At 35.9% G+C, this 121,896-nt stretch overlaps 3 protein-coding genes and 2 long non-coding RNA genes across 10 annotated transcripts; 3 read left to right on the top strand and 2 right to left on the bottom strand.

Annotated features, from left to right (window-relative positions):
- The first annotated feature begins 15,201 nt into the window (after positions 1-15,201).
- Positions 15,202-22,008, top strand: LOC135155719 (uncharacterized). The gene is made up of 3 exons (XR_010294906.1): positions 15,202-15,380; positions 17,658-17,924; positions 18,699-22,008. It is a non-coding gene; the product is annotated as an uncharacterized LOC135155719 (long non-coding RNA).
- A 26,137-nt stretch (positions 22,009-48,145) lies between these two features.
- Positions 48,146-62,595, top strand: LOC129269449 (ATP synthase subunit d, mitochondrial-like). The gene is made up of 5 exons (XM_054906951.2): positions 48,146-48,463; positions 56,188-56,284; positions 56,458-56,529; positions 57,236-57,298; positions 61,816-62,595. The coding sequence occupies exons 1-5, from the start codon at positions 48,342-48,344 to the stop codon at positions 61,945-61,947; spliced, it is 486 nt and encodes a 161-aa protein (XP_054762926.1). The 5' UTR covers positions 48,146-48,341; the 3' UTR covers positions 61,948-62,595.
- Positions 62,596-65,760: 3,165 nt separating this feature from the next.
- LOC129270462 (uncharacterized) lies at positions 65,761-87,061 on the bottom strand. Of its 4 annotated transcripts, none has more exons than XM_064105778.1 (15): positions 86,976-87,061; positions 79,574-79,629; positions 78,992-79,212; positions 77,646-77,850; positions 77,159-77,291; positions 76,282-76,500; positions 75,259-75,454; positions 74,214-74,373; positions 72,376-72,635; positions 71,224-71,360; positions 70,221-70,430; positions 69,208-69,639; positions 68,505-68,707; positions 67,896-68,004; positions 65,761-66,929 (listed from the first exon to the last, which is right to left on the bottom strand). In XM_064105778.1, the coding sequence occupies exons 2-15, from the start codon at positions 79,579-79,581 to the stop codon at positions 66,834-66,836; spliced, it is 2,589 nt and encodes an 862-aa protein (XP_063961848.1). In that variant the 5' UTR covers positions 79,582-79,629; positions 86,976-87,061; the 3' UTR covers positions 65,761-66,833. The 4 variants fall into 4 exon arrangements, with proteins under 4 accessions (XP_063961848.1, XP_063961845.1, XP_063961846.1 ...); XM_064105775.1 differs by having other exon boundaries at positions 79,574-79,667; positions 86,976-87,057; XM_064105776.1 differs by lacking the exon at positions 86,976-87,061 and adding an exon at positions 86,185-86,209 and having other exon boundaries at positions 79,574-79,667.
- An 11,081-nt stretch (positions 87,062-98,142) lies between these two features.
- Positions 98,143-103,870, top strand: LOC135155721 (uncharacterized). Its single transcript, XM_064105779.1, has one exon. It carries the CDS (start codon positions 101,137-101,139, stop codon positions 102,088-102,090), a length of 954 nt encoding a protein of 317 aa, XP_063961849.1. The 5' UTR covers positions 98,143-101,136; the 3' UTR covers positions 102,091-103,870.
- A 318-nt stretch (positions 103,871-104,188) lies between these two features.
- On the bottom strand, positions 104,189-117,176 carry LOC129269450 (uncharacterized). Of its 3 annotated transcripts, none has more exons than XR_010294907.1 (6): positions 117,054-117,176; positions 111,969-112,139; positions 110,611-110,781; positions 109,785-109,887; positions 109,524-109,634; positions 104,189-107,305 (listed from the first exon to the last, which is right to left on the bottom strand). It is a non-coding gene; the product is annotated as an uncharacterized LOC129269450 (long non-coding RNA). The 3 variants fall into 3 exon arrangements; XR_010294910.1 differs by lacking the exon at positions 117,054-117,176 and adding an exon at positions 116,581-116,772 and having other exon boundaries at positions 111,974-112,139; XR_010294909.1 differs by lacking the exon at positions 117,054-117,176 and adding an exon at positions 116,581-116,772.
- Positions 117,177-121,896: the final 4,720 nt, after the last annotated feature.

The raw sequence follows: 121,896 nt of genomic DNA on the forward strand, positions 1-121,896 counted from the left end.
TCCTACAGGAAATGTGCACAATGTCCTTTGTAAAATAAAGGAGGAGCACACTGAATCGTCAAGACAACGATGAATTGATGAGTATTGTGGAGAAAAAAAATGAACAAAGATGCAGTTTAGATGTTAGCGTTGCTGACTTTCCATAGTTGTAGTTGATCGGATCAATGGTAAATTATTTTGTGCAAGACGAGGTCCAGGTGAATATTAACTGCACTTGGGTTGCATCGTAGATCTATATTCATACGGATGTCATGACAACCTAGAAAGCAGCGTGTGGTAACCGCTGTTATAAGATTCCCTCCTGGAATCCTAGATTCTTGACTAAATCTAATAATCTATCAAACAGATTAAAATAAAGTATGTCAGCATGTATACTTAGTAAATACAGAATGGGATATTGTCATTAATCATCCCTGAAGTCTAGGAAAACCCAGGGTGATTGGATTTGTAATGAAGTTCGTCTCAAAACGACGTGAATCTAATCAAAGACCCCTTACGCTCAGCGCTCCGTATTGAATTTATTGATCACCCTTTCCGTCTTCGCCTGGAGGAAAACTAAATTTAACTTGGGTTCCAAAATCCCCTGCATCCATTAACTGTAGCTGCATACTCCTGGAAAGCGAGTTTTCATAACATTGCCTGGTAGGTAGTTTATATTATGTTCAATCAACAATGTGGCCCCAATCGAAGTCATCAATTTTTCGTTTCCGTATAGGGTTCACTATACGGTTTATATTAGACACACTGCAATTCGGAATTGGTGTCTTTACATATTCTATTTACATAGAGAAACAAATTTATATTCGAACAAGGCTTCTCCTTCCTTGTTGCGATATCGTGGACTTTATTCAAGTTGTGTTTGTAATTTCATCTTGAATGTAGATTGGAATGTTTCAATCTTACATGTGTTGTTTAAAAGCGCATTATAATTGTTGTTAAAGGTCAAGTCCACCCCAGAAAAAAATTGGTTTTAATAAAAAGAGAAAAATCTAACAAGCATAAAACTGAAAATTTCATCAAAATCGGATGTAAAAATAAGAAAGTTATGACATTTTAAAGTTTCGCTTATTTTTCACTAAACAGTTATATGCACAACTCAGTGATATGTAAATGAGACAGTAGATGATGTCACTCAGCCACTATTTCTTTTGTGTTTTATTGTTTGAATTATACAATATTTCATTTTGTTTTTACAGATTTGACAATAAGGACCCTCTTGGTTGAACCACAAAATGTTAAAACAACAGTAATTCCACATGTTTAGGAAGGAATAAAACTTTATTTCACATGAAAATGAGGAGAAAAGTGAAATATTTCATATTTCATATAATAAAATACAAAAGAAATAGTGAGTTGGTGATGTCATCAGTCCCCTCATTTGCATACTGACCAGGATGTACATAATAACTGTTTTGTGAAATTAAGCGAAACTTTAAAATATCATAACTTTCTTATTTTACATCCGATTTTTATGAAATTTTCAGTGTTATGCTTTTTGAATTTTTCTCTTTTTATTCAAATCAACTTTTTCTTACGAGTGCACTTGTCCTTTAATTGAGTGAAAGTATGGCAATTTCGTAGTGGTTTTCATTATTCATATTAATGATCAAGATTAATGTAGTGAGGGTTGTGCTTGATCGAAAAAAAAAGAACTTCGAAGTTCAGACATGTATTAAAGTTAATCATTCATTGTTACCTAATATTTTTTACTTTCAGCTTTATGAATTTCAGGCTACCTTTATTTGTAACGGTTTTAGAGCCTGTCCTGATTTAGTTTCAGCTATTTTACCCCTTTTTTCAATTTCCTTATTTGGTTATTTTAGATTAGGCCTATTGTGATGCAAATATTCATTTCATTATATATATATTATACATTGCTTCTTTCGCTCATAAAATAATGACCGGACAGTCATGTTAAGATTGTAAATGCATTTCGTTTTGTTATATCACATCCTTTGTAATATCTTTTTTTATTTAGTCATATATATCGTTGTTCACTTGGTGATATACGTACTTTGAACATGTTAAAATGAATACCTTTTAATTCAATATTACTCAACGACCTCAGAATATATAAAGCATGGAAACTGAAATATAAAGCGACAGGGAAAGGGGGCAAAGAGGAAGAAATATGTACAGCACAATATTTCTTCCCTGAGCATAATGAAAGTATTGATATCTAAATTTAGAAGCTAATTAAGTAAATAATTATAGTAATATAGTGGGTGCGGTGTATATGATCTCGCCTAACAGGGAATGCAGTATATCGAAATGTGTATCGACCGGGAAGTAATTTGCATACATGACATTTGGAGAGGATACACCGTTCGTCTCTATAGCATCAATTATTCACAAGAGTTCAGGCTTTATGTGACGATAGTGAGATGAACATGGTGAAAGAGGGACACCCGTTTCTATACACTGCTTGTACCATATTGCATTTTTGATGACAAGCTTTTGTCTTTTTGAAACCATATAGAGATTCTCGCATGGTAATGAAGATGATCGGATGGTGTCCGCCCATGTACATTTTTATGTAGAGATTCGCAGATAATGGGAACGAGATACGATATGAGCGAAGCGATCGAGCAGCATAATATTTGACCTTTTCAACACAAAAATCTATCTATCTATATATTTTTTTTAATTTAACATAGTATTCGGAAAATAATATATTGCACGTTTTCCTTTCCTTTCTGTGTTTTCCCCTTGTTTCTTAGTCGTGAAAATGTTGGTGGGATGATAATTGTTCCAAGCCCCTCATCCCCCAGTGACCATAATGATGACGGGTGACATCAGAGACCATACATTATTTATATTTTATCTACAATGACGAAATTGGAATCACCGCACCCAAATCATTATGGTATCTAATGAGAAATGCTTTAAAGGTCAATAATCTTTTCCATTCATCTGAATAGTATACCTATCTATCAGAATGGATAGTCCATGAAAGCTTTGTTTTAGAAATCGCTTAATCATTGGAGACATATAGCATCTTTATTATGACGGGCTGATTCTTATACGACTTCAAATACGAACTACAAAGGAATAATACCCCGCCCACCTCCCGCAAACACACACAGCCGCTGACATAATTTGAAGCAAAATGATATAAAAAAAATTAATACATTTTTTTTTTGGGGGGGGGGTTATTAGTAATCATCAGGAACAACAATAGTCATAATAAAATAAACATAGAAAGAATAAATATCAAGAATAAAAAGAACCAAAAAAATTGCTTATTATAATAAGAGGGAGACATAGTATACTCAGCACGTAAACCTCTTATGTATGAAAACAAAATGGATTAGAAGATACATTGATGGATCAGCGGTACCAGCGTGTTTGCTCGCTGATGTTGTCATTTTGCACATTCGTACAATTGAATTCAACAATTGTAATAATTAGATTTCTCCTCTATATACAAAAGCTTATAAATTACATAAGTTCTTGGATAACATTTATATGATAATCATAAGCATCAATAGTGCAATATGGAAATCCTGAAATAAAGAAAATAACATTGAAACAGTTATCATTACTATCCCCCCAAAATTGATTCAGCGTGCAAAGAGTTAAAGAAATATTAAAACCCGAGTGGATCAAAAAGATTATATGCATATCCTCTTGCGATGATTTAATTCTGTAATTATTCCACTGGAATAGCTCCTAGAGATCATGACTTGTGAACAACCTTATTGTCTTTTAAACATATTAGACATTAATAGAAAAAAATGGAAATACGAAAAAGATTTTATGAATTTTATCCGCTTCATTTGATATCCAATGGTAATTTACTCAATCGAATGCGAATTGAAAATTTCTACCCACGGAACTACTTTGACCATGGTTGTTTTGTTAAGATACGACAGAGACATTTCTGTCACAATAGAGATCTGTTTCAGCAACACAGTCGAAGGTTATAGTCTATTCTAAACATTTACTCATTTATTTATCAACTAAGAAAAGAGTTTTTATTTTTAATTCATTTTAAAGGGCCACAATGGTAATGGTGGCTGTAGTCGCTGTACATGTAGGCATATATTATTATTAATTTAAAGGCATTATTCTTACACTTGCAGTCACTTATGATGATGATGATGGTGATGATGATGAGATTGTTATCCTAAAATGGATAATTGTAAATTAACATGTTAGGGAGAACTTCGGGCGCTTAACGTGAAAACAATTTCAAAACTCTTACTTGATTTACTTATTGAAAAACGACGAGGACAAATAATGCGTTTGTGGATATTTTCAAAAAGGTCAATATATTTTTCAAATGCCTAGTACAGCATCCTGGCCACACTTATCAAACATCAGCGTAACCCATAATGTGGGCGTCTTCATGCGTTTTGTGTATTATAATGCCTTACTCGCCCGTCACATTTCAGCTATGTATATATGATTCAAAATGTCAGCTACTGTCATGACTGTCATCTGTATAACTGTATAGGGATGAATGACCGGTAGGAGTGTAATTCCGGTAGGCCAATGGTCGCATTGGTGGGAGAGTGAGAGAGAGAGAAAGAAAGAAAGAAAGACAGAAGGGGAGAGACGGATTGGGGATAGATGAAGTGTGTGTGTGTATTTGAGGGAGGGTGCGGGTGTGTGAGGGTGTGTGTGTGTGTGTGCGAGAAAGAGAGACATGGGGAATAAAAGAGGGGTCGAGTGGTATAAAATCCTGGGCCTCGAAAAGGCTGTCCAAATGCAGCTTAAAGGATTTGTGTTATTATTTTTATAGCGACATGCTACTCACAAGCGATGGTTCTCAAGGCTTCCAGTAATAAAAATTTCAATATAGTTTGGGAGAACAGAAAATGCGTTGATTATATTTTTGAACACTTGCAACTTTTACGACATTTGTTATATTTAATATTAAGCCATGTAGTGAGAAAATAACTGGTCTCTCTAAATATGAAAACATCATTGTAATGCCGAATCTGTAGTCTTAAGGAAGAAATACATGTACAAAAACAATGTACAATTTGAGAAAAACAATACCAAAACGAATCACGATTATACATAATGCCTACCACCCTCAAACTTAGAGGAAGAATTGCGTTTAATGTGATAAGTGCAAGTTACAAGTGCGGGCTTTTGACTGGTTGAAAGGCAAGTTACGTTCGATTGCAACCCTTTCTGAAAAGGGTCTCTGATCTTAAGATCAGGTGAAGATATGAAACCAGTATGAAATGGGCAAAGGGTTTTTAGGAATGCGATTGCTAAAGCTTAGGACAAGGACGACAGTCGAATGTTGAAGATTATTTGAATTGTAAAAAAATCAGATTGGTAAAAATGTGTCTTTTTAGAGGAGTTTGAGAAGGGCTGTCACATGTGAACTGCAGGGCAGAGATTCACGGGAATGGCTCAGGTGAAAGATTAGTCAAATAATGATCTCGTCATGGACTGATTATCTTACAGAGACGTGAATGAACGAGTGATGAAATCTTTGTTTGATCACGTTCAGGCATTAACTTAGACACACGAACAAAGAAAGAAAGCTCATTAGAAGCAAGTCGTTTGGAATATCCGAAGCACCGCTGCTAATGTGTAATATACCTGTCACATCACATATCTTGATGGATTTTCTGTTTACATTTCCCCGCTTAATCTTCCCGGCTAAAATTCGTGTGCTTGTAATGTACCGCGATCGTGTTAGCTTTTGTTGTTGTTTTCGTATAGCATATTATACTCACATTACCAATTCATGACAATGCGTATACACGGGGTCTTGGAACCATACATAAAAACGTTGCTTCAGGGAACAGAAATGGAGAAGAGTGGGGGTATCGAGCGAGAGAGAGGGGCTTAGAACATCCCATTATGTAGCGCCAAGTGTCTAGGGATGCGTTGCTATGGCAACATGCTGGTCCATTGACGTCATTGGTTGCTAAAAAGCGAGCTCTCGCAATATTGACATTTTGGGCGATGATGGCTGTGAAGATGAAGGCTCTCCCATCGCTCATATATAAAGTTCCATGTATTGACCAGATTTTTCTTAAATGCCACAGCATACAATGTATCCATCACAACATTCTCTCCGCTTTCCCCACTCACCACACACACACACACACGCGCACACACATACTTTCCCCCTCTCTCTCCTTCCATCTCTCTCGGTCTCCCCATTGCTATAAATTTGATTTAATGATCATGTTAAACATGGAATTAAATTGATTGATCAAGACATGCTTTGTAAAACATATTGCGTATTAATAATGAAACATTCATTTACTTCGATGAAAAACTATCGATATAATGCCTAATAGAGTTGCCTAAAAACTGATTAATCGGTATGATATCCATTTTCTGGTTAATTCATTCATGGACTCACACAACCTTAACCGCACACCACCCCGGCCACATACTATAACAAACGCTGAAGAAAAGTCTAGTAACTGTATCTCCCTTAATAGTTCAGCGTCAAACACATCCGCAACATTACACACCAACACTACTTAATGCACAAAAAACATACACACACACACACTCATCCTTACCCCACACCCATCTCTCACACACTTAAGGCAAACAACACCTGTCTTACTCGCTTACATAATAATATACAAGCAATCCATCATCCCCTCCCTCCCACGCGCTGGTATACACACTCCTCACGTAAAATACAATGCACTAAAATTGGAATGCTTTTAAAAGCAAACTGGCGACACTAATTCCATTTATAGCACACATAATACACAGTATGGTGACTCAAGCATAATCCGTTGATGTAAAATGTATGTGTGTGGGGGCCGGGGTGGGGGGGGGGGGGTAAACACAGTGCCAAACCATATGCATGGATACTACTGTAGATGAACACCAAAAATTAAAACACACGCATGATGTATTTGGTAAGTGTTATACAGATTATAGGTTACCATGCTAAGTAATAGCGTTTAACCCTGGTAACATTACATTCTAAGTTAATTCGACCATGATAAATTACGTAGTGGTATATACACGACATAGGCCTATGGGACATCCCTTTGTAAGTTGTTCTCCTAAAATCTACGTTCAATCGAATGATTATTGAATTATTGAATATCGAATTCAACAACATTTTCTATGTTACTAATAGCTTTTAAATTGATTGGAGTCTATATACTTCATTATCAACGGAATATTACCTAATATATTCTAGGGGACAGACAAACAATGTAAATTCTTAAAAATATTAATAATCTCATTGTAAATATCTCCTTTAAATATTTCATACAGACAAGGTTTTTAAGAAAATGACTTTCCATCAATATCGTCAATATTAAAGATATTTTTAATCTAAGGTAGCAAGATGATCAAGTCACATGACCAAGGTGGAGGTTTAAAAACAGGAGAATAAAATCGTGGATAGTTACCAGCCTTTTGGTATGCCACCGTCAAATCTTTTTTGAAAAAAAAAACATTATCCCCAAGATTGTCTCGTGTTTGAATTGGGGTACAAATGATAAGCATGTTAGAATGGAAAGAGAATTTGTAATAATAGAAATGTGATGATAAGTAAGATAAATGTGGTGTCGGAGTAACTAGGACATTTGACAAATAATTAATGTCGTTTAGGAATAGAAAGTATCATGTCGTAAAACTATATATGCAAAGATATTTGAGCCCTTAGAGCTCTTAAAAGATTGATACCTTAATCTTCCTGACATAGATACCCATAATGATTTATTACATAGTCTGTCGATATTGTCGGTATGATAATGATGTTTTCGTGCTGTTTTGAGCTTGTTTATTGCTTTCACTGTCTAAGATTTAGCGACTTGACACGCTTACAGTTATTTTTAGATTCCCAGGGGAGAAAGTGAAAGCTTCAACCGAGGCAAATATTCTGCTTATCCATTGCCTTCTTCCACTATCTTACGATTTGTCTCTTTCTTTATTCCTTCATATTTCTTTCTTTCTTTATTTCTTTCTTTCTTTCTCTCTTTCTTTTTTTCTAATATCTCCCTATCTCTCTCATTCTATGTGTTTCTATCTACAGCATCTATCTCTCTTGTCCACACACACCCCCATACGGCACACACCATAACTCTCACCATAGAGCTATTAATAGCTCCATGCTCTCACTCACTACCGCTCTCCAATGTACACACGCACACACTCACACATAATGTACATTCACCCAAATATACATACTTTCTTATTTTAGTCTCCCTCTCCCTTCCTATTATGTAGAATTCAGTTTATTAATGTATTCGAAACAAATTTTAAAATTTTTAAAGTAAAGAAAGAAACGACGGATGGGAATAGCTATTGGGTGGTAGCTTTCGTACTAGATTCCCCCCCCCCAAAAAAAAGGTGATTGCATTAACTATATAGAACAATCGAAATGTTCGATTAATGATCGAATAATATTTCAAGGGACTTTTGTTTTCAATATTAAGTGCTTCGCATATCTCATTTCTATCGCCTGAATACAAAACTGTAAAAATATACGTTTTACCCGATGGGTAGGAATCACAGCAGTGATGATAGTTACAATGGCAACAAAGATAATTAAGTTAAAACGTTTGGATTTCCAAACGCATCCAGTTCTACTGATTATTTTAGTTTCAAGAATAAACTGCTGAAAATTTAAATGTCAACGGTTTGTTGATAGCTATAATCGCTGTCGGTCGTATACAAAAAAAAGAAAACGATTGTGATGATTAATAAAAGATTGCAGGATAGAATTTGCAGGGATTTTTCTTTCGGCGGAAAAAAGGTTAAAAGTTCAGTGTCTGCTAGTAGCAGTTCATTGAACATTTTTCATTATTATTGGCAGTGCGTACTTTTAAATATGAATCAGTAAAGATTTTTAATCATCAAACGTCAACTGATGAAACAAAATGACCGTTTATCTGTGCACGGTTTAGTAAAACATTAATCTATATATTGAAAGAGTTAGAAGCGTCATGACATTATCATGCAAAGTGACATAGATTATCGCGACCTACCAAAATATTTCATACAAACATTGCAGAAGATTGCAAATAGGATTATATGCAATCCTAGATTGATATCAGATAATGTTGAAAAAAAAATTGAAAATCGTCACATGCAACCTTGATTTACCAAAATTTGGTAGGTTCAGAATCATAGACACCAAACGATAACAGCCTTTCTTTTGACGTATAAACCAAAACACCTCGTGAGTTTTAATATTATACAATGAAAAAGTTCGTTTATCATGACCGTTAGTTTTTCTTTATGCTAAAACGGAAGAACTCTAATAGGGAGGTATGGAGAATACGAGATAGGAGAAAATGACGGTCAAATATTGGTCTTTGCTGTCCACTTAAAGTTAATCCAATAAAGACATAATCCGATAAAACATCCATATCTGACCTTCAACGCAAGCTGGTATACACCAATATGATATCTTTACAGTAAAGGTTGAATCATGGTATAACTCAATGGGTTGAGTCTAGTGTTGCATGGATACACCGCATTCACTATTTTATGGCATAATAAATGAGATCTACTCTTGATGTGGATTTAGTGAGTCCATTGAGATACCTATACCGAGTATGACGTATACGCGTGCATGTCCGAAAGCGATGGCTTTTGAACTCTGTTGAATGGCCTTGCAGTATTACAAGGTGCTTGTTGCTGGTCAAACTACGTGTTGTGTGGGGGTGTTTTTCGTGGCCTACAAAATTATTTGTACTATAGCCTCGATAGCTGAATCATAACGTTGTCAGTTTTCTTTTCCTTTTTTTTCACGCGGCTTTACATAATTTATGAGCCTGCAGTTGTGACTATCCCGTCTTTACATTAATGATGAATATAATAACTTGCAGCTGCAATGTCTATTCTTTTTCTTGGATGATATTGCCGTCGTCATCCCAACGATAGAACATTTCATATTTGATGTCACTCTTACTACTCCCCTTCGTTTATTTTCGATGTTATCAATCTCTACCCCGTCTCCCTATACCAATCTTTTTATCTTTCACCGTTCCTGCATATCCAGATGTTCGTGTATACTTCAAATCACCCGATACCCTTCCCCCCTAATATACACATTGAGTAAATTTTTAACCACCACGAGGGTAATTATGTGTCCAACCAATTTGGGGCAGTATTTTACGCAATACGGGAAGCATATTGTCCAGTAAGGTTAAAAAATAAGCAGCAATTACTTTAGAATGGGCAAAATTTTCATCACACTGGATAAATAAAAATGCCCAAAAGAAATGCCCAACGTTGGTTGGACACATAATTACCCTCATGGAGCACCTACTTTACCCAATATTTCTTTAGAGTGTTCCCTATCTTTCTCTTTCTCTCACCATCTTCTAATGACGGTATCTGAATGAATCATCAAGGAGACTAATTAATTTCAAGACAAAGACATTTCCCCACATTAATGATCGATTGCAGTCTATTTCAGTCTCTCATTTGCCTTTCGACACTACAGGTTGTGCTCTCAATAGCAGCTTTCGAGGAAATCTTATAGCTTCTCTGTTCAAGTTCACCCTCCTTGAATTATCATTATTTTTGTGAAATTAACCTTCATTTCAGTTGGTATTAATGTGAATTATTACCTATACGAAGTGTTTCTCCGTGGCAATCATTATCCATATTTTGCTTTCTCTGATTTCGCAGCGGTCAATATCGTGCCGTATTTTCTCTCTTCCGGGTTTTCCCATTGACTTTGTGTGTAAATTTAACAGCGGGCAATATTCGCGAAATCCGGTTGGAACCAGTTTGTGAAGAGACCGCAGTTGTAGCGCAGCGCGGCTCTATACAGCGCAGCGCATAGTGCGATGCATGCCATGCACATAGACCAATAAATATGTGTATGCGCAGTGTGTACCGGTATGTGACGTGAGAAAATGGCTACTTCTAAAGGCGACCGCACACCTTACGACTGGTCTGCGACCCGTTTTCAGAATAAAATGTTGTAGCATTTGATGCTAATATTGAGACATGGAATATCATACTGCGTAATGTTATAATTCATCGTACGAATACCTATGATCAAATCTGTGACTATGCTATCATCCTTCTTAGAATAAAAGAGAATTTAATATCTAGTCGTAATGACGTCATAGCAGTCTTACGATTGGCTACGATTTGAAACTAATTTGGCCTTTACTCCAAAATAAAGGCTTGCAATCTTTCAAAATGGTTGTAAGATTATTCTTTCAATTAATTTTAACATCAAATAAAATGATATGTTCCATTCACATCTTCAGAAAAATCTAAATATTGGTCACTTTGGGTTATACTGAATGTTTTCAGTTTTGTTGCTTTCTCTTCCACATGCCTCCTATATATCTCCATCTTGTAAATCCACCCGTGATGCGGCCCCATCTCCCTCTCACATAGCAACTGACCCGCGGCAATCAAGCCGTGTCTATGCCAGAGCACGTTTTTCCTTGGAGCCAAGGAGTAAACATTAGCAAGATGGCGACGATTAAAGCTCAAACCTTCTCTATGATTAGATCCGCATTCTAAATGATGTGTGGAAATCAGGTTCAAGGATGAATATGCACAGAGTACACTTCATCATCGTCTTTAAAGGTGACAAGTGCAGCTGCTTTCGCTGTTTACAGTGTTTTGTTATTATCACATCTTGTTTATTTCAGACTTGGTCGGCTGCCACACTAAAACCCTTTATCATGTTTATTAATATTATATAGGTCCTATTTATTATTCATATTTCATTGAATTTTATGTACGAATATCATTTTTTCACATCAATTCTAGCTTCTTCTTTTTTTCAAGTAAATTATTGGACCTTCTCACCATGGCGTGTATGTAAACAAAAAGAAAATCATTTTTAATGGTTTGTGCAATTCTTTACCAACTTTAGTTGATATGGCTTAAGTTTAAAATTCACAGAAGCTGGAGCTGACTTCAGCAACTGAAGACGTGGGAAGAATTTGCTTAACATGGAGTATTGTACACGTCAATTCATTTTACGATCAGTGTGTTTCTGTCTATATTGTGCGTGACTTAAAAACGAATGCAATGAAGAAATATTGCTAATGTTAGTCTAAATATAAGAAAAACTTAAACAGACACAATATTAAAATGGTCGTCATACACTCTTAAAATGTTGGGCAACATACTGCCCACACAATTGAATAACAAATTTATATTTAAATCTTGGTAGTTTTAACCAAGTTATTGTGGTATGGACAGTATGTTCCCCAACATGTTTTAAAGAGTGTATCATTTTGATTACTCAATACACACACAAGCACACAACCTTGGTTCCATTTCCTAATCTGCCGCCAAAAATGGGACAAGATTTTGCTGTCTGCTTACTTACCCACATAAAGTGCATGACCCCTGTGTAATTTACCACACACCCCCCCCCCCAAAAAAAATCAATAATTCTAACACTATAACCTCCGATAACATTTCGCTGTGCACTTTTCATTATACATGTTCTCCAATTATTGTGCAGGATTCTAATCCGCAATTAGGGTTGTATTCATCAGGCAAGCATCATGGAGGTATGGACATTGTCCCCGCATTTCCGCCCTTATAAAAAAAAACCATGGTTTTACAACCGTAATCATGGTATAACCATGGTTAGGGGCGGTTTTACAATGGATCGATGGTAGTCCATGGTTTTAAATTCATAACCAAGGTAAATGTGTGGCGGAAGTGTAGTAATACCATTGTTAAAATACCATAGTTATAATAACATGATAAAAATGTCATTTTATGACGATTTTAAAACCATGGTTATAAAAACCATCATTATACCACAGTTTTAAGAAAGTTAAAAAACAATAGTTATAAAATCATCGTTCTACTTTGGTGAAAAAACCATAGTAATTTAACCATGGTTGTAACCATGGTTTCACAGTAGTATAAAAACAATGGTTAGGAAACCTTGGTTTAACTCCCGTTCTACTAAGGTTGGAAATCAATGTTATAAAACCATGATTTAAACCATGGTTTTATGATAGCATAAAAACAGTATTTATAATACCATGGTTAAAATTCCGTTTTACCAAGGTTGAAAACGACGGTTATACACCATGATTTTAACCATGGTTTTAAGATAGTTTGAAAATGATGGTTATATAACCATGGTTTTAACCGTGGTTTAATGAGAGTGTAAAAACAGTGGTTACAAAACCATGGTTAAATTTCCGTTTCACCAAGGTTGAAAACGACGGTTATACACCATGATTTTAACCATGGTTTTAAGATAGTTTGAAAATGATGGTTATATAACCATGGTTTTAACCGTGGTTTAATGAAAGTGTAAAAACAGTGGTTACAATACCATGGTTAAATTTCTGTTTTACCATGGTTGAAAACGACGGTTATACACCATGATTTTAACCATGGTTTTATGATAGTTTGAAAATGATGGTTATATAACCATGGTTTTAACCGTGGTTTAATGAAAGTGTAAAAACAGTGGTTACAATACCATGGTTAAATTTCCGTTTTACCATGGTTGAAAACGACGGTTATACACCATGATTTTAACCATGGTTTTATGATAGTTTGAAAATGATGGTTATATAATTATGGTTTTAACCGTGGTTTAATGAAAGTGTAAAAACAGTGGTTACAAAATCATGGTTAAATTTCCGTTTTACCAAGGTTGAAAACGACGGTTATACACCATGATTTTAACCATGGTTTTATGATAGTTTGAAAATGATTGTTATATAACCATGGTTTTAACCGTGGTTTAATGAAAGTGTAAAAACATTGGTTACAAGACCATGGTTAAACATTCGTCTTAGCAAGGTTGAAAACAACGGTTATAAACCAAGATTTTAACCATGGTTTTAAGATAGTTTGAAAACGATGGTTATATAACCATGGTTTTAACCGTGGTTTAATGAAAGTGTAAAAACAGTGGTTACAAAACCATGGTTAAATTTCCGTTTTACCAAGGTTGAAAACGACGGTTATACACCATGATTTTAACCATGGTTTTATGATAGTTTGAAAATGATTGTTATATAGCCATGGTTTTAACCGTGGTTTAATGAAAGTGTAAAAACAGTGGTTACAATTAATACCATGGTTAAATTTCCGTTTTACCATGGTTGAAAACGATGGTTATACACCATGATTTTAACCATGGTTTTATAATAGTTTGAAAATTATGGTTATATAACCATGGTTTTAACCGTGGTTTTATGAAAGTGTAAAAACAGTGGTTACAATACCATGGTTAAATTTCCGTTTTACCATGGTTGAAAACGACGGTTATACACCATGATTTTAACCATGGTTTTATGATAGTTTGAAAATTATGGTTATATAACCATGGTTTTAACCGTGGTTTAATGAAAGTGTCAAAACAGTGGTTACAAAACCATGGTTAAACATTCGTCTTAGCAAGGTTGAAAACGACGGTTATAAACCATGATTTTAACCATGGTTTTAAGATAGTTTGAAAATGATGGTTATATAACCATGGTTTTAACCGTGGTTTAATGAAAGTGTAAAAACAGTGGTTACAAAACCATGGTTAAATTTGCGTTTTACCAAGGTTGAAAACGACGGTTATACACCATGATTTTAACCATGGTTTTATGATAGTTTGAAAATGATTGTTATATATAACCATGGTTTTAACCGTGGTTTAATGAAAGTGTAAAAACATTGGTTACAAAACCATGATTAAATTCCCGTTTTACCAAGGTACTAACTTTGTTAGTCTGGGCCTATAAAGCTTGTCACGACTAACTCAGCTGTGGACTAATGAAGGTTTTTCATTACTCGTATTTCGTAAAAAGACAGGCTTGACTAACGCCATTTGTGGTTTCTGACTAAATGAGGCATACGTACACCTCATAATGTTGTACGACTAACTTTCGGCCATCCAAAGGCATGACTAAAATTATAAAGGCCTGCGACCTGAATTACTAACTAAGCAGGGCCGTTGTTGTTGATCTTGAAGGTAGTCGGGCCGGGGGTGGCCGCTGGTGTTTTTTTTTTTTAATAGGACTATATTATCTTTTTGTATAATTTAAATAATGTCTGCCCAGTCACTAAACATTGTCTGTCTATACGTACATATCATTTGTCATTTTGAACCTGTCTACTTTATAATTGTGTTCAACACGAATTTCGCGCATTCCCCGCCTGCCCCCCCCCCCACCCCTCCCGCTCATTTTCGCGCCTTTTTTTATGCGCGTCGATGTACTAGTACCACCGAGTACCACATGTGTAACGCACAACCCGCACATGTATGATATACACACCATAGACAAATGCACACACACGTACACACGTACGCCGTGCAGATACAATCACCTTAATGCTTCGAAGGCCAAGGGCTAGCTATATAAGCTTCAAGTTCATGAAATTCAGGCAATTAACTGCATTCAACTAATTTTTTAACTGAAACTATAGGAGAACAGACAAATTATGGAACTGTCAGGAGATAGTTAACTGTAAGTAAGTTTATCTAATCAGTAATCTGTTGGGCATTCTCGTGAATTAGTCCACTCCTGGCACCTCCTTGGCCTTGCATGACTCGGAAATTGAACACTCGGCGGATTGTGCGCGTACCGTACCAAGCCCTAGTAGTACCGTACTGTACTGCACTCTGCAGCAGGCAGTGTCACTGTCAGTGCAGTGGATTATTTCAAGAGTTTGCCTAAGCTTAGTCTGTAATGTTGCTGCATTTATTTTGATTAGGAGTGTTGCATGGGTCTAGAAATGTATTCTGACTTCAACTTGAAGTTGAAGCCAGGCATTGGGGCTGGCTACATGTAGGGCCTAAAAGTTATTTATGGCTATATATTATAGGCTTGAGCTTGCCTTGGACTTTGCCTTTGGACTAGATTTATTATTATGGTGGAACACGTCGTACTCGTAGCCTAGTCCCGGCCCTAGCCTAGGCCTAACTTAGGCTAGCGCTTGGCCTACCTGAAAAAAAAACTTGTTGGCTGCCATCGAGTATGAAGAAAAATTTTGTACTAGATCTCCTACTGGCTTAATTATCGTTAGACTATCGACTAGGGTCTAGATCTAGTCTAGATCTATACTTTAACTTTTTAAAGTTTACGTTAACGGTTAGAGTACGGTGTCGGTGGTCCTAATTAATGTTATACTTTTGAACGGCAACAGCATTCAGTCCACTGATCTGTATTCTTTTTTTTTTGATGGGTCTAGTCTCTAGGCCTAGGCTACAGACTCTGCTACTGCGGGTTAATTAGTCCTCATTTAATTAGTAATACTTGATCAATGGATCAGCTAGCTGCAAAGTAGTATGTTTTAATAAATCCTTTATTTTTAAGCGGGAGTACAATTCATATGTCTGTATATGTTTTTCCATGTGAAAATCTGTTTTTTTTTTGGTAAGTTCAGAGTGTGGTTGTGGGAACGTGGCTGGCTCCTTGTTTCGAAGATTTCTACAGCATGCATGCACATTACGATAGTAGATCTAGGACACAGTTGTACACAACTGAAAGATATGCGCATTTCCCTAGCCATAGCGGCGATGATTGTTACCAAAAGAAAAGTAATGCCAATAGTTCTAGTGTTTACTTTCGAGTCTCCTTGGTATTTTCATATATAGGCCCTACAACTATTCATGAAAAATCCGAGGCCAAACCACGTAATGTGGAATTTCGTCACAAATGGGTTAAGTTATTAATTTAGGAAGTGTTGTTCCATATGTGTCACTAATAGTGGAATTGTCTGAAATTTGTATGAATTTTAAGTATGGTTGGTTATTATGAAATGAATGAAATTTCATGTGATGAAAAATGGAAATACCATCGCTGGACCGTTGTGTCGTAATAGTACTGTATTTTAATTTCAAATCAAAATTTTTAATAGACTACAATACAATTTTCTTTCCTGGTAGCGGGAAGTTAAAGGGATGGTTCCAGGCTGAAAATATTTATATCTAAAAGTATATAAATGGAGTAAAATTTACAGTAAAATGCTGAAAATTTCATCAAACTTGGATATCAAATAACAAAGTTATTGATTTTCAAAGTTTATCAATATTTTTTGGAATATGCACATCATCATGAATATTCAATAGGTGGGCTGATGATGTCACATCTCAATTTTTTCTTATGTCATTACATGACATCGTAAATGTTTCATTTTTTCATACATGTGTAAATGATGTGTCTCCATTATGATGAAATAAGTTGAGGCAATAAATAACTAGTCCACTTAATCAGTTGTCAATCCAATTGTTTTAGTTCTTGGTAGCAATTTTTTTATTAAACCAAATTTCACATAATAAAACACAAAAGAACAAGTGGGGATATGACATCACCAGCCAACCTAATGAATATTCATAAAGACATGCCTAGAACTGTTTCACCGGAATAATATCATTTGAAATTCAAAAACTTTATTTGTTATTCGATTTTGATTAAATTTTTAGCATTTTGCTCTGTAAATTTTCTTCTATTTATTGAGATATAAATATTTCCAGCCTGGACCATCCCTTCAATTTTACTAATATTCGAAGACAGGAAACTAATACTAGAAAAAAAGATAAATGAATGGAATATGTATCACCAAACCCAGACAAACATTGGAATATGTCTTGTTTGCCTCTTGCATCGAGGCAAAAACTGAATATTTGTGTCCATGTACATGCAATATCTTTTGATTACACACATTTATCCTGAAAGCTCTTTGCATACATTATTTATTCAAAATTCAGGTTTAGTAAGAAAATCAATTACTTTTCATTCCAGGTACAAATTTTTATTGATATATGGCCAAAATCAAAGAAGGGTGTTGGTAACCAACAAGTCAGAGGAGACCTCAAAACAGGAGCTGCTTAGGGTGGTGTGCACAACATTTGGAGTGAAAGAAGAAGATATTTTTCCTGCAGACATGGCAAGACAAATTCTACGATTTTGCAGACATGGAAGAGGACGAACTTGTGACAGGGCCATTGAGAGTAAAAATTACAAACTACCTGTGGTCCTCGGTGCACAGCAACTGGTGAATGGTGGAGAGTAAGTATCTGGTACCAAACAGAAACCCCAATTAACTCTCAATGTGCCATAGTCTTGCCCAAGTGCATGCCATTTAATTTCTTTGGCAATTGATTCATCCTTCTAGATAAATATATTACTTGATAATGGCCAAACTTAAAGGCATTTCTCTTTTTCACATGACATAGTTATATATGAGACTCAACCAGAAGGATTATTAAAGAGGATTAGAACTTGGCCAGTAAAAACGCTTTAAACGTGTATGGGGCACCTTAAGAGTTGATGAATTAAGTAAATGTGAGTAAATGCATAAAATATGAGAATATTTCTTGCATTATAACTTACTAATGTTTGAGTATCACTATTGATGCAGGAATCTTACAGTGGCTACATTGTTGTGACATTTTGTAATGCATTTCTCTGTTAGATTTTACCTAAAGTTAATTTTTAAGTCTAATTCGCATGTATATGGTTCTGCTATGGTCTTTCACCAAATGTTAACTGGTACAGTGTGTTTGTGACAGATAGTCGCAAAGTGTGACCAAGTGGAGCTTTTCTGTTCTTGTCTTTGGCAACAAGACTGGCGTGTCGTTGCATAAAACTTGCTATTATAGTAAAATTTGCTGTAAATAAGATCTATTAAGGACTCGGATGAAAAGTGATTTGACAGAAACTAAATGAATGAGGATTCTAAATCTATTTGTTTTTTCTTTTTTAAGTATAATTTTTTATTCTTTGTTTTTTCTTTTTTTAAGTATAATTTTTTATTCTTTCCAAATCTGACACTGTTGCAAGGCACATAGCGTGGATGAGCACTGAAAAAAAGGCAGCCAGACTTCAAGAGAGTTGAGTTCTGCATGCAGAAGACACTGGCAGACAGAAGGGCATGGATCATAAATTCTGTCCCTCGGCCAAGGATCACTGATGACCGACTGAAGTATCCTTGGCTCTTTGATGAGGATCAGGTAATCTATGCAGAGTTTTCTCACCAGATTTCGAAATATACTGAATATCCCGAGATTGATTGAATGCTGACGGACGTTGATAGAGTTGCTTACTCAATGTTTCCCTATTACAGTGATTTACAGAATGTATTGGAAACTTCTAACTCCACATGGATTATCCAAACTTGCTCATAAACTTAATTTATTCAAGACTGCGTAAGGTGTGAACTTCATATGTGGTCCTTGTATGTAAAATTCAGGTTATTTTCTTGTCAAAGCAATATCACCTAAACAGCTTGAGGTATGGATGTAAAAAACTTGGTGTTTAACATGTACCATCATTAGGAAGACGATTTGAATGGATTTTGGAATATGTAGGTCAAAGGTCAATTTGTGAAATTTATTTGTTTAAACACATTGTCACCTTAACAATTTGAAATATAAATGTGAAACTTGGTGCTAACATGTACCACTATAGGAGATGATCTGGATATATTTTGGAATATGTAGCTCGAAAGTAAATTTGTGAAATTCAGGTAATATCTTTGTTAATGCAATGTCACCTTAACAGTATGAAATATGGATGTAAAACCTGCTAGCATGTATCACTGGGAAGAGGATGCATTGAGTAGTGTATGTTTCATTGACTGTTTTTGAAAATTTGACTCAATGTCTCTAATCTTCAAATTAAAGGTCTAGTCCACCCCAGGAAAATGCTGATTTGAATAAATAGAGAAAAATCAAACTAGCATGAAATTTTAAAGTTTCGCTTATTTTCAACAAAACAGTGATATGCACAACTAGGTGAGCCAATGATGTCACTCACTATTTCTTTTGTTTTTTATTGTTTGAATTATACAATATTTCAATTTTTACGAATTTGATGATTAGGACCTCCTTGCCTGAAGCACAAAATGTTAAAATAATTGAATTCCACGTGTTCAGGGACGAATGAAACTTCATTTCACATGACAATGACGAGAAAATCAAAATATTTCATACTTCATATAATAAAATACAAAAGAAATAGTGGGTGAGTGATGTCATCAGTTCCCTCATTTGCATACCGACTGAGGTGTGCATATAAGCGTTTTGTGAAATGAAGCAAAACTTTAAAATGTCATAACTTTCTTATTTTACACCTGATTTTGATGAAATTTTCAGTGTTATGCTTGTTGAATTTTTCTCTTTTTATTCAAATCAAGGTTTTTTTTTTTTTTTTTTTTTTTTTGGGGGGGTGGACGTGTCCTTTAATCTTGCCATATCTGTGCTACCTCTGTGTGTGAAAAGTACATTAATTTATTTAGTTTATTCAGGGATTTTTTTTTGTATATACATATAGTCTTTCTACCTTGTCTTCTCAGTCAAACCAAATCTTATAAGATCAACAGCAAAAAAAAAACAGTTTTCAGGAGTATATGACATCATTCTGCATTCCATACTTAATTAAGCTTGACATATCTGTGCTAACTCTTAATTTATTTAGAATATTTATGATTTTTTATGCCTCCGCCAACGAAGTGGCCGGAGGCATTACGTTTTCGGGTCGTCCGTACGTCCGTCCCGTTTTGTTTTGTCGAAATCTCAAGAACCGTGGAGTGGTTTTACATCAAACTTGGTATGAGGGTATATCCTGGGGGGATAATACTTTGTTTTGATTTTATGGTCACGGGTGAAAGGTCACAGAGGTCGTTATATACCTTAAAATGTCCTGTTCTTGTGATAACTTAACCATTGGAGCTAATAACTTCAAACTTGGTACATTCTTTATATACATAATAGAGGGAGAATGATCTGATTGGATTTTGGGGTCACATGGTCAAAGGTCACGGAGGTCAGTATGCCTTAAAATATCTTGTTCTTGTGTAACTAAAGGAATGTTAGAGGAAGTAAATCCAAACTTGGTACATATATGCTTGATATAGGGGGGGGGGGTAATTTGGGGGGGTTGCAGGGCCAAGTTCAAAGGTCATAAAGGTCATATACTTACAACTTTTTTATCCATTTAGTAATTTTCTTGTGTTTTATGAATACTAAAAGTTATTTTCATATATCAAGTTTGATTGTAGGTCAGTGTATGCATGAAATTGTTCTTGTGATAAACCAAAGACTTCGATAGATCAATTTCAAATATGGACAATGCAACCATTATGACATTGACTTGAGAAGTTCAAAGGTCTAAGAGTTCATGTCTCTTGTCACAATTGCTTGTAGATTCAATATTAATGGTTCTTGGATGCATATATGAGAGTGATCAATATGATAATAGAAAATATCAATCAAGGTTTTCCGTTGGGTAGATTTAATTTTATTGAATAATTTTTGCCTTATCCAAATATAAGTGAACACCAAATGTTCAGGCCAGCTATGGTAGGAATCGAACTCACGATCTCCTGGTTACTAGACAGGCGTCATACAACTAGACCACCAGGAATTAAGCCCGATGGCTATTGGCTGCTATTATGTGATATATCAACACAGTACTGTACCTGCTGCTATTATGTGAATCAAACCAGCTACCAGCCATCGGGCTTCTCGGTGGTCAAGTGGTATGACGCCTGTCTGATAACCAGAAGGTCGTGGGTTCGATTCCTACCCGAGCCGGCCTGTAAAATTTTTTCTTAGCAGCTCAAACATGCACTGAACATTCAGTGTTTATTTATGTTGGGATAAGGCATAAATTATTTAATATAAAAAGAATAGAACAAATTTGAAGATTTATGGGAAATTACCTGTGCAACATATTTCTGATCTAGTGGCAATGGCGGAGGCATAAATTTCGACTGTGTGCAGTCGAGAATCCATCTAGTTATTTTCTTTTGTTTTTTGTATAAAGTCTTTCTAACATGTCTTCTTGGCCAAATCAGTTATATGAAATCAGCAGTAATAAAACAGTTTTCAGGAGTACATGTATACATTCCTTACTTAGTTTAGCTTGCCATATCTGTGCTAACTGTTTGTGTGAAAAGTACAAAATTTATAAAGAATGTATTAAAATTTATGTGGGTTCTTTTATAGATATGTATTCAAACCTGCCATGTATAAAGACTTGCCTCTTTTGTCAGCTAACTTGGGTAATGTTTCCAGAGCTGTACATGTAGTACTGTATTAGATGTGTTTGACTTTATTTTTATTAAAAGTTTTCATTGCGTTGTTCTTAACACTGATTTGCATTTTGTCCCTTTTTAGGTCATTGTGTGATCACTCACTGATTGATACAATAAGTGGCGATGTGTAGTGTGGAATATGACCTCTGTCATATTATCTGTCTGACTGACCTACAATTTTAAATGTAATTTCTTATTATACCATCACAAATGTGGCTCTTTGATGATGTAGCCGAATGTGTACATTGTAACTGTATTTTAATTGACTCTTTTCTTTCGCTGATACACTAGAAACTCAATATACAGAGATTCCCAATATAACAGTCAAATTTGCTGGTCCAAGGTCTTTTTGTTATCGCTGTTTCTGTTTTTAAATCATTGTTTCACCTTTTCTTAACCATAGTAAAGACACTTTGAAACGATGGATTTACCACAATAAAAACAAGGTTGTAACCACGGTTAAACCATGGTAGCCATGGTTTATCTACAATGAAACCATCGATTAACTGTGGCACATTATGGTTAAACCGTGGTATACAATGGTTAAACCATGGTTAGACAGTACTTTGACATGGTTTAACCATCATCATACAATATTGCACTAATGGTTAAAAGGTGGTTTTACCATATGATTGATCATGGTTTTACCGTGATTTGGGTTGTAATTATGTGGTTTGGCTGCTGTAAAACAATGGTTTCACCGTTTTCTAACCATGGTTTCACCTTCGCTTTACCATGGTTTTACCTACCCTTTACCATGGTTTTATACTTTCTTAACCATAGTTTCACCTTTTCTTAACCGTGGTTATAGTACGGTAAAAACACAGTTGTGACCATGGTTATGCCATGGTAATGTCATGGTAAGTGCGTTCCAATTTAACACCTTTTAACCATGGTTACCATGGTTTACCCATGCTAAACCTATAGTTTAACCGTGGTACACCATAGTTAAACCATGGCTAGACAGTACTTTGACATGGTTCAACCATCATCATACAATATTGCACTATGGTTAAAAGGTGGGTTTACCATACAATTGATTATGGTTTTACCGTGATTTGGGTTGTAATTATGTGGTTTGGCAGCTGTAAAACAATGGTTTCACCTTTTTCTAACCATGGTTTCACCTTCTCTTTACCATGGTTTTATACTTTCTTAACCATGGTTAAACTATGGTAAAAACATAATTGTGACCATGGTTATGCCATAGTAATGTCATGGTAAGTGCGTTCCAATTTAACACCTTTTAACCATGGTTACCATGGTTTACCCATGCTAAACCTATAGTTTAACCGTGGTAAACCATGGTTAAACCATGGCTAGACAGTATTTTGACATGGTTTAACCATCATCATACAATATTGCACTATGGTCAAAAGGTGGGTCTACCATACAATTGATTATGGTTTTACCGTGATTCGGGTTGTAATTATGTGGTTTGGCAGCTGTAAAACAATGGTTTCACCTTTTTCTAACCATGGTTTCACCTTCTCTTTACCATGGTTTTATACTTTCTTAACCATTGTTAAAATATGGTAAAAACACAGTTGTGACCATGGTTATGCCATAGTAATGTCATGGTAAGTGCGTTCCAATTTAACACCATTTAACCATGGTTACCATGGTTTACCCATGCTAAAGCTATAGTTTAACTATGGTTAAACACTAGTGCACCATGATTTCACCATAATTAAACCATATCTTACTATGGTTAAACTATGAAATTACTGTACGATGGATCCAATGCAAAACCATGGTTTTACCTTACCATCAAACCATGGTTTTTTTTTACAAGGGCGGGGGGGGGGGGTCTGTTTCTTCCGATTAAAAAGTAACTCATAAAAAAGAAGAGAAATGTACATAAAATAGGAATTTGATCAAAGAGTATGCTGTGGTAAATAGGCTTCATCTTATCCCAAATTCCCCATCTTTCGATATGCATTATTTAATCATCGGAAAGGGGGGGGGGGGGGCAAAGACCACAATATTACCCCACTCCTTGATCTATGCTATATGCGGCATAGTGTCATCCAATTTAAATTGAATGCAAATTTTGTTTGCGGTAATTACAACTGACGTGGAACGTTCAATAAGAGGAAATAGTCAGCTGTGATGAGATTAAACGATCAAGTGTTGTTTGTTATATGAAAAACAATTATTATTAAGTGTTTCACGGTATTATTGACTTTCATCAACGCAATGCCCGTTAGTTCGAATGAGTATAGAATATTGATATTGTGTTACTGATCTAAATAGTACATAGTGCCCTTGATTGGGTAGGTAAGGCATCAAATCCACGCTAAAATATTGAATGAAATTCATTTAGATATCACATTTATCGGTGTTCAAAATCTGTATCGTTCTTCTCACTACGTATTCTCTTCCCCCTCTCTGCGCACGCTCAGAAACACATCCACCCCAATATTCACACCCGCAAACTATTCTACTCCTTATCCTTTCTGAAATCTCTTGTTTCCTTTTCTAGACCTTATGATTGTTGTAAGATTAATTTGTACTGAGGATTAACGAAAATCCACTTACTAAATAAGCTTACAGTTAGCCAAAATGTATGTATGTTGTGGAAAATAATGTGTACCTCTGTGTCATGATTGCTCCTTCCCCTTCTCCATTTCACGGCTTCATCTTCCATCTGTCATTCCATCTATTAATTCCACCACCATTCCGTCTTTCCCTCTCTCTCTATCCGCCATGCATCTATCCAATCAATGGTGTTAACCTACTTTTCCTCTTTCTTTGGGCCTGGCTGCGTTCCTCTGACATTTTCATTGTACCTGGGGGCAGGCCAGCGGCCTACCTCGTCACATTCTTCGCAGCATGCCCCACACAGAGAAACAAATGCCAGGGAGATTGCGTTCACATGGGGTCTTGGCAATTCAACAATCTATGGATTTTCTTTAATCAGATTTTTGTTGTTCACACGAGGACAAACATTTGCGAAGCTGTTTCACGTGATGCTGAGTCAATGCGACTTGCAAGGAAGTGTTGAGATTGTCGTGATATTCTGCCGTTCGCATGCTTCAGAATTAGCATTCGCGCTATTTTAAACATTCCCGCCGTGTGAACTCAAACATCCGCAGCGAAATGGAAGTCGCGAAATTGCAACAAAAAAAAGTGATTGTAATGAATTTGAAGCATTTTTCAAAAAAAAAAAAAACGAAGTGTGTTTTTTTAAGGGATGTAAGATTCTCCTTCGAATTCCAGGAAAATAAAATACGCAACCTATTTTTCGATAAGAAAGATGAAGACGAAAAAAGACGTACCGACCATGATGCCTCTATCATTTTAGAAATCTTTTAGAAGAATAATGTGACTAATTATTGGGAGTGGGGAAACAACGAAATCATGAACTGGTAATAAATGGTGAAAATATGAAAAGATAAGGAAATTAATGTGGTATGTGGTAAACAAGAGACAGGTTGATTGTGATTAGAGTGAGAGGCGGTCGAGTGATGACAAGAAGCTTGCGAGCTATGCATTGTTCCTTCATTGTAGATCAATTACCATCCCGTGGCGTCCTGAGAACCCCACCAAAGTCCTACTGAGTCACAGGGGTCTTCCAACCAAGGCCAGTCCTAAGCAGTAGTAGACCACTGGCCTGGGTTGTGCCGTGATGCAAGCTTAAGATGCACCAAATCAAACACACCCACACTTCCACATACACCCTCACAAACCATTTTACAGTAGTAACTTACACACACCCACCCTTCTATACGCACACCCTCACACAACATTTTTTTTCTTCAATATTTTACAGACACACTGACTCTCACACACACACTCCCAATCGCTTATATATGTACATAATGTCATACTTGAACACACACACGACACCCTCTCACAAACACACGCTCAACAGGCCATAAATCCATTTTCCCTGAGATGTATTTTTATAGTGACTAGAATACATTCATCTTAAAAATTAATATTCACATGGCATCTAAAATCAATCTCTTAAATGCTATAATAATGTAACCATAAAATCGAGGCTTTGTTTGGGAGATGGTTACCGCGTAGATATGTATATTGATCTATACAGTAGATCATGACATAGTAGGCCATATTTGAAAGTTGGTTACCATTGAGAAGGCGAAAAGTCGTCTGTTTCAAGCTTACCTCAACTTCAGTTGCATCAAACAATATTATTTAAATTAATGTCAATAATTGTCACCGTATCATCCTAGATATAAATTAGGTTCATTTATACAAACCTAACTTTGTGAAATCATGAAATCAATGCTAGAAAGGTTGATCACACGGAAGATCGCCAACGCAGATAAGCACATTATTTGAGAGTGTATCGTTACAGCGTGTGAAAACTTTGCTGGAATACCATCCTTATTTTGTCAACTATTCAGCACAAATTACACATTTTATACCAGACTCATTTGGCACACATTTTTTTTAAATTATATATAGAAACACTTGGGTGGTTATTTTGTTGGATTCTGTTCAAGCTTTTGTTGAAATTGTTACCACAAGTGGCATTTATATTTAACTCTCTGAGACCATCCCAACTAATAAGGATGTTTGAACGATTATGCAAGAAATAGTTTATAACCTCTATCAATCTTCCATTAGCCAATTATTTTCATAGCCATTTTAGATGTTTTTTTTCGATTTACCATTTAGTTACATTAACATTCCGTTTTGTAATCTTATGTTATTCCTAGTATTTTTACAAGCATCATCACCCCCAGAATAATTGTATAAAAACGGTGACAATATTGGTTTGATTAAAAAGTGTTATTAGTGTGAAAATTTACACACTCTTAAAATGTTGGGCAACATACTGTCCACACAACAATTTGTTTAAAAATTTATCCAACTCTGGGTACTTTTCAACCAATACTGTGTAGTTTTCACCCAAAGCACACATTATTGGTTTAAAACTACCCAGAATTGGATAAAGTTTTAACCAATCGTTGTGTGGACATTATATGTTGCCCAACATTTTTAAGAGTGCACTTGACATTCGCTTCATTGATTTTATGCATCATTTTCTACACATGTCTCAATCGTAATGATCATACCTATTACATTTTAGCGAGAACTTGTCGATGATTGCCTATTCGTAAATTCATCATTTAAGAAATATTTTCAATTACTCTTGACGCAAATAGACTGCGATGCGTGTCTCGTCCCCTCTTATTTTTTTAATTTTTAATAACAATTGGAAATTAATATTTTCACCCACGCATACTTCAGCCTTTATCGTGGTTTTCTCTGGGGGCACTTCGTGACATTTAGGCCTCTATAAGTAGTTGCCATCTCCGCTTTATTGTGCTCTTCATTATTTTTTCTTCCCATGTTTTCTGTACTCCTTCCCCCCCCCCTCAGATTCATCAACCATTTTCCTTTCACCACCACCACCATCGTCACCAAAATCTCCATTCTCATCATCGTTGACCTCAACACCGTCAACATCATCAGGAGAAGCATCGTTACTAATAAACTTTCATCATCACCACAGTCCACCACCACTTATTGTAAAAATATGGGGATTGCCTATTGTTTCACAGTTTTTCCTAAGGCACATCTGATTCCTAATCCGACATTTTCCTTTATTTTGCCTATCCATCTATCCATATATGTTGATCTGTATCTCTATCTATATCTATATACATTTCTTTTCGATTTTTTAAAAATTTCTTTATCCATTAATCTACCTACCTATCTATCCATCCATTTCTTTGCCTGTCTATTTACCTATCTATCTTTATATCTATATTTATCTATCTACATCTATCTATCTATCTTTATCTACAGTACATATCCACCGTCTCTTCTCCGTCTTTTTGAACTACAGTATTGTTCACGTTGAAATCTTAACCACGTGACAGAGCCCAAGGTCGTTGAAGTAATCAGTAGTAGGTCCATGAAGTAATCAAGCAAGGAAATCGCTCCAGAACTTGCCTCTGTGCTACTTGGCGTTTACAATCTGGCAAACATTGTGAACCCTTGACATTTAAGGTTCTTGCGTTCGTTTCGATGTCACCTCTATAGGTTCAAGACAATGCCTGTTTATCATAAACAAGTCTCTTTTGGGGTATAATGATGATAATTCCACTGCCACTAAAGGTGGTTCTGGGTTCGAGATAAGCCTATCGATACTCTTGGTGTTATTGCCTTCGAAATTATCTCTAATTCTTTTTTTTTTCATGAAGGAGTGCATGACGCCAACACTGCCCCTTCATTTCATCCAAGAACTTGATTGTTGTACATATTTCGTAATATCATAACAAGCTAATTATTTTAGGTCAGTTTCACCAAGTCCCAAATGAAAACTCATTTGTTCCTCTCTCTCAGTAACAGTTTAATAGTGTTTTATTCAGGAGCATTCAAATGTCTATTCAATTTCTTTTTTCTATTTCATTTCAGTTATTGTTTATATGTATATTTAATATTCTTGAAGCGCCATGAGCACAGAAAGGTGGATTTGTGCGTTATATAAGTAGCCAACATTATTATTATTATCATTATTATTAAAAGACGCGACACCCGTTTACTACTTACATGTATACATGTATTTAAGTGGTGCTCGAAATGTCGTCATGGATGATAAATTACTATAACTCCTTAAAATCAGCGAAAACTCCCCGGTTAAACAACAAAATATATAATTTTGAAGATAAATATTGATTGTTGTCGAGATATATTTTGTTTTAACATAGACAAGGGATCTGTGGTACACACTGTTCGTTTTCCGTTTGTTTTAGAATGTACAGATTGTGACCTTGTCATACAACATTCGTAATCTTAAAAACAAAGTATAATAGCCAACTCTTATTAATTAAGTTCCGCTTTTAGTCACGCGTTATAAACCGTGACTGCAGTTCATTATTGTTACAGTGTAGTATCATTAATATTCTAATTTTATTATTTTTAGTGAAATTAATATGAAGGTGGAGGGCATAAGTGGCACGGATTTTCTAGATAATGATGAGTCATTCAATATTGGATCAAACCACTCGAGACTAGCCGGAAATCGACCGAATTCGGCTCATATCATTGGTTGCCATGGTGACATGCCCTTCCGCAAACTTCGAGCCACACACGGCCGTAGATTATCTGAAAATCATGAATTCAAAACGATTTATAGAGATATAATTGATATTCTTTCCTTTGTGTAGGCCAGATGAAAAACAATATGATAATTACAGTGCACGTGCATGAGAAAACAAACAATATTTTGATTGTGTTTAATTGTACCCCCTTTTCACTGAAACTGTCGAATAACATAAAGGTCATCATTAAAGGAATCGCTCAATAGGAAACATGTTGGTCTATTCATTCACTATTCGTGCTGACGTAATTATCTTTTGGGCAGTTGAAATCGTTTGCTGACTTGTTTACTATCAACATGATCAACTTATCTCTGTATGGGTGCTGCAAGATGATTATGGAATAGGGAAGGGGGGCATGAAGATTGTGTCATTCCCCCCTCCCTCAACAACAAAACACAGGTTCCTAGAAAGGGGGGCATGCCACGAAACATGAAAAAGGCAAACAATTAACACTTTCATGTTTTTATTTATTTAATTTTGTTTCAATTTCATTCAATTCGAATTTTCATTTCACATCTCTTAAAAATAAGAACATCGGAAAATGTTCTATAGCTCAAATCGGAAAACATCACTCAATAATCAACATACTAAAATGATGTAGGCTAGATAGATTTGTAAAAATAAAAAAGAGATGGAGTGCCGAGGATGTGGAGGATTAAGAAAGGTCATCAACGATAATTACCCAAATCTACAACACTTCAACCAAATTTTTTTTCTCGAAAATACCGTTTATAGCATACCAAAAAAAATAAAGCAAATATAACTCAATTACATAAGACATCCAAAACGCACTAACTGATACAAAAGACAAATTGATCAAAACGAGGTTACTCAGAATCAAGCAGAAATTATTCATAAAATTTCTTGATTGAACGACCAGTGGGCTTTTACGTGTCCTCAATTTTTCCTGCATGGGCTTAGTATGATTACTATATATAAGGACTCGTGTTTTATTTATTTTGTAACTTCTGAAGGTTTCCATGCATGGTGAAGAAGAAAACACTCTTACAACAAATCAGTCAAATTGACTAGACCAGTAGTAAGCTGGCTGCAACTGATATGGCAATTACTGATGGTCTAGTCAGAAATAACTCTGTTCTAGTAAAATACGACTAGAAAATAGTCGCATATGACTAAAATAACAGCTGAATCCAGCTGACCTATTAACTAGTCATTGTTTACTGATTTGTTTTATACCCCTTTCATAAACCCAATAAAACATATCCTCCAATTAGCCGCCTAAGAGTAATGCGGATAATTCAATAAAAATTGCGTTCACAAACTCCATAAATTATTTTTACGAGCGCCCGTCCTGAAAAAGGCGGATAATCGTCATGACAACTAGACACGCCCCCTCCAATGCGGTTGTGTTGGAAAAGGGTGACCTTGTGACCGCACCATGGCAATTATCCGCATTATTTGGAAATACGTTCATAAACTCAAAATCTTGTCCCGATGCCGCTATTATGCGGATAATAGCAGCATCAGAATAATGCGGATAACTCTTGTCCTCCTCTGATTTTACGACCAAATTATGCTGCTATTAGCCGCATAATTGTGTTTTATTGGGTTTATGAAAGGAGTATAAGAGTGTAGGTTTCACGGTACACCATGTATCTTTCTTGGGATATTGGGAGAGATATTTCATAACTTACAAACTAATAATTATGTCTTGTTTTCAAAATCATAATGACATTGTCATTACTGATTTTTTTTCAACAAAAAACATCCTCACCCACACGATTCCATGTTGTTTGTAACCAGTTTGTCACACAGATTATTAATGGCTATTTTAGTCCAATGATAGCAGTTATGGCCAAAACAGCTGCAAATTATCCCCCAAAGAGATAACAGAAATATTAAACATAAAAAGACTGAAAGCTCAAGAAAAGAAAATACTTTGTTCCAACTCTTCACTTAAATCACATTATCTTCCGCGTTATGCTTCCATGGAAACAATTGTCATGGCGATGACGATAAGGATATAGTTAAGGACATCTACGTAAGAACGGACCTTTTATTTTTTCTAGAGACACTTGTGCAAGTAATTATCATTGGCAAGTCGAGTGTTTCTGAGATTGAAATTACATGATTATTTTCTTTTGCCCTTCAGCGATTGTTATTATTTTTTCTTGTTTGTAATTCACTGCAAGAAAAGACAGGATAAGGTCGTTGCTTTGAAGAAGATGACATTCAAGTCTGGATGTAAGGTCACATCAACAAAAATGGCGGTTCTTTATTGCTTAAAGGACAAGTCCACCCCAACAAAATGTTGATATGAATAAAAAGAGAAAAATCCAACGAGCAAAACACTGAAAATTTCATCAAAATCGGATGTAAATAAGAAAGTTATGACATTTTTCGCTTAATTTCACAAAACATTTATATGCACATCCTGGTCAGTATGCAAATGAGGGGACTGATGACATCACTCACTCACTATTTATTTTGTATTTTATTATATGAAATATGGAATATTATAATTTTCTCCTTGTTGTCCTGTGAAACAAAGTTTTATTCCTGCCTGAACATGTGGCATTACCATTGTTATAACATTTTACGGTTCAGTTAAGTTGGTCCTTGATGTCAAATTGGTAAAAATTGAAATATTGTATAATTCAAACAACAAAAAACAAAAGAAATAGTGAGTGATGGACATCATCGACTCTTTAATTTTCATACCACTGAGTTGTGTATATAACTGTTTTGTGAAAAATAAGCGAAACTTTAAAATATCATATTTTTCTCATTTTACATCCGATTTTGATCAAATTTTCAGCATTATGCTTGTTTGATTTTTCTCTATTTATTCAAATCAACATTTTCCTGGGGTGGACTTGACCTTTAAAAGAAAAAAGTACTCAATTAAAAAATTAATCGATTTTGGGGTCTTTGCGTTTCCAATGGAGGAGTTCGCGCGAACCCAAGTCAGAAATGTCCTAGCATTAATGCAAAAATTAACATTCTGCCGTCATGAAGTTAGATTATAATCGATATGATAAGAAATAACATCACATATCATTCTGCATATTGGTTTGTTTCTATCTCAATATGATGATGATATAATGGCGCACCCTTAAAAAGGTTGGGCAAAAAAGGCCCAATTTTTAACCATCATTAGGCAACATACTGTCTACACAACTATTGGTTAAATGTGTCCAAATACGGTAATTAAAACTAATAATTGGGTAGTAAATTTGCTCAGTTGGATAATACTTGCCCAGAATATATATATATATATATACCAACATACATACCCAACACAGTGGACAGTATGTTGCCCAAAATTTTAAGTTTGTGATGATGACAGTGAGGGTGATGTTTAAGATGATGATGAAGATGATGATGATGATTGTGATGATAATTTTGACAATGATGATACACTGTAAATATATATTGGGTAAAATTTTAACCAGCACGAGGGTAATTATGTGTCCAACCAATTTGCGGCAGTATTTTACCCAATGTGGGATGCATATTGTCCAGTAAGGTTTAAGAAATAAGCAGCAATTACTTTAGAATGGGCAAAATGTTCATGCCCGATGTTGGTTGGACATCATCACCCTCATGGAGCATTTTTACCCAATATTTTTTAGAGCGTAATAATGTTGATGATGATGGCGAGTTTGTATTTTCTCCTGTTCTTGCTTTTATTCATTTGCCTCTAAAAGACCTAGTTCTCTACCTTCTCCCCATCGAAGCTTTATTCCATATTCTTTTACGAGATACATTTACACTGTATATATTCAGTTCAAGTGTTGATATTCACTGTAATGTGAAGTCGTCACACTACCCCCCCCCCAAAAAAAAAAAAATGATAATAAAAATAAATAAAATGAAAAATACAATGTAAAATAGAATGAAATAAATCACTGTTGCAAAATTGTTCCTGCATTAATTGAAATAATTATGTTTATTTCCAATGATTGTACCGTCAAGATAAATAATTACAATTACGCGTTATTTCTCGTTTTTGTGCTTAACAGATGTGTCAGAATCACCGATACAGGTGTTGGATTCTTGGCAACCATGGGATGTTTGAGGGCGCTATACCTCCGCTGGTGCTGCCAGGTACAAGATTTTGGACTTCAACACCTTTATGGCATGAAGAGTCTCTTGGTGCTGTCTGTTGCAGGTGAGGATTTTATTAAGGGGTGACATTCGATATTTTGAAGGTTCATTTTGCTGAAGATTAAATATTCTTCGGACTAATGAAGGTTCAGAATATCAAATATTTAGAATGAAGAATCATTGGAATGACGAGCTGAAAACATTATCGTATTGAGACACTTCATGTACTGATATCGGAATTGGATCTTGGAAGGGGAAAGAGAAAACTTTTGATAACATAACACAAGTAAACATAAGTTATAAAAATGTTATGATTGCGCTACCATTCCCATGCCAGGGGGGGGGGGGTGGTAATGAAAGAGGATAAAAAGTGCGTTTTAAATGCATAATGTTCGCTTTTGTGATGGTACGTATAGATACTCACTCGTGATAATGTAAAATGGTGAATGGGCAGAGCCGGCAATCGACTTGAAAATATTTTGAAAGAATATCATCATGTTTTGGGGTATGTTTTTATATCTTTCAAATTTTACTAGTTTCCGACTTATCTTTCATCTAAGGCCCTAACCCATTCATATTCCATGCCAGTAGCCCGTAGACCTATCATACTAATACTCTGATCACGTTGATGTGTCCTATAGTGTTGTCTTACACAATACCCACCCGCGTATATAGTTTCTTGTGAAACTGTTTTCATATTCTATCATATCTTTTTATTTTGTTAAATACAGGTTGTCCTCTTCTTACCGCGTCGGGTCTATCAGGTCTTGCCCAGCTGAAACAAATGGAGGAGTTAGAGGTCACCAACTGCCCGGGAGCTTCCCCGAAGCTGCTCCAGTATTTCTCGGCTAACTTACCCACGTGCGTTCTCATCCATTGAACATGTTGAACCACTATGTTTACATCTCCGTAAGATGATGAAAAGAAGAGAAGTCCCTCTCATCGATATATCTAGTGGTCGTCATATTATCAGCTTAGGTAGCAGTAAGTCGTAGAGAATTCGGTGGAACATCCGTCGCGTCGACGCGTCGTCACCAGTGTTGACGAGGACCCCCCTGCCTCTACTCAAGCAGGAATCATTTCACATATTACCAAGTTGACTCTAGCATGTCTAGAGTATTCAGGCTTCTAAACACTGGGCTATTTGTGCAATATATCAATGAATACGAAACCATTAATAACAACATATTTTGGCCTGGATATATAAGAATAGTAACATAATGAAACATAATTTATGTTTATTCAAACTTTTTGCAATCTTTTGCAAAATACATTGATGTTCAGTCATAACTGGGGCATTGTTCAGACTCTGAACCCCACGCAAAAATTGCTGGAAAATCGGAATGGCTTGGCTATATAATTATTAAATAACATTATTTTCCCATGCGGCTGAGCTAACAAAGCAGTATCCTCCCAGTATTTCAATATTTTGTACAACTTGATGTTAAATAAGATACTCTGTGCATTTGTTTTTGAAGGAGCCTCACAGCACCAACCCATGTTTTAAATATCTTTAGCTGTTAGGCAGACGAGTCACTTTTATACTGTATAATGCCACACTCTACTACAAGGGTTGCGGAACGGGTTTGAAAGTTTTTTTGGGAAGGGGGGGGGGGGGCTGACTATGTAGAAAATCATTATCAGATAGCAATTGTATCGTTGGACACGTTTATCGAAAAACTGTGGGGTCGTTCATTAAAGGGGAATTCAACCCAATTAAAAACTTGTTTTATAAGAAAAAGATAAATTAGACAAGTTGATATGTGAAAGTTTGAACAATATTGGACAAACAACAAGAAAGTTATGAATTTTAAAAAGTTGTAAATATTGATAATCACTATACTCATGGAGACTTCAAATTGGCCACATATGGGATGTCATAGTGATGTAAGGCAAGGACTACTCTTCCATGTACTCCACTACATATTATGGCTAAAATGTCATTTTTCCGAAAAGTTTTTATTTCAAATTACATTTTTCTTTCATGAGGACATTAAACAATATACTACCTGGGTTATATTTAGATTACTGCCCCAGGGGAATGGATACTTCGGAGAAAACCACAAAACCCTGATAATAAAGTACATGGCCTATGGGAAAGTTGTCCTTGCCCCTTGTCATAATTTACTTACCCAGTTGCCAATTTGAAATCTAAATACTATTAGTGATCCCAATTTTAAAGCAGCTATAACTTTCTTATTGCTTGTCCGATTTCTTTCAAATTTTCACCATTCTGTTTAATTTATTTTTCTCCTTCCCAACACAACATTTTATGGCCAAGGCTGGATTCCCCTTTAAGTATTGACCATCACTTTAGATCCTTTCTAATCATTGTTCGTTTCTAATCAAATTGTGGCAATCAAGTCAGTTTGAGAAATGACAACCTTGTAAAGCAAGATTATGGATGCTTTTTTGCAAATGTCGCTCTATAATCTCACGGTCTATAAAAACAGATGCGAGAAGGGACGGATACCTGATCGCGAAAGATCCCCGATGAGCTATACGAATTGTTGTCTGAGTAATGATAAATTGGGTAAATTGCACGACAAACGGGCACTATAAGTCTGATGAACCTCAGTTTGAACTATATACCGCAGGGGCCGCGGAAGCGGGGGGGGGGGGCCTCAGCCCCCCCCCCCCCACTTTTTTCCAAAACCGTGTACAAAAACTGACCATATGATTGTGATTTTTTGCATGGTCAGCCCCCCCCCCCACTTTGAAATCCGTTCCGCGGCCCCTGTACCGGTCGGATTTCCCATACTCCCTAATATTAATGGTAATAATAATATAATTGGCAACTTATTCACCGGATTCATTTTTATTTCAATAAGTTGAAAAGTGAAAGTATTGTCAAGATCAGTGCTGCATTTGTATTTTCTGCTTATAGGTTATGTTCATTATCTCGGTCAAAGTATTTAAATTTTACATTCACACACTCTAAATTTAATGGGTTTGAATTCAGTCCTTTTCGGTTTGAGTGTAGTGAGCAGTGGAATTCTGGATTCATATGTAAGGCATTTCAGATTTAGAAGTAAATCGTTAGGATTCAAATATGATTTCACAGTTCAACCGGTCGCTTTCCGTAGCCGATGTGGATTTTTTTTTAATTACCTGTAATTTATATTTATATAATGAGATATCTTGTTTTTTGTTGTGAATAATATAGAAAGATAAAAAATATATTTAGAGAGATTTCTTTCCATCGGATGTATATAATATTTAATATCACTTTATGTTGCTTTATTTATTCTTTGTGTTTGTTTGATATGCAGCTCACTGTCATGCAAGTTTACATAAGTTTTTATTCATTGAGTTTGTCATCATCATTCTTTGTTTGTGGAACGTTTATTCATTAGGAGGATGATATTGATTTAAATCAAAATAAATTCTTCCATTTTTGTTCTACTATAGATGACTTCGGAGTGATCACTAATATTAGCTTATTCTTCTGACCTTACGGCAAGCTTACCACTCTCCTAAACACATCAAAACTACGAATATATGTTTTTGTGCAATATAGATTTATTGTTTTCTTGCTGGACAAGACAGTAAATTTTGTTTATGTGTTTTACTTCAAATTCTCTCTTTTCGTTGGTCACGCAAGTTTTAAACGATATATCTTAATGATTTATCGATTCATGACAATACCAAACCAACAAATTTGATGATGTAATTGGGATGTTATAGAGTGATAAACAATGTATTTATCATCCTTTCTCTAACGTGTCGTGGAGGCTTTCAGGGACTTTATAAGCCGTTTTTTTAATCATCTGCGTTAAAATCAAGATATAATATGCTCTTTTTGATTGATTTGAAATTCAGAGAGAATGTTGGAAGTTTGAACACTCTCTCTTGTATCAAACAAGAAAAGGGAAAATATCAATTTATTTGATTTATTTCTTTAAAAAATATGCGCGCCAAGGGAGGTTGTGAATAATTAAAAGTAGATGAATTTCAGCCATTATTACGGTAGGCTATACATAAAACATGGCCAAGAGACATTATTGTGTGCTATTGATTACGAATTAATATTGTGAAGATTGAATCATAAATGCCAATAACTTAACTGCATATGACAATCTGTATAATAGTAAAAATGATGTAGAGTAATTTTCTATTTTATCAAGTGAAATTCAAAGATAGTGCAATTATTGTAATGACACTACTTCTGTATCACAGTGCTTGGAGATTTGTATTTTGAAATGCATATTGGTGTTTAATGTATAAACCGGCGTATCCTAGATTTTTATTTAAAACCTAGGCATCTCATGTTTTCATTCGGGAGCAAGCAGTGGTAGACGTATGCAAGGCGTAAATTGTCATTCACAGTTGCTTGTCTCTCCCTGTTACTGTTTTATATCGTTAATAAAACCCACGCCGCCCCGAGTTGTTTTAATCACTGTAAAAAATCACTCATTGTTTTATAAAATTGACCATAAATAATCGTTGATTATCATAGTTTATGATGGAGGTGCTATATAATGACGCAACATTGATTGATTGTTATATTCCCAAATTGCATGATTGCATTCACTACACCATAACTCTTAAAATCATGACGGTTGGAAATAGATTAACAATTTTTGGTCACAAATTGTGTTTCTGAACTACCTAGCACTCACAGAAATGCATATAGGAATGGTTTAAAATTTATAAATGTATTTAAACACCTCTTGATAAATATATTTGTGCAATCGTGAAAGTAGCAGTTCCTTGGAAAGTATTTGAAGTCAGAGCATGCCAGTCACGTGTTAACTCTTCACCTTCTGTAGATTAAAAAAAAAACATAAAAGTAATGACACTTGAACGTGAATCGTATCTTGATCAGTATGATTCAGTCCTTGACAATAGTTGGGAGATATGATTTGGTAACTTGATTGTAGAAGTAGCTCATGTCATGTCCAACAAAACAGGATTCATTCCCGTGGCACATGAGGCGCTGTTTTGACCGCGGTGGGGGCAGGGGTTTCAATAAATGTGCATAAAGAAATTACCATTTTATTAATGGAATGGTCAGCCCCACCCTCCCCCCGTGACATACTTAAATCAATTGCAATTATGATAATATCTGAGGCGTATATAGGCTCCAAGAACGTGTTGATACTAGAATAAAGTCTCGGTCGAATGACACCTATATCATGTGCAACGGGTATGTTTCGGGAAAGTGGTATTTTGAAAAATAACGTAATATCTGATGGTGCAATGAAATAGCTTAATTTATTTATTGGACATGTTGCAATTTTGCTGAATTGTTAATAAATTGTACTTAGATGACCCCGTCACTTTAGGGTCAAGTAAGAATCATGGACACCCGATGACACTGCTCGCTATACTTTGGTTTTGATGATTGTTGACCAGTTATTTTTGTTGGAGAGTAATTTATTCAGAAATTATGTTATTCTTATTGTCATGCCTCAAATATTTACAAAGCTTTAGATGGTTTGTAGATGTCTTGTGTTTTTACTTGTAAAATTGTGAAAGTATTCTTGAATTCTATATATTATGAAGATATTATGTCTACAGAAGTTATCCATTAAATTATGAGTATAATGTGACCAAAAGAAGAATGGACGGATATGTTATCTTCACTGTGTATAATGTTTTGTTGAGTTAAGGGCATCACTAACAGAGAGTGGAGAGGGCACGAGCGGGGTATGAGTCCTTTTGTTGTTGTTTTCTTTGTCAGGGGTTGCACCTCAACTTTAGAGGTCGCATAAAAAAAACAGTTTAAGAGGTCGCATTATGTGGCAAAAATGACGAGGGTATAAGATGTGTATGTCACGCAGGCGTGTAGCGAGTGGGGGCGGTGGGGGCGGTCGCCCCCCCCCCCCCAAACGTCCCCAAAAAGAAAAAAAAGAAGGGAAAAAGAGAGGAGAAAAGGAAAAGCGAAGGGAGGAAAGGGAAGAAAGGTAGCTTTGTGGGTTTTTCTTTTTATTCTTTTTTTTTTCTCAAAAAAGAAACTCCGTGACTCTTGCTCTAAATTTATGTATGAATTTTGCTTCCGCGCTGCGTGCGGTTAAATGACAATATTGCAGTTCTCCTTTGTTTCCCTCACCCTTTCTCTAACCCTGTTTTTCCACCTCAGCTATATGTGTTTCTTGCCAGTTAAAGTTCAAATGTATACATTAGGGCTTGGAATTAGAGTAAGGTTAGGCCGAAGTATATGAATTTATCTTTTTTTATTATTGATCGCGCAACTTCTGGTCGGGTCGGCTCCGGGCGGGTAAAATCTTTATCTCAATTTCTGCCGTCACCTCCATATAGGCAACTTCTCCCGCTTTTCAGCTCATTACTAAACAACCATAATTTGGGGGCAAACAGGTTCCTAATTTAAAAAGAGGAAGGTATAAAATTCGCGTCGTATTAAATAAAAAAGTACAATATTTTTTATCAAATTCTATTCAACTTCATGTCATTTCCCTGCACATTCATCTCCTGTCGTATTTTGCGCCCTCAGTTTGAACTTTTGAATGACACTTAAGTTTCTATATCATTCAAAGTGAAGCGCATCAGAATAAGTGAAAGAAATTATACATCATCCTATTTTATATAATTTCAATAATCACAGAAGTTTCAACTTTTTGTGCACTATTTTCCTTGTTATGAAGTTCAATAATCTTATAAAATTAATTGAATTAGAGCTGATGGGGGTATTAGAGATATCTGCATTTGATGAAACGTCCGCCCTTTGAAATATCAGAGTTTCATTGTTCTGCGCGGGGAGGAATATCTTCCTCCCGGCATATATCCTTCTTCTCCTCTGTTTTGCGAGTTAACATATGCACTGTCACTAAATTGTTTGTAATCAAATCTGATCTTTCTAAGGGAAGTATTCAATATAACTTAGATAATAACCTTTTCTCGGGACCATTTTCTTTGCAAAAAAATAAATAAAACGCTTTAGCTTCCGCGCTTCGCGCGGGGTTAATATCATTTTAATTTCCTCCATTTTATCCCTTTTTTGTTCGTTTTACAATCACTTTTGAAAACAAGGTTCAAAATCACAATATAGTCAAATGAATTGGAGCTGATATAGGTACTAGAGAAAAGGGAGGCGGCTTCTTTTTATTTTAATTTATGAAACACCGAAAGCTTCGCGCTTCGCAAGGGAGGGGAAAACTCCCCCTCCCTGCACCCACCCCCTAGGGAGCGCGCTTCGGGTGCATTTACCGCCCCCTCCAAAATGAAATCCTGGCTACGCGGTTGACGTCACGTAGGCCTACAGAACGTGCGTGTGTGGGTGTGTGTTGGCGGGTGTTGATTTGGAAAGTGGTGGTCGTTGGTGTAGTCCTTTTATTTGTTTGTTTTTAGAGGGAAAAGATAAATCAGACATGTAGATAGGCGAAAGTTTGAACAAAATCAGGTAAACAATGAGAAAGTCATGAATTTTTTAAAGTTGTAAATATTGGTAATCACTACACTATACTCATTGAGACTTCAAATTGGCCGCATATGATGTCAAAGTGATGTAAGGCAAGGCCCATGTTCTCCGATACATAAAATGCATGGCTAAAATATCTCCTTTTTTTTAAAGTGTTCCTTCAAATTATATTTTTCTTTCATGAGGACATAAAACAATATACTATCTGGGTTATAATTAGAATGGTTACTTACACTGTAAAAAAAACTTGATATTACAGAAAAAACAAGATTTTGCAGCAAGCAATAACAGAATCATTCTGTAAATTAATAAAACAGGAATTTTTCTGCAATTTAACAGAACAGGTCTGTTTAAAAAGGGGAAAAGGGTGTTTTATTTAAGGAAATTTGTAAGGTTCCATACACCAAATACCAATTTCCTGTAATTTTACATGATATAATGTAAGATTACGCAATCTGGTAAGATTACAGGTGTTCTCGAGACTCTGCTGCAGGAACTTCTTTTATTTTAAGGATAAATTTTCTAACAGTGTAGGAGAAAACCAAAAATCTCTGATAATTAGGTTTATGTCCTGTGGGAAAGTTGTCCTTGCCCTTTCTCCATGTTCTCATAATTCACTTTACCCAGTTGCCAATTTGAAATCTACATAAAAAGCAGCCATAACTTTCTTATTGCTTGTCCGATTTCTTTCAAACTTTCACCATTCTGTTTTAATCATTTTCTCCTTATCCGAACCCAACATCTTATGACAAGGGCTGGATTCCCCTTTAGAAGGTTTTCACTTGCCAAAGAACACCATAAGATAAAAAGGGGGTGAGGATGTATGTATTGATTGAATTCATATAGGGGTTCTTTTCATAATACATGTAAAAGGAGACCTGCATCGATGCATTTTTGCACTATTTCCCACTCTACCCATCCGCTCCCAGTTCTGAAAATGGGAGGATAGGAGAGGATGGAAGGAGAGATGTGAGAAGACAGTATGAGAGAGGGATAGAGGTAGAGAGAGGGAAGGAGAAAGAGGAAGAGAGAATGAGAGAGATGGTGAGAGGGGAGGGGAGAATAAGTGAGAGATTTACAAAAGTAACAAATAAAAACAATAAAGGACAGATTAGAGGAGGGAGAAAGAAAAGAAATATAAACAGAGGGGGAACTTTTCTTTTTTTAGAAAAGATTATATACAATAGACTTCATATGTTTTAAGATAATTTTTCATTTTCTAAAAAAAAAATAATATGGATTCAGGAAAGGACATTCAACGGACCGGGCTTTAATACAAGTATACAATAAAATTACAAATGCAATGGCAGATAAAGCACATAGAATAGGAGTATTCGGGACCTTAGCAGAGCCTTTGACACTCTCGACCACAAAATTTTACTTTAAAAACTTGAAAATTACGGAATTAGGGAAACCATAGTATATCATGGTTTGAGAGTTATTTGCCAGATAGAAAACAATATGTAATTCACAATAATATTTCTTCTAACTTGCAGTCAATAAAATGCGAAGTTCTGCAAGGATCGATCTAAGGCCCTTTGCTTTTTTCTAATATACATTAATGATTTGACTACTGTAACGCCTTTGTTATCATTTGTTCTATTTGCAGATGACACAAACATTTCTTGTTCACACAGTAGCTTAGAAACTAAGTTTAGTAGATAGAATTAATTGTGAATTGCCTAAACTATCTTTGAAGTTTAAGTGTAATAAAATTTCACTTAAAAACAAACTTTTATGTATTTCAAGCATACAAATTTACAAATTGCTGAATTTCCTTACAATATAACAATAACAGACAATATTCCTCTCAAAAGAAAAAAAACACGAAATTTTTAAGGTGTCAAAATAGATGCAAATTTAAATTGGAATGAAATGGTTTGTATAACTACTAGTATCTCGAGAAACGTCGGTTAATCAAAACACACAATTTCACATACACCCTTTGTCACACTATACAATTCATTAATATTACCTTATACAATATATTGCAACATAGTTTGGGAAACTTGTGCAAAAACTAAAGCTAATACAATATACTTACTACAGAAAAAAGACATTCGTATTTGGACTAACAGTATTTGACATAAATTCACTTCAAATTTTACTAGGTTACGTAAATAACATGCTTCCTTCTTCATTCCACAATTTTCATACTAAGAACACATCCATCATTCATACCCTACATTGTTCATTTAATTAACCCCAAATTGCGTATTGCGCATAGATAAAATACACCATGCAGGGGCGGATCCAGCCTTCGCCAATAGGAGGGGGGGGGCCGGAATTTTTTTTCAGCCATATTTTCCCCGATCGGCCGCTCGAAGATGATTTTTTGCTTGTTTCTTTGAAGGGGGTAGTCCTAAAAGTCACGTTTTAGCTGTATTCTATAAATCAACATAAATATATAATATATCATAATCTTTATTTTATAATGTGAGCGCGAAGCGCGAGCAAATTTTTTTTTTGAAATTGTATGTATTTTTTCCTAAAATTTTTACATTCTGGGCAAAGTTTTTATCCTGAAAAAGATGTGCCTGCAACTAAATCATTACTACGAACGCGAAGCGCGAGCAGAAATTTTTGATACACGTTTTGACCTGATCGAAAAGGTAGGCCTACCTGTTAAATACTGCTTGCAGTTAGCCATGAAGACGTTACATATTTCAACAATCAAATAATACGAGCGCGAAGCGCGAGCTGAAAAATGTTGAAATTTCTACATAATTTTTAATAAATTTTTAATTGTGAACAGGATAGCTATATAATTAAACAATTGATGCGAGCACAAAGTATATATTTTGTAAATCATGAAAAGGATGAGTAAGAGGGGATCTTCCTACATTAATAATGCGAGCGCAAAGCGCAAGCAGAAAATGTTTGTATACGTTTTGAACTGATCGAAAAGTGCCTTTTAAGGACTGCTTGCACTAAGCCATGAAGACGTTATATATTTCAATAATCAAAGAATGCGAGCGCGAAGCGCGAGCTGAAAAATGTTGACATTTCTACATGAAAGAATGGAAAATTCTAATCAATTTTTGTAATCGTGAACAGGATAGCTATATAACTAAACAATTGATGCGAGCGCAAAGCGCGAGTGGAAAAATTAGAGATTTAGACCTAGAACGGGACACTCTATTCATGTTTTGTAAATTATGAAAAGGATGAGTAAGAGGGGATCTTCCTATTCATTAATAATTCGAGCGCAAAGCGCAAGCAGAAAATTTTTGATATTGTAATCTGAAACTGGATAACTGAATGAACATGCAGGCGCGTGTTTAAGATTTAGACCTAGAATCTAGGCATTCTAAATACATTTTTTTGTCATGAAAATAAAAGCGAGCGCGAAGCGCGAGCTTAAAATATTTGTTATTCAGTTTTATATTTCAAGCACTTTGTAGGAAAATTGTAAGGTGGATATAAATCGCACTTAAAGGAGAATGAAACTCTTAATTAGAGCAAGTTAGCTTTTGTGAAAGCAGAAAAATCAAAGAATAAGATCAACAAAAGTTTGAGTAAAATAGGACTAGCAATAGAAGAGTTATGAGCATTTGAATGTCGATATCACTAATGCTATGGAGATCCTCCCATTGGCAATGCGACCAAGATCTATGATGTCACAGATGAACAACTCTCCCCTTTTGGACACTGAAAATATACCCCAAAACATCTCTTTTTGCTCATTCTAATCATATGACAAACGATTCATCAATGATATAATGTTGTGAAACCTCTGTACTTGTCCTCTCATAAAGAGAACACCTCACCTTGTGATAGACTCTATAAAAGTGATAATATAAGTGAAATAAGTACTAAAGTAATGAGGGAGTTGTACGCACTGAACTTTCTAGTTCAGTGGTTGTACGTGTGTGACATCACAGATCTTGGTCGCATTGCCAATGGGAGGATCTACATGGCATTAGTGATCTCAATATTCAAATGCTCATAACTTTCTTATTATTCATTCAATCTTCCTCAAACTTTCAACAATATGTTTCTTTGATTTTTCTCTTTGATATGGATTCAGCTGGTTTCAAGGGTTTCATTCTCCTTTAATAAAGAACAGATATTTTTCATCATTACATGCATTACTTTGAGACATAGGCCCGGGACATCCTTAGGACATGTTATCATATGAATATGATGACTATCTTCCTATTCCTCTTGATAAGTGCGAGATTAAACAAACATCTTATTTATTAATGCATAATGAGGGCGCGGAATCTGATATTATGGCCTGAACACTGTATATATCAAGCACTTTTATTACTATGATTAGGATGCATCTGTACAGGGTCGGAAATCTCTCCCAAAAGGTAGGGGGGACACAGGGGCGGATCCAGCCTTCGCCAATAGGGGGGGGGGCGGAAATTTGTTTCAGCCATATTTTCCCCGATCGGCAGCTCGAAGATGATTTTGTTTGTTTCTTTGAAGGGGTAGTCCTCATTAGTCACTTCTTAGCTTTATTCTAATAAATTAATATATAATATCATAATCCTTATTTATATGATGCGAGCGCGGAGCGCGAGCTAATTTTTTTGGAAATTTTATGTATATTTCCTAAAATTTGAACTGATTCTGAGCAATGTTTGTTATCCTAAAAAAAGATGTGTATGCAACCTAATAATTACTGCGAACGCAAAGCGCGAGCAGAAATGAACTGGTGGAAAAGATACCTGTTAAAGTAGCATTTAACAATCAAATAATGCGAGCGCGAAGCGCGAGCTGATTTCTTTTTGACATTTTCACATAAAGAATGGAAATTCTAAGCACTTTTTGTAACTCAAGCAGAATAGGTATATAAGTAAACAATTAATGCGAGCGCGAAGCGCGAGCGGAAAATTTTGAGGTTTAGTCCTATAATATTTACTGAACGAGACACTCTATTCATGTTTTGTAAATCCTGAAAAGGATGAGTATTAATAATGCGAGCGCGAAGCTTGAGCATAAATTTTTTATATACGTTTTGAACTGGTACCCGTTGAAAAGATACCTGTTAAGGACTGCTTGCACTTAGCCATGAAGGCGTTACATATTTCAACAATCAAAAAATGCGAGCGCGAAGCGCGAGCTGAAAAATTTTAAACTTTCTAAAGAAAGAATGGAAAATTTTTATCAGTTTTTGTAATCGTGAACAGGATAGCTATATTATTTAACGATTAAAGCGAGTGCGAAGCGCGAGCAGAAAAAAAATTTGGGATTTAGACCTAAAAATGGGCCACTCTGATCATGTCTTGTAAATCATCAAAAGGATGAGTAATATGGGGTCTTCCTACATTAATAATGCGAGCACAAAGCGCGAGCAGAAAAATTTTGATATTGTGATCTGAAACTGGATAATGATTAAAATTAGAGAACAAGTTGAGTATCTGAATAAACATGCGCGAGCGTGTTTCATATTTAAACCTATAGAATCTAGGCATTCTAAATACAACTTTAATCATGAAAATCATGAAACTTTGATATTCCGATCTGAAAAAAGAGTCAATTTCAATATATTTTAAGCACTTTGTAGAAAAATTGTAAGGTGGATATGGATCACACTTAAAAAAGAGCTGATATTATTATTACTTTGAGTTTTGACATAGGACCGGGACATCCTTACGACATGTCATCATATGAAAATGATGACTATCTCTCTATTTCTCTTGCTAAGCGCGAGATGAAACAAAAGGGACAATCTTATTATTAGATTAATATCATATTTATTAATGCCTAATGAGGGCGCGAAATCTGATGATATCATGGCATAAAAACTGGACATTTCACTTTTGTGATTATGAATAGGATGCATCAGTTAATATATTTGTAACCATTAATGCAAGCGCAAATCGCGAGCTAAAATTTTTGATAAACTGTCATGAAGAGGGGATTTTAAGTACTTTGTTGTATAATCAATATTAAAACATTTATATAACTCGCCAATCAAAATGCGAGCGTGCAGCGCGCTAGCTGATACGTCTTGACAATCAGACCTGAAAAGGGATATTTTGAAAACTTTTTGGAATACACGAGTACCTGATAAATCAAAATTTGTGAGCGCGCAGAGCAAGCAGCAAATGTTGACATTTAGACCATAAAACTGACATTTTTAAGGTCATCTCGTCCCAAAATACATGTTTTATTTCGATTTAGAATGATGTATTTCTTACCATCATAAAAGACCAAAAATAGTAGGAGGGACATTTGATATTGTGTCCCCCCTACTATTTTGAGTAGGGGGGACACGTCCCCCTGTCCCCCCTGGGATTTCCGCCCGTGCATCTGTAATCAGTTGATATATTTTTAACCATTAATGCGAGCGCAAATCGCGAGCCGAAATTTTTGATGTACTGTCATGAAAAGGGGATTTTAAGTAGTTTGTTATATAATCAATATTGAGACATACCTAACCCGCCAACCAAAATGCAAGCATGACAGCGCTGGCTGATACATTTTGGCAATCAGACCTGAAAAGGAATATTTTGAAAACTTTATGGAATACATGAAATAATAGGTACCTGATAAATCAAAATTCGCGAGCGCGCAGCGCGAGCAGAAAATGTTAATATTCCGACCATAAAAGACGTTTTTACAGAGCACTTTTTAAAAAGCAATTTGTAAATCACGCAAAATAATGGTAGTTCGATTTCCGAGGAGAAATATGTTTTGTATATTGACTTCCAAACTTGATATTTAAGCTCCATGTTGAACAAGATATGTGAATCACCTAACAGGCAATGCGAGCACGAAGCGCGAGCATAAATTTTATATATAGTGACATGAAAGATTATTTTTTTTCCAAGTCTTCCTCTTATCTTATTTTATTCACTCGTGTTCCTCCTTTTCCTTTTTTTTTCCTTCCTTTTTTCTTTCTTTCTTTCCTTTTTTTTCTTTTTTTGCTCCGCCAATAGGGGGGGGGGGGGCGCGGGCCCCTCGGCCCCCCTGGATCCGCCTATGCCATGGATCCGACTAATGGAACTCCCTACAGTAAATCAGAGTTTGTAAAAGGATGCTCGTCTCTTTACTCATTTGAGGCAAACGTTAAATCCATGTTATTATCACAGTACTTAAAGTGAACTTTCTGTGCCGGTTTCTGTGTCAATGTTTTAGTTATCACGAAGTCATTCTTCCTTCGATTTAATCAACACCATTAGCTCTACCATCACCATCATCTCCATGGCCTTCATCTTCATCATTTTTACCATCATCCTCATCCTTATCATCTACATCTTCATTATTCAAATCATGAACAGATTAACATTGTGCTGTATAACATTTTATTGATTTTAATGAGTTTTTAACCTGGGATTGTCATTATCTTTCAAGCAATATGAATGTGATGACAATCCTTCTCCTGCAAATAATTTGTGTTTATTATAATAATTTGGCAGTAGATCATATTTTGTTCTGAATGATATGTATATTTTCTCTATTATTCTTGCCCAAAACAATTTGTTTATAATGTATATATATTTGTTATGTTATGGAAAATACATTATACGCAACTGAATGAAGAATAAAACAATAAAATCAAATTAAAAAATCAAACTTTCTTCTCTCTTTATTTTCCTTCTTCCAATTTCCTCTTTATTTCCCTACAGTTTTTCGCTCCCTCGCTTTGAGTTTGTTTTGGGAAAATTTTAAGCGTCCTGGCTCCCCTCCCGGACTCAATATTGTCTGCGTACGCCATATGAATTCGGTAATGAAAATTATCTCACCCCAAAAATATTGAATGAGCGAACTGCTGACTTCAATTTGTCGCTCGCCCTCTTGAGTCTACGTTAAGCGCATTTTTGGTCAGTCGCCATCTTCACGAGCGAGATACCTGACGCTGATCAAATTTCGAAAGTATTAAATTCAGCGAAATGGCGTCTAGGAGGCTTGGAAAGTCTGTTGTAGACTGGGCAGCATTCGTAGAACGAGTTCCACCAAATCAGAAGGGACAATTCAACAGTCTTAAGGGCAAGTTTGACGCCTTGAATGCAAGGTAAATTTTTGGAAATGTTAATTGCTTCATGCCTGTCCCACTAACTTGCTTTTGTGTTGGATTGACTATTGTTAAATTCAATTGGATCATGAAAACATTAAACATCCTCCCCATTAGGCTGATAATACTGTCCATTATAAAGGGTATATGTGCAAGATGGAGCCTTGTAGGTACTTTGTATGTGTTGTGAAAATGCGATGATGTGGTGACAGCGTTCTCGCCAGGATTTTTCTTACGCGTGTCGGAAACCCGCCGATTCGGCGGTGGCCAAATTTGCACGTGATGTTTTGATTTTCACATGCGCTGCGCTTTGATCCGATCCAAAGTCAAGTTTCATTGCCGATCCGCGAAGTTCAATAGATGATGTAATGATGTTTTAATCGGCGGCGGACACCAACCTAAAACTGATATCGGCGAAAATATTGGAATGTTAAGTTGTTATTTTTATCTCAAAATTTAGGGGTCTTTTTTTGTCTGGATATGTTTTAAACTGTTTTGAGGTGTTAATGAGTTAAAATATATTTCATATAGGCCTACCTTTCGTTATGGACTCCCGTTCTCCGAGAAGAAATATATATCACGCATTATTCGTAAATTTCTTACAACGGCGGAAAAGAAAATAAAACAAAATAGAAGTCACAAACATCTCAGATTAATGAGCGATCGATTTGGGAATGTTTTAAAATTGTTTTTGAGGTCCCAACGAAATGAAATATATTTATATACCTTTCACTATGACCTCTCTAAGAAATATTAATGATGCACTATTTTGACAACGGCGGGAAGGATTATAAAACAGAATAGAAGTCACAAACATGAACGATATATCAGCACATTTTAACATTGTTTTGAGGTGTTAATGAGTTAAAATATATTTGATATACCTTTCGTTACGGACTCCCGTTCTCCGAGAAGAAATATAAATCACGCATTATTCTTAAATTTCTTACAACGGCGGAAAAGAAAATAAAACAAAATAGAAGTCATAAACATCTCAGATTAATGAACGATCAATTTGGGAATGTTTCAAAATTGTTTTTGAGGTCCCAACGAGTTGAAATATATTTATATACCTTTCGCTATGAACTCTCTAAGAAATGCACTATTCTGACAAGTGACAACGTTGGAAAGGACTATAAAACAGAATAGAAGTCACAAACATCTCAGATTAATTAACGATATATCAGGACATTTTTAACATTGTTTTGAGGTGTTAATGAGTTAAAATATATTTGATATACCTTTCGTTACGGACTCCCGTTCTCCGAGAAGAAATATAAATCACGCATTATTCTTAAATTTCTTACAACGGCGGAAAAGAAAATAAAACAAAATAAAAGTCATAAACATCTCAGATTAATGAACGATCGATTTGGGAATGTTTTTAAATTGTCTTTGAGGTCCTAACGAGTTGAAATAAATTTATATACCTTTCGCTATGACCTCTCTAAGAAATGCACTATTCTGACAACGGTGGAAAGGATTATAAAACAGAATAGAAGTCAGATTAATGAACGATATATCAGGACATTTTAACATTGTTTTGAAGTGTTAATGAGTTAAAATATTTTTAATATACCTTTCGTTACGGACTCCCGCTCTCCGAGAAGAAATATAAATCACGCATTATTATTAAATTTCTTACAACGGCGGAAGAGAAAATAAAACAAAATAGAAGTCATAAACATTTCAGATTAATGAACGATCAATTTGGGAATGTTTCAAAATTGTTTTTGAGGTCCCAACGAGTTGAAATATATTTATATACCTTTCGCTATGAACTCTCTAAGAAATGCACTATTCTGACAAGTGACAACGTTGGAAAGGACTATAAAACAGAATAGAAGTCACAAACATCTCAGATTAATTAACGATATATCAGGACATTTTTAACATTGTTTTGAGGTGTTAATGAGTTAAGATATATTTGATATACCTTTCGTTACGGACTCCCGTTCTCCGAGAAGAAATATAAATCACGCATTATTCTTAAATTTCTTACAACGGCGGAAAAGAAAATAAAACAAAATAAAAGTCATAAACATCTCAGATTAATGAACGATCGATTTGGGAATGTTTTTAAATTGTTTTTGAGGTCCTAACGAGTTGAAATAAATTTATATACCTTTCGCTATGACCTCTCTAAGAAATGCACTATTCTGACAACGGTGGAAAGGATTATAAAACAGAATAGAAGTCAGATTAATGAACGATATATCAGGACATTTTAACATTGTTTTGAAGTGTTAATGAGTTAAAATATTTTTAATATACCTTTCGTTACGGACTCCCGCTCTCCGAGAAGAAATATAAATCACGCATTATTCTTAAATTTCTTACAACGGCGGAAAAGAAAATAAAACAAAATAGAAGTCATAAACATTTCAGATTAATGAACGATCAATTTGGGAATGTTTCAAAATTGTTTTTGAGGTCCCAACGAGTTGAAATATATTTATATACCTTTCGCTATGAACTCTCTAAGAAATGCACTATTCTGACAAGTGACAACGGTGGAAAGGATTATATAACAGAATAGAAGTCAGATTAATGAACGATATATCAGGACATTTTAACATTGTTTTGAAGTGTTAATGAGTTAAAATATTTTTAATATACCTTTCGTTACGGACTCCCGCTCTCCGAGAAGAAATATAAATCACGCATTATTATTAAATTTCTTACAACGGCGAAAAAGAAAATAAGACAAAATAGAAGTCACAAACATCTCAGATTAATGAATGATCGATCTGGGAATTTTTTAAAATTGTTTTTGAGGTCCTAACGAGTTAAAATATATTTATATACCTTTCGCTATATGAACTCTCTAAGAAATATAAATGACACATTTATTCTGACAACAGCGGAAATGTAAATAAAATTGAACAGAATTCACAAACATATCACTAAACAGATCACTTGGATTGTGAAGCGTCTCGGCTTGATAGGGAGGTATAAACCGGAATATAAATGATAGTCTTTAATAAAAATGTTGATGATTCATAATATATTTGTAAAGAGTTTTGATGTGATAACGACATGATTTATGATATAAAATCATTCTTCGAAAACCAAAATGAAGCTCACAGCCAAAGCAAGTGATACCTCCTTCGACATAAGGTACATTACGTAATACCTTGGATGACCAAGCTGGGCCAAGTCTGTCATCAAGACACTCGACAACATATTGAGATAATCTGTCGAGATTTGCTGAACCATTAAATCAGGTAAACATGAGATAAAAATCGTTTCTCTTGGGACTCATTTGGGCAGCCACTGAGGTGATTTTAAAACATGAGCCACGCGAGCAATTGCCTTGGGTGGTGATGGACATTTCATTGATTTCTTTTTTAATCAGCGACTTTACAAATAAAAAATAATAATACATATTCTAATAACTTTTTAAATCTTTGATGGATTTTCCTCAAACTTTCACCAATATTTATCATTTTTTTTCTCCTATCTGTATTATAAACTTTTTGTCAGGGTGAACTCCCACTTTAATGTTTGGTCACTTGAAAATGAAACCTATGTATCATGAACGTGTTTTCAGATGGGAAAATTTGGAAATTGCAAAATCACTTATCGTTTATTTCTACCATGTTTATTTTTTAAAGAAAATTGATACTTCGAAAAAGTGTTTTTGACCATTTTAATCATTTTGCAATTCAAATTCCCTTTAGAAAGATGTTGCAAAGTCTTAGGGATATTTCTGATCTGTACGATGCAGGATCTAGGGGCGGGGGAGTTGTTTTTTTGTATGGTAGTTTTTATTTGACAACTTCAGTTCATATACAAAATAAAATACATATAAGAAATAGAAGTTTGATGTCTTTACAAATTGATAAATACCTTGACAACTCATAAATTTAACACAATTTGTTTCCCTTAATAGTGTTATAATAAAACACAATGTCAGACATCTTCCAATACATAATTATAAATAACATTGCTGATGATTATAATATGCATTAAGAATAAAAACTTCTTCAATAAATTCAACATATTGATTTTTTCCAGTGTCAAATATCAACATAAAAAAGAGATTTTCCAAATACACATTGGCATGACATATCGATTAGAAATACCTAAAAATATATTTTTAGATATTTCTAATCGATGTGTCGATCATGCGGTCTCATGCCACCCCCCCCCCCCCCGCCCCTAGATTATTAATCAATAGAAGAAACTGTACACACATGTAAAAAACAATACAAGAAATTATAGTCTGTTTTAGATGAAAAAATTAAAAATAGACGTTAAAAACAAGCAATTAGCCGTCAAACAAATAACATTAACTTTACATCTCGCTCCCGCGCCCGGGATCTCGTTTTTCTCCTTTGACAAAATCATGCACACACGTGTCGCCCTAAGCCCCATTTCCAGCAAGCTAGCCACCGGGGCTAGCCAACACTCATTGTGAGTAACTTGTGACATGACAGCAGATGACATGAGAAATTGAGAATGAACGTTAAGAATATTACTTAGAAAGTAATTAGCGGGAAAATTATGAGGAACAATTCATTTTATGATAAAAATTTCTTGAAAACTATCGGAAAACGGTATCATGTAAAAATGAAAGGCTACGTCGGACCCGAGTCGCACCGCGGACAATTCAGTTCTAACATACATTGTAGCATGCGCTATGCATGTCCGGCTCAGCTAGGCGCGCGCGCTGGCAACGCTAGTGTGGCTGCTCAGGCTTGCCTGGCTGGCTCGCCGGCCGGCTGGAAGTGGAAATGCGCCAGTTTCTACGCATGGATATTTTCCGGTCATCAATAATAACATCGTAGTTTGTCTGTTGCCGAAATGATTCTGAAACATCCTTTACTTTTGAGGATTGATGATGAATGATGCAACAATTATTTTCGATGACTTTTCCCCACTTTTTATGATTTTTTTAAATTTATTTTTTTGCCTGTGTCGCTCGCGTTTTGCACGTGACGCACATAGAGCTTGTGGAATTTACGTGTGTCGCATGCGATGCGTGTGTTCTACACTGGCGAGAACGTTGTGTGGTGAGAGGGTTAACGATGTGATGGCACGAGACAGACTATAAGTATACGATGGCATGAGTGGTTGATTAATTACAAGTACTACACTGACAAGGATTAGGACTCACGAAACTCACGAATGGGTTACCGACGGTACGAGACAGTGACAACAACTAATACTCACCTGACACTTGTAGTTGTACAACGATGCCACACGGTAGAAACACAGGTAGGCCTATCAGCTTTCTTCTATTAGACTTCTGATAACACTACCAGTAGAGGCGCATGGCCAATATTGGAGACTGTCTCCAATGTGGGAGATTATCTCCAATATCAGAGACTTTTGTAAAGAATTTGGGTATCCAATTTCAGAGACAGTCTCCAGTTTTGGAGTCCAATTTCCTTTGTTTACATTTGCTGCAAAAGGATTACCTTGGCGGCAAATAAAAATGTGATATATAAAGCAGATTCCTCATGAAAAATTACCCCTTTTCACCGTCTACTTTAAATATTCACCGTCTACTTTTGTTTTGATAAGGATTTTTGTTGTCAATCACACACAAAACAAATGGGCTTCTGACCTCAGTGAGACCAGTACGACAATACACCAGACGGTGGACTGTACTGTTCCAGAAGAAGAAGAAGAAGACAAAATTTTGGGTGGAAAAAATCATGCTTTTGTTGGTGTTGTTTCTTTTGTCCTTTTGCAAAGCAAGTCTCCAATGTGGGAGATTGTCTCTCCTATTGGAGAGAGTCTCCCATATTGGCCGTGCGCCTCTACTGACTACAGGTTGACCATGACGCCGGGTGGGGATGCAGCTGGGTTCGTGCGTCCACACTCGATGGCGTCTCTGGGTCTTTTCTCTCTTGACACTGACCAGGCACCAACTTGTGTACGTGCTGTGCAACGCACACACACGTAGCAGGCGTAGGAGCATATCAAGGCTGCTCCAATCAGAGCGCTCCTCGCATGCACACAGCACACACACAGACTTAATATACATGAACATATATCAATACATAGACTAATACATATAGGGTACTACAGGTACACGGCAAATTTACTACATTTGCATGCCTTGATCCGTTGATGCTGACTCAAACTTGAGATAACGCCGGTCACCAGTTGATAGAAAATTCGAATAATTTTTTTTTGGTGATACTGATACTGAAAATGAAATTTCTCTTCTTGACTTTACTCGAGAGAATCTAACCCAGGGAGCTCCGGCCCGCAAAGCGGGCCAGAGCTCCCTGGGTTAGAGAAAATCAAGATTACTTACAGTGTCACAGCCTGACAAGGACTCAAGCAGTTTTGTTTTTAATTTTTTTATTAAGAAAATTTAACTTTCCATTCAACTGTTCAAAAATGTCGAAGTAAACTTCTAAAAATATATTTATTTTAGACCGATAACTTAAGTTAAACTTAAAATAGGTCTATTTCTGTCAGGGATATGCTCCGCGGCATCCCCTCCGTCAATAGACCGATGACGGCCATTGCACAGTGGCAAATTGTCCATAGACTGTGTACAACGGATAGACCGTCTCGGCTCAGCGAATCGAAGACCGCTGATTGGCCAATCGCGCAGATGGAGCAAACAACCACTGTTGATATTACCCACCGTTTAAAACAGCGTCTATTTAGAAGGGGTGCACTGGCGCACCCTCCTCGCTTGCTTCCAAATTTTGCTTTTTGACGGGGTAGGCCAAAAGGGAAGAAATAATAAAGATAAATTTACATTAGATACATTCAGCTTACCACCTTTCGGAAAAATATGCTGGAATATAGCGGATTTTGACGTCAAACAGAACAGGATCGGCCAGGTTCTTCTTCCATCACTTGATCGCCGTCAGTGTAGGGCAGCTACAGCGTACGAACGTGCCAGCCAATCCGCTGGCGTGTCTGTATGCTCAGCTGTAGCTGACGGCGATCGAGCGATAGAAGAAGAATCTGGCTGATCCTGATCTGTTTGTCATCAAAATTCACTATTTTTGGCATATATTTTTAGAAATTTGGTAAACTGATTGTATTTGATATAAATTTATCTGTATTATTTCTTACTCTTTCCCCCGTCTAAAAGCAAAATTTAGGAGTAATTGAGGAGGGTGCAAAAATGTACCCTTTCTCCATAGACGCTGTAGTTAAGCGGCGGTTGTTTGCCCGATACCATCACCCGTCTGTGTAGGAGGAGGACAAAAAAATCAGAAAATGTTGAAAAACTCCTCCGAAACAGCGGATTTATCAGTCTACTTTTATTTTAACTTTTAATGAAATATTTTAAACCTGGCTTTGCAAAAATAATATTCTAGACCAATTTTTATTTTTAGGAACCTTATGAAAGATATGTTAAAGGTTCCAGGTTACGCTTCCAGTTTTGCTTTTTTTTCCAAGGATGATCGCTAGTCAGACAATTGAAACCATGCTGTGTTTCAATAGTCTGGTTGAGTGATTTTGCCCATTGACAAAGTGCACCAGTTACATGTTTCACTAAATGTCCGTTTACAAAGAAATATACATGTTGAGATGTGTCAATGTTGTTGTCGAAATTCATTTTGACTATGATGACCCTGTTCGATCAATCACCATATTTTTATGAATGTCCCTACATGCCCTATCTCAAATCTGAAGATCTTGGTTGTTTCAACATAATGCATTCTTTTACCAGTAGATATCTGGTTATGTTCGCTTGTTATTTTGTTGATAATCTATGATTTTCTTTGTATTTGTCTCAGATTGAGTCAGATGCCAGAGCAAGCTGCAGTACCAAAATGGGATGCTTACCGCAAGTCAGTTCCTGTTGCAGGACTAGTGGATAAATTTGAGAAAGAGGTAAAACACATTCCATGTATGTTGTATTTCAGTATTTAATTTGTTTAGTTAAAAAAAGAGATGTATCCATCATTCATGTTCAAATAGCCAGTCAATTTTCAAGGTTTTTATTAATGATATCAATTGACTTAGCAAATTTTAATTTTGGTTATTTCTTCTTTTTTTCTTTATAGTTCAGTGCATTGAAGGTCCCTTACCCAGCTGATACTGTGTCTGATAACATCAACACGCAAGAAAAGGAAATGGTAAGCCTCCTTGAAAGAGAAAATTTTGTATCCAGTTTAAAATGTTGTTCCGTTTTAAAGGCTATTAACCCAAAACAGCTAGAAGAAACAGACCATGTCTATCTAAAAGATAGTATTGATTTGAATTTGAAAACATAATGCTAAAAATGAGATCAAAATTGGACCTGAATTTAGAATGTCAAAGCATGTTCATTGTTAAAGTGTTGCATATTTGCACACAACATGTGTGTGTACATCAAGGTGATATGCAAATGAGGGTACTCATAGGATCACAAACTCCTTATTTCTTTTACAGGTATTATCTGAAATATGAAATATTAACATTTTTCCTGAAATAATGTAAAACATTGTTAGACTTAATGTTATAATGCACCAGCTTCTTCATGATCAAGTCTACACTCTACATAACTTTATTTTATATTTCATCTAATAAATTACAAATGAAATACTGTGTGATGCCATTAATTTTCTCAATTGCATCTCTTGTGTTAAGCATGCAACTTTTATAGGGAGATTTAGTGAAACATTTAGTATCATAACCTTATTTTCCATCTGATTTTGACTAGATCTATCAAATTGTTGTTAGGGTAAACTTGACCTTTAAGTCCCCACGATCTCTTGTCTGTCTGTATCTTTCTCTCTTGTCTTGAAATGCTGATTTAACTCGGGCTTCACCATGAATATTTTTTTCTTATCATTTTGTTAGGATGTGATGGCAGCAGAATTTGTCAAGGCTTCAAATGAGCGTATTGCAAAATACACACAAGAGGTAAGATGTTCATTATTATTACTGATGATGGTAGTAAGGTCTTTATAGCTTATTTGCAAGAGTACAACTCAAAAGCATTTTATTATGATTAATATGAATCAACTAGAAATCTAACTAAAATCTAGAGCAAATGACAGAATTTCATGGAATGGTATAAAAGGAATGAAAAGAAAAGAAAAAATAAATAAAATTGAAATGTTAAAAAAAATTCACTCAATTAGATATTTAATGAAGTCAACGTTCTTGCCAGGTTCACTCTGACGCTTGGCGGCGCGAAGTGACGCAAGCCGCGCAGCGGCCTCGGTGCGTGCGAAGCACGCACGGGGGGAGGGTTCGGGAGGGGGGTGTCCCCCCTCCCGCGCAAAGCGCGGTAGCTATCGAAAATATCAATATCGACGAGCTTAGATTGCTGCTAAATGCACCACATTTTATGTCTATTTAATTCTTCTCCGGCCACACAGCCGTAACGGTTGCGCGAATTGCGATTGAAGCAGAAAGGCAATTACTGAAAACTTAAAAATTGAAGTCAATCTCATTTTATACTTACAGTTTATAGATTATTTCCATCGATAAATTAACTCCATACTTTCCAACGTTCAGATCGATATCGCTACATCCTTAGAAAGTGCGATTAATTTTGTGAATGCGTGTTGTTTCTTATGTCAATGACCGACTGCATCTACGGACCGCATGCGTAGCCCTTTGAGCTTGCGCTGCGTCACGCCCTTACTAAATCCAAAGATTGTTCCGACTTTATACCTCGGTCACATTTGTTCTACGGCGGCCGTACGGCGAGTCGAAAACAGCCGTTTCAACATTTTTTGTACCAGCTGAATATAGGTGGTTTGAATAAAAATGAATAAAACGGCTGTTTCGACTCGCCGTAGAGCAAATGTGACCGAGGTATTATTTGGAAGCCTCGGAAGTTTTCTTCCGAGGCTTCCAAATAATGGGCATCGGGATTCATGAGACGGGGTCCCCAACTTATATAATTTGCATGGTTTCTTGTTTGGTTTATTCGATACTCACTGAAACTGTAACTCTCATAAGACTTCTGTTGATGATGTTTATACTAATAATTTCCAATCGAGATTCTTTTATCACTGTCAATTATTGCTGTGTTCATTTGTATTGTTCGTTACTCACCTATAAAATAATGAATGTGCTGTGCTCATCACGAGCGTGAGAAATATTTTTAGTCATTCATAATACTCTAATATTACGAATTTGTTTTTCTTAACTGCGATTTAAAATGTTTTGAAAGTATAGGTTAATTGACAGGAAATAAGATTTCTATTTTTACATAATACATTATGTAGGCCTACAAATACAGCGTGTGTGAAAGAGAGGAAGAGGGGTGGGGTTGTAGGATATGGTCGAAGGGAGAGAGCGATAGGGGAGGGGTCGTGGCATGGACAATGACAAGGGGATGTTGAGATCGTGTGTGTGGGATTGGTGAAGAAGTCAATATTCGAAGCGAATACATTTTTATAGACGTGTCTATACTTCTACCGATGATGACGGCCGAATAATCTTTCTTACATGTATATTTTGGTGAATTAAAAAAATATTTTCTTGCACCATGAGTGGGATGATCGATCGAGGTACGTGATTCAATAAATTGCCTCACAATATCACTATAGGTGTAGTTTGAAAATCACGAACAGTTTATTAAAAATGAATAAAAGAGAAAGATCTTCTTAATTTTATAGCCCCCATCCAGCGTAAACACCATGAAGAGTTTTTGAGGTCACGAAATCAGCTGATTCGCACTCAAACAACAGGTTAACAGGTCACACACGTGGGACACATTCCAAGGGCGGGAATTCGGGGAAACCCGTTTTCAAGCACAATGATTGGCTCAACCCAGAAAGTGAATACTAATTAGATCACGTGTCATCGGCTTTGGGGCGTCTCGTTCACATTCCAACTCATTTCATAAATATCCACTCGCAGTATAATTAGGCTAACGACGTTGCCAAGATTATAACTCATATATTAAAAGCACAATTCCGATATAAAACATAAAGACAAAGACAAACTTGAAAAATTCATCCAACGATATTCAAATTATACTAGCAAACTCATTGTGGGCGTGAAAAAACGATATAGGCCTACATATCCGATATCCTCTAAAACGTTCACACATATCAACTTCAATAATTCGTACTTGAAACGAATATCTGTGAATGAATTGCCAATTCCACTTTGTTGAATGTGTACTTCTATCGAAATCTATTGAATCACGTATCCCTCCCGCCCCAAGGTGGATTTTCCAATCGCCATAAAGATTATGCAGCCACAATCACAGTAGACACATCCATAAATGAATATTAATTACATTTGCTACGAACAATCCCCTCCCCACAAAGTCACAAACATCCCATCATTTTCATCTACATTGCCCACGGCCACCCCCCATTCTCTTTTTTTCCTTTACACAAATTAATTTCAAATGATATTTTATTTTAAATCGTAGTTAAGCAATTGTACAACAAATTCATAAAGCATTCACTGTGATGACTAAAAACATTTCTCAGGCCCGTGACAGGTGCGCTCATTATTTAATTGGCAGGCAAAGAGTAATAAAGAACAATACAAAATAATGAAAATACACTGTACGTATAACTCACATTACAAAAATGAGTCGTAATGATAAAAAATGTGAATAATATCAATAAAGATTATTAATTATGAAAATTATAACAGATTCAATGAATATATGAAAACAAATCTAATTAAATCAGTTTTGGATCCCATCTAATTTTGGAAGACTATCGGATCCCCGGATCAAGGATTTTGATGCCATGTGCGATTTGTATTATGAATGTGACCGTTGCGAGCGCGAGCGCAAGTGCAGTGGCACATAACTTGATAGATACGCCGTCGCGAAATTAATCAACAGTTTCAAAAGATCGATGTAGAGATCAAGACTTTGGAAATAATGGAGTAAAATCGGAATTTAAATGTGAATAAATCATTTTGATGTAAGTAAATGAGTTGGACATTATATCAATCCATTCCATTGGCTTTGTCATTACTAACGTGATCTTTGAATAGTTTTCTCAATTCGCTCTACGGCAGTGTCATCAGAAATGCATTCAATGAATTCATGTAGATGTAGCTATAAAGGCTGGGGCCTGGGACGAGATGAAATTATTATTTCGATCTAATTTTGATAGTAATTTTGACACACTTTATTTTTGACATAATAAGTGACAATATCAACTGAAATTCGTAATAATCTAAATTACATTGCCCAAGCCACCCGGGGGGGCCACTTACATTGACGAATGGATACCATGTGCGACCAAAAAAACACGTAAAAAGGATGTCTTTTTCAAGATAGGGCACGTTACGTACGTAACGTGATAAGGGTGTCAAAAACACAAAAATATTGAAAAAAGGGTATCTATTTTGCTCGGAAAAATATACGTGTTTAGGGTCAAATATGCGGGGATGATAAAACAAAATCAAAATGTTTTATAAAGGATGTCCTTTTTGCCCCAACACTACGTGTTTAGACTTAGAGTCCGATTTGCGCGAGGTGTGATAGGTGGGGCCGTACTAAACCAAAATAATGGTGTGTAAAGGTAAAACCGACGACCGACGGACCCGTGACATAACAATAAAATATCGCTGTACTTGTTTAGTGGTTCATTTCAGGAAATACTTGCCAAGAGTATCGCTTTGTTTCTAATACTTGTTAAGGGGTGCATTTTCAGAATATGGAAAATACATCGCTGTACTTGTTTAGGGGCTCAATTCTGGGAATACTTGCCAATAGTATTTGTTTCCAATACTTGTTAAGGGTAGGGTTTCGCACGCCAATACTTGTTAAGGGGTGCATTTTCAGAATATGGAAAATACGTGTTTAGGGTGCTTTTCAAGACCCCGTGGTCTCGCATGGTATCCACTCGTCAATGGAAGTGGCCCCCCCGGGCCAAGCCAGTAACCCACGATACCCCTCTCCCCTCACTTGTTTTTGAGCGTATTTACTACCATTTTAAAGACGTAAATAATGTGAGCAATGCGATACGCAAATGCGAGGTACACATCTTCGTGCTTCCCACAAAAGAGATTGGGCCTCGAGTCGAGGTCGTATCGTATATGGCGCACTACTAGTCAGTGAGTGAGTCAAAGAAATCCCGGGAAGAAATCGTGGACGAAATAATCGACAAGTTTATTTTAGGATCTGAATTCTGAAAAGCAGATTATTTTTTTATATATTATCCAGTTTTTGTGTAGATCTAGGCCTGCTTTACAGTTGTCGGCCACGGTTGTCGGGGAAGTTCACGGTTGGCGGATTTGCCCTGAAAATTTTCAGGCTTGGCGGCGCCCGCCAACCGTGACGTGTGGTAGCGAGAACGTTGAATGAAGTATGTTGTAAAGATGAACTTTCCCGAAGAGATAAACCTAATGATACTATATGTGTAGTGAAGATTTATACAAATGGGAGTGTAAAACATCACTTTTTCTTAAATTATCTTTTTCTTTGCCCCCCCCCCCAACTATAGGTGAACAAGCTAGAAAGTATGACTGCATTCGAGGAGCTGACAGTGGAAGAATTCGACGAGATGTTCCCAGAAGGCAAGAAGATGAAGGAGAAGTACCCATGGTGGCCACACGTCAACCTTGCAGAGTTATAACCTCAACGACCTTTAACCTAGACCAACCGTTTCTTAATATGTAATATAGAGATTTATTCAAGCTTATATGCTTGCACCATTTTCGGCATGATAAGTCCAAAATTACCACTCAGAGATGTCCAATTATGAAATATTTTGTCCTAAAGGATTGTCTTCAGTTCTTGTAGGATTTTCACGTGGATAAAAAATAGTTTTACGCATTCAGGTGTAACGTAACTTCACTTTTGAAGCAATGTAATTTAAAAAACACCATGTATTCAACTAGTAAGTTTTCAGAAGCATGGCCCACTCTTTTTTGAAAATTAACTGTGTTGGAATACTTTATTACAGTTTGTGCTAGATCTTTTACTCTCTCACATGCTTTCAGAAAGATCAAGAAAGTAAAATGTTCAAGCACCTTTGGCACACACAATTTGCTTCCCAAGAGAATTGCTACAATTACCAGTATTTCTATAACAAAGTCCATATGCCCAACACTGTGATCTGAATTTAATGGAAAATATATGTGAATAAATTTGTTGGGGCGTGATTTACTGCGGCTCCATGAAAGAATTTAGCCATCTGTGATGGTTTAATTCATAGGTATGCTTTGAGAATGTGTCCATATATTTTATTCAGTATTGAATTAAAGCTGATATAACTGGAAAATGATATTCACCTGATTTATTTGTTAATTGTCAGTGATTAAAGGGTGTTATTCTGAGCACTTCTTACAAAGAGTTGCGATTGATTTTATCAACCAGACTATGGAAAGCCAGCATGTTTACTCAGGATATTGTGCAAACTTCCTTTAGAAAAAAATTATGACATGGATACTAGATTTCCACAGGGTTGAGGTTGATTAGGTCAATCGTAACTCTTTGTAAGACGGGACACTGATCTCCTATTTGAACCTAGGAGTGCTCCCATTGGTTGAATCATTTGGATGTTGATTCTAACAAGATTTCTAATTGGATAAAATATGTGTGGTGGGTGTGGCTCTTAAGCTTGTAACACTGTTAAAACTGTCTTCATTATACAGAATTATGAGCATTTTAGCTGTGGGTAAACTCAAGTATCATATGCAAGTTATCAAGCTAAATCACGCTGTTCAGAATACCACCCAGTTGTTCGCATTTTTAGTTAAGTTAAATCAATAGGGTAAAATCAAGCATGCAAAATCAAACATGAATAATCAGAATTGGGAGGAAAAAAATGACCAAGAACATTTGGAAGTTTTGCATTATTCTATTACATTGTGATCACTCACTATCAACATAAGGATAATTCTACATATTCCATCTGTGTTGATATCTCCATTAGTCAACCCGTGCTTTGCATTCAGTAAGCAGAATTTTTTTATGATGGTTACTTTCCCTAACACATACCTGCCATGCTTGAAAGCCAAGAAATAAAAAAGTTATCCAGAAATTTCCAGAAATAACTTCACAAACACTACTTTTTCACAGAAATAGGAACACACACTCACACAGGTAAACTGGAAAAGTTTATATCCTATTTAAAAGGAACAGTTGTCAAGTATGCTATCAGAGATGCTTAAAACAACACAGCAGAGTAAAGGTTAATTTTCCATTTTTTTTATGATTTTGAAGAAATTGACATTCTTCTGCCTCTTAAATTTTACTGGTCATCAAAATCAATTCTATACAATCTTAAATTGAAAATTCTAGAATATTACAAAAACAAAGTGTTCATACTACAAATAGAAAATCACAACAGGAAAGATCATTTATGAATGAAATTCACACTTTATTGAGAATAAAAGATTGCATACATATATTGCATACATTTCTATATAGTTCAAGAGGTATAGAAAAATACATTAATAATCATACTACATATATAAAAAAAAAAATTGCACTAAATATATCGGTTCATATCCAGGACTATCACATGAAAAAATTAACCTTTCATTTTCCAATTATCATTTTTTTTCAAACTTGTGTTTATGAGACCATCGGTGTTTCAAAAAAATTGAATTATGGTTATGACTGAAATTCTATACTATAAAGTAATCTGCATAATATACCCTAAATCAAATTTGTTTTTGATTTGCACATACCCTTGCCAGGAATATTTAGAATAGGTCCAAGAAGGGACTACTTTGGGTGTATACAATCAAATTTTTTGATCTGTTTAATTTGGCTCAGTCAGACTGTAGTCCTCACTCCCTCCTTTCTACGTACTGATAACAAAAGCATTTAGATCGTTCAAACAATATTTTGATTCTTCTGTTGACAAAGTTGAAGAAAAGAGAGAAAAAAGGCTTTCTGCTACAAATGTACAACATTAAAATTACATCTTAATTGCACTTTTGTTTAAGGGCAGTAAGGGTGATTAGAAGTTTTGTTCAAACCTATATTAATGAAAAAAAATTGTAGAAAATTGTGGCCTTGTTATAACTTAGATGGTAAAAAATTGCAGCAATTCTAATTAACAGAAGGTATAGTGGACATGGTAAATAGAAAAAAAAAATCATCTGGCCTACCAATAAATCTGATGCAGGATAGCTGAATGGCGGCTCTAGGAGTAGCGTCTATCAGGAATGTGATTACTTCATATCCTACGCTTCAACCCTCCAGGAAAATCCCCCTTCCCAACAAGGGATGATGAAATGGAGAGACAAATAAAGCCACCAATCACCTCTTCACAATCAAGTTCAGGGGAGTATTTCATGGAAGGACTTTTATCCGACAAGTCCACTTTTATCCGACAGTTACCAAAGGAACTGAGTGTCTCGGCCAATCATACTCGAGGAAAGCTGTCAGATCTGACAACTCATCAGATGAAAAATGTTGATGAAACACTCTTCAGATTACCGAGGGCAGAGTTTTGCTCCTTTCATTCCTGACTTCTAATGAAATATAAATCATACTAGGCCAACAGTATTTTTCACATAATTTTCCCATATCTAATAAAGTTATATAAAATATATCTCGCTGATACTAAATAAGTAGGTAAACCTATGCCAGAGATGAATGACGAATACAGAGCCAATCTCTACTCCCTGGTATAGGAGAGTAAGTTGGAGTGAATGAGAAAAGTAATGGCAAAATAATTTATTGCAAGGGGGGGGGGCTATCATTTTCCTCTTGGTGGAAGGGAACAAAGAATGGTTAACATTAATTGACATTGACAACCTTGTAAAGAGAGATACATGTACATAAAAACAACGAAATTTAAAGGATTAAAATAAAATATTCTCAAAACCTCAAGGGCAAAAGTACTAGTAAAAATCCTACTAATATACTTTATGAAATTTATATTGTACATCACAGCTAGATAGCTACACACTACATATCAGACTAGAATTGTTATATAAAAATACAAAACATTCAGTAAGTTGGAATCAAGGATTAAATGAAAGACAGGGTTACACACAAGACTACTGGCAAGAATCTATCAACAAGCAGATAATAGGTTCAGTTTTGAAATTCCAATCAGGCATTATTTCCTTTAAATATTTCAGGAATAATTCCATAGATGAGTCACATAAACCTTCAAAATATTAACTCTGACAGTCTCTAAGCTGCGGAGGGATGGAGTTGATGAAATAAAATGTTCATCTCCAAGTACAAGGTAATAATATAATACAATATAAAAATCATACTTTGATATGAAAGGACTTCCCATTTCCCAACTCCTAAAAAAAAATGGGTTTCATACCATATAATATATATATATATTTATGTATATATTCTTTCATGCTTTTACAAAAAAAAAAATCTGGTCATATTTCTTTGTGAAAATCCATTAAAAAAGAAGTCTTTCCATTTTAAAAATTCCTTCATTCTTCTGATATAATTTTTTTTTCAAAAACATAAATGATAGAAGGCTCTCAAGGTCTAAATATATGTAGGCACATTCTTTTCAAATTAAAAGTTAAGTTTTACTTTTAAAACTAAGTACTAAGATGCTGTTCTGCAGTAATGTTTTTTTTTTTTATATTTGTAAGTTTTACTATACTAATATCATGAAGTCATAATAAATACAATATTTACAACTTATCAAGACAGATCAGAGTTATTGCGACAAAAAGCAATATTAACAAAAATAAAGCTTAACAAACAAAACAATAAAATAATACAAGGCAAACACACCAACAACATAGCATCGTACAATTGCTATTTGCTGTACATGTGTGGGTTAAAAAGACTTGAAATATCGAACTGTAAGCACATTCTAGGTGCAGTAATGTTTATGTGCATTGTCCAGAGTCAAATGAGTGAAATTTATGCAGACATAAACAGATGCCTTTGTACAGGGGGAAAATATTGCAAAATGGATAACATTATGTGTTTACCAGCTTTGGCAAAAACATAATAACAATAATAATATCCCATTCTTGTATCATGCATACTTTAACACTATATCACCTAATGTACCTCAAATGAGGCTGATGCTGGGACTGACCACAGAAAATATTTCTGCAAGTTTATGTTGAGTGCTGGTGTTGGTTTGTAACTCCAGTAGTGTAAAGGAGCGGAAGAAAAAAAGAGAAGAGTGAAATTTTGAACAATGAATTAACTATTAATCAGGGATGTCAGATTCAGATTCAGATTCATTTATTTCACACCTCTTTAAAATACAAAAATACATAAATACAAATAAAAATCTTATACGACAGAACAGATATTGACAAGTATAAAGTATAAGTAGTCAGGATGTGCAGATGTTTGAAGGATCACTAAAAGCAAGTGATCATCAAATTGGCAAGTTTATTGGACTTTGATACAAAATTTGGGCTACCTTCGAATTTGCATTGTACAAAAGTATCAAATCGACTTTTCTCCTACTTAGTGCCTTCATATGGGAGGTGACTAGGATATAAATTGACTAAATATAAACCAACTGCTCAAGAAGTCACTATACTTTCCATACTCTTCTCAGGTTGATATCTTAGCATTCTCGAATAATTTCTGCGTCCGTTGACAAACAATGCAAGTACAGTCCATGAGGGCGCTATCACTTGACCTGTGACCCTGGATGGAATAAAAATTCAGAAGGGGGAAAAAGTCACATTTTATGGTTGCTGTCAAAGCCCTAAAAAGTGTGTACAAAACAAATGTAACATCTTTTGTTGATATCAGAATAAAATCCAATACAAATTCATATATATTTTTGTAGCAAATACTATGAAATCTAAACCTGTCTGAATTGAAATAAATACATCACTTCGGCCCATATTCTCAAAAGAGGTTTCAATTGTACCATGGTACAAAACCATGGACTGAGCAGATTTATTTGATTACCACGCTTCATGTTAAGCGCACTTTGCTGAAAGTGCGCATTTAATTGGATTTAACTTTATGTACGCGATGAAATAAGCATAATTATGTTTAAAAATCTGCCTAGTTCATGGTTTTGTACCATGGTACAATTCAAACCTCTTTTGAGAATACAGGCCTTTATGTTTGAAAGAGAGAACCAGGAATTATTTTGTCATACTTATCGAGCATGGTTATGCATGGTTTGTGGGTTTATAATGCATTGTCTACAAGTAAGCATACACAATTGTGTTGACTTTCTAAATAATTATGATAATAAAATCAGTTTTAGGCTCTAACAATAACTATATTGCTTAGAGCATCAAAGTATATACCATACCACCACTGTCCTTCCACATGCGGCTATAGCATTGGAATGTATAGATCTGTTTCCTCAGTGATATTTTTCTTATGCTTTAATTGGATGCTTCCAGCATTCAACAAAATTATATAACCCACTTTTCTTGGGGGGGGGGGGGGAGGAGACCACCCCTGCCCTGTTATGAAATATATCAACCACATTATTTTGAAGAAAAAAAATCACAGTCCTAGAATGTCGGCCGTTGACAAGTTTCTGTATGCTGAACCTTTTGATTCCCCATCTAATGCCTTAGGCCAATAAACAATATAGAGACCATAGCAATGGAAGAAAAGATTTCATAATTTTTATTTCTCACTCACCCAAGTATGTTTCTTAGTAGCTTGGGCCAGGGCCTTAATCTCAGCTTTTACTTGGACTGGGTTGAGAAGGGCTGGTCTAACTTTGAGTTCTGTCTCCTCAGGTAAATCCCTATTAAAAGAAGGGGAAAATGATTATAGGAGTAAACTTCATCATGAAAGAGGAAAAATGGACTGTGTAAAAATTTATGAAATGACCAATTATTGAATTCCGTGTTGTTTTTTAAATTACTTTTGATAATTTTTCAGTAATAATTTTTCTATTTTTTTATGCTTCTTGAAAGAAGCATAATACATGAAAATTTCCTTATATTTATTCAATGAATATTATACCATAATAAAAATATTCCAGAAGATAACACAAAACACGATACACAGAAAAATTCACTCAAAACATTTCATCTATAATTCACAGGTCTATTTCCAAGCCCGCATCTTTCAAACATGATGTAACAAACTTCATTTACTCCTTGAGACCTGAAGCACCTCCGATCTCAGCCTGCCAGTCCTGGGGAAGCTGGTATCAAGCAAGAGCCACATGGCAAACCAGAAATTGATCATGCTACCCCTCCCCACCAACTCGTTGAAAGCAAAATCAAATCTCCAACTTACTTTGCTGTCTGTATGATCTCTAGAGTGATCCTTCCCAGCTCCATCAAAGCCATGGAGGTACTCCTTGAGACCTGAAGCTCTTCTGATCTTAGCCAGCCAGTCCTTGGGAAGCTGGTATCCAGAGAGGGCCACATGGCATCCCAAAGATCTATCACGCTTCCAACCAGCTGAAAGTACGTGGGTTTCCATGCTAACTTGAGAACCTATCACAACAACAAGAAATTATTAAGAAAGGGGAAGTAGTTTATTTAATTTCATAAATTTGTATCTTTACAGATAGTTTAGTCAAACAATGTATCAAATTTCTGGATGGCAATGAATAAAAAATTAAGAACAAAGAGATTTTTTTTTAGAATATTACAATTCATCTCATGGTCCACAAGGCCATACCACTCTTCAGTGCGCTCATTGTCAGTCAATACCATGGCTCAGCTCTGTGAACATCCTGCACAATCTTTTCAAGAAATAATCATAATCATCTCACAAATAAACTAATATGAACATTTGATTTGTCATCCCCGAATTTAAACCAGGATTATCCCAGATTCCTTGACTGAGAGTAGAAGTGGCGACTCCACGTAATGGGGCAATTGGAATGCTACGATGTGCTTTGCAATAATCATAATTACTGTATCTCACAAATAAAGTAATATAAAAATGTGATTTGTCATCCCCAAATGGAAACCAGGATTATCTTATATACCTTGACTGGGAGTAGAAGTGGTGCCTGAACTGGACTAACCCTCTGTCTCCATAGGGCGATGTGGAACTCCTCAACATGCTTGGGCGACTCCACATAATGGGGCGAGAGGAATGCTACAATGTGCCTTGCATTGTCCAGCTGATGAAGTCGTTCCTGATCACTGGGTGCATCAACCAAGACAACCACACCAGGGGCCACCCATTCCAAGAGACTCTTAAAAGAAAGCGCAAATTTTTCATCGTGAGGGTGGAAGCTGAGGATGACCTCACCTGTGACCTCATGGTATTGTGCTTTGTCTTCGTCCATTTCTGAGATGAAGCACTTTGGAGGGAACACATCCTTGAGAGGCAGTGATAAGGTCTTGTATTCATTCTTGAAAGTCTTTTTTCGATGAACTTCCATCAAGTTTTCTATGTTAAGTCGATCTGACACCTGCAGTGATGAAAGGATGGTCCAAATTTACAAACGTTGTATTGCACCTGTGGTTTGGTACCATGAATTATGGAGATTTTACGCATTTATTACACTTGTATTACCAAGTACAGATGTGTCATGATAGGGTCTAATAATATGGGCACATCTTTTATTTCGAAGGGAGTTATATCAATTTTTGTTGCTATAGCCTGAACATAAATGAGACCACAAATTATAATCAATTAAGTTCACTTTATTGATTTTAATGAACTTTTGTCGCTGGACCTATTTACAATGTATGTGTTAAATTAAGCATAACAAATATCCACATAAACAATTGTTTCTCTTTTACAGCACTTATTCAACACAATCTTTGTAAATTTGGGCTAATAAATTATAAATTTCTAGGAGATCTAAGCAGGAAGACTAGCTTAGAAGATTCAGCTTTGAATATCAGCCTTTATACCAGTAGCAATTTTAATACTTTTTATGTGGTATTATGGTTTGGTACAGACAGTGAGAGAGAGAGAGAGAGTGAGAAAGGGGGGGGGGGTCTTGAAAAATAATCAAATAAACAAGCAACTGGATGATAAGCTTACAGCAGCTTCCGCAAGGAGATTAGAAAGTCCTTCCACAGAATCTGATTTGGCCCCTGTCTTGCCATGTAGCCATGAAACAAGACTATGGCAAACGGTATCAGCAGCAACTTTGAAGACATCGGGTGTGGCTGTCACCATGGCAATCTCTGTAAATGAGCTCTCTTCTTTCTCAAGGTCTTCTATGCGGAGAGGTATTAGCTTCAGCTTGTCCTGTTATTGAATCAAAATCATTAATCAACTTTTTTAAAGACCTACAAATCATCTATTTTTATGGTGCATTATAAGAAAGTTAAGTTGCAATTGAATTTAAGTTTATCGCAACAATTGAAATCTAATTAACAATCAATCCACACCATGAGCACAAACTACACCATGTAAAAATTAGAAAAGGATGACCAGTTCTTAATAATAGTAACAGGGAATATCTTTGAATTTGATAACTCTACTATTGTGTTATGACTATTGATATCCAAAATTAATTACTTTCAACTATAACATGATTTCTGCTACTCAGTATCACCTTTGTCATAATCAAGTTTTTATGAAACGTCACTAAATAAGGAAGTTGCTAAATTTGCTAAACTAAACTAATTTAAGTTAATTGTCACTAGATCAGGTTCTTTTACATAAGCCTAACATTGTATAATAATGAAATCGTATCTGATAAACAATCACACTGCAGACAGCCAACAGTGATAAGCAAGCAAATGTTGGATATCATTATTGCTTGGGAAAAGACCAACATCTGGCAAAGAGGTCATGTTTATTTTAGTAATTTTATACACTGTTTAACAGATTTGTTTGCTACATATAATTTATTCATACGTACAAACACTTTTGTGGGTTTTTTATTGGCTTAAGTTGGAGCTCATTCTGAGATCATTCATCATACAACTGGAATTTATGTTTATTATACCATAGAAAAATATTTTTTGGAAAAGATCAGTAACCATATAAACCCCAAACAATATGATGTAATTAACCAATGTGATATCATAATTACCAGGGCCAGGTGTTTCATCTGAGCAAGGCTATATTCCTCCTGACACACAGCTGATCTTAGGTAGTTATTGGACAGCACAGCCAACATAGACCGAGAACCATCAATAGAGTGATATAATGTCTGCTGCCATGCATGACCTGAAAGATGAATAATCGATTCAAGAAAGGTTTATATAATCATTCTACATCAATCGGTCAATCAATGTTGTTGAATGTATTTTATCTCAATTTACTGGGAAATAATTCTCATTTGTAATTTCCACTTCATCATTGTCATAGGGGGCTTTGTGGTCTAGTGGTTACGACTCTCGTCTTTCGATCAAATGGATGTGGGTTCGAATCCCGGCCAGTGTGTTTTCCTTCAGCAAGAACTTTACCTACATTGTGCTGCACTCAACCCAGGTGACATGAATGGGTACCCGGCGGAATTAATTCCTTGAATGCACCAAGTGTCCAATAGCAGCTGGAGCTAAAGCCAGGGTAATATATAGTGCGCCATTGAATAGGCAAATAGACAATCAGCGCCTCATAAATGCTATATATTATTGATTAATTTGATTTTGTTAATAGTTCATCAATCATATATTAAGTGGTGTTAGACCACTTGGTTATTAGACGAAACGGGTATGGCCCGACTGGATATTAGATAAATGGTAAATGGCATAAATGGCAATTAGTAAGTTAAATTGGTTATTAGATGTAATAAGATTAGACCATGTGGGATGAGATCAATTGAAATTAGACAAAGTGGGTGTAGACCAAGTTGCAATTTAGGTCTAAAGCCCAGTGCACACTATGCGAAGTGATACGACACAAGCTTTTAATAAATCGCATTTCGAATTAGATATGAAAGTTCCAAGCAGTCAAATTATTTTATTTGAAATTTGACCTAATGTTAGGAATAAGAAGTCATAAGTTTACTCAGCGGCAAGCCCTGTGGACGGAGTAATGTCCAAATTGGCTTCAAGTCGCAGCCGATGAAAACGTCATAACGATTTGGAATTGAATTTGCTTTTATTCCTACAATTTTAGTCCTACCACTATTCACTATTGGTTGGAACGTTCATATCAAATGCTATTACAATTTCTTTGAAATTCGGATCACAACGGATTGCATAGTGTGTGCTGGGCATATAATACTACCCATCCTTACCTGTCTTCAGCTCCTGGATGTCATAGAATATCCTCAAGGTAGGATTCAGCTCTTTGAGAACACCAACAATGTAATTAGCTGCCTCAGAGTCGCAGTGAGAGTAGGATACAAAGACATCATAACAGAACGGCTCATCATCCTCAATCTCCTGCGCGGTGGTGGTGGTTGTCTCATCCTCTGGGCTACTCTCCAGGGTGGAGGGCGGAAGAGATTTGATCAGCTGCTGGCAAGTGTTGGAGATTTGCACCTCAGGATCATCTCTACAGGAAAGAGCAGATGTTGGAATCATTTCTAAAAGCCTATGCAATCATAACTTTTCAAGCTCTTGCTGACAATTTTTGTTTATATTTCCCTCTAAATGATCACTGTACAGGCCTAAACTTCCAACATCTTCATGGCAAGGCTGATTTTCCATAGGGCACATTTCTATATACAGCTCAAATGAAAAATAAAATCTAAAAAAGGGCAATATACTCAATGTAGATCTCCAAGTCCAATGAGAGGGGTGTTGAGACCAATTAACAGGGCATTGCCTTGGATTAATCTAAACCTTGGAAGCATTTCATGAAAGAACTTGTCTGACATATGATCTGACAAAGTGTGTTTAATATGAAAAATAATGTATCAAAGCGCAGTTGAGTATATGCACATAGTAACTGCACTATATAAATGGACATATTGTTATTATTATTATTCAATCCCACAATTACTATAGTGACAATGCTTCTCAGCCAATCAAAATCAAGGAAAGTTGTCAGATCCAACAATTTGTTGAATAAAAAAATGTTGACAAACCCTCCCCTGATTTACTTAAAGAGTTGAAATACGAACTGCATATAGTTTTAGAATTTGTTTCTTCAGCCCCAAATTCATAATTTGGGAAAAATATTTTGATGGATAGGGCCATTTCATAAAGCTGTATAAATAAAGTCAAGGGCAACTTTGTAGCTGGGTACCCTCCCATCCAATACCTAAAAACTTCTTTCTTGACATGGGAGTGATCTTTCTATGATTACTAAAATCATGAATGTAATGACATATAACAAACGTTACATTCAAATACCTGTTATCATCAAGAATTTTAGAACAAAAAGATCAGATTTAGAAATAAGCTTATAGGAATTCAAATATCTGAAAAAGAAAAGGCCACCAGTTAGGGGCTTCACAAAATCATATGAGAGAACCAGTTGAACATTTCAGAAGGGATTTCCTTAGCGATTTTCACTTACTTACAACTGACATAAAAGCTACTGAATTCCGATGCATCTGATAGGCTAAGACTCTCTTGCTGAGGGCATATCATCCAGTGATATTTACTTCTAGTAACTTTATGTGTATCAACCCCCAAATGAAAGATTGAAGTTAACAATGTATTTCTGCTTGCCTACAAATCTTAGTCACATCAATAATCAATCCCCGACTTCCTGTAATACAAAGCCCATAGCAATTTACAGTATCCAATTCTGAATGATTTAGGGCCTGTTTCATAAAACTTATCATAATAACACACTTGCAATAACAGTTTCAAGCAACTAAAATCATTCAATTTGATTGGCCGGTAGTAAACTTGTTACAGATATTGTGCATTTGTTATCATAACAAGTCTTTATGAAACGTGACCCTGAAGTTAACAATTCATTTCTAAGAGCTGCCAACCTTAATCAGAAAAATCCTAATCTTGATTTCTTTTTATCCTATTGTTCTTTAAAATTTTGAAAAACATACCAAAATTCATCATTCTCACTACTTTTGAAAATCCTATTTCTAGGAGAAAATCTTATTTATTGTCACTTTCCCTTTAAAAATCCTACAAATTGGTAGCTCTGATTTCTGCTCACCTACAATCTGAGTACTGTACTAAGCCCATGTATGTTGGTAACGTCACAGTTGCGATGTAGAATGGAGCTAATATATCTCGGTAGGATTGTCTGTTACAGCAGAGGGCAATATTGTACTGCTCCAGGCAGTCCGGTGAACTGAGGTAGTTTGGACTTAAGACTATGAAATTAAGATGGAAACAGATATTCAAAAGATTGAAACAGACATTCAAAAGATGGAAACAGATATTCAAAAGATGGAAACAGATATTCAAAAGATGGAAACAGACTTTCAATAGATTGAAACAGATAATCAAAAGATTGAAACAGGTGTTCAATAGATTGAAACAGATAATCAAAGGGTTGAAATGGATATTTTAAGGAAACAGATATTCAAAAGATAGAAACTGACATTCAAAAGATGGAAACAGACTTTCAATAGATTGAAACAGACAATAAAAATATTGAAACAGGTGTTCAATAGATTGAAACAGATAATCAAAGGATTGAAATAGATATTTTAAGAAAACAGATATTCATAATGTTGATAAAAATCATGGGGGATAGTTGGACGTTAACTCTAGCAAATCCATGAAAGAAGAATCATATGGTCAACCTCCAAACATCCCTTTCTGCCAGAGCTCTTGATATCTCTTTGACTTATTGATGACTTCTTAGAAAAGAAATAAAACAATCATATTTCAGCCTCTTTTTAGCTAAGAACTTAGATCCTCAATCTGCCAGAGATACAATACGGATATACCAGGAAAAGAAAAATATGTTTCATCTGTAATACATAATCAGACTCTTTAATAACAAACTTTATGCAGAGTTTGAAAAAAGTTGTTTTTGGTAGCAATTTTCTCAGGAAATGCCACTTTATGGAAGTGAGTTTATGAGAAATTTTTAGGGAGCTGCCCACATGTGATGTAATAAACTTGGGAAATCCACTGCTGGGCAATCCACATTGGATTTTTTTTTCTCTTACCCCCAAAATTGGTTTTCTTCTTTTTATTAATCAAAAGTAAAAACCAACTCTACATCAAGATGGACTTTCCGTGTTTACCTGTGATGACTCGAGCACTTTTGGTCATGACTGCATAGATATCATTCTGCCAGATAGCATCCTCATCAACCCTTTGATTTGATAAGTAGATACGGATGTCAGGTTTGATGGTTCGCAGAGCAGTCTGTATAGAGTCTACCGTGGATTGGTCTTTGGGACTAAAGGAGAGGTAGATATCGTAGTCTAGCTTCACTTCCTGGGGTCAAAGGTGAATAGTTTGAGATAGGTATAACATTTTAATATCAGGTTTGATGGTTTGCAGAGCGGTCTGTATAGAGTCTACCATGGATTGGTCTTTAGGACCAAAGGAGAGGTAGATATCATAGTCTAGCTTCACTTCCTGGGGTCAAAGGTGAATAATTGAGATAGGTATAACATGTTAATAGAGGTGAGAGAATATTGGAGGGAAATATAGAAAGAATGAGTGGTGGACATGTAAATATAAAAAAGGCATAGGGAATGATATAGAGATATGGAGAAAAGAGAGATAAAGAGAAGGACAGATGAAAAGAAAGAAAGATATATAAACAGAAATGATGGGGATAGAATGAGATTAAGAGACAAATGAAAAGAATGGCAATGGAAGGGGAAAATAAATATTAACTGACATGGAGACAATGAGAAGCATCACATACAAATAAGTGGTACATCAAACTGCATGTATGCAAAATAAAGTATGCCAAAAGAATTGTCAAATATTCAATGCCAAGGAGTGATACAATAGAGGAGACAAAGGGATGAGAGGAATACAAAGATGGACTGTGATGTGAATTCAAAGTAGGTCTCAATTTTCTTCTTTAATTTTTGAAGACTAACCAGTTGATATACGTAAAAGGTGGATGCTTTTATGATTGATTGGATATCAAATGAATAATTCTTTTATTTAAGTGAACAAATTTATTAAATTTCATGTATTTCATGACTTCTGTACTAAAAGAATAAAACTTTGCAATTAGAAACCAATGTTGCTTCATTCTTAAAGTAAATCACCCCCCCCCCCCAAAAAAAAAAATATTATCATACCTTTGGAATGGGACTTTTGGTTTCAAGTCTCTCTTTGAGTTGAGAAAATAGATCAAGGATCTCAGATCCATCCGCTCTCTGGAGGATCATTGATGCGGTAGTTCTGCTCATTACCTTAGAATAAATCACTATCTTCAGGAGACGGAGAGGAAGACCGGCTTTCATCCAGTTGACAGCATTCTCTACCATCCCTTGCAGCATCTCACACTCATCGCAACCCTACAAATTTTTGAAGAGATAATGGTATCATGATTGATGGCGTTCTTCATTCTCCCTTGCAGCCTCTCACACTAATGGCAGCCTTTGACAATCAAATTGTGAAGAGTTAATGGTATGATTGATGGCATTCTTCACTCTCCCTTGCAGCATCTCACATTAATGGCAGCCTTTGACAATCACATTTTGAAGAGTTAATGGTATGATTGATGGCATTCTTCACTCTCCCTTGCAGCATCTCACATTAATGGCAGCCTTTGACAATCACATTTTGAAGAGTTAATGGTATGATTGATGGCCATTTTCACTCTCACTTGCAGCATCTCACACTAATGGCAAGCTTGAACAGTTAATGGCATGATTGATGGCATTCTTTACTTTCCCTTGCAGCATCTAACATTAAATGCAGCCTATGGCAATCAAATTTTCAAAGAAAATGTTATCAAGATAGATGGCACAATACACCATCCCCTCACAGCATCTTAAGCCGGCGCACACTATGCGATTCATTGCGATCTGAATTTCAAAGAAAATTGTAATAACATATATATAGCTACAAACTACATGTAGACTTGTTTTTATAAACACACATTACAATATATTAACATATCTTTGCAACTCTTTTTTTACCATCATTACTAATACATATCATTTAACATACCTGACTACCAGAATTTAGTAACGGTGTGATGACCGTTCCATCTTGATTGTTGAGGATTGGAACCAGGCACCGGAATGCATGGGACACCAGCTCCGAGGGGCGTCCTTTTGCTCCTCTGTTGAGATCATAACCCCTAAAATTATAACAAAACAAAGAATATACACTACAGAATACAGCTATGATCACAATGAAGATGATGGTGATCATAATGGTGGGTGGATAAATGATGAAAATGAAGATCAAAAGTTGTATACGGGTGAATTTAGTGGGGGGGGGGGGCAAAAGGGGCACATGCCCCCCCCCCTTCCTCTGAAAACCATGGGAAGTACATGTATACAAGTGAACAATCATTACCCATTTTGTTCATTTCCATCATTCACTTCTAAATACCATCTAATTGAAGTATTTACAGCATCACCAATCAGCCTTACAATGTACCACTCCTATCATAAAATGAAGTCTTGAAACAAGAACAAGGCTCCCTTACGTGGTCCCTGAGAAGGTTGTACTGCCTCTGGTCTCAAAGCATAGCAGTCTCTTGAAAGGCAGGTTTTCTGGTAGAGGGTTGGTCCACCAGCAGGAATAAAGATCTTGAAGGTCTTCCTCCTTGTGAGACTTGGCAAGCTGATACACATCAATGCCCATCTGCCTGTAGAGGGCGCCCATCACACCCACACCTTTACTGTAGCAACCTGTAGGTAGTTTGAAAAGGTGGTGTTAATATTGGCTTATTACTAATTTTACAGACTCACTCTTCAAGATTCAGAAGATTATAACAAATTATTCACAAACCAATACTGTATCTTCTATCACATTATAAAGGGAATTCATTTCCCTCTCTGACTTTCTTCCAATTATTCTGCCATGTACAGTCCAACCTCTTTTATCGGGACATGTTGGGACCAGCACCAATCGGATAAGGGATTTCTCCGGATCTGGGAGAACCAATATTAAATACACGCCGCTGCCTCCCAATGGTAGCTACACGTAATCTATTGTAGTGGGCATACACAGACATTATTTCACTGCTGTCAGTGCATATTATAATTGGTTTTCTTTGAAATCAATTGGTTGCCAAAACTCTTGGATAATTTATCTGCAGAAATGATTGATGAATACATCGACTATACCTCAAAATAAAAAGAATGCATCGAAACTAAGTTTGAAAATTGGATCATTGCAGCATCGCAAAGTCAGCTATTTTTATACTGACTGAAGCCAGCTTAAACATGATAAATGGCGCTGTCCAGAATGCAAGACGAGGTCTAGCGTCAGTAACTTTGGTAAGATATTTTCATTTGAAAATAATGTGGTTGTAGGTAGACTATATTGGAAAATGTATGTTATCAAAGTGAGTTTGCGTAGGAATTTTTATTTCAGATTGAAATCTTATCTCGCCACATACAAGATTGAAAAAAGAAATCTCGGCAAATGTGCATCCGGATAATAGAAAGATCCAAATAAGGGGAGGCTGGATAAGAAAGGTTGGACTGTACATTCATATTGGGAGTTATAGCACCCAAATCAGACCACCTCACTTTGTATTATTACAAGGGAAAGTGGCCCTTCAAAATAAAAACATAATTTTTTGCCTGAACCCAATGACTACTAATTTTAGTCCAGGAACCACCTGTACTGCCCGTTGCATAAACATTACTATTATAGTAACTTTGGCATTCATTTTCCTGAAATCCCTGATTCTGATTGGCTGTTGAGCTTTGCTGCCATGGTAGTTACCAATGGATGGTAAAGTTACCATAATATGAACTTTTAGGCAATGGACCACTGGTTTTAGAAGGCAGTAGGTAATAGCACAGAATTATTGAACTGTACCTCCATATGCAGAGATAAGAATGACATCCACCTTATCTTGTTGAGGAAGCTTGGTGATATCCCCAAGGCACAGTTCAATCTTACATTCTCCGCTGGGTGTTACAACGGTCAATGTATCCTTGACCAGTAGCCCTGGTATGGGTCCATCATCCTCGGATGGCTGGCAATCCTCGCAGGTGATCAAGGATGAAGGTTGCTTTCTCCTACCACGTGTTATGCTCCTGGGATTGTTATCAAAATTGATATTAAAAAATACCATACAGTAGCCTACAATTTACAATACAGCCCCTTAAAAATGAAATTAAAAAATGTTCAATACTTTATATCGTAAGGTTAGTTAATCAAACTGTTGTCAATATACAATATTAAAAACATATTTTCTTAAAATACAAGTAATACAACTTTTACCACAAACTATTCAATAAGCAGGCTTTAGCTGCAACATACAGTACATGCACAGCTGCAGAGAATAAAGGGGGGGGGGTCAGATATTTTCCCAAACAACTCATGGTTTTCTTGCTAGATTTATTTCACTTAGCGGATGAAATCTTACATTATTATCAAGATTAGAACATCACTTACCAATCCATTTTTTATGAAGGAGCTCAATCTTCCTGTTTTCTTGACAGTGGATTTTTCTGAAAATAAATCGGACTTCATAAAACAGAAATTGGATCTGCAAGAGAAGTAAAATATATCATTTGAAACATAAGTACAGATGTCAGCAACATCAACGTAACTTAACATATAATAATATGATGTAATATTGAAGGCTCCATTACCCACACCAAATTGTCATGAGAATAGATATGGTATTGTTAATGGAAGTCATATTTTTGAATGGCACAGAAAGCCCTTTTCATGAATTTAATTTAGAAATAGGTCTACATGTTTGAGATATATACATGTATGCAGAGACTCCAACCCCAAGAACCTTCTGATCTGTAGATTCTCCCGCCTGGATCCCCTAGCAAACTGAAGACTCCAACTTGAGTGCGCGAAGCGCACATCACAAGCGCAGAGTACCTTGCAGCCGGGGTCTAGGTCTCGCTAAAAGGACCTAGGAAGCTCTCTCATGCTATCTCAGGCTAATTTTTCAATATATGATGGCACCAGTGGCATAATGAGCCACAAATTTTGAGGGGGCTAGATATATGGCGTATCGCGTAAAATTAATAAAAAGTCCCAAGCGAGCGAAGCGAGCAAGCAAAAAAATTTTTTAATCCAACTTTGTGATAGACTGACAAACATCATATTGAAAAATTATATCATATTTCTCCCTTTTCTCTTTTGTTCTTGGTCGTTATTTTTTTTAATTTTTTTTTTTTTTTTTTTTTGGGGGGGTGTACGTCTTAGGATGGTACTAAGTAATTAACAATTCAATGAATCAAATCATACACGAAGGCCATAGGAGGGCCTAAGGAGAGATGAGATCGGGCGGAGGGTTGACGCTCTACTAAGTTTTAACTTGAATATCGGCTTGGATATAAAAATTTGAGTTAGTTTTAAAAGGTGTTTGGGTGGGAGAAAGATAATTTTAAGCAGGAAATTACAGATTTTAAGCGGGAAACACAGGGCCTGGGCGGGAGATATTAATCTCGAGCGGGAGAACGGGAGATTTTGCGAAAATGGGCTTTCGGCGGGAGAGTTGGAGTCTCTGTATATGGTTCATGAATTTGATATCTGATTATGGACCTTTATTATGGTGTTAATTATTGTTATTTTTAAGATATTATGAAATAATACGACAATAATGAGGCAATAACGTTGAGACAATAATAATAATGAGACAATAATAATATCGAGACAATAATAATATTATTGAGACAATAATAATATTATCATTCTAAATAATAATAATTATAGGCAAAATAATTATTCTCTGATATGTGTCTTGCAACTTGGGGAAAACAAAACGAACAAGATGGCGGGAGATATTAATCTCGAGCGGGAGAACGGGAAATTTTGCGAAAATGGGCTTTTGGCGGGAGAGTTGGAGTCTCTGTATATGGTTCATGAATTTGATATCTGATTATGGACCTTTATTATGGTGTTAATTATTGTTATTTTTAAGATATTATGAAATAATACGACAATAATGAGGCAATAATGATGAGACAATAATAATAATGAGACAATATTAATAATATCGAGACAATAATAATATCATTGAGACAATAACAATATCATACTAAATAGGTTCATTATTGCGGAATGAAATAATCGCTAGAGGGTATTCATTTGTCTCGCAATCTACTATGGTCAACAAGGAAATTCGTGATCACTCTCGCAAAAAGTGTTCACTAGCTTACAAGTTCACGAGCTTTCGAGTGCAGCTGCAACTCTTTATCTGATACGGTAGTCAATTTATACCAATCCTCAGGACCGTACGCACGAACGCGGGAACAATAGGTGGGCACTGATCCGTTATGTGATTGGTCGGGCGTATATGCAAATAAGCCGGAGGTATATGCAAATACGCCACGAGTCGGGAAACTAGCGAGCCCGCCAATTTGTCTTATTTGCATATTGCCGACTCGCGGCGTATTTGCATATACCTCCGGCTTATTTGCATATACGCCCGACCAATCACATAACGGATCAGTGCCCACCTATTGTTCCCGCGTTCGTGCGTACAGTCCTGGGGTTGGTATAAATTGACTACCGTATCAGATAATTTTCGTCACTTGATAAAGAGTTGCAGCGGCACTCGAAAGCTCGTGAACTTGTAAGCTAGTGAACACTTTTTGCGAGAGTGATCACGAATTTCCTTGTTGACCATAGTAGATTGCGAGACAAATGAATACCCTCTAGCGATTATTAATAATAATATCATTCTAAATAATTATAATTATAGGCAAAATAATTATTCTCTGATATGCGTCTTGCAACTTGGGGAAAACAAAACGAACAAGATGGCGGCGTGAACATCGCGGCAAGTTTTCCCCGTCTTTTCATAATATTTTTAAATTTTTTTAATGAATTCTTGTTTTAAAATGAAATCAAAATTTATTTGTATCAATGTCAGAAATGAAGACTGGTCTAATAGAAGTAGAAATCTCGGGGGCGAAAATTTCAGGTTTTTTTTTGCAGTACACGCTAACCCAGGGAGCTCCGGCCGGAGCCCAGGAGTCAACCGTGCAAAACGAGGGAGACACTGGTCTGGGGTAGATTGGGGTCTCAATAGTATTCTTAATATTAAAATGTGGAAACAGAAATTATGGACTTACCATGATTATATGGATGAAGGTCTATCATGACACACAAATCCTGACATCGAGGCACAGACTGGAACCTCAAACAAAAAGTTCTGTCGTGATATCTCTCCTTCTTTCAAATTTCAAAACAAATTAATGGCCGATCAAGACCGAGGCTATATTTTGTTTTTTTGAGGTTCTGTGTCTCGATGTCAGGATTTGTGCGTCACGATAGACCTTCATCCATATAATCTTGGTAAGTGCATAATTTCTGTTTCCACATTTTATTAAGATTTACTATTGAGACCCCAATCTACCCCGGTCCCGTGTCTTCCTCGTTTTGCACAGTCGACATCTGGGCTTCGGCCCGCAAAGCGGGCCGAAGCACTCCCTCGAGTCCCTGCATGGGTTAAGTACACGCACATGAATTGGACGCAATCCCTCGCTCCGTGGAGAGTAAGCACACGCAAGTGAATGATTTACTCTCTAATGTTAGGAGCCTCCTAGCTCCTGGGCCTTCGCTACGCCTACTAACCTCGCAATACGTGTGAGTGGGCTACGCCTACTACGGACGGGCGAAGTTCGATCGTGCAGCACGTACGTGCAGTCGCCGCTGGCTAACGTCAGCTTAATGGACGACGCCATACTGCCAGATTTGGCCCGCGCCCTCACCGGCTAACGCTCGAACGCCATTCATCCATACACTAATTCCTTTTGATTACCGTTGATAAAAACCTCGTTCAAATCTTTTCCAGAATTCTTATGAATTAGCGATGGATGTTTTTCCGTTAATCAAATATCCTTTTTATACCAATATTTTTGTTATATTTATAACATTTTTATTTTAATCACAATTTCAGTCCAAACGCGGATCTGTTTTTGTGAACCCACGTTGTTTGTGCATGCCCACGTATGGCCTTACGCGTATTAAAAGGAATGATGTTGGGTCGAAAAACAGAATTGTTGTTACTGTTTGTTCCGTGTTTGTTGGGGATGAAACTATGATGGCGACCAGTCACGTTTGACTGTACCGCCAGATAGTTAAGATTAATTAATTAAGGTCAAGGTGAGATAAGAGAAATGAGCAAGGGGCTTTGTGGTGGGGGGGGGGGGGGGGGGAGGGAGAGAGAGAGAGAGAGGGGGGGGGAGTTAAGAGGGCCGGCCGAGTGGGGATACAGTTTCATCATGCAGTACAGGGCGTCGATGAACACCTTAATTTTTTTCTCCAAAATATGGAAAGTGACAGAATAATCAGAAAAAGGTTGATTGGTTCTGATTTTGAAAAAAACAAAAAAACAATTCAAACAGAATTAATCAAGATTGCTGTAATTCTTCATGGTTGTAGAATTTAATTTAGTTTCTCTGATAAGTTCTTTCAAACAACTCAAATTTTGATTAATCGTATTTGATTTATTTCACTCTTTTCTTTCGCCCCGTTTTTTTTTTCTTCAAAAAAATCAGGGAGCTGAAAATGATGAGAGCTAGAACCTAAAGATATGGGGTAGCTATGACGTTGGAGAGGGCGCAGCCCCATGCACTTGCAGATCCAGATCGATTTTCATAGGGGACACTTAGAGTAGCCCCTATTTCTTCAATATTTTGATGAAGACATCATGCCACCGACAGCTGCCTCGTCAAAGGGGGGCGGTCGATTATTTTGTGCATTTTTTTTCATTTTGTCCTCAATAGGGGAGCTACGGGGGTCAATTAATTCTATATACACTTCTATTGTGTTTATATATGGGGGGTCTGCTATTGAGCATGTTTTTAAAAGGGCTTAATATAACAGAAATTGTATGATTTTAACACAATAAAATGTATCATGGAGGTTAATACTAAATTAATTAATACATAAGTAATGATAATTGTTTTAATTGAAAATGAAATAATAAAGGCACCCATAGATCTTAACATCTCATAAATACAGACCTAAACCTGTTTTGGAAGTTGAACAGGCATAAAGTATGTTTAGCTGTAGCTGATGCTTTGATCCCGCAACCAAATAATGATAGCATAAAGTAGCTGTTATTATATTAGTGGCATAACGAGCGAAAAAAATTGAGGGTTACCAGTATACGATATGGCATATCGGGCAAAATTTATAAAAGTATATAGTTGCAAGCAAGCGACATGAGCATAATTTTGACGTTTGTGTTACAAAAATCCAATTAAACAATTTCGCAAGATTCTCTTTCCTTTTCCTTTTTTTTCTTGTTCGTGAATTGGGGGCATGCAAGACCCCCCCCCCCTAACAGCACCACTCTTTGTTATGTCACTGTCTAAAATTGGATTTCAACTTTGAGAATTTGAATTTCTAATCAAAAGGGATAAGACAAAAATATTTGCAGATTACTTATTTCAAAGTATTTTTACCTAACTCCCCAACTCTGCTCTAGCTGCACTGCACGTTGCCCAACGGCCTTCCACCAAAGGGCCAGGCCGACTCGCCCCGTAAGCAAGTGACCGCGTTCCCGTAAGTTCACCCGAAGCCATGACTAAATTCTGACCATAAACATCACCTAACTAATCACTCTCTGACAATATTTCAAAGTATCTTTTATTACAGTCGATCCTTTTGGCCATTAAACGATAGTATTTCCAATGTTATCATGACAAACAATTTTAATGAGATAGTGGCATTGTAGAAAAAACAAATTTATAAGCACGAAATGGCACCAGATACATCTTAAAACATACAGCGCAGCGTTCGGGACTGGTGAGTGGTACGGCTCGCTTGGAGTTTTCGCCCCGACGAATTCGGCGAAAACGTTACCATTGCGCCTTCGAATGTTCAATCTACGGCTCTCAATCAGAGGCTTGAATGTCTCTTTTCGCATTATCGAAAATGTATCATAGACTTTGTTTGATTTGTTTACAAGTAAGTTGCATATCCGTCGTGATAATTAGGAAAATCCACAATGTCTTCTTCTAATTCTGTAAAAATTACGTCTTCAAAGTGCCCGTGTCAGAAAATTGCCGAAAATCGTAAAAACTTGCCTAAAATTTCTCTTTTTGAAAGTTCATCCATGGTCTGGAAAAAAAATGTTATAACTTATGTAGACATATACCGTGAACAAATGCATCCTCGATCACTGAAATGAAGTATTTGCTAAAATATTTTATCTCAGGCCGCGTTACCATGGCAACTTGGAAAAATCCTTATTTTTAAAGAATGAAATTCTGGTTTTAAAGGTCATTTTAGAGACATAAAACTTACCCTATTTTGAAGTATTGGGTTTAAATTTCACATAAAACTGAATTATCTACGTTTATACTTTCGTATATGAACATTCATATTTCTTGTAGAATCTTAGTTTTTGATTGGTCAATGTTTCAGTCACGGCTAATGACCGAGTGTAAAAAAATCTGAAAATGCGCATTTTATCGGCAACCAACAAGCAAGATGGCGGAACACATTAAGTTGGCGCTATGCACGTACGTGGCAGGCTCCACTCCACTTCACTACCGTTACACTACGCTCCACCTACCCGAACTTCGGGACGGTGAACCATAAGATATTAAGCTATTTATCTTTCTCGTTATATTTTTTTTCTGTAATTTTTACAATAAACCATCATTTCATCCCACCTTTGTCACTCGGTATGTCCGAAATGGTTCACCGTCCTGAAGTTCGGGTAGGTGGAGCGTAGTGTAGCGGTAGTGAAGTGGAGTGGAGCCTGCACGAACTTCGCTCGAGGTAGCGGAAAGTTTAAGTTGGCCCACCATTCACCAAGCCCATACCGTATACCCAGTTGTTGTGTGTCCGGACAGGTTGTGTGTCCGGACGATCAATTTTAGAAATTAAGTCATTTGGAAAAAATTACAAGCGAAGTTTCATCAAATTTTAGTAGGCCCTACAAAATTTTTGAAAATATTATAGAGAACAAAATAGAAGATGATTACAACTATTGAATTCATATTTTTAGTGTAATCTTAAGACAAAAAAGAAGGCTTCAAAAATATAAAGTGTCCGGACACCCGATCCCCCATCCTAACCCAGAGAGCTCCCGCCCGCGCGGGCGGGAGCTCTCTGGGTTACCATCCTACATGAATTACTATGATAGGGACTGATGATGAGTGATGTAGGCCTAACCCAGAGAGCTCCCGCCCGCACAGCGGGCGGGAGCCCAGAAGCTTACCGTGTATTTTACCATTGTCACCGGACTAGGGTGATTTATGGTCAAAATATTTCTCCAAATGAATTGTGAAAACAGAAAGTATACAATTACCACGATTATATGGATGAAGGTCTAACGAGTGGCAGATTCCTGACATCTGGGCACAGTCTGGAAGCTCAAAAAAACGAAAAGTTATCTCCTTCTACCCAGTCTCGATCGGCCATTTTGTTACGATTTTTAACAAAAATGGCCGATCGAGACGGGGTAGAAGGAGAGAACTTTTTGTTTTTTTGAGGTTCCAGACTTAGCTCAGATGTCAGGAATCTGCCACTCGTTAGACCTTCATCCATATAATCGTGGTAATTGTATACTTTCTGTTTTCACAATTCATTTGGAGAAATATTTTGACCATAAATCACCCTAGTCCGGTGACAATGGTAAAATACACGGTAAGCTTCTGGGCTCCCGCCCGCTGCGCGGGCGGGAGCTCTCTGGGTTAATGTAGGCCTAGATCTAACCTCTGATTTTCGGAATAGTTATTACAAGCATGGTTTGGTTTTTTAATTAACACATTCTTGCAAGAAAGTGGAGACGTATGACATTCAACTAAAAATTGTGATTTTTTTTCTCGAAATTACCACAAATCGAAGTAAAGAACAATCTACTTACATTTTCGGAGATCGCTACAATCTAAATTAGGCTAGCTAGCTAAGGCTTAGCTGCTAATACCGTACCGGGATATACGGTATATATATATATATATATATATATATATATATATATATGCGCGTTTCCGTTTTACACCCTGGCGAAGGCATTTTCCGCAAAAATAGCCACAAAGCGACTAGTGAAGAGTCTACGTCTACGTTCGTTTACATAATCAGCTGGGCGCGCGATCCAAAAGTCCGCACCGAAGATATCCGCAGAACATACGTGCAAATGCAGCTGAGCTTATAGACCAAAAGCTTCAGTCTCTGTATTTTGGTTGTTCCGATGAACTATATACGTTGGCTTCATTATTTTTTTTACTTTATCGCACATGATCGTTTATATGAATGAAAATGAATAATAGCTAAAATATTGAAAAATAAAACACATAATTACTTGTTTTCATATTATATCTATCCTTATATCTATCATATCTGTCTATCCACTATCTATGTTATAAATCAATCTATGGTACTACATGATATATCTATCTGTTAATTTGTCTATCTACTCTGTCTCTCTCATTCTCTATCTATCTGTCTATCCATCTAACATCTATCTCTCAAATTCTCTATCTATCCATCTGTCTCTCTTTTATTTCTCTCTATCCATCTGTTAATCTACTCATGTGCAATATCAACACTGCTTCGACTTCCTTCGGGAGTCTATTTCCTCAGCTCTACTTTTCCCTTTTTTGTGCTCGATTCGATTCAATTACTACTTTATTTACTTGTTACCATTGTTAAATGTCTTGTATTGCATAATGAGTTTTTTTTCTTCTGAAGGTTGCCTCCTATATTCTCTTTCAAATTCCACCTCTTGCTTTCCCTTCTCTTTGTTATCCCAATTTCTTTCCCTTCTCTCACCTATTTCTTCTTAATCTTTCATTCCGCTTTTTTCTTCTTTGGTGACACTTTACTTTCAAATTTCAAATTGTTTCAAATTGTTTTATTCTCTCAGTAAAATCTTTACATAAAAAACAAATATAATACAAAGTTAAAATACATGTATTACAAATCAGCGTAAAAGACAGTCTAAAAATTGCATTATGATTCAGAATCATACTGAGGGGTGGCAGCCAAAAAGGAAAAAAATCCTTATAATTAGGCCGACCCATTATAATTAGGCCGACCCATTAATAATTAGGCCGACCCATTAATAATTAGGCCGACCCATTAATAATTAGGCCGACCCATTTTGGCCTTTTGTATTTATTTACGATACATTTCTTTTTGTATTTTGTATTGTATTTGATATTTATTTATAATGTTTACTTTATATTTTGTTATGATTCTATTTGTATGTAAACATTCACTTATTTCAGTCTTTGACTACTTGTGATTGTATTTTGATAGTTTTTATTGCAATAAAATCCAATATATATATATCTCAAATTCTCTCTATCTATCCATCTGTCTGTCTTTTTCTCTCTCTCTGTTTCTCTCTATCCGTCTATCTATCTCTCGAATTCTCTCTATCCATCTGTCTGTCTGTCTCTCAAATTCTCTCTTTCTATCTATCTATCCATCTGTCTGTCTTTTTTTCTCTATCCGTCTATGTATCTATCTCTCAAATTATATATCTATATATCTATCTATCTATATATCTATCTATGTAACTACAGTATCTATCTATTAATCTTCTCTGTCTCTCTCTCTCTATCTATCCATCTGTCTTTCTCTAGTTCTCTCTCTCTCTCTATCAATCTATCTATCTATCTTCTATCTATCTATCTATCTATCTATCTATCTATCTATCTATCTATCTATCTATCTATCTATCTATCTATCTATCTATCTATCTATCTATCTATCTATCTATCTATATGTAACTGCAGTATCTATCGATCTGTTAATTTGTCGCTCTTCTCTGTCTCTCTCATTCTTTATCTATCTAATATCTATCTATCTCTCAAATTCTCTATCTCTCTCTCCCCCTCTCTCTATCTATCTATCTATCCATCTTTCTGTCTTTCTCTCTCTATCTATCTCCTATCTATTTATTTATCTATCTTCGTACCACCCAACCTCATGGCCTGAACATCCAAGAGGGGAACGACTGAATATTCTTTCCTATCCACTTTCAATTTATATATACATGTACATATAATTTTTCCCCTCAGCTCATTTGAATAGTTACAGTATAGTTTCTTCCTCTACTTTCTCCCATATCTCATACAAGCTCAGCTCCAATTTTCCTTCCTTATTCAGGCGATATAATAATTATTTAATTTTTTTTTTCTCCACTCACCTCTTTTAGATTTACCACATTTGCTTATTTACATGTATACTATGGTTCTTCATAATACACCCCCTCTCTTCTATATTTGCTTTTACCCTTTTAGGCAATTTGCTTCCTCTTTTTCACATATACAGGTTGTTGTTTTTTTTTTTTTTTTTTTTCCTACTATATATATAGTCTTTTGTTTTTTATTCCCGTCACACCTAGCGGATTACAATACCAGTTACACCATATATATGTGTATTTATATTTTTTCATAAACATTTATTTTTTGGATATATTTATATACATATCACTTATAGATACATATTTACACTTACCTTCTTCTCTTAGTTTGTTTTATGCTTTATCATATATACTTATATGTCTATATTATCAGTTGTTCCCCATTCTTTTCCTTTTTTTCCCCACTCTTATGCACCAGTTTATTATGCCTTTCTTTGTAACCTGTTTGACCCACCTCTCACTAATTCTCTTGTTATTCATCTCTTCCTCATACCCTCTATCACTGTTTTGTTCCACATCCTGTTTGATGTTGCCTGCCTCATTATCTTAATCCCTCTTGGCTGGAGGTCTTTTACTGGCCTTACTTACACTAACCTCCCTTTGTGTCTGCCTACTCCTTTTCTTTCATCCCCTTCACTAACCTGATTGGTCTTCTCTACTCACTAATGCCCCTTTTGTCTCCTTGTTTCTAGAGTTGCTGTAGTTATTGTCTGTTGTCTATATTATGGTTGTTCCACTTTATATGTTTGTCATTTTGCCTCCGACGAAGATTCTGCTAGGATCGAAAGCTTAGGCCCCTATTGAATTTCTTATTTATCTATCTCTCAAATTCTATCTCTATCTATCTATGTAACTACAGTATCTATCTATCTGTTAATCTTCTCTGTCTCTCTCATTCTTTATCTATCTATCTCTCTCTATCTCTCTCCCTCTATCTATCTATCTATCTATCTATCTATCTATCCATCTGTCTTGTTTTCTCTCTTTCTCTTTTTCCGTCCATATATATATATATCTATCTATCTATAACAACTCTCCATCTCTCAAGTTCTCTCCCCCATCTATCTATCTATCTATCTATCTTTTATCTATTTATCTATCTATGTAACTACAGTATCTATCTATCTGTTAATTTATCTATCTTCTCTGTCTCTCTCATTCTTTATCTATCTATCTATCTATCTATCTATCTAACATGTACCTATCTCTCAAATTATCTCTCTCTCTCCCCCCCTCTATCTATCTATCCGTCTGTCTGTCTTTCTCTATTTCTCTCTATCTATCTATTTATCTAGCTATCTATGTAACTACAGTTTCTATTTATCTGTTAATTTATCTATCTTCTCTGTCTCTCTCATTCTTTATCTATCTATCTAACATCTATATATCTATCAGATTCTCTATCTCTCTCTCTCTCTCTCTCTATTTATCCATCTGTCTGTCTGTCTTTTTTTTCTCTCTCTCTATTTCTCTTTATCCGTCCATATATCTATCTATCTATCTATCTATCTATCTATCTATCTATCTATCTATAACATCTCTCCATCTCTCAAGTTCTCTCCCCCATCTATCTATCTATTTATCCATCTCTCTGTCTTTCTCCCTCTCTCTCTACTTCTATCTATCTATTTATCTATCTATCTATCTATCTATCTATCTATCTATCTATCTATCTATCTATCTATCTATCTATCTATCTATCTATCTATCTATCTAGCTATCTATATATCTATGTCTCTATCTATTTATCAGTCTTCTATATCTATCTTTCGGCATCTAAGTGTATCAATCCATCAAACTTCAATTTTCTTTCTATGTATCTGTTTATTTTTATTTTGTCTGTCATTCTATTCATTTAGTTGATAATTTATATTTAGAAAAAAAAACTTTTTCATAACTTTTCATAAAAAAAACGTAACTGCAAAAGCATGTTCGGATTTTACTCATATGACTGCTCTCTGTACATGAAGTGCCGAGGAACTCTATGCTCTGGGGGGCGTTTCATCAATATTTTCGTCCGACAAGTTGTCAGATCTGACAACTTTCCTGGATTCTGATTGGTTGAGAAGCACTGTTACTGTAGTAACTGTCGGATAAAATAGGACTTGTCGGATAAAACGTCCGACAAGTCCTTTCATGAAACGCTCCCCAGATCAGTAACTGTGCAGATTGCATCCGGTGGCTGCAACCAGCGACGTGTGTAGACTCTTCACTAGTCGCTTTGTGGCTATTTTTGCGGAAAATGCCTTCGCCAGGGTGTAAAACGGAAACGCGCGACCCGCGCCATCATATACAGTACTAGTCTAGTTCTAGACGATATTAAACGAATATTTTTTGCACCGATATATACGTTCTATTCCGTGCGTACGCCCAGCCGAGTGTGCGCGCAAAACCGAGAACCTGTTCCTCGGAGTACAGGTTCTCGGTTTTGCGCGCACACTCGGCTGGGCGTACGCACGGAATAGAACGTATATATCGGTGCAAATAAATTCGTTTAATATCGTCTAGAACTAGACTAATACAGTACCGGCGGCGGTACTGCACTCTGATTGGCTGGAAGTTGGATTGAGCTTGTTGATGGGGTAAGAGAGGGGGTGGGGAAAGAGGTGTGTTTATGGGGGAGGGGGATGATATAGGTAAACAGAGATGCCAACCGGTACGGAATATTAATCAGATAAGAAATTACAATGTGAATAACCACACGGCTGAGCCAAATGTTTTCTTACGAGACAAAACATGTTAACAAAAGTTTTTCGCTCAGTCATTCAATCGGAAAGTAAACACTGAATTTACATTAGAACATATTCCACACTGAAGCCATTATGTGTGAGTGTGTGTGTGGGGGGGGGGGGGTTGCGCGCGTTTTTTAAATTTCTTTATTTCATATATTATATTTCTTTCTGTGAAGTGGAAAAATGAATAGTTTAATTGATTTATAGATTTATGTATAGTTTATTAGTTACTTGGCCACACTCTAAAAATGCTGTTTGAAATTTTAAGCATGTTGTTTAAAGGGATGGTCCAGGCTGGAAATATTTATATCTCAATAAATAGAGTAAAATACACAAAGCAAAATGCTGGAAATTCTATCATTATTCCGGTGAAACAGTTCTAGGCATGTCTTTATGAATATTCATTAGATGGGCTGATGATGTCATATCCCCCACTTGTTCTTTTGTATTTTATTATATGAAATCAGGTTTATTTCAAATTTTTCTATCAAGAACTATAACAATTGGATTTACAAGTGATTGAGTGCATTAGTTATTCATTGCTGCAATTTATTTCATCATAATGGAAACACATCATTTACAAATGTATGAAAAATGAAACATTTATAATTTCATGTAATAACATAAGAAAAAGAAAAGTGGGTATGTGACATCATCAGCCCACCTAATGAATATTCATGACAATGTGCATATAACTGTTTTCATAAAATATTGATAAACTTTAAAATTCAATAACTTCGTTATTTGTTATCCGATTTTGATGAAATTTTCAGCATTTTGCTCTGTGAATTTTATGTTATGTAGTCATTTTAGATATAAATATTTTCAGCCCGGACCATCCCTTTAAGCCAATCAATCTAACAACTATTGTTTAAAGTTTTAAAAAGTTGTTTAAAAAGTTTAAACAATTACAAAAAAGTTTAAACAACTTGTTGTTAGAGTGACAGACTTAAACAATGTGCTATTTTTTTACTGTGCATGCGTCTTGAACTTGCCCCACAAAAGGGTTTTTTTGTTAAGCCTTAACAATTTTCATTTGCTTTAATAAACTATATCTCAGTTGAACAGAGAGATATTGTCAGAAAATTGGTATAATTTAAAAGTTAAATATATACTCTATCATGTCTGAAAAAATGAGCACAATAGCACGTATATTCGCGACACAGCGATTGAGAGAACAAAAAATGGCAAGAGTGGTTGGGGGGAGGTACACACAAAGTCTGTTTCATATTTTAAACATGAATAACTTTGGTATACAGGGGGCTAGATATTTAAGTCTGGTCTCATTTTAAAGCTTGAAGTTAGTATAATAATGCAACATCCTTAACATTTAATCTCAATTAAGTAATTTTAATTAGCAGTAGTCATTTAAAAAACCCTAAAATTCTACATAAAAAACACTAAAAATTCATGCATAGGAACAATTTATGACGTGATTTTCGGCTGAATGGAGACATATTATAAAATCGGTTCCATTTGAAAGCTGAGTATAAGCTGTATTAGGGGTGATAGTATTTAATTTAAATATATGCATATCAATTTGGGTCAAAATTACTCTGATGAAATTATTGAATCTCCTTGAGTTATATATCATTTGAAATTTCTTAAGCAATACAAATCTGATAACTAATTAATGGTATGGGTAAAGAGAAAACAAATATGCATGTCTGATAGAAAATATATTGTGGGTCCTAAAAATTTAAACATTTTAATTAATAAAATTTCACCAGTTCACCCTACTTCATTTTTAATACAATTTTTGGAATCCTCATGGAATCCTCTTTCAGAAAAGGTATACTTTTGTATGGATAGGGTGAATATTTTCAAAGTTACGACAATTTTTATACCAATAGGTGCTCTATCATGAGATTTGTGCAACATAACACAAATGGGGCGAGTTCAAGACGCATGGCCACTTATTATATACTGGTACCTTAGCGATTCATTTATGAAGTTATTAGTCAGTTTATGTTTGTATTTCACTGTTATTTGTAAATGCCACTGAAAGAATAACAATAAAAACATTTTAAAGCAAAAAAAAACATACTGTGTATTCTGGAAAGTATATGCAGACAGATCCGTGGCAGAAAATTTGATGGAAGAGAGAATGGAAGAGAGGAGACTCGAGAGAGATATGGGGGGGGGGGGCGGGGGTCATAGTAAAGGGCAGATAGAAAGGGAAGGGGGTTGATTGTTTGAGGTTTAACAACACTATCAACACAATGTGTCAAAAGTGTCTGTATATTAATCTGTAAAGTTGTACTAAATCATGGTGGGATTTACTTTCTTAATGTTATATAATCTATGAACGAGTTAAACAAGTAAATGGACGAAATAAAAGAGGGGGATTACTTCACCGGAGAGGGAGGGGAGTAGAGAAGGGAGGGGGGGGGGGTTAAATTGGCTGATAAATGATTTTATGGAAGAGTGATGGGGCATAAGAGAATAATGTGAGGTATAAAAATATTAAAAACTGCATTTTCCCACAATTTCTTATCACTTCACTCTCTCATTACAATTTTAAGGGAGACCACACACAGTAATCCAAACTACAAATGCCTTTCTTTGTTTTAGTTCCCTCAGTTTTATGCTATATCTTCCCTCTGACAGGGTGCTACATAAGCACTTGCCCAATTGCCCAGGGCAAGTAAAAGTTAGAGTCAGGCGAGTGTTTTGAAGTAAAGAACACCACTCCTTGCCCGAATTGGGCAAGCAAAATTCTCAGAGTAGAATTACCAAAATTAGGGTCGATAAGATTTATCAACCCTAAATTTGGTCATGGCGGGCAAGATAAAATCACTTTGGAAAAGAAATGCATAACAAGGTACATCAGCTCATGTCATAACATAAAAAAAGGTAAATGGTTTGTAATCCCACAAAACTTTCTTTTAAGAGGTAAAACTTTTTTTTTTCAAGGATTTTTTCAGGCAAGTGAAAGATTTTCGGGCAAGTATATTCCAATTGTATAAAATTTACTTGCCCGACAGGGCAAGTGCTTCTAAAAAGTTATGTAGCACCCTGCCTGTAACTTTACATCTTCTTCTGCACAAGTTCTGTAATCTCTTTCCCTTCTTACCACACCCCTGCTCTTTCCTGATACACCATATCTCTACAGTCTCTCTAATACTACTACACAATAGTATTCTTTCATTACTTTTCTCTTCTTGAAATCGCTTCAAACTCCCATTTGAAGCCATTTTAATATGGTTACAAGAAGCTTATTTCTTAATAAAAGAAACTTTATATTTTCTATTAGGAAAATAAAGATCTATAACATTTATCCATGGAAAACACAAATTCAATATAATATTTTTTGAAATTTATTAGCAAATCTTAATCTTACAACTGGACCAGAATCGCCTTTCAAAGTAATTTAATAGGTAGTGAGTACTGCATCATTGTAATGCATAGAAATAACAATGCTCGCCTAACTGGTATGCTCTGAACTCATTCCCATCATGTAATCAGTTCCATATAGTAATCAGGCCTAGAAAGCATTTTAAACTTTTATCATAAATTAACACACTTTCATGTAGGAATAAGTGAGCATTACAGACTTTGCCATTCACACTAAAATGTGAAACATGACGAAAACCTTTCATTTGAAAACACTATACCCCAGTTTCCCTCAATCAATTCTCTTCTCCAAGTACGACAAACCATAACTGCCCCAAGCAAGCAATTTAAGTATCAAAACACCTGTTTCTTGACCTCGGTCCGAAGATAACACAACAGCCCGAGCAAAGCATGCCGTCATTTTAATTCACTTACTTTCCTTATTTCGAGGTCGATTTTCTTCGTTCGAACTTGAAAATGGACTAACATTGGATTTCTGAATACAATATGCATTTGAAAACGTGATTAAATATCGAATACAATAATTTCATTCCGAAGGTCCTACTACAGGCAGAGAAGTCTTACGTAATAGCACAGCTGTTGTTTATCATTTCGTCCTTGGCTCAACGCTCATAATCTGGCCTGTGGAGGTAAAATTGAGACAGCGGGGATTACCTCGCCTAGCGGGATTGATCAGGCGGGTGTTTCATAAAGCTGTTCGTAAATAAAGAGCGACTGGTGATCCTGTCTTGCGGTAAATGGGACACACCATTGGCGAAGATCTAGCGCGCGAGAAAGGATCACCAGTCGTTCTTAAAGTCGCTCTTAACTTACGAGCAGCTTTATGAAACGGCCCCCTGGGCTTGGAAATGATTTTGGGATTTACAAACGCAAAATGGGGTATAGAACCGCAGTTTGCAATCTGAACTGCGGTCTTTCTCCAAACGGGGGTTTGACGTAATGAGTTGATAGCCAGCCATGATAGGTCAATGTACATATGTATTTTGGTTGTTTAACAATTCTGTCTGTAAATTATACGATGCAACCAAAATATGTTCTTGGGTGATAAATAAAAACTGAATTTTCATCAGCAATAGTTAAAATATGAACTTTGAATAAAAATTTCATTAGGGTTACATTAAACTCTTTACCACCTTGTATAGAAGTATTACATTTAGAAAATGAATGTTTTTAGGACAATATTCCATTAAAAGTACATGCACAAGTTGGAAGAATTTCATCCTCAATACAAAACCAAATTATCAACTGTATGATGCAATAACATTTTTTTTTCATTTGAAGTGATACAATACAGTCACATTCTGAGCAAAAAAATAGATATAAATTTTTCTCAATTGCAATTTATTGCGAAACTTCCGACAGATCTAGGATTAAAATTTGCTATTGATAATAATTTTCTTGCACTGCCCTGTTAAAGCCATCATTGTAAATCCAAATTCAATTATTTACGACATCAAAACTGCATGGGTATATACATGTGTATATTGGATGACCGAGTATCATAAACTCTGGATAGTGTGAAACATCAAATAACATAGCATTTATACACCTTTACCATTGGTACAGACAATGCAAACACATAGAAATGTGCCTATACTACAATTTGGTGACATATACTGATCATGCATGTATTAAGAGGGATATTTTGAAAAGTTACAAAAGTGTTTATTTTATATAATATTCAAAGGCAAAACAGCAAAAAATATAAATATGAATGACAATCTGCAACACTATGATCTGCCTTAAAGTTGCATGTGAATGGCCCATTGTTTGAGTCAAAAGGCGACACAATGATCTCTTCCCTGATGTAAGCTTTGTGTTATACATGTAATTGATTGTATAAATCAATGTATACAAACAGTTTAGACAGTACAATTTATATTGTAATGTAGTGATTGTTTAAATCACTACATACATAGTCTAGACAGCATAATGTATATACCTTCTTCTCAAGAACCATCCCTTTGAACCCCCTTCTAAGAACCCTTATTCATTAATTTAATCCACGCCAATAAAACACTTATAGTTATTGTTTCAAACAACCCCTAATCAGAGAACAAAGAACTGCCTTCCCCTTCCCAATAATTAACCCCCCCCTTTGTCCTATACCCAAACCCTTGGATTATAATTTGTGTTGAAGCTTGAATATATAATGGGTGCACACCCAAGGGTTGAGGGTTAGAAAAGTTGAGATCATCACAGAGTTAAGATCTACATCTACATTGCGATATTCTTGACAACTCTAGATGTGATACTGACTGGAAGTTGATTATTAAGTACATGGAACATTCCTGTGTTATCATTGATGCTCCCAACTAGAAATAGACGGTCCCAACTGTTGCAGGGTTCGTACGGTATGGGCGGCCAATAGGGCCAAAATTAACAGTTCGAGAAATATATATACACTCTTAAAAATAAACTAAAATGCAGAAATATATCTAAAAATATAGAAATTGACAGAATCAAAGATTAGTGCAGAAATAAGGACAAACACAAAAACAAGACAATCGCAAAAAATAATAAATGATAAAAAAATACAGAGATATCCATATAATTGAACACAATCACAGAAATATAGGTTCATACAGAAATAGAGAAAGTTTGAAAAATGTAAAAACATCCACAGAATTAAATACAACTTCAGAAATATAGACAACCGCAGAAATAAAGACAACTTGAGGAAAAATAGACTCCACAGAAATAAAGACATTTTCAGAAATATAGACAGCCAGAGTAATAAAGACAACCTCATAAATATAGACAACCTCAGAACTAAAGAAAACTTCAGAACCCTTTTTCCTGTTATTTTTTGCCGTAATTATAGAAAAGGCATGTCCAAAAGCACAAGGGTTTTCATATTGTGACAAAATTTAGGTTTAATTCCTTGATTTGTTTCATATTTAACCATATAAATGTCCATAAATCACAATGGCCTTTCCAATTATTTTTAAAAAATCTTTCATTGTTGTTGATTTCCTTGAGATCCCAAACCATCAATGGACATTCATGTTCTGCATTGGATAAAAAAATACACTTGAATGAAATTTACTTGGGTTCTTTGGATATTCTGCTGAAGGGAATAAAGTGAATACTATTAGTTATTATATACCTCATATTAAGATTCTTATCACGGATTGGTCAAAAGTACGTCATGTGACCAGGTGTAGATCCACCTATTATTATCTGATGGTTTTTACTTTCTATCCATTGAAAAGTAGGTCAAATGATCGAATGGTGAAACCTGTGGATAGTAGGGCAAAACCCTTGCACCAAGATGAAACCCCTCCACACACAGTGCATGTAGAAGACTTTTCTTTATTTATACTAGATATGGTCAAGGTCTAGATAACTATTTATGGTCTAGACTAGAAGTTAGTATTTTTAGCTGCAACATTATTAATGAAGTATATAAAACAAACATCGACTGCTCTATATTCGGATGTTGGAAACATCATTCCCTCCGTGCTTTTCACACCGGCCCTTCTATCACCTCTTGCCTTGGCCAAGGCCTCGAAGGGCTGGTATGAAAAGCACATCGGAGAGTGAAATTTCCACCGAGCATCCTCATGAGCAGTCAATATTTGTGTACTCCCTGCTTGTTCATGAAATATGGGCAAATATCTGCGGCTCCGGCCTCATGGAATATGGCACTAGACCATTGATATTTCTCGTATTTCATAACAATAAGCAGGGGGGGTAACAATTTTATCTTTTTAAGTGTAGGTCTACATAAATTCTGTAGTATAATCTCATTGGTAAAGTTACGATGGAAACTTTTGTATTTTTTCCATGTTGTACGGACATTGCCCTTTTCCAATTTTCGAAAATCGGTTATAATATTCTTATATAGAGTCGGATTTTTTTCTAATTGGTGTACAGACACCTATGACAACCTTAGTCACTGACTTGTAACATTTGAATGAGGAGATACACATTTTCTAAAGATTTAAGGCCATTTTATTACAAGATATTCCCAAAAATGAATAATTAAAAAAAAGGTTTTCACTGAGAGTGACCCGAAAATGGCAAAAATCTAATTATATGGGCGAAAAAACTTAACTTTCCCAACATTTTAGATACCTGGCTATAACTTTAAAGAATTAAGGAAGAGTGCTAATGAATCTCAATTTTCAGCATTTTTTCATGTTCTGGCATGGAATTGCCCAATCCATATTTTTCAAACTTTGGTCGATTTACACAATTTAACACTTTTCTTCTTACAGCGGGCAATCAACACGCCAATGGAAAAGAGGAGGAAGAAATATTGACACTCGAACATATCGTGAGATTCGTAACTGGATTGTCCAACAAACCAGTGTGTGGGTGGCAGCCGCCACTGAGTGTAGCATTTGTCAGACAGGACATGTCAACAGTGGGCATCAAGGCATCCACCTGCTCCCATGAATTGCATCTTCCTATTCCTCAGAATCATACACAATCGCTACCACCCAGGAATGTTTTCTTTTCGCTATTCTGCGCATCCTTCCCTGATGAGTTTTTTGGAAAGGATTAATCCTTGCACCATCACAATCCAGTCCGAAGAAAGCCCCTAAAAAAATCCCCTCCCCAAGTAGGGATTATAGATGCTGCCAAAACATTCCATGTTGATAACTCATTTTGAATATTTTGATAGACATGTATTACAAAACATAGTAATACAGTATAGTTTTATGAAACCTAATTTGTAACGTTTATTGCATTTCAATATGTTTTAAGCATGCCTACTATGAATGGGCTTAGCGCTGAGAGGCAGCTTGCACAACCTTCTCTGAATTCATCTGAATTTTACTATATTTCTTCTTATTGGATGAGTGTTCTTTTTCAAGTGTCAAATTATTATGTGCCATAGATTCAACTAGACCAACATTGAGCATTTCTGGTGCTGTTTTGATGATCTTTTTTCAAATTTGATTTTTGGCTTTCTTACTGTGTGTACTATTAGGTAAGGCAGACATCTTATCATGTACTTCATTCAAGGTATGTAGTCATTCAAGTAGTGTTTAAGATCCTGACATGAATGGAATGTTGGAGCAGCTAAATGATTACAATGAAGCTGCACAGTCTACTATTGTTGGTTATATTGTCATTCAGTGTCTGTGACCAGATCCTAATTCTAAAGAGATTAGGTTCAGTCTTTGTGGGAGCACTGAATGGTTGTCAGGAGGGCATGTGAAGTGCAAGTATATTGGAAAGCCTGTTAACTACTATAGTAATTCTTGTGCTACTGTAGCACCCCTTTGGTGTACTACATAATATTTCCAGCTTATGTATGATTTCTTTATTTCAAACATATATCTTGTTAGCTCTGATATGAATTCTTAAGTATCTTCATCATGTATTACTTCTATGTTTCATTTCTTAAGAATATAAAATATATATTCTTCCTTCAAACTTGTATCAAATTCACATACCTTCAGTGTATGTGTTATAAATCATAGGGTTTGCTGCTTGCAGACCCTATAACACTCTTTTGTCTTTATATTAACCTGTCTGAGCTAAACAATGGATGCTCAGATTACTTCAAGTTTAATGGGCCTTTGTGCTCTAGACTTAAGACACCCTCTTTGTCTGAGAAGAATTTCCCTCCAAATTCTGTTTTGCACTCACCCCTATAGTGGACTGAACTAGTCCATTATTTGTATAGGTTAGTTTCAGATTTTAATATTATATGTTTTATTTTATAAATTTTGACATATAATGAGATGTCTTATTTCAAGTATTATGTTTTATATTATATTGTTGCATTTACAAATACATAAATATTTGTGGAGTTTAGTCAAGTAGAAATGACCATTCAGGGTCATTCAGGAAGAACAGTTCAGAATATTGACTCCTCTCAATCTCGCCTGCCCCGACTTGGCCTGTTTTCTGGCAAGGAGCCAGTCAAGCAGGGTGAGGTTGATTGGGAGACATTCTATGATGTGGCGAAAGAGATTGCCGCTATGCCCAGCCTAGACGAGCAATCTAAACGCTGTGAGATCGTAACTCGTCTTGTCCTGCCTGCCAAGGATTTTGCTAAGCAGGTTGCATCCACTGCACCCGCCCTAGATTTGCTCTCCTTCTTGGATAGCATATATGGGAGGGTGCAAAATAACAACCTGCTGTTGCAAGAGTTCATGGGCATGGTCCAGGACAAGCAGGAGAAACCTTCCGATTTCCTTAAGCGCCTTCAACTCAAGGCCAGTAGGCTTGTAGAAATTGGGGAGTTTTCTCCTGAGACTGCAGCCCAAAAGCTGCTTGATAAGTTTAAGTTAGGCTGCCACGATGAGTATATTATCACCGTGACCAACCTACATAACCAAATTATTGCACCCCCTTTTCCGAAATTAATCAGCATAGTAAGAGAGGCCGAGGCAACAAGGAATGCCAAAATAGCCCAATATAAACCAAACCCAAAGTCAGCACATAGTTATGTACAACAATTCGAGAATATGAACTTATTTCACACAGGGAACCCAAAAGAGGCCCAATCTAAGCATGATAAATCACAGAAAAATTCGAGCAAACAAGCATCTGCCAATAAACCTAAGTCTAATAATTCCACTACCCGTTCTAAATCAGCCCCTCGATGCCCAGTTCGGGTATTAGTTTGTTTCAAGTGTGGGGACTTCGACCACAAGGAAACTGATTGCCCAAACCCTCCCAATGAGGAACGAAAAAATCGGAATCTCGCCCGTAGAAAAGAAATCATTGCTGCGTGGGATTCAATGAATTCACACAACGACTCTCCAAACGAATAGAGACCCCTGTTGTTGGGCGGCCGGGTGGTCAAATTGATGGTAAACATCCTAAGAATGTCCGTATGTTTTCTAATCAAGAATTATTTAGTGTAAGTAGTACAGTAGTCTACCTGCAGGCTTAGTTGGTGAGCCGTGTGAAACCAGTTGTGTAGTGGACAACATTCCTACCACTTGTCTTTTAGACAGTGGAAGTGTTGTCACCACTATACAAAGGGGTTTCTATAACCAACATTTGAGAGATACTCATCCATTAGAGAAGCTTTCAAATACCTCTCTACGTATTGAGGGTGCGAATGGACAGCCAGTCCTATATGACGGTTTTAAATTTGTCCCAATCACCCTTCCAAAAGAGGTTGCTGGGATAGAAACCTCTGTAGATGTGTTAGCCATTATTGTTTCTAGTCAGACATCTTGCCCTTCCCCTATGTCATAGGTACCAATGTGTTCAAAGGCCTTGCCAAGGCCTGTAGAGCACATCTGGGTTCTCGGCTCTTATCCAGTAAGGATATTTCACCTGCAGTATATGCTTGCTATCAGAAGGCGATTCATGAGGAGAAGATGGGTGATCCCATCACTGGTCAAGTAGGCAAGGTGCGGTGCAGGTTGCCCCACCCTATTACACTTGAGCCATCTCAGATGCTTGAGGTAAATGGCTTTCTATATACCTCTTTGCCTAAGGGCAAGCATGATGTTCTAATACATGAGGTGGAGGGTATACCAGGACTCCAGGTGGTGAATTCCATTAATAAGGTACGAGGGAAGAAGGCCAATGTGAGACTTACCGTCGGTAATAGTTCTCATGCACCTATCACAATCCACAATAAGCAGACAATTGCTATTGCCTGTACATTTATGTGGAGTAGGTCAGTTTCTCAGGTGTGCGATAATTTGAAGCAAATGTTTACTGCTAAGGCTGAAGAATCACAACCCAATGTGACTGTGCCTTGCTATTTCACATCATCACCTCAGAATGTAAATGATGATGATGAAGATAGCACTTCTGATTATGACATTGGGATGTTCCACAAGAATTTGCAAATTCACTGAGGCAGCAATTAGATCAGTTAGATGGTTTGTTTTCTAAACATGACCTTGACCTTGGTTGTGCTCAGGGCGTGGAGCACAGTATCAACCTATCTGACAAGACTCGGTGGAATGCACGAGCACGTCCCATTCCACAGAGCATATCATAATCCTATCATAATCCTGTTAATCATGTATATGTATATATATATATTATATGTGACCAGCCACCCCAAAACCAACAATAAATCGCCCAAAGTGAATTTTGAGATTTTAATCTAGTTTGAAAAAGCACAGCCATAGCTTTAAAATGATATATAATTTGTCTAAATTGATCAACAATAACCCACTCAAATACTTGATTGAATGCAGAAGAAACAAAGCATGAGCTTCAGAAAAAAAAGGAGAAAATGTTTGAAGATTGCGTTCACTCAAGCATGAGATGTGCACACTGCAATTTCAATTAAACTTCCAAGCAGTCCACAAAAACTAGTGTCAAAGAAACTCTTGTACCTTGTCTTCTAATCGAGTTTACAATTTGAAACTTTTACAGCATAAAGAGTATACTTCTTCAAATAAGCTAATTTTAAAATTTTGGCTTTTTGAAGAACAATTTACTATTTTGACTATTACACAGAACCTTCTCTGGCGACTTATTGGTGGTTTGGGGGTAGCTGGTTACATATAATGTAAATATGCTTTATTAATAATAAAGGAATAATTATTTTTTCCCTTCAAATCAAGATAGTGTACAAAATTTATTTGCAAGTCTTTACAGTAGTTAAGTTGGTAATATACCGTAATTGCTGAATGCTTTAAATATGTTTAGTTGAATACCCAGTAGACCGACAGGTAGGGAATAAATACTAAAGATATATACTTTCCTTCTATCATTTGTATTTATTTCTAATTAAGATCTTTCCACTGCATGTTTGTCTTATCTAACAATCCTCTCCCTATCCCAAAATATGTCGGTGCTACACAATGATGCAGAATCTGGAAACGGGCAGTTCTGTATGTGAAGGAGTAAAGATGGAGGGTCTTTCAAATGGAAATGTTCAAATAGTTCAAGTGAAAAGGGAAGCGGTTCCATCAATCCTGCGTGAGATCGACTGCAGTGTCGCAGGATAAAAATACAATTGAAAATGGACTTGTAAAAGGAGAGGTTGAAAGTGGCACCTGTCACCAGTCAATTTGACATGGGGCTGAGAGAACTTTTTTACATCCAAACAGCAAGCATCATGTGGCTAAAACCTGAAAAATTAAACTGCCTCGATTTTGAAGGCTATCTGTAATTCGACTTGCGGGAGATGATGGGAGACAGACTACACAGTCTCCTACGCCACATCGAGGGGATAGAGGCCACACTCAAGATCGTATATCAGACCTTCGAGTGAAAGGTAAGGCTACTGCCAAGACAAGCAGCTGCACTGGATGAAGGTGACCAGACTCGGGGTAAACTAAGGGATGAACTTTTGACTTCTATTAAGCCAATAGTATCTTTTTTAAAAAACATAGATCAGGGCTCAACCAGTACTTCTATGGAAAGCTCTGGCAGGAGAAAAGCCTGGGTGCCATGGGAGTCGTGCTGTACTACAGAGGAGACTCAAAGTTACATCCGATTGAATAGATTTGAGAAATCCAGAAAAATAAAGTATTGGGACCTATCTATTAACAAACATCCTTTTGGGAGAAGAGCACCCAGCTTGTCAGGAGAAACTGCTACCTACACAACTGAAGGAGAAGGAAGCATCAGTTTTCAATCAGGCTGTCACTGCAGTAGTGTGCCATGAGACCTACGTTATTTTTATGCTGTCTATATTATTTTGTGATATATCTTGTTTTATTGAATTTCCACTAGATGTTTCATTTTTGCACTATAGCTTTTTCTTAATCCTTTTCCACATGAAGTTCCATAGGGTTTGGTGTGTGTTACAAGTATAGGTAGAGAAAGCCAAGTCTAAGAGAAAACTGCATGTCCATCCTTCATTATTGTAATTTGTATCGCGTTGATCAAGTTAATTGTTCGTTAGGTGTTGAGCACTAGGTAGTACAAGCTTCATTATAGTTTCTAATCAGAGAGTCTGATACTTTCATTATTTTCTATCAAATTTTTGGACTGGAATGAAGATTAATAAAGTACAACATAAGCCACACCAAATTCTGTGAATATATTTCTGTTGGTGTATCGACTTTGAAACTCTGTACTGTTACCTAGGGCAAAGTGCGGAAGCCACACAGGGAATGGAGAAAGAGGATTTCTGGAATGGTCTGCAGTATAACAGCTATTTCATAACCTGCACCCACATCGCATCAGATGAAGTCCAGGACTGACACCATGCAACTGTTCAGACTGCTCTGTCATCAATGACTCGACTGTCGGCCAACCGACACGTAGCAAGAAGCTACAACACATATATCCCAGTTCCTTCTCCCAAACTCGCTGCATTTGCAAAAGAGTTTTTATGCAAAATAAATTTATAATAACCTGACAAAGCCCTAAAATTCATTAACAATAGTTCACAGTATCCATTCATTCTTTGATTATTCTTTCAAAATCTGAGCAGATTGTTCGACTTTACTGCAGTATTTTGTTTACACATGTATAAAGAGACCAGAAAATCACTAAGATATGCCTCAAGGCACTAAAACTGGCTTTAAAATGGCGAAAATGATCAATTCGATTGATCGGTTCAATTGATTGGTTATGTACAGGAGAGACCAGGTGGGTGTTTCATAAAGCTGTTCATAAGATACGAGTGACTTTACGCACGACTGGTGATTCTTTCTTGTGCTTTGTGATATCCCTATGTAATTGAGTTATGACCTAAGAACATGTTCCAGTCGTGTGTAAAGTCATGCGTAACTTTACGAACAGCTTTATGAAACATCTCCTAGGCATGTATTTCATATAAATTTACTTTGTGACTGCATGAGGATAAGGGGTTGTAAGAATAGTATGACTGGCCATGGTTTCGTGGTGAGGAAAGTTCAAATAAGATTCCCTTTTACTACATGTATATTAAAACTAGTGATACAAATATGATTACCCAAATTAAAAGAACCTCCCCTCCCCCACCCCGCATAGATCCCCACTTGTAAGAACTTGTTAATGCTTTACATCCCCATAACCAAATTGTTCATCTCCAAACATTTGGGCATCTTTCATAGAACCCCCCCCCCCCACACACACAAAAAAAAGACTTGTAAATGGGACAATGCAGGATGTTGTGGTTATCTTTGGCGGTATCAGGCCACTTTCTATAACAGCCTCATGCATGTACAGTGGTGCTCAAAGAGTTAGTGCACCCCAGCAGAAATGAACATATTTTAAGTGTTCAAGTTCTGCCATGTTTTATACATTTAATTGTGCAGTCAGGTGATTGAATATTACATTAAAAAAAGTTTTGTTTCTCTGGGCTTGCCGAACAATGTGGCATTATTTCTACATTCAACGCTCAGCATGAAGGAGTGCATTTTGTGGTGGGGGTTCACTAACTATAGAGCACAAATGTATGTGTAGGGTATTAAAGCCTAGAAAATTGATATAATGGATGTACACCCCAGTGCTAGAGGGAGAGAAGTTTCAGGTAAAAACTTATACATCTGCATTTTGGCTGCTCTATATTTTACATCCATACTACATGACTGGAGAGCATTACAAAAATAATAATGACTATTGTCATAAACGCTGAAATCCTTGCACCTGATTGGCTCATTGAAAATTTGACGTCATCACTACATGTTTCATGAAACATTACCCCGTACTATTATCCCTACACAATACAACATGTGGTGAGTTTTGAATGAAAAATTTACCTTCTTAAAAAGTCATGTTTGACATAAGGATGCATTTTTAAACATACAGCACCTCTTAAAAAAACAACAATTTCATCCATAAAAACAGCATAATTTTCAGTCTTGTTCAAAATGCTGACAAGACAACCAAACCTTTCTTGTGACCCTCTTTCTTGAAACGGTGCTATTAGTGATGCTCTGTCGTGTTACCAGTCTCTGAATCCATTTCATATTTGCCAATCTGTTCTTGTGATCCTTTTCCCAGAAGTGACAAGAGCCGTTGCAAAACATGCTCTGCCCTGCTGCCACTGCTTGCCAACCATTTTGGTTGATGTCGTCATCCATTGCCATCACTGTCAATGTACTCTCCATTCCTTGAATTTGCATCAGTCTCCTGGTTAAATTCAGGACGAAGCAATCAAATTAGTTTTGGTAATTTCCTATAATTCCCCTTGCACCAAAGATGATTTGATTTGAATTCTTATACAGTATTTCCCAAAATAAACAAAATATCAGCAACACATTTTATTCTAATAATACAGAATAAAGAGTGGCAAAGTAATTCAGTATAGCAACAAAAATTGCAGTACATCATAACAATGGCAATAAATGAATGTGAAATATGAAGGAACCTGTAGAACAAGCAGAGCTTGTAAAGTCTGCAAGTTCCTGTAAATATTATGAAGTTAGCAATCAAGGAGATGGGACACCCACAGAAAAAAAAAATCAGACTACATAGGAAGAGCAAAATATAAGTGTAAAGTGTTGGGTATTAGAATAAGAGGGAAAGTGGAGAAATAAAGAATAAAAGAAAGGGGGGGTATAAAGAGATAAATACAAAACCAATCCGATATGTACCTTTAAAAAGGGTAGAAGGGTAGAAAACAAGGTAAATAAATCAAAATCAAATCGAAATGATTGTGCTTATGAGAAATAATTCCATTCAATCTTTGTTTAGAAATAATTAAGGTAAGTAACATTACAATTTGTCCAGCATCACTTTTATGGATTTCTTACATTGCCAATAACTTGAATATTTTCTCTATCCTTTTTGTCTTTTTGTTGTTGTTTAAAGGACAAGACCATCCCAACAAAAAGTTTATTTGAATAAAAAGAAAAAAAACGATTACAACACAGAAAATTTCATTCAAATCGAATGTAAAATAAGAAAGTTATGACATCTTTAAGTTTCACTTAATGAAAAAAAAAATAGTTTCATGCACATCTCGATCGGTATGCAAATGAGGTAACTGATGACATCACTCACTCACTATTTCTTTTGTATTTTATTACATGAAATATTCTAATTTACTCATTGCCCTGTGAAATAAAGTCTTTATTTTTCCCTGAACATGTGGTATTACCATTTTTAACATTTTATGGTTCAGTCAAGTTGGTCCTAATTGTCAAATCTGTAAAAATGTAAATATTACACAAGTCATACAATAGAAAACAAAATAAATAGGGAGTGAGGGACATCACAGATTCTCTCATTTACATGTGACTAAATTGTGCATATAACTATTTTTTTTAAATAAGTGAAACTTTGAAATAAATGTATCATAACTTTATTTTACATCTAATTTGGATGAAATTTTCTGGATTATGCTTGTCTGATTTTTCTGTTTATTCAAATCAACATTTATCTGAGGTGGACTCGACCACTCTAGGCGACACCCCAATACTTACCCGTGTTAATAAACTGGGACTCCACTCACGCGCATTTGGGCCGCCCTAGCTTAGAACTAAGCAATATTATCTAGAAATTGTTAAACTGTAGTCATAAAATATGTTCTATTAAATAAATTGATAATGTTTAATCGGTACTCACCGGTTCTTTTGTTGCATTTTCAGACCATTTCTCACAATTCTTTGTAAATATTTGCGGCAAATTTTGTCGCCATAGACAGCTATACGTCCATCTTTATTAATAAATGGAGCGCCCTTTACGATAGTTGTTAATGCCGCGGAGAAATCGTTAGGCATTTTGGCCTGTGTTCAAGGCGTTCTTTCTGTTTTATTTTTATATTGAAGATTGTGCATTTGTTGAATAGCGCCGTCTACGTCAGGTATGAGATCGAGTGTATAAATACACTCTTCCAAAATAATTATGATTCCGACCTGGCGCTGTTTAACTTCAATCTCTTTCACCTAAATTAGCGATGAATGCTAGCATTATAAAATATATATTATTAACGTCTGACGAAAAGAATAATCAACCGATCAGCTGACGAGAACGCGAATCACGTGATCTTCATATCAGCTTCGATCGCGAGTCAGAAGTGAAGAGCAACTGCCCAGAAAATCAGGAAAAAGCCGTGAAAATGTAAGTTCCCCTTCATTTCTTTCATTTTTTTTGTTGCTAACGATGCATTTACACTATAAAATTATAATTCAAATAAGAGAAAGGAATATAGCTTGTACTTGTGATATAATATAGAAATATCCTGTTCTCAGAGATTTCTAACCAAAAATACTACTGATGTCGCCTATGAGGTCCATACATGTAATGTTTGGACCTCATTGGTACTAGGAGTGGACTCGACCTTTATATTATGCTTTTGAAAACCTTTGCAGATACAAATGTGTCCATTACAAGTCTCTAAACTGACCTGATTTTGTAGAAAGAGCAAAAGTAAGTTTTAGCAGATGTCTACTTCATATTGGAAATCTCCGCTTGCTTTGCTAACATTTTCCAGAAAGCTCAAGACCTCCATCTCCAGCTATGAAGAAAAGAAAAGAAAAATAGATTTAAACATTCCAAGCAAGCAGATTAAATTCATTGATAGTCCCTACAAACTCATGAACCCTAAAAACTGATTAAATATTTCCCTTTAGATTACTTAATATGAATTTCAACTGTCTAAACTCACCTGAATTTGAGCAAGAATGATGATCAAGTTCTAGCTGATGTCCACTTCATCATGGAAATGCCATCTGGCATTGCTGCCATTTCCAGAATCCTTCAGACTTCACCTATTGCGAAGAACAAACAAAAAATTGACTTAAACGTCCCAAGCAAGCATATGATATACCAAATTCATTAAACTTCTCCAAAGAATCATAAAAATGACATTTTAGTCTGGATCTGGATGGAGACTGCTAGACCGATTGGTAATAATGCAGCGGGTGACAGAGGGCGCAATGATATCTAGTCTTTTTACATCTCTAAAGTGAATATTCCTCATGAGAGAACCTAATTTAATATAAATTTTTCAAGTCCTGCTAAAGGGACTTCACATTACAAAAATACACTTTATTTTTGTAACACAAGTGGAAGCTCAATCATACAAGTTAGATTCTATTACAAGGGTACACATGTTCCTCTTGAATTAAAACAAACCCCATAAAACATCAAAGTAAAATGTTCACATTTCATACATAAGCAGAAAGAAATTGACATACACTCGGCAATTCTGTAAAAAAAAAGTTTTGTCCATGTACACTAGGGCAACTTGAATTAACCATAAAAAACCTTATTCAAAATTTAATGCTAATTAAAAATTAGGAATTGCAAATGAAATCTCGAGTTCCAACTTGATGAGGTTCACTGTATTCAATTTGAGATGAAAAAAAGGAATCTTCACTTATGTTAATTGTATACAGCCCACTTTACCCCCTTCCTATAAACAAGATACAAAATAATAACAAAATGCCAACTTGAACATGAGAATGTGAATGCGAAACATGGCTACTTACCACAAATGACATCAGAAACTCCAAAGCACAATTTGTTCAGTTCATCCAGAAGCTTGCTTTCCTTGCCATCAAGCTTAGAACTGTCTTGGAGTCACAGCCACCACCACCTGTGTCCTACCATTCTACAGCGGAGGACATTACAATCAGCAGTTACACCTGGGCTGGCTTTACCTGTGAATGAAGCAAGGGTTCGATTACTCTATGTTCAAATCCAAAATTCAGTCTCACCTCATTGTCCCCTCAACCCAGTTGCTATGGACATTAGAATGTCAGTCATTCAGCCCTCAATACAAAGGTTCAAATTGGACTGAACCTTCTTTGTTCCCAAACTTCAATGGCCAAAATCCCCAAAAAATTGGGCTGAGCTCTTTTGTTTTTCAACTTTCAATGACCAAAAATGCAGAGATACTATAAGCCAAGGTTATATACTGGACTAAGCTCCTTTTTGTCACCAAACTTGGTCCTTGTCTTTGAATGAAAGAGACTGATTCAGGGTTACATTCAAGGATGTGACAATGGAAGCATTCTCAACATGTATTCACATGTAGCTTGTGAAAGAAAGACATTTCTAGAGCTCAGATCAGAAAGAAACTCACATCCTTGAGTCATGGGGGAAGCCTCGTTAAATACTAAGTGATTGTTAATTATGGGTGTGTCTTTCCTGTGAATCTTGTAACCAGGTATTCAATTGACCTGTTTAAATACATGGAATCTTGATTGGTTACATAACACTTTCAAATGTAAAAAAGATTCTGACAAGATTTCATTTTGTCAATCTTTTGTTTTATCGGTAGGGGAGAGTGGGGTATAAAATAAGGCCACCTTTTTCATAATTCAATTCATATCATTTTTATGCATAGCAGTAGAAACATGATTAGATGCCTCATACTAGGTCGACAGTAGACCTGCATTATCCAATAGAAATATGACAATGCATATTAATAAGCATTAAACATTGTAGTCAGTGGGCCTTACTTGCCCCATAAAAATGGGGCAAATGAGGCTCCTTGATTAAAAACTATTTTGTGTTGTCAAAGTAAAAATAGTTCCATCGGTTTGATACAGTCACTGATCATTTACAAGTAACAATCACAGGATTAATATTTAATCATTTTCAGAAAGGCCCCCATTTAAAGATTTATTTATTAGTCCTTTCCCATATTATGAAGGGAAAAAAAAAAGATTTTCGGATAGTGTTTTCAACTGTCACAGATATAGGCTTCTACATATTCTATTGGAAATGGACACTTTTTGGCTATACATCAGAGACAAAATTTAATCATTTTTGTGACGAATTTGAAACTCCAGCGTTTTCAAATACAAATATTTATAAACAAAGTTAGAAAAAATCTGTTTACCATACTTGAAATATGCCAGTGAATCTCGAGAACCTTCCTGTCCCGACGATAAAGTCAAGCTCAGCCAACACCTTGCTTTTCTTGAAATTTAACCAGAGATCTTGAATTCATGCCCTCTATACTACATCTGACAATCCAAGTTTCTGAGAGATTGTTCATCTTGTCTTGGCCCTGTACTTGCAATAAAAATTCATTTAAAGACAATTTTAATCTTTATTCTTGAAACTTGTTTAATTAAGAGAAAAATGATGGAATCAATGAATATTAAAGAATACCTTTTATTTTTCTATAAATTTTAATAACTGTTGGGGTGAGGCCTCTATATACAGGGTACATTTATCACAAAAAGGAAAAAGATAAAGGGAAACAAAGAAAGGCTTTGAGGAAAATAGAGAATCCAAAGCTCTGCTAGCACTGAAAAAAAAAAGGCTAGGCCTATCCAATTGGTGATGGATTAATAGTCACACATATGCCTATGCACATTAGAAAAGCCAATAATACATCAATAAAGCAGTCCCGAGTATTCATAAAATAAAACTAAATCAAGTGCAAGTCTCCAAATCATGCTGTCCCTTGACTGAACACAGATTTGCAGTTGATTCGCATCTAGCACTGATACCATAGACAACAGTGAAGGACTGGATATTTCTTACATGACAGTGCTAGTATAAAAGTAACATTGTCAGTCTCTATATAACCCCTAAAAGCTCTCCTAAAATTAAACTCTAAACTAGATTTTAATTTGTCATGCGGACGAATTAGGTGGTCTGTCATGATTTTTCATTCAGTGTCGGCTAATGTTGTATGGAATGAATCATTTAGATATGATTGATAATCTTCATCATAGACATCATAGGAATAATTTTTGACCATTGCTAAATGTGATTATTAATGTGGTGATGACAATCGCGGATGATTATAATGATGGTGGTGATAATGCAAAACGGTAAATACAATATGAAGTTTGGAGCACGTAAAATGCCTTAAAAACTCAAAATCTTCAGACGATTTTACCAAAATTATTTTTTCAAAATAACGCAATGAAAGGCGCCTTAATTTTCACAGCAGCTAATTTTAATCGACAGTACTTTAATGTTTTTATGCAAAATCTTTTTTTTTATTCTTTGTACTGTTTATGATTTCAAGCAAGAATTTTTACAACATCATTGGGAATGAATTTTACAGAATACTTGAAAATTCATAGGTGATACTTTCTGAAAAATCAAATATATATCTTTCATATTTTCATTCAAAATTTCTGCTAATTTCAATAATTTTTATGAAAAGTTTCACAATGTCACAATTTTAAAGCATTCACTTTAATACTCATCAGTGATGTATTTGATAAAAGAATTAAGTAGAATTTTTTGGGATAAATGTTTGCAAAATCTCTGCAAATTTCTAAACATTTCACATAATATTTTCCGTCAAGAATTTTCAATATCCATATATTAATTGTGTAAGACTTCGACATTTACTTGAAAATTCTTTCTTGATGGTTTTTGCTGAAAAACGTCAGGTAAAAGATTCAAATACTCGCAATTTTCCTGCAAAAATTTGGGAAAATGTGTAATTAACTAAATTGCACAATTTTTCATTTGACAGAAGGTACCTGAAAATTTGTTATGTTATTAAGTAAAAATGATCAAATAAAAAAAACCAGGAATTTCCGCAAAAAGTCCAGAATGAAATTTTTCAACCCAATAGCGTCTCAATATTGCAGCGCTTCCTAAATAAATGCATAAATGATGTTTTACAATGTTAAAATTACCCCTTATAAAGTTCAGGCAAAATTCCAAAAATTTCCTACATAAAAAACCGCAAAGCAAGGGGGCTTGAAATTTTCAGCAAGACCGTACAATTGATTAATAAAAAATGTCCTTTAAAAATTTCTAAAAAATTAGGACCAGAAAAAAATTGACAAAACTTAAACAAGTCATAACACATTCATGCTGTGGTCATAAATGAAAAATTTTCACACGTTATTTGCAGCGAATTGTCCTAACTACATAGTATCAAAATTTTGGAGAAAACTGACCAGTAATAACGAAGATATGGTCAAATACGTTGATGTATGTTGCGAAAATATGTAATTTTCACTAATAACTTAATCTTGACGTAATTACGAAATCCCCAAATGAGATATTGACTATATCCAAGAGTGAGAAAAAATTTGGGGTCAACGGACTCCCTGAAGAGCTACAGTGAATTTTATATAGGCATATTTTTGCCCATTTATGACTTATTTTGCAAGTTTGCACGCGCGAGTAATGCAAATTTGAATGGACGCGCATTCCCGTATTATTGGTTGTAAGAGGCTGAGTGAGGTATCAAATTAATCAGAAGATAATGGACAATGGACAGACATAAAATAGATGGTGACTCGAAGATGTATTCCGATGGTAGGTGCAAGAACGCGCACGCATACCTGTGCACGCGCAAATTCTTGACATGCTCCAGAAATGACCAGAAACGTACCCAAACTTGACCACGGTCGATTTGGGGAAATTTAAAATTTTGACGCGCGCGTACGTGCGCGTCGTGACCTTTGCATGACCTCTGATGACATGTCCTGATGACCTGTCACCTGAACTTGATATGATGCAAATATGAATGATTTTTTATGATTAGTTGCGATGATATGATCAATCATTTAATTTTACAAAATGGCGCCTAGATGACGTCATCATGATTTGATAACCTTCAAAAGTTTCATTTCCCATGTCCATAATGATGTCCATACATGACATGAAAATCAAGAAAATTGACATGCCCGATTTTGAGATAAAGTGGGACAAAGATTTGGCAATAAAAATAAAGAAAATTCTGACGGATATAAAAGGTGATCCGTCATATTCATGACAGACCACCTAATAAGTGGAATGCCTCTGGCGGTCTCACCTGCATCACGCGATTCAATATTTCAGCAGTGCTGACTTTGAAAACTACTATAAAATAATTATTCACAAAAAACACCATTAACATAATGATACAATACTAGGTTCATTTGAAATCTAAAACTTGTCAGTGATACTTGATTACCCATATCAACATTTTATACAATATATCTATATAACCTTTGAAAGTTACGACAGCAATCTAATAGTTACCTCTAAAATGGCCAAAGTTCAATGACCTTAAATGACCTTCGACTTTGGTCATGTGAACTGAAACTCGCATGAGATGTTCAGTAATACTTGATGACTCTTATGTCCAAGTTTTATAAACTAGACCGATATACTTACAGAGTTATGATGGTAATTCAACAAATATCCCCAACATGGCCAAAGTCCATTGACCTATGACTTTGGTCATAATGTGAACTGAAACTCGCATGAGATGTTCAGTGATACTTGATGACTCTTATGTCCACATTTCATGAACTAGGCCAATACACTTACAGAGATATGATGGTAATTCAACAAATACCCCCAACATTGCCAAAGTTCATTGACCTTAAATGACCTTTGACCTTAGTCATGTGACACTCAGACAGGATATTCAAAGATACTTGATTACTCCTATGTGTAGGTTTCATGAATCAGATCCATAAACTTTGAAAGTTATGATGGTAATTCATCAGATACCCCAATATGGCCAAAGTTCATTGACCTTTGACATTGGTCATGTGACCCGAAATTCGCACAGGATGTTCAGTGATACTTGATTACTCTTATGTCCAAGTTTTTTTAACTAGACCAATAAACTTTCAAAGTTATGATGTTAATTCAACAGTGACCCCCAATTTGGCCAAAGTTCATTGACCCTAAATGACCTTTGACCTTGGTCATGTGACCTGAAACTCAGGCAGGATGTTCAGTAATACTTGATTAACCTTATGGCCAAGTTTCATGAACTAGGTCCATATCCTTTCTAAGTTATGCTGTCATTTAAAAAACATAACCTTCGGTTAAGATTTGGTGTTGATGCCGCCGCCGTCGGAAAAGCGGCCTCTATAGTCTCACTCTGCTATGCAGGTGAGACAAAAACTGAAGAAGCTAGGGCAAACACAAAATAATAGAGACCTTAACAAGATGAAGTCAGGTCAGCACGAAATCTACTCTAAAAATAAAATCTCACTTTGTGTACCATACTAACATCAATTCAACCAATCAGCTACAACTAGGAAAATGGTATGGTCCACAAAATGTACTAAACTACTAATCCTATTTAAAATTAACCAATGAAAGAACAGGAGGGTGACCGCGAGTTCAATCTGAATATTTAACCTCCGGATCCTGGCGACATGTATTAACTGATGTATACAGTATGGTGTATTTATTTACCCATTACCATTACCATATTTGTTAATTCTAGATCAAATAAATGAATGATAAATGGACATATAATTTAAACCAAATTTAGATCAAATGAAAATTAGCCCAAGTGGGCATTAGACCATTTGGCTATTAGAGTCTAGATCAAGTGATCATTAGACCAAGTGGTTAAGCACATGGTTGGTATCCATTCGTCAATGGAAGTGCCCCCCCCCCCCCCCCGGCCCCCTGGGTCAGTTCCGAATTCCGCTAGCGGCGGCGCGGCGAAGCTCCTCTTTACTTTTGAATAGCCCTAGTAGCCCTACACCAAGTTTTATAGATGGGACACTACTCACTCCAATTTGAACCTTGATTAAAGAAGTAATTCCTTAATTAAGCAGCTCTTCCAAGCTAAACTGGAATGGGATGTGCTGTAACAGAAGGTGGTGATGCAGACAATTTTGTTGGAATTCTATTTACAATTCTGGCTATTTACAATAAGGAGACAAAAATCAGACAACACTCCGTCTGCATCACTCTGCTATTATAGTGTAGCCTTAGACAGCTGGCAGCCGTCTGTTTCGAGGAGTTTTTTAACATTTTTTTTTTTTTAATTTCTCCTCGTACACAGACGGCTCGCTAGCGTGCAGCCACCATTAGGGGACTTGCAATGCAAAATCCCCCCGTCGGGGCTCTTCAATTTTTGTCTTTAATGAATAAAAATTTTGAAAATTAACGCGACCAAAATGCAAATTAATATTCCCTCTTGGCATTAATTGCCAAAAAACGGAGAAAAATCAAGGTAAAAGGAACAAAAACAGTGACTTACCTCGGCTGTCGCGCAAATTCACTTCCCCGTTTTATCCGATCTTAAGTACCGGTACATAAACATATGGCCATTGAGTCCCCTGTACAGATCGCGCTAGAACTTCGGTCTCTGTAATTGGTGAGTGAAGCCAACGGAGTTCAGCTGAACAACCAACATAACAGAGACCGAAGCTTTTGGTCTAGTGTAGCCTAAGCTATTGTTTGTTTGTTATTCCCAGGCCGCGCCGCTGAGGCCGGCTTGGTGCGGCGTCGACCTCGGACCATTTCCGTGCCTCGGACACCGGCATTTCATTCTGTGGCGGATACTTCGATTTCAAAGCAGTTGCGGATAATACCGTAAACAGAGCTGCCAATCTCTGTTGACCAAAAAACATACTGATCCATAACAAAAATCATATTTTCAAGGAAAAAAACACATTTTGGTACAAATTAAATTGATAATTACACATATGAAGCATGCCAATCAAATTTAACAAAAAACATATTTTGCAATAAAAACTCATCTTTTGTCACTTTTGATTATGAAAAAACATATACTAATATCGTTAAAACATATTAGTTGGCAGCTTTACGTAAACGAAATATTTTGAGGCAACATACCATAGCAAATGTGGTAAAATTTGTAAAAAGTCGCCAGTGAGCGAAGCGAGCAAAAAAATTGACCTTTTAAGGTGATTTTCAAGTAAAATTTTACTGATAGCTTTGGAAATTTAGCAAAAGTAAACATGCATTAAAAGGCTTTTTATGGTAAATCTAGTAGGCATAAAGCTTTACTTACGGGTTAGGACATAGCCGGGGGACATAGGGGGGTATACTTATAGCCAGGGGTGGAAATCTCTCCCAAAAGGTAGGGGGGACACAGGGGCGGATCCAGCCTTCGCCAATAGGGGGGGGGGGGCGGAAATTTGTTTCAGCCATATTTTCCCCGATCGGCAGCTCGATCGAAGATGATTTTTGTTTGTTTCTTTGAAGGGGTAGTCCTCATTTGTCACTTCTTAGCTCTATTCGTATATATTAATATATAATATCATAATCCTTATTTATATGATGCGAGCGCAAAGCGCGAGCTATTTTTTTTGGGAATTTTATGTATTTTTTTTGTAAATTTGAACTGATTCTGGGCAATGTTTGTTATCCTGAAAAAGATGTGTATGCAACTTAATAATTACTACGAACGCAAAGCGCGAGCAGGAACGAACTGATGGAAAAGATACCTGTTAAAGTAGAATTTAACAATCAAATAATGCGAGCGGGAAGCGCGAGCCGATTTTTTTTTACATTTTCACCAAAATGAAAATTCTAAGCACTTTTTGTAACTCAAGCAGAATAGGTATATAAGTAAACGATTAATGCGAGCGCGAAGCGGGAGCGGAAAATTTCGAGATTTAGTCCTATAATAATATTTACTGAACGAGACACTCTATTCATGTTTTGTAAATCCTGAAAAGGATGAGTATTAATAATGCGAGCGCAAAGCGCGAGCAGAAAAAATTTATATCCGTTTCTTGAACTGGTACCTGTGGACTGCTTGCACTTAGCCCTGAAGGCGTTACATATTTCAACAATCAAAAAATGCGAGCGCGAAGTGCGAGCTGAAAATTTTTGAACTTTCTAAAGAAAGAATGGAAAATTTTAATCAGTGTTTGTAATCGTGAACAGGATAGCTATATAATTTAACGATTGATGCGAGCGCGAAGCGCGAGCAGAATTTTTTTTTTTCGAGATTTAGACCTTAAAATGGGCCACTCTGTTCATGTTTTGTATATCATCAAAAGGATGAGTAATATGGGGTCTTCCTACATTAATAATGCGAGCACAAAGCGCGAACAGAAAAATTGGATAATGATTTAAATTAGAGAAGTTGAGTATCTGAATAAACATGCCCGAGCGTGTTTCATATTAAGACCTAGAATCTAGGCATTCTAAATACAACTTTAATCATGAAAATCATGAAACTTTGATATTCCGATCTGAAAAAAGAGTAAATTTCAGCTTTATATTTCAAGCACTTTGAAGAAAAATTGTAAGGTGGATATGGATCGCACTTAAAAAAGAGCTGATTTTATTATTACTTTGAGTTTTGACATAGGACCGGGACATCCTTACGACATGTCATCAAATGAAAATAATGACTATATTCCTATTCCTCTTGCTAAGCGCGAGATGAAACAAAAGGGAAAATTTAATTATTAAATTAATATCATATTTAATAATGCCTAATGAGGGCGCAAAATCTGATGATATCATGGCATAAAAACTGGACATTTCATATTTGTGATTATGAATAGGATGCATCAGTTAATATATTTTAAACCATTAATGCGAGCGCAAATCGCGTGCTAAATCTTTTTGATAAACTGTCATGAAAAGGGGATTTTAAGTAGTTTGTTGTAGAATCTATATTGAAACCTTTATATAACTCGCCAATCAAATTGCGAGCGTGCAGCGCGCTAGCTGATACGTCTTGACAATCAGACCTGAAAAGGGAAATATTTTGAAAACTTTATGGAATACACATAAATAATAGGTACCTGATAAATCAAATTTTGAGCGCAAGCAGCAAATGTTAACATTCAGACCATAAAACTGACATTTTTACAGAGCACTTTTTAAAAACCAATTTGTAAATTACACAAAATAATGAAAGTTCGTTTTTCGAGGTGAAATATGTTTTGTATGTTGACGTCCAAACTTGATATTCGAACTCCATATTGAACAAGATTGGGTAAATCACCTAACAGGCAATGCGAGCGCGAGCGAAAATTTTATATAGTGGCATGAAAGATTCTTTTAATTTTCCAAGTCTTCCCCTCATCTTATTTTATGCACTCGTCGTCCTCTTCTTTTTCTCCTCTCTTTTCCCTCCTTGTTTCCTTCTTTCTTTCCCTTTTTCATATTTTTGCTCCGCCACGAGGAGGGGGCGGGCCTCTCGGCCCCATGGATCTGCCTATGTGGACAAGGGGCGGGAAAATTTGACAAGCAAAAAAAAAGGTTATCATCGCCAAAGTAAGGTCATCTCGTCCCAAAATACATGTTTTATTTCGATTTAGAATGATGTATTTCTTACCATCATAAAAGACCAAAATAGTAGGGGGGACATTTGGTATTGTGTCCCCCCTACTATTTTGAGTAGGGGGGACACGTCCCCCTGTGATTTCCGCCCATGATTATAGCCCTTGGCTAAGGATTTTTTTTGCCCAGATTTTAATTGTGACCATAGTTGCATTAAATTTAGCAAACTTATAATAGACGCCATCCCCTTTCTTCCCGTTCTTTATATTTTTCAATCCTCAGCAGCCCGGTCGTGTTATTGGCTTTCTGTTTGTCTTGTCCCTTTTCTTATTATTCTGATTATTCAATTCAGCTTTTGGCTCTACCTTCATTTCCTGTTTCTTTTTGCCTCTTTCTCCCATTTTCCCGCCATTCTTGCCTGTGCCATATCTTTTGATTTATATCTCTCTCTTGCTAGTCATGCTAATGCATTAATATTTCAGGATATTTTGTACTTTCTCAAAATGTTCTTTCCTTCCATTTTCTCTATTTATGTTCTTCTTTCTGTCCCCTTCTTTTCACTTTTTCCCTTTCACTTTTCCCCCTTTCCTCTTCTTTCTTTCTTTCTTTCTTTCTTCCTTTTCTCTTTTCCCGTTTTTATTTTCCCAGTGAAATCCGCCAGGGGGCAGCTTACCGCCCCTGCCCCCCGCCTGTTACGCCACTGTCGCATTCATGCTTCCAACTAAACCTTTTCAAATCAATGGACCTATATCATTATCTTTAACTCGCGCTCACATTGTTTTATGACATTAGTTACTTTCTCACATCCATATAATGAACAATTAAGCTTATCATTTTCATGAATTCAAATGGTGGTTAAAATGCCTCGTTTTCAGATCAGTAAATAATAACAATAATAAAAAATCAGCTTGCCCATCCCCTCCATATAATTTGGTAAGTACGCATTCTAATCACGAATTAAAACCCTGCTTGAAAAGTCCCTCTTTCAGATCAGTAGATCAAAAAATTCAGCTCACTATTCGCGCTCTCATGTTGATTGATTGATATACCTCTTCTCTTCATGAATTCAAATGGTGCTTGAAATATCACCTTTTCTGATCAGTAGATTGGTTCAGTGATATTCTTATCCTATTCATGAATTCAAACAGTGTTTGAAATAGCCCTCTATGGGGTCAATATACACAAAAAGGAATCCCTGGCAATATCAACCCCAAAATTTTCGCAGAAAGTTTTGTGCACCCCCTTTTGGAAATTGCTGGGTCTCTCTCCCTTTCCACAATATTCTCTTCCTAATCTCATATTTTCTTTGTCACTCTGTCATCGTTTTTATCCCCACCAATCCAACCCTTTTCCTCCTCCAACTTCTCCGCATTTCATTTTTTCTCTCATCCTTCTTTTCATATTCCACCTTCTGTAATAATTCCAATCATACCCCCTATTTCTTATTCCCAATCTCAGTTTCGAAACTTCCCATTTATCTTCCACAGATTTATTATTCTATTCCTGATGATACCTTTCCTCTTTGCCCTCAGAACACATTCCATCTCTTTCTTTCTCCTTAATATTTCCTTCACTTTTTTTTCCCAACCAAGGTTTAATTAAAGGGGAAGTTCACCCTGAAGAAAAGTTTGTTGTCAAAAAGCAAAAAAAAAAAAATATATTGGCGAAGGTTTGAGGAAAATCCATTAAAGATTAAGAAAGTTATTTGAATTTCAAGTTTTAGATTTGTGACGTCATAACGAGCAGCTGCATAAATTTCAAATTTTTAATGATTCGTGATTACTTACTTTTGCTTTCTTTTTAGGAACAGTTGTGAAATGTTTTGTAAAGTA

The sequence above is a fragment of the Lytechinus pictus genome, chromosome 10 (genome assembly GCF_037042905.1).
Source record: "Lytechinus pictus isolate F3 Inbred chromosome 10, Lp3.0, whole genome shotgun sequence".
NCBI classification, from domain to species: domain Eukaryota; kingdom Metazoa; phylum Echinodermata; class Echinoidea; order Temnopleuroida; family Toxopneustidae; genus Lytechinus; species Lytechinus pictus.

What these genes read in the sequence shown, in the direction of transcription:
- LOC129269449 (XM_054906951.2), top strand. Translation starts at nt 48,342, where the DNA reads ATGGCGTCTAGGAGGCTTGGAAAGTCTGTTGTAGACTGGGCAGCATTC. An exon ending in ACACGCAAGAAAAGGAAATG is followed by an intron (nt 56,530 to 57,235) that starts GTAAGCCTCCTT and finishes TCATTTTGTTAG; the next exon opens with GATGTGATGGCAGCAGAATT. An exon ending in TTGCAAAATACACACAAGAG is followed by an intron (nt 57,299 to 61,815) that starts GTAAGATGTTCA and finishes CCCCAACTATAG; the next exon opens with GTGAACAAGCTAGAAAGTAT.
- LOC129270462 (XM_064105778.1), bottom strand. An exon ending in AGATGAAACACCTGGCCCTG is followed by an intron (nt 70,431 to 71,223) that starts GTAATTATGATA and finishes ATTCAATAACAG; the next exon opens with GACAAGCTGAAGCTAATACC. An exon ending in ATCTCCTTGCGGAAGCTGCT is followed by an intron (nt 69,640 to 70,220) that starts GTAAGCTTATCA and finishes TCATCACTGCAG; the next exon opens with GTGTCAGATCGACTTAACAT.
- LOC135155721 (XM_064105779.1), top strand. Translation starts at nt 101,137, where the DNA reads ATGACCATTCAGGGTCATTCAGGAAGAACAGTTCAGAATATTGACTCC.